The sequence below is a fragment of the Oncorhynchus keta genome, unplaced genomic scaffold (assembly GCF_023373465.1).
Source record: "Oncorhynchus keta strain PuntledgeMale-10-30-2019 unplaced genomic scaffold, Oket_V2 Un_scaffold_1526_pilon_pilon, whole genome shotgun sequence".
Classification (NCBI taxonomy): Eukaryota; Metazoa; Chordata; class Actinopteri; order Salmoniformes; family Salmonidae; genus Oncorhynchus; species Oncorhynchus keta.
This window is the reverse complement of record NW_026290798.1, coordinates 507,732-621,963: the sequence shown is the minus strand read 5'-3', so window position 1 is coordinate 621,963 and position 114,232 is coordinate 507,732. Positions and strand designations below refer to the sequence as shown.

At 42.6% G+C, this 114,232-nt stretch overlaps 2 protein-coding genes, 1 long non-coding RNA gene and 3 pseudogenes across 4 annotated transcripts; 4 read left to right on the top strand and 2 right to left on the bottom strand.

The window, feature by feature from the left end:
• Nucleotides 1-1,513: 1,513 nt before the first annotated feature.
• LOC127927560 (basic helix-loop-helix transcription factor scleraxis-like) lies at nt 1,514-19,457 on the top strand (annotated as a pseudogene).
• A 24,585-nt stretch (nt 19,458-44,042) lies between these two features.
• Nucleotides 44,043-48,483, bottom strand: LOC127927553 (uncharacterized). Of its 2 annotated transcripts, none has more exons than XR_008127999.1 (5): nt 48,341-48,483; nt 44,820-44,982; nt 44,504-44,565; nt 44,253-44,285; nt 44,043-44,081 (listed from the first exon to the last, which is right to left on the bottom strand). It is a non-coding gene; the product is annotated as an uncharacterized LOC127927553 (long non-coding RNA). The 2 variants fall into 2 exon arrangements; XR_008128000.1 differs by having other exon boundaries at nt 44,820-44,913; nt 48,341-48,480.
• An 807-nt stretch (nt 48,484-49,290) lies between these two features.
• LOC118375239 (casein kinase II subunit alpha-like) lies at nt 49,291-64,567 on the top strand. The gene is made up of 15 exons (XM_052514098.1): nt 49,291-49,411; nt 50,176-50,272; nt 50,504-50,578; nt 52,880-53,008; nt 53,150-53,261; nt 53,388-53,489; nt 55,451-55,501; nt 55,614-55,673; nt 56,570-56,653; nt 57,109-57,219; nt 57,404-57,505; nt 57,911-58,011; nt 58,410-58,558; nt 63,319-63,408; nt 64,392-64,567. The coding sequence occupies exons 4-15, from the start codon at nt 52,908-52,910 to the stop codon at nt 64,493-64,495; spliced, it is 1,167 nt and encodes a 388-aa protein (XP_052370058.1). The 5' UTR covers nt 49,291-49,411; nt 50,176-50,272; nt 50,504-50,578; nt 52,880-52,907; the 3' UTR covers nt 64,496-64,567.
• Nucleotides 64,568-67,141: 2,574 nt separating this feature from the next.
• On the top strand, nt 67,142-73,638 carry LOC118375240 (serum paraoxonase/arylesterase 2-like). Its single transcript, XM_052514099.1, has 9 exons — nt 67,142-67,351; nt 67,778-67,848; nt 68,031-68,086; nt 68,193-68,361; nt 68,584-68,710; nt 69,020-69,220; nt 69,639-69,720; nt 70,565-70,693; nt 71,663-73,638. Exons 1-9 carry the CDS (start codon nt 67,275-67,277, stop codon nt 71,834-71,836), a joined length of 1,086 nt encoding a protein of 361 aa, XP_052370059.1. The 5' UTR covers nt 67,142-67,274; the 3' UTR covers nt 71,837-73,638.
• Nucleotides 73,639-74,748: 1,110 nt separating this feature from the next.
• LOC127906140 (serum paraoxonase/arylesterase 2-like) lies at nt 74,749-80,050 on the top strand (annotated as a pseudogene).
• Nucleotides 80,051-80,672: 622 nt separating this feature from the next.
• Nucleotides 80,673-87,303, bottom strand: LOC127927554 (potassium channel subfamily K member 5-like; annotated as a pseudogene).
• Between the last annotated feature and the right edge of the window lie 26,929 nt (nt 87,304-114,232).

Genomic DNA, 114,232 nt, shown 5'->3' with positions numbered 1-114,232 from the left:
CAGTGACACTAGATATTAAGTAATGAATTCATGTTGAGATGTTATACCAATGGACAGAACACATAGAAGGACATGTCAGCTGATGATGTAGCAAGAAAAGGAAGCCGTGTCTTTTGTACAATTGTTTTTAGCTATTTTCACTTACTCAATTAATTGATCAAATGTAATTTTGCAATTGAAATGTGGCCATATTTTGCAATGTGGAAATGTTGCCATGGAAAGCAGTATATTATTTCCTATGTTGATGACATTTTCTTGGCATCTAGGACCATTTTGCAGTATATCTGATTATTGTTCAGGAAGAAAATGTTTTCTCCCCTGAAGCAGTTGATTAGGATGGTGAAAGTAATACTGTGTTGAGCTGCCTGCATGGTCCTGTGAGATATGTCAAGTGGAGGGAAAATCCTGCTACTGCATGTCTATGTAATAGTAGCATAGGCATTCTGTCAGGTCCACCTGGCTGCAGTATTCTCCCGTCCGTCCACTTCCTCCTCCCAACTTTATTGCCTCTAGCACTTCCTGTTAATCAACCATGGCGCTGACTGTTGGCTACTTTTCCGCTGTCAATTTCACAGAATAAATATTATGAATAAATAAGAAAGATGAAGGTTGACTGAAACATTGTGTAATTATACATTTGTGATATTACCTTTCAACAGCCGTCTCGTGTTGCCCTAACCTCACGTTAGTGCCACGCTAGTCAAATCAGTCAAGGCAGTGCTTTCTCATATCGTAGAACACTGAGATGAAGACAATAGTCCAGAACTGTGCTGTTGTGCTAGTTGAGAACGAGAGGTGTGAAACAGTTGACATGAAATCAATAGGCTTCTGTGTAGATGGTGAAGTGGAGAGGAGAGGAGAGGAGAGGAGAGAGAGAGAGAGAGAGAGAGAGAGAGAGAGAGAGAGAGAGAGAGAGAGAGAGAGAGCATAAAGTAGTGGACCTTACCATCCAGCGTTCAGTGACTGTCTATCACATGTATTTGTTTTCATCATCATACAGACCACCTTTCTTTTCACCTTCCCAGTCTAGTCCAACCCCAGCCCCAGTCTAGTCCAACCCCAGCCCCAGTCCAACCCCAGCCCCAGTCATACCCCAGCCCCAGTCCAACCCTAGTCCAGCCCAGACACTCAGAGAGTCTAACACGATCTCTGAGATTTCTATAGAGCAGAGGGGGGAGTAGAGCAGAGCAGCAGGCCCTCCCACCGCCTACATAGAGCAGAGGGGGGAGTAGAGTAGAGCGGAGCAGCAGGCCCTCCCACCGCCTATAAAGGACAGCCATACGGAGACACTCAGACAGAAATCACACGTGTATCTGTGTAGAGGCAGAGGGAGGCTAACAGCACGCTGAGGGGAACTCAGAGGAAACAGACGCTCACAATATAGCCAGCCAGGAGTGAAGGAGGGGTCCACCTTGAGAGAGAGAGACAGACAGACAGAGAAAGAGAGATAGGTGAGAGAGTGAGACAGAGAAAGAGAGAGGAGAGAGAGAGAGAGAAGCAGAGAAGAGAGAGAGATAGGTGAGAGAGTGAGACAGAGAAAGAGAGAGGAAGAGAGAGAGAGGTGAGAGAAGCAGAGAAAGAGCGAGAGATAGCAAATAGTGATTTAATCTGAGTGTCTTGATCTCTTTTGTCCTCATGTCCAAGGATTAAGTAGAGGATCTACAGTACTGGGGGATCTGGTCTTTCTACAGGTCTCTATATGAGAGAGGAGTCTCCCACCTGTCTTGTAGATCTGGACTGATGTCTTTTACGATGGTGCATACGGCTCCCCAAGCCGCTTCCTCTTCTCCGACATCAGCATGATGTCAGAGGACGAGGAGGAGAACGGCGGCAGCGAGAGCTCGGGCTCCGACTCCCAGAAGTCCTCCTTCCGTCTCAACGGCGGCTCCAACGGGTTTCAGATCAAGGTGGGAAGCAGGAAGAGGAAGTTCTGCGGAGTTGCCGGGAGGCTGGCGGGGCCCCGATGGTGGCAGGGGCCCCGGTGGTGATGTGCGGCAGCGGAACGTGGCAAACGCCGAGAGAGGGACCGCACCAACAGCGTGAACACGGCCTTCACTGCCCTGAGGACCCTCATCCCCACCGAGCCAGCCGACAGGAAGCTGTCCAAGATCGGGACTCTGCGGCTGGCGTCCAGCTACATCTCCCACCTGGGTAATGTACTGCTGGTGGGCGGAGGCGTGTGGGGATGGGCAGCCGTGCCACACCTCCACCCCCATTCCACCACCACACCCTCCAGTCCCAGCCCCTCGCGCCCGACCGGGCTCAGAGAACCAGCCCAAACACATCTGTACTTTCTGCCTCAGCAAGCAGAGGAAAATGGTGAGTGCCACTGGAGGAGGCAGAGCTACTGTATGACTGACAGTAGAGTGGTATGGTGTGGATGTCAAGGGTCTTATTGGTTGAAATCCTCCCAGAGAAAAAATAACTAAACTAGGCCGTTCATAGAGTCCCTTTAAGTGGCATTTCAACTTCCAAACAAACTATTTTAGAGCTAATTCTGGGTTCTTATTGTAGGTAAATCTGTCATTGAGAAAATGATAATTTCACTGTGGGCTGCGTCTTGTGGCCGAACTCCTCATGGCTAAAGGCTGGGTTTTAGCCCCACGTTATTTGGATAGTCCCCTATAGATAGTCTATATTAGTTAAAACTGTCACCAAACTATCATTAGTTTGATCATAAGAATATGTTGAATTAATTAGGTAGGTTATGGAAAAAAGTTAGGGAAACACTTGGATATATTCACCCTCTTCAATGCTGCCTTCTCGTTCAAATCAGTGTAATACTATAATACTGTAGTTATTAATAAGGAGCCAATTTCATCCTAACCTGACCGTTGCACATCTAAGCTCATTTATGTGGGAATGGTTGACATGTGGCAGCCTCCCCGCAGTGTGAAATCTACACCTCTGTTCCCTACCACTGGTGGAGTCGATGGGACCAGTCAGAGCAGAAACACTGAAGTACAACCTCAACTCTCATTACATTAGACCTGCATAATATATTCCATTGAGCAGGCGCTTTGTCCCCCAAAGTGACTTACAGTAGTGCGTACATACATGTTGTTATGGGTGGTCAGCAGGACTCAAACCCACAGTCCTGACATTACAAGCACCATGCTCTACCAACTGAGCCACGCAGGACCTGCATCAGCCCCAGGATGAGTGGCCTAGATGAGGACTGATTGTTGACGTCAGAGAAAACAGTGAGGACTAAGCCGTTGGATTTAGAACCTTGTGAACTGGACAAGATCATCACTCCAGGTGGAAAGTGAACGGTAGAGAATCGTGTATCATCAAAGTATAAATGAACCCGTAAAAAAGAGAATTCATCCATGCAGTACTCACAAGTTTGCCTGACTGACTCATCCTGAATTTAGTTACGCTGCTCTGTCGATCACTGCATACGTTCATCTTGGAGAAGAAATGATAGTGAGCCTGGTGTTTGGCCGGGCAATGTGAATGAGTTGTCAGGCAAGTCACAAATACCCTGGACAAAATAACTACTACAAGCATACAGTCAGCCAAAATAACTACTACAAGCATACAGTCAGCCAAAATAACTACTACAAGCATACAGTCAGCAAAATAACTACTACAAGCATACAGTCAGCAAAATAACTACTACAAGCATACAGTCAGCCAAAATAACTACTACAAGCATACAGTCAGTCAAAATAACTACTACAAGCATACAGTCAGCCAAAATAACTACTACAAGCATACAGTCAGCCAAAATAACTACTACAAGCATACAGTCAGCCAAAATAACTACTACAAGCATACAGTCAGCCAAAATAACTACTACAAGCATACAGTCAGCCAAAATAACTACTACAAGCATACAGTCAGCAAATAACTACTACAAGCATACAGTCAGCCAAAATAACTACTACAAGCATACAGTCAGCCAAAATAACTACTACAAGCATACAGTCAGCCAAAATAACTACTACAAGCATACAGTCAGCCAAAATAACTACTACAAGCATACAGTCAGCCAAAATAACTACTACAAGCATACAGTCAGCCAAAATAACTACTACAAGCATACAGTCAGCCAAAATAACTACTACAAGCATACAGTCAGCCAAAATAACTACTACAAGCATACAGTCAGCCAAAATAACTACTACAAGCATACAGTCAGCCAAAATAACTACTACAAGCATACAGTCAGCCAAAATAACTACTACAAGCATACAGTCAGCCAAAATAACTACTACAAGCATACAGTCAGCCAAAATAACTACTACAAGCATACAGTCAGCCAAAATAACTACTACAAGCATACAGTCAGCCAAAATAACTACTACAAGCATACAGTCAGCCAAAATAACTACTACAAGCATACAGTCAGCCAAAATAACTACTACAAGCATACAGTCAGCCAAAATAACTACTACAAGCATACAGTCAGCAAAATAACTACTACAAGCATACAGTCAGCCAAAATAACTACTACAAGCATACAGTCAGCCAAAATAACTACTACAAGCATACAGTCAGCCAAAATAACTACTACAAGCATACAGTCAGCCAAAATAACTACTACAAGCATACAGTCAGCCAAAATAACTACTACAAGCATACAGTCAGCCAAAATAACTACTACAAGCATAACAGTCAGCATACAAAATAGTCACATCTGGAGATGTGTTGTTCTCCTCCTCATTCATTCTGCTGTTAACCACCTTGCCGTTACAACTCTGAGTCCCTGTCTCAAGTGGAACCCTATTCCCAGTGGTGAAAAACATACCCAATTGTGATACTTGAGTAATGGTATAGATACCTTAATAGAAAGTCACCCAGTAAAATACCACCTGAGTAAAAGTCTAAAAGTATTTGGTTCTAAATATACTTAAGTATCAGAAGTAAATGTAGAAGTAAAAATTATTTCAAATGTCTTCTTTTAAGCACAACAGATGGCACCATTTTCTTGCTTTTAAAATGTATGGATAGCCAGGGGCACACTCCAACACTCACACATCATTTACCTATAGCCAAGGGCACACTCCAACACTCAGACATCATTTACCTATAGCCAGGGGCACCACTCCAACACTCAGACATCATTTACCTACAGCCAGGGGCACCACTCCAACACTCAGACATCATTTACCTATAGCCAGGGGCACCACTCCAACACTCAGACATCATTTACCTATAGCCAGGGGCACCACTCCAACACTCAGACATCATTTACCTATAGCCAGAGGCACACTCCAACACTCAGACATCATTTACCTATAGCCAGGGGCACCACTCCAACACTCAGACATCATTTACCTATAGCCAGGGGCACATTCCAACACTCACACATCATTTACCTATAGCCAGGGGCACCACTCCAACACTCAGACATCATTTACCTATAGCCAGGGGCACCACTCCAACACTCAGACATCATTTACCTATAGCCAGGGGCACGCTCCAACACTCAGACATCATTTACCTATAGCCAGGGGCACGCTCCAACATCATTTACCTATAGCCAGGGGCACACTCCAACACTCAGACATCATTTACCTATAGCCAGGGGCACGCTCCAACATCATTTACCTATAGCCAGGGCACACTCCAACACTCAGACATCATTTACCTATAGCCAGGGCACCACTCCAACACTCACACATCATTTACCTATAGCCAGGGCACACTCCAACATCATTTACCTATAGCCAGGGGCACGCTCCAACACTCAGACATCATTTACCTATAGCCAGGGCACCACTCCAACACTCAGACATCATTTACCTATAGCAAGGGGCACGCTCCAACACTCAGACATCATTTACCTATAGCCAGGGCACGCTCCAACACTCAGACATCATTTACCTATAGCCAGGGGCACGCTCCAACATCATTTACCTATAGCCAGGGGCACACTCCAACACTCAGACATCATTTACCTATAGCCAGGGGCACCACTCCAACACTCAGACATCATTTACCTATAGCCAGGGGCACGCTCCAACATCATTTACCTATAGCCAGGGGCACACTCCAACACTCAGACATCATTTACCTATAGCCAGGGGCACCACTCCAACACTCACACATCATTTACCTATAGCCAGGGGCACGCTCCAACACTCAGACATCATTTACCTATAGCCAGGGGCACCACTCCAACACTCAGACATCATTTACCTATAGCCAGGGGCACCCTCCAACACTCAGACATCATTTACCTATAGCCAGGGGCACGCATCAGGGGCACACTCCAACACTCAGACATCATTTACCTATAGCCAGGGGCACACTCCAACACTCAGACATCATTTACCTATAGCCAGGGGCACACTCCAACACTCAGACATCATTTACCTATAGCCAGGGGCACCACTCCAACACTCAGACATCATTTACCTATAGCCAGGGGCACCACTCCAACACTCACACATCATTTACCTATAGCCAGGGGCACGCTCCAACACTCAGACATCATTTACCTATAGCCAGGGGCACCACTCCAACACTCAGACATCATTTACCTATAGCCAGGGGCACCACTCCAACACTCAGACATCATTTACCTATAGCCAGGGGCACCACTCCAACACTCAGACATCATTTACCTATAGCCAGGGGCACACTCCAACACTCAGACATCATTTACCTATAGCCAGGGGCACACTCCAACACTCAGACATCATTTACCTATAGCCAGGGGCACACTCCAACACTCAGACATCATTTACCTATAGCCAGGGCACCACTCCAACACTCAGACATCATTTACCTATAGCCAGGGGCACCACTCCAACACTCAGACATCATTTACCTATAGCCAGGGGCACCACTCCAACACTCAGACATCATTTACCTATAGCCAGGGCACACTCCAACACTCAGACATCATTTACCTATAGCCAGGGGCACCACTCCAACACTCAGACATCATTTACCTATAGCCAGGGGCACCACTCCAACACTCAGACATCATTTACCTATAGCCAGGGGCACCACTCCAACACTCAGACATCATTTACCTATAGCCAGGGGCACCACTCCAACACTCAGACATCATTTACCTATAGCCAGGGGCACCACTCCAACACTCACACATCATTTACCTATAGCCAGGGGCACCACTCCAACACTCAGACATCATTTACCTATAGCCAGGGGCACCACTCCAACACTCAGACATCATTTACCTATAGCCAGGGGCACCACTCCAACACTCAGACATCATTTACCTATAGCCAGGGGCACCACTCCAACACTCAGACATCATTTACCTATAGCCAGGGGCACACTCCAACACTCACACATCATTTACAAAAGATGCATTTGTGAGTCTGCCAGATCAGAGGTCATTTAGAGGATGACCATGGATGTTATCTTTATAAGTGTGGAATTAGACCATGTTCCTGTCCTGCTAAGCATTCAAAATGTAAGGCCAGGGGCACCACTCCAACACTACTTCTGGGTGTAAGGTAAAATTTACCTATAGCCAGTAAAAACTACATTATTTTCTTTAGGAATGTAGTGGAGTAAACACTAAAAGTACAGATACTCCAAAAACTACTTAATGTAGCACTTTAAAGTATTTGTACATAAGTACTTTACATGACAGCCTATTGTCAAAAGTAGTGAGTCTGCCATATAGAGGTACAGGGTGCCAGGAGTCCATAGTTCTCTGGTCAAAAGTAATGCATTATATAGGGAAAATGGGTGCCAGAAAAAGTCCATAGTTCTCTGGTCAAAAGTAATGTATTATATAAAAACAGGGTGCCAGATTTGTCCATAGTTCTCTGGTCAGCAGTAATGTATTATATAGGGAACAGGGTGCCAGAGTCCATAGTTCTCTGGTCAACAGTAATGCATTATATAGGGAACAGGATGCCAGAGTCCATAGTGCTCTGGTCAACAGTAGTACATTATATAGGGAACAGGGTGCCAGAGTCCATAGTGCTCTGGTCAACAGTAATGTATTATATAGGGAACAGGGTGCCAGAGTCCATAGTGCTCTGGTCAACAGAAGTGCATTATATAGGGAACAGGATGCCAGAGTCCATAGTGCTCTGGTCAACAGTAGTACATTATATAGGGAACAGGATGCCAGAGTCCATAGTGTTCTGGTCAACAGTAGTGCATTATATAGGGAACAGGGTGCCAGAGTCCATAGTGCTCTGGTCAACAGTAATGCATTATATAGGGAACAGGGTGCCAGAGTCCATAGTGTTCTGGTCAACAGTAATGTATTATATAGGGAACAGGGTGCCAGAGTCCATAGTGCTCTGGTCAACAGTAATGCATTATAGGGAACAGGGTGCCAGAGTCCATAGTGCTCTGGTCAACAGTAATGTATTATATAGGGAACAGGGTGCCAGAGTCCATAGTGCTCTGGTCAACAGTAATGTATTATATAGGAACAGGGTGCCAGAGTCCATAGTGCTCTGGTCAACAGAAGTGCATTATATAGGGAACAGGGTGCCAGAGTCCATAGTGCTCTGGTCAACAGAAGTGCATTATATAGGGAACAGGGTGCCAGAGTCCATAGTGCTCTGGTCAACAGTAATGTATTATATAGGGAACAGGGTGCCAGAGTCCATAGTGCTCTGGTCAACAGTAGTGCATTATATAGGGAACAGGGTGCAAGAGTCCATAGTGCTCTGGTCAACAGTAATGCATTATATAGGGAACAGGGTGCCAGAGTCCATAGTGCTCTGGTCAACAATAATGCATTATATAGGGAACAGGGTGCAAGAGTCCATAGTGCTCTGGTCAACAATAATGTATTATATAGGGAACAGGGTGCCAGAGTCCATAGTGCTCTGGTCAACAGTAATGCATTGTATAGGGAACAGGGTGCCAGAGTCCATAGTGCTCTGGTCAACAGTAATGCATTGTATAGGGAACAGGGTGCCAGAGTCCATATTCTCTGGTCAACAGTAATGCATTATATAGGGAACAGGGTGCCAGAGTCCATAGTCCATAGTGCTCTGGTCAACAGTAATGCATTATATAGGGAACAGGGTGCCATAGTCCATAGTGCTCTGGTCAACAGTAATGCATTATATAGGGAACAGGGTGCCAGAGTCCATAGTGCTCTGGTCAACAGTAATGCATTATATAGGGAACAGGGTGCCAGAGTCCATAATTCTCTGGTCAACAGTAGTGCATTATATAGGGAACAGGGTGCCAGAGTCCATAGTGCTCTGGTCAACAGTAGTGCATTATATAGGGAACAGGGTGCCAGAGTCCATAGTGCTCTGGTCAACAGTAGTGCATTATATAGGGAACAGGGTGCCAGAGTCCATAGTGCTCTGGTCAACAGTAATGCATTATATAGGGAACAGGGTGCCAGAGTCCATAGTGCTCTGGTCAACAGTAATGCATTATATAGGGAACAGGGTGCCAGAGTCCAGAGTCCATAGTGCTCTGGTCAACAGTAGTGCATTATATAGGGAACAGGGTGCCAGAGTCCATAGTGCTCTGGTCAACAGTAGTGCATTATAGGGAACAGGGTGCCAGAGTCCATAGTGCTCTGGTCAACAGTAATGTATTATATAGGGAACAGGGTGCCAGAGTCCATAGTGCTCTGGTCAACAGTAGTGCATTATATAGGGAACAGGGTGCCAGAGTCCATAGTTCTCTGGTCAACAGTAATGTATTATATAGGGAACAGGGTGCCAGAGTCCATAGTGCTCTGGTCAACAGTAATGTATTATATAGGGAACAGGGTGCCAGAGTCCATAGTGCTCTGGTCAACAGTAGTGCATTATATAGGGAACAGGGTGCCAGAGTCCATAGTGCTCTGGTCAACAGTAGTGCATTATATAGGGAACAGGGTGCCAGAGTCCATATTCTCTGGTCAACAGTAGTGCATTATATAGGGAACAGGGTGCCAGAGTCCATAGTGCTCTGGTCAACAGTAGTGCATTATATAGGGAACAGGGTGCCAGAGTCCATAGTGCTCTGGTCAACAGTAATGTATTATATAGGAACAGGGTGCCAGAGTCCATAGTGCTCTGGTCAACAGTAATGCATTATATAGGGAACAGGGTGCCAGAGTCCATAGTTCTCTGGTCAACAGTAGTGCATTATATAGTGAACAGGGTGCCAGAGTCCATAGTGCTCTGGTCAACAGTAGTGCATTATATAGGGAACAGGATGCCAGAGTCCATAGTGCTCTGGTCAACAGTAATGCATTATATAGGGGAACAGGGTGCCAGAGTCCATATTCTCTGGTCAACAGTAGTGCATTATATAGGGAACAGGGTGCCAGAGTCCATATTCTCTGGTCAACAGTAGTGCATTATATAGGGAACAGGATGCCAGAGTCCATAGTGCTCTGGTCAACAGTAATGCATTATATAGGGAACAGGGTGCCAGAGTCCATAGTTCTCTGGTCAACAGTAGTGCATTATATAGGGAACAGGGTGCCAGAGTCCATAGTTCTCTGTTCAACAGTAGTGCATTATATAGGGAACAGGGTGCCAGAGTCCATAGTGCTCTGGTCAACAGTAGTGCATTATATAGGGAACAGGATGCCAGAGTCCATAGTGCTCTGGTCAACAGTAGTGCATTATATAGGGAACAGGATGCCAGAGTCCATAGTGCTCTGGTCAACAGTAGTGCATTATATAGAGAACAGGATGCCAGAGTCCATAGTGCTCTGGTCAACAGTAATGCATTATATAGGGAACAAGGTGCCATTTGACAGAAACTGTAGACATTATGTTTTTTTGTCCCATGCACAGCATAAAGATATTCATTCATCGTTGAACCCAATGGTGGGGATTGTGATAGTATCATTCAACAATAACTAGAATGTATAGAATGTATGCCTGTATAGAATGTATGAATGTATAGAATGTATGCCTGTATAGAATGTATGCATGTATAGAATGTATGCATGTATAGAATGTATGCATGTATAGAATGTATGCCTGTATAGAATGTATGCCTGTATAGAATGTATGAATGTATAGAATGTATGCCTGTATAGAATGTATGCCTGTATAGAATGTATGCATGTATAGAATGTATAGAATGTATGCATGTATAGAATGTATGCATGTATAGAATGTATAGAATGTATGCCTGTATAGAATGTATGAATGTATAGAATGTATGCATGTATAGAATGTATGCATGTATAGAATGTATAGAATGTATGCATATATAGAATGTATAGAATGTATGCATGTATAGAATGTATAGAATGTATGCATGTATAGAATGTATGCATGTATAGAATATATGAATGTATGCATGTATAGAATGTATGCATATATAGAATATATGAATGTATAGAATGTATGCATGTATAGAATGTATAGAATGTATGCATGTATAGAATGTATGCATGTATAGAATATATGAATGTATAGAATGTATGCATGTATAGAATGTATGCATGTATAGAATGTATAGAATGTATGCATATATAGAATGTATAGAATGTATGCATGTATAGAATGTATAGAATGTATGCATGTATAGAATGTATGCATGTATAGAATATATGAATGTATAGAATGTATGCATGTATAGAATGTATGCATATATAGAATGTATAGAATGTATGCATGTATAGAATGTATAGAATGTATGCATGTATAGAATGTATGCATGTATAGAATGTATGCCTTAGATTTGCAACATAGAATGAATATACAATGTTTGACTAAGGCAGCTAAACATCAGAAAGAGGATGACAATGTGAAAATACTCTTCACTATCAGGAAGGAGTCATATTTATACAATGCATGAAGAAATATTTCAGATTTATAATGCTGTGAATGGTTTTAATTCAAAGTTCAGCGACTATAACATTTTACAACAGTATAATTGGTCATTGGATTTGGACTTTTGGAAACAGACATATGACTCCAGAATGTATAGAATGTATGCATATATAGAATGTATAGAATGTATGCTTGTATAGAATGTATGAATGTATAGAATGTATGCCTGTATAGAATGTATGCATGTATAGAATGTATAGAATGTATGCATATATAGAATGTATAGAATGTATGCATGTATAGAATGTATAGAATGTATGCTTGTATAGAATGTATGAATGTATCGAATGTATGCATGTATAGAATGTATGCATGTATAGAATGTATGCATATATAGAATGTATAGAATGTATGCATGTATAGAATGTATAGAATGTATGCATGTATAGAATGTATGCATGTATAGAATATATGAATGTATAGAATGTATGCATGTATAGAATGTATGCATATATAGAATGTATAGAATGTATGCATGTATAGAATGTATAGAATGCATGCATGTATAGAATGTATGCATGTATAGAATGTATGAATGTATAGAATGTATGCATGTATAGAATGTATGCCTTAGATTTGCAACATAGAATGAATATACAATGTTTGACTAAGGCAGCTAAACATCAGAAAGAGGATGACAATGTGAAAATACTCTTCACTATCAGGAAGGAGTCATATTTATACAATGCATGAAGAAATATTTCAGATTTATAATGCTGTGAATGGTTTTAATTCAAAGTTCAGCGACTATAAAATTTTACAACAGTATAATTGGTCATTGGATTTGGACTTTTGGAAACAGACAAATGAAAACAGATTCTGACCATATATCCCAATAATGAATCCAGAATAAATGTATCCTGGAAGTAATTGGACATTGTTAGAATCCTACAGAATAAACCAGCTAATGAGATAATTGCCCTTTAAATGATTGATCCAGTGCTGAACCCTGTATTCATTCTGCTGCTGGTATTTGAAACAGATTGAGCTCGCTCTTTTAGCTCTTTGATGTGATGCTTAAAGTAAAACTGGTCTCCATAACAGCTCTCACTCATTTCTCCCATTTAGGCAGTCCCAAATGGCACCCCATTTCCTTTAAAGTGCTTTACTTTGTACCAGGACTCATAGGGCTCTGGTCAAAAGTAGTGCACTATGTAGGAATAGGGTGCCATTTGGGACACAACCCCAGTGCTCATTACTCCCAGAAAAACACCCTTCAGCAGCCACTCGTTTCTTTGTTTCTAAAGAAGAAGAATATAATTAAATGAAGCATATGTGAACTATTCAGTATATAATACGAGTGCAGTTTTGTCTTTTCAACACATTTCAAGACCTGCAGAGTGGGCTAATGAGCTATTGTAGACTGTAGAGAGAGAACACTGTATAAAGTAAAACATCATTGTCTCTTCAAGGTTTTCACAAGTGTTGTTACCCTCAACTGAGGCATAAAATGTATGAAAATAAAGTCATACATGCTTAAGCTATAGCTATGACTTACTGTGTAGGAGACTACATGCCTCAACCATATCATGCCTATTGAGTGTACTTTATCAAACTTCATACTATACTCTCTATTCCATTTAGACAGAGCATGGCCAGCATTTATGAATACTGTATATTCTAGCTGTAGATTTATAGAATTATAAAGTGGATAAACCCAGTAAATCTATAGTCTCCATATCAAGGTTAGAATGCCAGGGATCTTGGCTTCATGGGATCTAGTGATGATGCTTGGCAGTGAACACTCCCATTACAAACCAGGCTTCCCCTTAGGGTCCAAACATTACAGCAACATTGGTCCAGCCCAGTACCTTTAGTTAAATGGATACTGGATATTGAGTATTAAACCAAATGCAAAGTCAGAAGCGCTGGTGACACTTCATAAAAACGTTTATGAGTAAAGCCATTATAAATACTTGTACATTTTTACCAATATTGAAATACTTATTTATAAATCGTTGATTAAATTGTTTAATAATCATGCTTATTCATGAAAGTTATGATAAAGTGTTACCAATCGGAAAAAATTGAAGTGAATGTTTTGTGTTCAGAGGAAGCTTGTTGTTGACTGTTGCGTTCCCTCTCTGCTGTGAGCAGTACTAATAGTATGTACTCTAAATGGCACCGTTTTCCCATAGTGCACTACTTCTGACCAGAGCCCTATGAGTCCGCGCACTATAAAGTGAATAGGGTTCCATTTGTGACGCAGCATAGAGTTGAGTGCTGTGCAGTGCTGCTGCTCCTGCGACTGTATTCCACCTCATGCCTTGTATTGTATTCAAATGATCTTCACTGGGTGTTTTATCATGGACAGACATATGGAAGTAGTTAAAGACGAATCCAACACGAAACAGGAGTCAGTCCTAAAGTGCACATTAAATAAATGAGCGCATTTAAATTAATTGTCATGTTAATGTAATTAGATTATCAGCAACAGGATCGTTATAAAGACAAGTTATAAATTAGATTGAATAGAGATAAAACATGTAGATGTATTTATTTAACTAGGCAAGTCAGTTAAGAACAAATTCTTATTTTCAATGACAGCCTAGGAACAGTGGGTTAACTGCCTGTTCTGGGGTAGAACAACAGATTTGTACCTTTTCAGCTCGGGGATTCAAACTTGCAACCTTTCGGTTACTAGTCCAACACACTAACCACTAGGCTACCCTGCCGCCTCAGTGTCAATATATGACACTGAGCATGATGAATTTGTTTGAATGTATTTTTCCAACTAGTTAGTCATGTTGGAGTAGTGCCGCCCTATTCAGGACAATGTAATCATTTTAACTTATTATTTACTCCACAGAATAGCCAGGACAAAACTATTTCATTAAGTGAAAAAGAAAGCTTGGAAAATCCATGCTTAGTAAATCAATATTTTAGATACGCTACTGTTTCAATACAAAAAGGGGAAATGTATATCATTGATAAGCCTCCTTGAAGGGCGTATTTAACTCATGCAGATGAAACCTCCTTAACCTTTAATATAACAATAATATTTATTCAACAAATGATGTCCACATCTAAAGAAAACAGAAATAGATTCCAGCAGACTCTCTTATCCAGAGACTTACAGTAGTGAGTCATTTAGCAGACTCTCTTATCCAGAGAGACTTACAGTAGTGAGTCATTTAGCAGACGCTCTTATCCAGAGAGACTTACAGTAGTGAGTCATTTAGCAGACTCTCTTATCCAGAGAGACTTACAGTAGTGAGTCATTTAGCAGACTCTCTTATCCAGAGAGACTTACAGTAGTGAGTCATTTAGCAGACTCTCTTATCCAGAGAGACTTACAGTAGTGAGTCATTTAGCAGACTCTCTTATCCAGAGAGACTTACAGTAGTGAGTCATTTAGCAGACTCTCTTATCCAGAGAGACTTACAGTAGTGAGTAATTTAGCAGACGCTCTTATCCAGAGAGACTTACAGTAGTGAGTCATTTAGCAGACGCTCTTATCCAGAGAGACTTACAGTAGTGAGTCATTTAGCAGACGCTCTTATCCAGAGAGACTTACAGTAGTGAGTAATTTAGCAGACGCTCTTATCCAGAGAGACTTACAGTAGTGAGTCATTTAGCAGACGCTCTTATCCAGAGAGACTTACAGTAGTGAGTCATTTAGCAGACACTCTTATCCAGAGAGACTTACAGTAGTGAGTAATTTAGCAGACGCTCTTATCCAGAGAGACTTACAGTAGTGAGTCATTTAGCAGACGCTCTTATCCAGAGAGACTTACAGTAGTGAGTCATTTAGCAGACACTCTTATCCAGAGAGACTTACAGTAGTGAGTCATTTAGCAGACATTCTTATCCAGAGAGACTTACAGTAGTGAGTCATTTAGCAGACTCTCTTATCCAGAGAGACGTACAGTAGTGAGTCATTTAGCAGACGCTCTTATCCAGAGAGACGTACAGTAGTGAGTCATTTAGCAGACTCTCTTATCCAGAGAGACTTACAGTAGTGAGTCATTTAGCAGACTCTCTTATCCAGAGAGACTTACAGTAGTGAGTCATTTAGCAGACTCTCTTATCCAGAGAGACTTACAGTAGTGAGTCATTTAGCAGACACTCTTATCCAGAGAGACTTACAGTAGTGAGTCATTTAGCAGACTCTTATCCAGAGACTTACAGTAGTGAGTCATTTAGCAGACTCTTATCCAGAGAGACTTACAGTAGTGAGTCATTTAGCAGACACTCTTATCCAGAGAGACTTACAGTAGTGAGTCATTTAGCAGACTCTCTTATCCAGAGAGACTTACAGTAGTGAGTCATTTAGCAGACACTCTTATCCAGAGAGACTTACAGTAGTGAGTGAGTCATTTAGCAGACTCTCTTATCCAGAGAGACTTACAGACTTATCCAGAGACTTACAGTAGTGAGTCATTTAGCAGACTCTCTTATCCAGAGAGACTTACAGTAGTGAGTCATTTAGCAGACACTCTTATCCAGAGAGACTTACAGTAGTGAGTCATTTAGCAGACTCTCTTATCCAGAGAGACTTACAGTAGTGAGTCATTTAGCAGACACTCTTATCCAGAGAGACTTACAGTAGTGAGTCATTTAGCAGACTCTCTTATCCAGAGAGACTTACAGTAGTGAGTCATTTAGCAGACACTCTTATCCAGAGAGACTTACAGTAGTGAGTCATTTAGCAGACTCTCTTATCCAGAGAGACTTACAGTAGTGAGTCATTTAGCAGACTCTCTTATCCAGAGAGACTTACAGTAGTGAGTCATTTAGCAGACTCTCTTATCCAGAGAGACTTACAGTAGTGAGTCATTTAGCAGACTCTCTTATCCAGAGAGACTTACAGTAGTGAGTCATTTAGCAGACTCTCTTATCCAGAGAGACTTACAGTAGTGAGTCATTTAGCAGACTCTCTTATCCAGAGAGACGTACAGTAGTGAGTCATTTAGCAGACTCTGTCCAGGTAGACTTACAGTAGTGAGTGCTTACATTTTCATTCTGGTCCCCCATGGGATTTGAACCCACAATCCTGGTGTTGCAAGCACTATGCTCTACCAACTGAGTTACACAGGACCAACCCGGCCTCACAACCGCAGACCACGTGTAACAATGCCAACCCAGGACCTCAACATCCAGCTTCTTCACATGCAGGATCCTCTGAGACCAGCCCCCCGCACAGCTGATGAAACTGGATTTGCACAATCTAAGAATTTCTGCACAAACTGTCAGAAACCCTCTCAGGGAAGCTCATCTGCGTGCTCGTTGTTCTCACCAGGGTCTTGACCTGACTGCAGTTTGGCGTCACAACCGACTTCAGTGGGCAAATACTCACTTTTGATGGCCACTGGAATGCTGGAGAAGTGTGCTCTTCATGGACGAATCCCGGTTTCAACTGTACCGGGCAGATGGCAGACAGCCATCATCTCATGTTTCAGCATGATAATGCATGGCCCCATGTCGCAAGGATCTGTACACTATTCCTGGAAGCTGAACATGTCCTAGTTCTTCTATGGCTTGCATACTCACCAGACATGTGAGTTTGAGCATGTTTGGGATACTCTGGATCAATGTGTATTGCAGCATGTTCCAGTTCCCACCAATATCCAGCAACTTCACACAGCCATTGAAGAGGAGTGGGACAACATTCCACACTCAACAGCTTGATTAACTCTATGCAAAGGAGTTGTGTCACGCTGCATGAGGCAAATGGTGGTCACACCAGATACTGACTGGTTTTCTGATCCACACCCCTACCTTTTTTTAAGGTATCTGTGATCAACAGATGCATATCTGTATTCCCAGCCATGTGAAATCCCTAGATTATCTCTTAATTAATTTATTTCAATTGACAAATTTCCTTATTTGAACTGTATTCTTTGAAATTGTTGCATGTTGCGTTTATATTTTTGTTCAGTGTATTAATATTCTGTCAGTAGCCATAAGATTTCCCCAAAAGCTTCAGTAAGAAAACTGACCAGAGCTTCTTATTCTGATTAGAATCCATTTGACTCCAGGAGCATTGATTAGGAGCTCCAGCTCCCGCTCCCGCTTAGCTCACATACGGTACAGCCTAGCTCTGACTCAAGAAACAATGCCATTCCTATAACTTACAACCTCCTCACCAAAGCGAATAGACGTAATGCAAGCCAGGTGTGTCACAAAACACAGAGAGGTGAGAAGGGAAAATATGAGGCTCTGCTTGCTGTTCCCTGGGCTGGCTTCCTGTCCAGACAACCTGGACCCCAAGGAAATAACCACAGGAGAAAATCAAGGGTGCTCTGTTTTGATGGAACAGACAAATGCTAAACATCCCATTCTGATTCAAACCCTTTATTTTTCACTCTGTTGGCCTAGATTACAATGATGTCATTGTGACTGCAGACTGAAAAATAAGGTGAAATGGAGAGCTGGGCTACATCAGTTCATGCATCTAATCTAAGTGTGCGTCCCAAATGGCACTCTATTCCCTATATAGTGCACTACTTTTGACCAAAAGTAAACGTGAGTCATTTACATTACATTTACATTTAAGTCATTTAGCAGACGCTCTTATCCAGAGCGACTTAGTCCTATGGGACATAGTCAAAAATAGTGCACTATTAAGGGGATAGGGAGTCATCTTCAGTGGGTGAAAACCAGGAGGTCTGATGATGTTTTCTCTCTTTCAGAACAGAGACAGAGACAGAAAACAACTGTAAGAAGATAACGCCTGAAGGACAGAAACATCCAGAGGATAAATATCCAACGCTATTGTGAAGGATCAGTTCAATTAGCCTATTCTTCAAATGAAAGTTGGAATTACAGTTGCGTACTTAATAAGAATACAATATTTGTATCATGTGTATATATATATAATATATATATATATATATATATATATATATATATATATATATATATATATATACTATATATATATTGAAAGCACAATGGTGTATTTAAGACCATGGAGGATTTGATAGGTGTGTTAAGGGAGGATGTGGCAGCAAAAAGTCCATGAAACATGGGATGATATATAGACTCATGACCGGTTACTATCTATCCTTAAACTACTGGGCATTATAATGAACAGGCAGAGGAGGACAGCTATGTCAACGGCTGCAGCCCAAATGGCACTATATTCCCTATATAGTGCACTACTTGGGCTCTGGACACACAAATGACTCGTTACTGAACCTTCCACGGACTTCAGAGCACCCAAATATGACATAACACCAGTCTAGAACCCTCCCTGGACTGTATGCCCTTCACTCTCATCAATACGTGCTGGATGTTCATGTTATTGATGTGAAACATATTGCTATTACACTGATGGATCTGAAGTGTACTGGCTGAATCATGGGAGAAAGGCAACCCTTTAGGAAGAATCAGCAGTAGTTCAGTACCATGCAGACCCTGACATCCCCCATCCTTTCATCAATTACCAATCAGATGGATTTATAAAGCTCTTCTCTTTTACATCAACAGTTGTTACAGAGTGCTTTTCAGAAGCACAAGCAGAAGCACAGCCCTCAGCCTCAGACAGTGGTGATGGTGACTGGCAGAGCAGAGGAACAGATCCTAGATTACATCTGCAGGTAGAGCTCTGGAAGTCTGCCTGTCCCTTCCCCTGACTGTCCTCTCGTTTACCTTTGGAATTCCATGTGCTCCCTCCGTCTCTCCTCCTCTTCTCCTGCGTTCTTCCTTCTTTTTCCCAGGAGCGCTACTGACTCACAGGCTCTGTTCTGATGGCTTTACAATGTGTGCAGGGTTCACTCAGATTGTCCTCTGTCCTGCATCTTTGCTGCTTCCTTTTCTATCCGCCATCCGTGACCCCTGTTTGAAGAAGAAGAAGAGGTCCACTTCATTGTGCTATATCCATGGATGTCCAACTGCTCCTTGTCTTGTCCTTTTGTCCGACCCTCCAAAGACTTACACACACATACAATGTTTTGAGCGCTCTGACAGATTTCGGTCCACCTCCTGAAAAATCATCAAGATCTTTTCATAAATAGTTGAACATTTGGAAATCTGGGCCAATGTTGTGTATTGTTTATGTGTTTTTGTATTGTTTATGTATTGTTCGATAAAAATATGTTTTATGCTAATGCTCCTTTTCGTGTTATATCATGTGGTCTTCGGATCACAGTTAGTGCAAATCTTTGAAGTCAAATATCTATTATGTTGCCATAGTAGCTAGGTGGCTAGATTGTCTGAACTGCTTGTGTGGAGCAGCTTCATAGAACACTCCCACCATTCCCAGACCCCAGACCAAACCTCTCAGATCATCACCAGTGACATCAGCTAAGAAAACACAGTCCATAAGGACATCTGGTTTGGGTTGATGATACTCTCTCTGCCCAATGGAAACCCAGTGACCTGTGGACAGTTTAATCAGACCATATAACCCACATCTTTCCCTTCTCTTTACTTAATCTATCATCCAAAAACAACAAACGGTCATCATCTGTCTGCCCCTGGACTAGTGGAAAGAACCTAACTAGACTAGACCACCGGTGACAGACAGTGTTAATGGGTTATTAGGACCACCGGTGATGCTGCTGGAGTGACAGACAGTGTTAATAGGTTATTAGGACCACCGGTGATGCTGCTTGAGTGACAGACAGTGTTAATAGGTTATTAGGACCACCGGTGATGCTGCTTGAGTGACAGACAGTGTTAATAGGTTATTTGGACCAGTGGTGATGCTGCTGGAGTGACAGACAGTGTTAATAGGTTATTAGGACCAGTGGTGATGCTGCTGGAGTGACAGACAGTGTTAATGGGTTATTAGGACCACTGGTGATGCTGCTGGAGTGACAGACAGTGTTGATGGGTTATTAGGACCACTGGTGATGCTGCTGGAGTGACAGACAGTGTTAATGGGTTATTTGGACCAGTGGTGATGCTGCTGGAGTGACAGACAGTGTTAATAGGTTATTAGGACCAGTGGTGATGCTGCTGGAGTGACAGACAGTGTTAATGGGTTATTAGGACCAGCAGTGATGCTGCTTGAGTGACAGACAGTGTTAATGGGTTATTAGGACCAGCAGTGATGCTGCTGGAGTGACAGACAGTGTTAATGGGTTATTAGGACCACCGGTGATGCTGCTGGAGTGACAGACAGTGTTAATAGGTTATTAGGACCAGCAGTGATGCTGCTGGAGTGACAGACAGTGTTAATGGGTTATTAGGACCACCGGTGATGCTGCTGGAGTGACAGACAGTGTTAATGGGTTATTAGGACCAGCAGTGATGCTGCTGGAGTGACAGACAGTGTTAATGGGTTATTAGGACCAGCAGTGATGCTTCTGGAGTGACAGACAGTGTTAATGGGTTATTGGACCACCGGTGATGCTGCTGGAGTGACAGACAGTGATAATAGTTGATCAGGACTACCAGCTGCTAGCTCAGATCAATAATCACTCCGGGACACAGATGTACAATTCCTACACCAAATAAGTATTATTGGTAACACTTTACTGTAGGTGTCCTTATTCATGCATTCATAAAGCCTTTTATAACAGCCATATAACACATTATAACATTTGTCATGAGCTGTCAAAAGTAGTTTTAAATAGCATGAGATGTTATAACACCGGTTATAATGGGTGTTAAAAATGACTGAACATACTGTTGACGTACACTCTAATGTCAACTATTAATTACAACTGCTACTATACAGTCTGCCTGACAACTTATGTCATATATTATTACATACTACATAAGAGTCTACATACCAGATGTTATAGCAGAGTGTTATCTCATTTACAACCTCTCTATCACAGTGAATGGAAAGATGGGCATCCTAACCATGTCATATGCCCTTATAGAGGGTGCATAGACACCTTAAGTAAAGTGACATTAGGTGTTATAGAACTATGAATGTGCTTATACCACAGAATGAGTTGATAGTATCACAAAACATTACCATTCAAAGGATCTCCAAGAAACATGGACAAATGGGAGCATTGATGTACTTACTCATAATAATACAAACCAGGGCCACACAGAGTGATTCTTGGTTGTCTTGAGAAATTCTACTTTGCAACAAAGTTTACACCTCACACACATGGTTATGGGCTTAAAACAATAATACACCTGTACCATGTCAGATACACAATTATAATGTCTTACATTTTGAGTTTGCATCCCAATATTACACTTTATATACAGTACCAGTCATAAGTTTGGACACACCTACTCATTCAAGTTTTCCCCCCTATTTTCTACATTGTAGAATAAAGGTGAAGACATCAAAACAACACATATAGAATAATGTAGTAACCAAAAATTGTTTCAACAAATCAATATATATTTATACTGTATTTGAGATCCTTCAAAGTAGCCTCCCTTTGCCTTGACAGCTTTTTACACTCTTAGCATTCTCTCAACCAGCTTCACCTTGAAGGCTTTCCCAACAGTCTAAACATGTTAATATTATCTTCAGCTATAGATTTCATTTTTTGATAGTATTTCAACTTAATGGCGGCCAATGAAAACTATACTGTGACTAGTACATCCTGAATAATTTCGCTAGTTAAATTTACTCAGTATGGCTAGCTTATTAATGATGTGCGATTTGCAAACAATTAGTACATTTTTGTAGTGACAAAGAGTAAAGAATAGTCATTAGGAGAGTTATTTTAGGTCTAAAACATGCCGTGTTCACATGATGTTGGGACCTCGTGAATAAGTCCATCCTACTGGGAAAAATGCACACGTACTGAGTTCGATATCATCTTAGGGCGCCACTTTTGCCCAAATATCTGAACTTAAGCTAACCTTTACCTAACCTTAACCCTTACCTTAACCCAGGGTTTCCCAAACTCAGTCGGAGGGCCGAGTGTCTGTGGGTTTTCGCTCCTCCCTGTTACTTGATTGATGAATTACGGTCACTAACGGGTAAATAACTCCCCTCACCTGGTTGTCTAGGTCTTAATTGAAAGGAAAAACCAAAAACCCGCAGACACTAGGCCTTCCATGGAATGAGTTTGACACCCCTGCCCTAAGTAGTCGTTTTACATGCCTAAACTTAAGCTAACCAACTAATGTTAGCACTTCCTGTTAACGTCACTCTCTTTTTGAGGTGGTGTGTTTACATCTCAAGCACATTCTTTGCCGTTCTGAACCCAGAGAACGGGAGAGTTTTATCTCTCCAATTGAGCAATACTTGAGGCCAGCGTACACTCAGTTATGCTTGAAATTGGACACTGAGTCCCTTTACAATGAACAAGAATCTTGTAAAACCAGCCACTCTTGAATGTCATTCTTTGGTCACCAGGGAAATCTGCCCTGCCATGCCCGCACATCAGACAATTCAGTGAAATTAAGGAGATCAGTCAAAGGATTTGTCAAAAAAAATCTTTACAAATAAGTTTCAAATAGTATTTCAAATACTGTTAAAACCGGGTTGTTTTGGAGCTGAGTATTTATTTAAAAAATATTAAAATCAGAGAAAATAAAATGTTTAAATAGAAACACCTATGTTTTATTTGACCCAGGTCTGCATAACGTAACAATAATGTGACGTTACAGGTTGACTTTACAGCTCATCATGGCTATCTATCCCTGCAGTGGCTACGTTGATTTCTTTCATGATTCCGACCAACTGAAACTGCACCGTGGAGCCTACCAATGATTGTAGTTCCCAAAGTAACACATTTTTCAACAACAAAAAAATTCAGAGACTACACCGAGGGAACAGGGGCGCAACTTTCACTGGGGATGTGGGGGGGCATATAAGTTTTATCATTGGGATGTGATACAAAACTAGGCAACGGTGTGCTTTAGGACCATGCGGACACCTCCGAGTGGTCAGGTAGGCTGTATGGAGTGTATCAGACTGGATAAAAATATTTTTTTTTTTTAAAGTTACGTTCCCCCTCTTCTAAAACCAAAGTTGCGCCCCTGCTGGGGACGTCCCGGCTCTGTTTGGGATGGATCTACCTGCTTGCTGCTGCTAGTGTAGACTGGGAGTCAAATCCATAATACTTAAAGGGTTAGTTCATGATTTTAATTATCATATCTGATTTACAACTGGACGAGACTCCTTTCAGTCCATCCAATCAGTTTTTAGGACAGTGTTTTGGTTATTGAGAAACTGGCAGTATTCTCTTGGTTGCCCCTTAATCGTTTATCATTATCTTTGGACTTGGCTGAGAATATGGAGTTTCTGCCCCGGCCCTCTGAAACCTCTTTCTCAAAGCTACAGAACCGGATCACGTTCTACATGTGTTATTTTAAGTAGCTGCCTTCCACACTCCACCTCCCTTCATGTTTCTGTCTTTCCTCAGCCTCTTCTGAACCACGGTGATGTAGCCTGTGTCTCTGCCTCTTATTTCTGAACAGCTGAAATAAAAAGATATCAGAAACGAACATTATGAAGGCTACAACCTTCTCTGTCTGTTTTAATGGATTTGACAATTGCACAAGCAGGATGCAGTCCTTACACATTGCATTGGAGCATAAACCATTAGCGTTTTGTGTGATGATGTAGGCTAATCTTTTAGTTGCTGCCTTGTCGTAGCAACTAGCCAGAGTTGCTGCAAAAGAACACTACTATTTTACCTGTCTTCCTCCTGCTTCGCCAATATTTGCAATGATGATGAAAAAATAACAGTAAACCGCTAACTAGACTGTGTCTCTGTCTTCCTTCTGTATCATATGCTGCCTGGATAGCTGCTTCAGGAACATGTTGAGCATGTATTTTGTGTACAACATGTAAATAATTACATGTAGCCTTACTCCCCTTCTAAAAAAACAACAACATCAAATCCTGCTTAATGCTTAATAGTCTACTGAGACGTGGAATGCAGTAGCTGGAACATGTCTTATGTGTTCAGCATGACGTTTGAAGGCTACACCAGACAAAGGCCTTCATCACTGATTAGAAAACAAAACACAAGCAAGACACAGACATGCAGTCTAATTAGCGGTTTAATGTTATTTTTTCATCATCAAATCTTTCACATGTGCAGAAATCCAGAAAATCCGGAAACACAAACACTTTGATTATTTTTCTCAGCTATTCAGGTGGGGGAAGTCCGAGGTTTTGAGAAGGAGGTGAGGAGAGAGGACACGAGGAGTATGCAATTGAGATTCTCCCAGGGTTTGGCAACGCTTCAAACGCAGACCCGATCAGGTCAATCAGAATCCTTTTAGAAACCAATGGGATGGCCTAACTGTCACGCCCTGAACTTAGTTATCTTTGTTTTCTTTATTATTTTGGTTAGGTCAGGGTGTGACAAGGGTGGTTGGTTTAGTTTTTGTATTGTTTAGGAGTTTTTATCCTGTCTAGGGTTTTTGTATATCTATGGGGTTTTAGTATGTCTAGGTATATGTAGGTCTATGGTGGCCTGAATTGGTTCCCAATCAGAGACAGCTGTTTATCGTTGTCTCTGATTGGGGTTACTAGGAATGTATTCATATCACGCTGCGCCTTGGTCTCATCGTTACGATGAACGTGACACTAACCTATGTGGGTTAAATGGTTGGGAGGTTCAGCGTCATGAAACATTCTCATGCGTCATTTGTTTCATTTTCAGCCAAAATATAACACACGCCCCTCTGCCTTCAAGACCTCAAATTCTTTTGTAGTAACCTTGTGATGTTTATTTTATCATTAGGGTCTACATGAACATAAGACCCTTGAAGCCTACTGTAGGATCCTCAAACAGAGACATCAGCACGTTCACAAGACCTCTGACACAGTAAAGGGAGCCGTTGGTGTTTTCACCTATGAGATGTTCAGTCACTCCAAGAAGAAGCACACTGAGATAATAGCTGTCGTGTTCTCTGCGCCCTATGACTATAACTGGTACTCAAACTGGTTTGCAGTGGGAGTCTTCAACAGGGACAAAGGCTGTGATGACCCTCTTTATGATGAGATGTATAACAGTGGGCAGAGGAAATGTCAGGCAAGGTCAAGCAAATGGCTCCAGTATTGCTTATAAAAGCCATCATGTGACCATCAAGGCCTCAACGTCAAACAGTGGCTGTGCAGTCGTGAAGGTGGAGGTGTGTGACAATTGACAGCGTAGACATTACTAAAGTTAAATCACTGATGGTGTCCAAGTGTTTATATGCAATTTCAATGTGATTTTTCCAGAATAACTTCAACTCTAGTCAATAAATGGCAAACTAAACAGATTGTGTTTGGTTATGAGTTTCCAAAAACAAAGCAAACATTGTATTGAACATTTGAAATGTATTAATTTGTAGAGTTTGTTGTTTTTATTGCCACTCAATAGCTGACATGACTCCAATGTTAAAATGAATACAGTTATCCAGTTCCGATGTACAATTCTGCATTTTGGTGCTTCAAGCCGGGTCTCTCAGTGCATAATGCTCCACAGGCAAGCTGGGTCTCTCAGTGCATAATGCTCCACAGGCAAGCTGGGTCTCTCAGTGCATAATGCTCCACAGGCAAGCCGGGTCTCTCAGTGCATAATGCTCCACAGGCAAGCCGGGTCTCTCAGTGCATAATGCTCCACAGGCAAGCCGGGTCTCTCAGTGCATAATTCTCCACAGGCAAGCCGGGTCTCTCAGTGCATAATGCTCCACAGGCAAGCCGGGTCTCTCAGTGCATAATGCTCCACAGGCAAGCCGGGTCTCTCAGTGCATAATGCTCCACAGGCAAGCCGGGTCTCTCAGTGCATAATGCTCCACAGGCAAGCCGGGTCTCTCAGTGCATAATGCTCCACAGGCAAGCCGGGTCTCTCAGTGCATAATGCTCCACAGGCAAGCCGGGTCTCTCAGTGCATAATGCTCCACAGGCAAGCCGGGTCTCTCAGTGCATAATGCTCCACAGGCAAGCCGGGTCTCTCAGTGCATAATGCTCCACAGGCAAGCCAGGTCTCTCAGTGCATAATGCTCCACAGGCAAGCTGGGTCTCTCAGTGCATAATGCTCCACAGGCAAGCCGGGTCTCTCAGTGCATAATGCTCCACAGGCAAGCCGGGTCTCTCAGTGCATAATGCTCCACAGGCAAGCAGGGTCTCTCAGTGCATAATGCTCCACAGGCAAGCAGGGTCTCTCAGTGCATAATGCTCCACAGGCAAGCCGGGTCTCTCAGTGCATAATGCTCCACAGGCAAGCCGGGTCTCTCAGTGCATAATGCTCCACAGGCAAGCCGGGTCTCTCAGTGCATAATGCTCCACAGGCAAGCAGGGTCTCTCAGTGCATAATGCTCCACAGGCAAGCCGGGTCTCTCAGTGCATAATGCTCCACAGGCAAGCCGGGTCTCTCAGTGCATAATGCTCCACAGGCAAGCAGGGTCTCTCAGTGCATAATGCTCCACAGGCAAGCAGGGTCTCTCAGTGCATAATGCTCCACAGGCAAGCCGGGTCTCTCAGTGCATAATGCTCCACAGGCAAGCCGGGTCTCTCAGTGCATAATGCTCCACAGGCAAGCCGGGTCTCTCAGTGCATAATGCTCCACAGGCAAGCTGGGTCTCTCAGTGCATAATGCTCCACAGGCAAGCCGGGTCTCTCAGTGCATAATGCTCCACAGGCAAGCTGGGTCTCTCAGTGCATAATGCTCCACAGGCAAGCCGGGTCTCTCAGTGCATAATGCTCCACAGGCAAGCCGGGTCTCTCAGTGCATAATGCTCCACAGGCAAGCAGGGTCTCTCAGTGCATAATGCTCCACAGGCAAGCAGGGTCTCTCAGTGCATAATGCTCCACAGGCAAGCCGGGTCTCTCAGTGCATAATGCTCCACAGGCAAGCCGGGTCTCTCAGTGCATAATGCTCCACAGGCAGGGGACGGCATGCACCCCAAAATCTGAGGGGCGCAAAGTAAGTGGCGATGGTTGGGGGGGTGGTTGGAAAATTTAGCATTTTCTGAAACAGCTTTTTCTTGCAATCTAGAGCCATAATCATTATGCTTAATTCTATGTAAACAATATATGTTTCTTTTTCAGCATTTCTAAGCAGACCTCTTGAGCTGCCTCCTGAACGGTGGTTCTTCTTTAAAGATGCTTCTCTGCATGTTTAGTTATTGCTTGCTTTTCTAAAGTCTACCCACCTTACCAGCAGTCATGCCAGCTAAGATACTGTAGTTAGACAAGCCATTTACTCTAGCGTACTTCATTGATAGCCGGAAAATGAAAAAGTAGCTGGAAGAACACATTTGCTTGGGGTTTTATTGCTTACTCGTGCAGGGGCACCCGATCTCGTGCACAGTGTTTGAAGTAGATCCATTTCTGGTTGTACAATTGTTAAGGAAGTCACCACAGATGGGAAGCTTAAGGCACAAACACATTATGACTGTGCTAACTGATCCAACAAAGCATTCCAACTAACTTCCTGTAAACACCGACTTTGAATGGATAAGTGATACATAGTGAAAGTTGAGTTTTCATACATCACTACTGGATAAAGACTTTGATCCTCTCAGATGGTTTGTGTTATTTATTTCTCCTGCCCGACTATCTAATTCACAGCCACTTCATTTTAGATTCCTCTTTTGTCAAATAAGTACATTGTAGTGTCCAGCGCGGGTTTAGTTAACGGTTGTGATCTGGGATGTGATCTAGGATTTGCTCGTGAGCAGGATTGGACTGACAGGATTGGACTGACGTTGCCAACCCGCTGTGGCTACTAAAACTCCTCTTATGGAAGCCATTGCAGCTGACGGGAGTGTAAAGTAGGAAGTAGACTTTCTCTTGGTCCCCTTCCACAAGCCACTATACCCTCCTCCTTTAATATCTGCTTCTGATTTATTTAAGTTCACGTCACCCACATTCTTCTCATCCAGAATACTGGCTCGATTCCTCTTTATGAGAGGCGGAGGTCTGCATCACTTTGACTATATTTCCCTTTTCATTAGACTGGAACAATTAAAAGGAGGGTGATTCATAGTGTATCATTTGACTGGAACAATTAAAAGGAGGATGATTCATAGTGTATCATTAGACTGGAACAATTAAAAGGAGGATGATTCATAGTGTATCATTAGACTGGAACAATTAAAAGGAGGATGATTCATAGTGTGTCATTAGACTGGAACAATTAAAAGGAGGATGATTCATAGTGTATCATTAGACTGGAACAATTAAAAGGAGGATGATTCATAGTGTGTCATTAGACTGGAACAATTAAAAGGAGGATGATTCATAGTGTAACATTAGACTGGAACAATTAAAAGGAGGATGATTCATAGTGTATCATTAGACTGGAACAATTAAAAGGAGGATGATTCATAGTGTGTCATTAGACTGGAACAATTAAAAGGAGTATGATTCATAGTGTATCATTAGACTGGAACAATTAAAAGGAGGATGATTCATAGTGTGTCATTAGACTGGAACAATTAAAAGGAGGATGATTCATAGTGTAACATTAGACTGGAACAATTAAAAGGAGGATGATTCATAGTGTGTCATTAGACTGGAACAATTAAAAGGAGGATGATTCATAGTGTAACATTAGACTGGAACAATTAAAAGGAGGATGATTCATAGTGTATCATTAGACTGGAACAATTAAAAGGAGGATGATTCATAGTGTATCATTAGACTGGAACAATTAAAAGGAGGATGATTCATAGTGTGTCATTAGACTGGAACAATTAAAAGGAGGATGATTCATAGTGTGTCATTAGACTGGAGCAATTAAAAGGAGGATGATTCATAGTGTATCATTTGAGTCTCAACAAGCCAGTTTTATGAAATATTCATGCTATTAAAACCACTGCTTTTGTTCCACTGTGCAGAATGTGATCCTGGATTCATCAAATGAAACCACAGATGATACCACTACTATAGACTACTATAGAGGCCCTGGAGTTTTCTTCAATGACCAGACGCATTGTAAAACCCCTTAAACCGTCCCTCTAAAGAGAAGGCAAGGCATTCCACCTCACATTATTGGGCTCTCTCCCCATTGACCATAGTCATATCATGTTTATTTTCATCAGAGGTTCTTGACGACGACCATATCTTTTAGAGAGAGCTGAAGCACTAGTGGTTATAAACTACACACTGACCTCTGTTAAATATGAGCTGTTTGAATGCGTTTCAACATCTGTCCTGGAGGCAAAATTATACTAATGATCCAGGGTTGTGGTGACGTCCCAAATGGCACCCTACTCCTTTACAGTGCACTACGTCTGAACAGGGCCGATACGGCCCTGGTCAAAAGTAGTGCATTATATAGGGAATAGGATGCCATTTGGGACAGACACTCTGTGCATGCCTTGTGCTGAGAGGGAAGTGGAGCCTGCCAACTCCTGCAGTTGCCTATCACTGAGAGCACTGGGCCGGAGCCGCCCCCCCAACACGTTTCCCCCCAACACGTTTCCTCTCCTCCTCTCTTCTCTCCTCTCCTCTCCTCTCCTCTCCTCTTCATCTCCTCTCCTTTCCTTTCCTCTCCTCTTTTCCTCTTCTCCTCCACTACTCTTATTTCCTCTCTCCTTTCCTCTCCTCTCCTCTTTCCTGCTCTCCTCTTCTCCTCATCTCCTCCTCTCTTCTCCTCTCCTCTCCTCTTCTCCTCTTCTCCTCTCTTCTCCTCTCCTCTCCTCTCCTCCTTTTCTTCTCTCCTCTCACACTACAGCTCTTCCAGATGTCCAGAGCTTGTGGGCTTGACTGTGTCTAGCTAAATCAAACAACTACTGCATGGGAGTTCAGTCCAGCTCTCCAGTTCACTACATATCCAAATCCAATTGATTTTTTTGAGTATTTCTGTCAGTTGTGTGAATATAATGTAATCTACAGGTATATCAATTTGCTGATATTCTGTTTGAATTACGTTTTTGTCTCTTTTTGTGAATACCTGGTCACTTCTCACGTAACCAAGCCAACATGATGTCCTTCATGTGTCTGTTTCCCCCTGACGTAACCATAACATATGATCGTCAACGTCACAAAACCTAAAGTTCTGGGAGGATAAAAACAGAGTTTTCTCTTCACTAAGAATTAAAACAGTGATGAGCATAGACAGACAAGTGAGACATTCTCGCATGTTACTGGGCCTCCACGGCGGCATCAGCAGGAAATCTCTTTAAATCACCAATTGAAGCACATCACATTTGTTTTCTAAGTGGAGAAATGTTGACACAAAGGACCATCAAAGGAGATGCTGGCCAGCCCTCGTAGACAGGAGAGAGAGGGAGGCTGGGAGGCTGGGAGGCTGGGAGGCTGGGATGTAGCTGATAGGGGTCAAGTCGGTACTGTGGTGGCCGTGCGCACACGAGACGCTCACAGGTGTGCACACCACGGAGGTTAGGACGGAGACAAAGGATTAGGGGGGAGAAGAGGAGAGGGAGAGCGGGGTGCTGTTGCCAAGGTAGCCACCTGTCGCTCGGTTGTTGGGAATTTGTAAGGACTTCCTTTCATCCGGCTGTAGCATGGCTCCCCGTAACCTCAATTTCTTAACATTCGAATTGCTAGCTTTTCTAATCCCTGGTGTGACTTGGAGCCCTGTAAGGGGCAGGATGGAAGCCATACTGCTAAGGAAGCACAATGACTCCTGTTACAGCTGCAGTAGCAGGAGTTTTTGGAGGAAGGCTCACACAGTACTCCCATCCTCAGGATACAGAGATCCAGGTCAGGATCCAACCGAGTGGGTAGTGCAGGAGCAGATGCCTGCCTGGGGTTCTCCAGAGAACAGACGTCTAGACCGGGGTCTGGTTTCAAGCGAGAGCAATTTGTTACCTAAATCTGTTGCAAACTGCTATATCTCTTGAATACTTTGGGATCATGAAGAATGATGTGAGATCGATCATGAAGACTGAAATACAGAGAAATAATAATACGTTCACCAGTGTTCACCAAATCAACGTTCTGATTTAATCAACGTTTAATCACGCAGCTGATTTAATCAATGTCACTATGCTGATTTAATCAATGTCACTATGCTGATTTAATCAACGCTGATTTAATCACAAAGCTGATTTAATCAACGTCACTAAGCTTTAATCAACGTCACTAAGCTGATTTAATCAACGTCACTATGCTGATTTAATCAACGTCACTAAGCTGATTTAATCAACGCCACTAAGCTGATTTAATCAATGTCATTTAAATCAACGTCACAAAGCTGATTTAATCAACTCACAAGCTGATTTAATCAACGCTGATTTAATCAATGTCTATGCTGATTTAATCAACGTCACTAAGCTGATTTAATCAACGTCACTAATCTGATTTAATCAACGTCACTATGCTGATTTAATCAACGTCACTATGCTGATTTAATCAACGTCACTAATCTGATTTAATCAACGTCACTAATCTGATTTAATCAATGTCACTATGCTGATTTAATCAACGTCACTAAGCTGATTTGATCAACGTCACTAAGCTGATTTAATCAACTTCACTAAGCTGATTTGATCAACGTCACTAAGCTGATTTGATCAACGTCACTAAGCTGATTTAATCAACTTCACTTAGCTGATTTAGTCAACGTCACACATGGAAGTTTGGAGTGAGAATTGTTTCTGTATCAGCTTCATGTCTGTGCGTTTTTCGTGTTTCTTGTTTTGTGTTATGTTTTGTTCATTTATTAAATGATTCACTCTCTGAACTTCCTTCCTGACTACCAGCGCACACGTTACATGTATGAATCATCTATTGATGAATTGTCTAACTGTAGTCAGTTCGATAGACACATTGAACCCTTCCAATACTCCACAGCCAATCAGCAGTGGCCTACTGTAGTCAGTTAGATAGACAATTGACCCCTTCCGGGAGTGGTCAATACTCACAGCCAATCAGCAGTGGCCTACTGTAGTCAGTTAGATAGACACATTGACCCTGGTCAATACTCACAGCCAATCAGCAGTGGCCTACTGTAGTCAGTTAGATAGACACATTGACCCCTCCGGGAGTGGTCAATACTCCACAGCCAATCAGCAGTGGCCTACTGTAGTCAGTTAGATAGACACATTGACCCCTTCCGGGAGTGGTCAATACTCCACAGCCAATCAGCAGTGGCCTACTGTAGTCAGTTAGATAGACACATTGACCCCTTCCGGGAGTGGTCAATACTGGCCAGTCAGTTGAATAGACCAATCTGCAGTGGCCTACTGTAGTCAGTTAGAATAGACACATTGACCCCTTCCGGGAGTGGTCAATACTCCACAGCCAATCTGCAGTGGCCTACTGTAGTCAGTTAGATAGACACATTGACCCCTTCCGGGAGTGGTCAATACTCCACAGCCAATCTGCAGTGGCCTACTGTAGTCAGTTAGATAGATCCCCTTCCGGAGACTGTTTGTACAGTTAGATAGATCGGAGACTGTACTAACACTTGTAAACAGCTGTGAGCGTTTTATCCTTTACAAGTCCAATGAAACAGGAGGCCCTTTCCATTTACAAGGCTCCAATCTAATATACACGTTTAACATATTCCGACATATGTGCACAAGACTTCCAATCCACCGCACCTTTGGGCCCACGGCCACTTGGCCCTGTAACCAGCTCTGCCTTGCACGTACAATTTTGGAACTGAAAAAAACTGAGCTGATATGTTTTGATTCTAAGGAAGCATAATGCTCCTCCGGGCTAACCTGTCAGCTCCCAGTGGTTTACCACAAAGCATGGGAGGAGGGAGAGGAGAGGAGAGGAGAGGAGGGAGGGGAGGGGAGGGGAGGGGAGGGAGGGGAGGAGAGGAGAGGAGAGGGAGAGGAGAGGAGAGGAGAGGAGGGAGGGGAGGGGAAGAGAAGAGAAGAGAAGAGAAGAGAAGAGAAGAGGAAGAGGAGAGGGAGAGGAGGGAGGGGGGAGGGGAGGGGAGGGAGGAGGGGAGGGGAGGGGAGGGGAGGGGAGAGGAGAGGGAGGAGAGGAGAGGAGAGGAGAGGAGAGGAGAGGAGGAGAGGAGAGGAGACACCACATCCCTAAAGCCTGTGTACTACAGCCAGTAGCATAATGCCAGGGCCCAGTGCTCTCTGTCCTCTTCAATTGGGCCTGGATTTACAGACTGGAAAAATCTCTCTGTGCTGTCAATCACTGGATTTAATAAAAACAAAGTATAATATTGCGGTCTCGCTTGCTTTCCGTCCCCTCTGAGAGTTTGAACACGAGGGAGGGTGTTTGCATGCCGAACTGTGGCTATGGCTTTTATTACCCCTCCTCCACTAACGCTTAGGAAAATTGGGATCGTTGCAACAAACCCCCATCTGGTCCACATTAGCTAAACCACCTTGAGTTTTTCTAATCATCAAATGAAACGTTGGTATATTAGAATTAGAAGAAAAAAACTCAATAGCTCAAAGCTCCTTCTTCAATCCAGACATGGTGCCACTACTTTTTCAATGGTGTTTAAACAGATTTCCTAAAGAAAAATAGCCTTAACCCCCCACATGATACCACTTCCACTTCACTGAGCCTACAGACTGTGTTTGCTTGGCTTTGTGATGGAAAGTCAAACATGAGGTGGGTCAGTTGTATATTTAGCCAGCGTCTTCCTGAGCCAGCCAGGGATATTGTCTACATCCCAAATAGCACCCTATTCCCCATGTAGTGCACTATTTTTTGCCAGGGTCCCATCCTATTCCCTGTGTAGTGCAGTACCTATAGTGCTCTGGTCAAAAGGAGTGCAGGGGAATAGTGTGCCATTTTGGACACAAACATTGAGAGGTGTGAGGAGGAAGGGAACATTATAGACAGAGTGGTCTGCTTATATTGTCCCCTACGTCTAATGGAGGTTTGAGCTTGGCATATTTCTTCATGATCCTTTGAATGAGGCTCTATTTGTAATGTTTCTGAATGAATAGGTGAAGGGAAGACAGAATGTAAATGAGTTGTGATATGGGACCAATAGGGCCATGATAACTGTAATTATAAACTGGGTGGTTCGAGCCCTGAATGCTGATTGGCTGACAGCCGTGGTATATCAGACCAAATATCACACCCCTTCTGGCCTTATTGCTTAAGTATAGTGTAAACGGTTTGTTAAACTTATTTGTAGGTATGCCTACTATCCACCAAATGACTATTTATTGATATCAGGGTCAGTATGATCATTTCAAAAGCTCATATTCCTAACCCCAGGGTTCATAACACTGATATTTGACATTTTTCAATGACATGTCAAAGAAAAATAGTATTTCTGAAATTCATTTATTTTTTATTTTACCTTTATTTAACTAGGCAAGTCAGTTAAGAACAAATTCTTATTTTCAATGACAGCCTAGGAACAGTGGGTTAACTGCCTGTTCAGGGGCAGAACGACAGATTTGTACCTTGTCAGCTCGGCAGTTACTAGTCCAACACTCTAACCACTAGGCTACCCTACCGCTAGGCTACACTGTGTACTAGGTTTAAATCAATGAAAATATATTCTAAACTCATTCTTGGTATTTGGCATTCCCACAAAACCCAGGTATGCACCACAACAGACCAAAATGTCATAGCAAACATTGGCATTAGTATAAGACAAATGCCACACATTCAGAGAACAGGAATGATCCCAATATCGCCGGAGGTGCCTATTACCCAAAACCCAGGTCCAGGTTTCACGTCTCTCTCTACCCAGACATATTAGGCCTGTCTGAACTGTCAAACACAGGGGCCAATGACTAATCTAAGAGCACTGCCGTCCTGTGCCTGGTTTCAAGCCAAAGTGCCTTTGAAAAGCAGAGAGACCATTTCTGCTCTGACAAATCTACTCAGGACTTGGCCAGCTGGGGTGTACTCTTGTGATTTCCCCTTGAACCCCCACCTTCCCGTTTTCTCTCCTACAGCTACTGAATAAAACTCTAAGACTAAGAGGTCTGAGGAGAAGGTGAGGATGAGGAGGGAGAGGAGGGATGGGATGAAGAGGAGGAGGAGGGTGAGGAGGAGAGGGATAAGTAGGAGGAGGGGTGAGGAAGAGGGAGATGAGGAAGATGGGTGAGGAAGCAGGCTTCTACAGAAGCCCAGGCAGCCTTTTCATATCCCTCAATGTGTCTTCATTAATTTAACCTTCACCTGGAAAAGTCATTGGAGAGAGAAACGTCTTCCTCCCCAAGAGACCTGACTACAGACATGTTCTCTTTCAGTCTACAGTAGAGGAAACGTCTGTTTATTCCAGACACACAGGCTGATTCCATGCTTGGTGCTGTAGTTGTAGACAGGTTGTGTTAAGAACCAGAAGAGGTTCAGATGTAACTCTATCCAGTGCCCACAGGTAGGAGGGAAAGTGGGGGGGACCAAAGCACTAGACACCAGCCCCCATACTCACGACATTACAGTGACCACAGACAGCTATGAGCTGAAACCTAACCACACACAGTTTAAGAATAGGGATTGGATAGGATAAATCTTCATCAGGTTCAGAATGAGATTTATAAATACATGAAATTAACACATTAAGATCAGCTGACAAATCACCACAATTGACTGCAAGATAAAACACGATTTTTCTTGTCATTCTGTATTTGTAACTGCCTACATGGATTGCTACACAGCACACACTACACACACATACAGTCCAATAGGTGACGAGATCTACACAACATTAGACATTAGACTCACTCAGGAGCCCACATCAGTCAAGTCAGCTTCATAATATGTTCCCTTCAATATATTCAAAATTATTTCAACATGTTTCAAGCCAAAGAAAACAGCCTGAAACCAATTAGGATGGCTGCCATTCAAGGTGGCATGGCCTGGCAAATGATCCCAACCACAGTTAAGCATGGTTCAAGGGTTTTTGATAAACTCATTCCCTCTCGTCTGGTTTAATTTAAAAGGTTTAACATTCAACAACGCAAAATGTGATTTGGCAACTGCATTTTGATTAGCTGTTACTTAGTTCTACACCAGAACTGTCCAGTTGTTCACTAAATCAACTAACTCTTTATTATGGTCATTACAGCAGAGACTGAAAGACTCAATCTGTCACCTCTCAGGAATAGGATTGCAACATTTCCCAAAATTCCTTGGTTTTCAAGAAATCCCGGTTGGAAGATTCCCGGAATCAATAGAGGGAATAAGCAGGAAGTCTAATATTTTGGGGAAAGTTACTGTAATTTTGGAACCCTACAGCAGAGGCCGAAAGACAAAATCAGTAACATCTCAGGAAAGTCACCTCTTATCCAGGAAGGAGGACCATTTTGTCCTCCTACAAAGGGGTAATTGGTACATTCATTTTGGGACATTTAATGAATGATATCTACCCATTATATTTTTGTATAAACTGCAGATTTCCCCTTTAAGGAGTGACTTTGAAATTGATTTTAAACTGCTGCCACAAATGGCTTCAAAGGAATTATAGTACATTAATAGCTCAAATCCTAATGTAATCTTAATCCAGACAGTGCGTAATAATGGTAGAAACAGATGGATTGACCAGATTGTGTGAGAACAGCCAAAGCCTGATCTTGCATAGTTCCACTGGACATTGAGAACAAGAGTGCTACCCATTACCTGACCACAACCACCAGGAAAATGAAGTGTGACCGTACGTGGTCAGAGTAGGAGGAGCTTTTCCCTGTGGCAAAACCTTACCCCTGTTCAATAAAATCAGTCCATTGATGTTTCCTCGTCTTCTTGGGTCTATTGAATACTAAGACCGTGAGGTCTGGATAAATCAGACACACAAATGTGTGTGTGTGTTACAAACGAAGCCTGGAGGGCAGACATGGTGCAGTCCTGTCTTCCACCCAGCAGAGCAGTCGGCCCAGGGACACCAGTTCCCCTGTCTGTTAACCCTCCTCTGACCACAACACTACCGACAGAATCTACGGTCCAAGTCCACCCATTTAGTGTTAAAGCCATATTTTGTAATAACCAATGGCAATAACCCATAAACCAAATATCTATGTTAACCTCTGTTTAACTTGTTAAGAGAAGGAGCATGACATGATAGTATGACATGATGCATGGAGGAGAGCCTCCTGTCTGGCCCCACTAATGACTGCTCAGCAGAGGAGAAATCAGACCCGACAGCGGCTCACAGAGGAACTCAACTGTCAGACACCATCACTTCTCCCATTTAGCACTGGGTTGTAATTCATCCTTCCCAACAACCCGACGACTCAGTTTGGATTTGTTTAGTCTGCCTGTTCAGGTCCTGTCTGAACAATACAAGTGGGATATGTTAATTTAGTTAAGTTTGTGTTTGTTGAGGGCTTTCTCTCTCTCTCTCTCTCTACTGTGTGTGTGTGTGTGTGTGTGTGTGTGTGTGTGTGTGTGTGTGTGTGTGTGTGTGTGTGTGTGTGTGTGTGTGTGTGTGTGTGTGTGTGTGTGTGTGTGTGTGTGTGTGTGTGTGTGTGTGTGTGTGTGTGTTATTTTCCAGTGATTGTCATGTAAAATCAGTTTCATAAGAGAGATAAAGAGATGTCGTACTGTTTCGGACTTAGGAGAAATCCATTCCGCTCACTCATTCCCCAAGATGCTGTCCTCTAGATGAGGGGATGGGATATTTCTGTCTAAACATTTGTCTAAGGATTCTTCTTCATCTCCATAAACCCCAGAGCAGCTGACAATTTGGGATTTCTCTGTCCAGGCACCACACTGTTCCTGGCAGGTTCCAGGTTCTAAGACAGCACAGATAGAAGAGCTAGCTTCCTGTGCAGACTGCTTTTTACAGAAAGTTTTATAAGCATCAGAGCCAGTACACGGAGGTCTGGAAAGGAACACTGAGAATGTAATAGTGGAGGATCTCCGTGGTTGGTATCCACCACAAAATGAAGCCATATTGGAGTGACACTTCAGATTCCAACTTGTGGTGTGTTTACTATATAAGTAAACAGTGACTACTCTTACAGCTGGAATCCTTAGTGGTGAAACAACCAGGTCCGTTTGGGATATTACAACAACATAGAAGTTTCTGGAAACAACCAGTTCCGTTTGGGATATTACAACAACATAGAAGTTACTGGAAACAACCAGGTTCGTTTGGGATATTACAACAACATAGAAGTTACTGGAAACAACCAGGTCCGTTTGGGATATTACAACAACATAGAAGTTACTGGAAACAACCAGGTCCGTTTGGGATATTACAACAACATAGAAGTTACTGGAAACAACCAGGTCCGTTTGGGATATTACAACAACATAGAAGTTACTGGAAACAACCAGGTCCGTTTGGGATATTACAACAACATAGAAGTTACTGGAAACAACCAGGTCCGTTTGGGATATTACAACAACATAGAAGTTACTGGAAACAACCAGGTCCGTTTGGGATATTACAACATAGAAGTTACTGGAAACAACCAGGTCCGTTTGGGATATTACAACAACATAGAAGTTACTGGAAACAACCAGGTCCGTTTGGGATATTACAACATAGAAGTTACTGGAAACAACCAGGTCCGTTTGGGATATTACAACAACATAGAAGTTACTGGAAACAACCAGGTCCGTTTGGGATATTACAACAACATAGAGGTTACTGGAAACAACCAGGTCCGTTTGGGATATTACAACAACATAGAAGTTACTGGAAACAACCAGGTCCGTTTGGGATATTACAACAACATACTGGAAACAACCAGGTCCGTTTGGGATATTACAACAACATAGAAGTTACTGGAAACAACCAGGTCCGTTTGGGATTTACAACAACATAGAGGATATTACAACAACATAGAAGTTACTGGAAACAACCAGGTCCGTTTGGGATATTACAACAACATAGAGGTTACTGGAAACAACCAGGTCCGTTTGGGATATTACAACATAGAAGTTACTGAAACAACCAGGTCCGTTTGGGATATTACAACAACATAGAAGTTACTGGAAACAACCAGGTCCGTTTGGGATATTACAACATAGATTACTGGAAACAACCAGGTCCGTTTGGGATATTACAACAACATAGACTGGTTACTGAAGTTAAACAACCAGGTCCGTTTGGGATATTACAACAACATAGAAGTTACTGGAAACAACCAGGTCCGTTTGGGATATTACAACAACATAGAAGTTACTGGAAACAACCAGGTCCGTTTTACAACAACATAGGGATATTACAACAACATAGAGGTTACTGGAAACAACCAGGTCCGTTTGGGATATTACAACAACATAGAAGTTACTGGAAACAACCAGGTCCGTTTGGGATATTACAACAACATAGAAGTTACTGGAAACAACCAGGTCCGTTTGGGATATTACAACAACATAGAAGTTACTGGAAACAACCAGGTCCGTTTGGGATATTACAACAACATAGAAGTTACTGGAAACAACCAGGTCCATTTGGGATATTACAACATAGAAGTGACTGGAAACAACCAGGTCCGTTTGGGATATTACAACAACATAGAAGTTACTGGAAACAACCAGGTCCATTTGGGATATTACAACAACTGGAAACAACCAGGTAGATATTACAACAACATAGAAGTTACTGGAAACAACCAGGTCCGTTTGGGATATTACAACAACATAGAAGTTACTGGAAACAACCAACACAGTTCCCCCCCAGACTTTGCAGGTGCGATAGAAAAGCACAATATGTACTGCAGTTGTTTTTATCATGATGATCCTCAGCTGGGAAACTAAAACAATAACAACGGTATTGGGGCGGCCAGTGGCGTTGTTTCCACCTACTGGGGATTCCAGCTTTAAGGTCCAGTGAATTTACTTTCTACCAATCGTGACACAAGACTATGGTAGCCTGCTAAGCTAAAGCCTAGACATCAGCTCAGGGAGCTACCACAAGTCCTCAGGTCTCAGACAAGTTAACTCATCACGCGAGGGTCACAAGCTCATCATGTATGTATATTTTGTAATCAGCTGCTCCTCATTCTGTGTCACTGGTTTTGCTCAGCACAGCAGTTGATGTTGAAGCTGTGCCTCAGGCCACAGTACATGTGTTCCTGCCTGTGTGCAAACAGCAAGGCTGATGTGTCAGGGCAGTCACCCCATGTCAACTCCAACACATGGGAGAGATCACTATAAAACACTGTTGGATGAGAGAAGCGTTCATGTCTGGAGAATTGCTGCCGCAGCAAGAAGGTAACAGTGACATGTTCTGTCAACACATTTTTCTCCCGTTGTTGAATCACTGACATATTATATTTTATACAAAGTTACCAAATGTTGTTTGTATGGGCCAAGTTGACAGTTGAATGATTGGGTGAAGTTGAAATGTAGAAAATGTTCTGTGTAGAATGGTCATGTAGTCCAAGCAGTTGTGTAACGCTGTAAGACATTCTGCCTTCAAACAATGTCTTGTCTTTCCTTACAATTGTGAATTTGCATGTATACACCGCCTTTTATTGAATTACCTCGAATTAGTACAACAAACAATTCTTTTTGAGAAACCTTTATTTCATCAGATTGATCAGATCAATTTGGAGCCAAACATCTTATTTCCATTCACCTACAATTCAAATTGACTACCGGCAGTAAGACCAGGGGGCACAGCTGCTGTCAGAATACCATTTATACCATTTCAAGATCAAGTGAAAAATTGGTGGTAAATATCCAGATTTACTGACGTCTCTGTCATGAATATAAGTGTGAGAGGGACTCTGCGGTCTGGTAGAGTCGGTGGAGCTTGAGGGAGACGACACACGAGTGAGAGGCAGGGAGATTTACAGGCCCTGCAGGGTAGAGCTGAGCCAACTCTACCTGGAGGAAGCCTCTGGCACTGACAGGCTCCTGGCTGGAGCTCCTGGCTGGGGCTCCTGGCTGGGGCTCCTGGCTGGGGCTCCTGGAGGCTAACCAATCACTAGAACACAGAGCAGCCAACATGGAGAACACTCAGTATGATTTAAACATTTTGCCTGTGAGTGGTAAGATAAGTCTGAAAACAGTGGTGTGCTGTTGAATGTGTAATATGGATGTAGGTTGACCTACTTAGGTCTTAGAAACAGTGGTCTTATTTGAAACAGAAATGGTTCTACAAAGTATTCACTGGGGTAATGTTTCGAATTCACCACATCAATTTAAATATTTTTGCAAAACAGGAAATATTTTCAGACCTGCTAGAGAACATTTGTGGGTTTCGCAATACGAGAAAGTGATATTTTCCTCACCAAAGTGTTTCCAGCACATATTTAAGTGTATGTAAATAATCTGCTGTTTCTCTGTATCTTCCCTTACCAGAACACATAACCCTACTTACCATCTGAACAGAAGTGCTCAGGGACCTCAGGGTTTTTACTGGGATTGTTTTATTGTTCATGTGTGTTTCCTCTAAACCTACCGACTGGGTTCGTCTCAGTGCTGATGTCATCTCTGGTTTCTGTTAGGATAGAAAGCAATCATTCAGATATTTTTCAATAATATAGGTTCAGTAGTTAAAGAAATCTTCCGTGGATCTTAATTTTTGTAAAGCCGTAGTTTGGAATCATGGTAGAATAGAAGCCAGATGAACCTCTACTCTTGGCTTCATCAGTACCATTGGGTCTACCATTGACATGCTCCATACTGTCCAAGTCCTGCTGTTCTCTGGCTGTGTCCAACACTCCATTCACTACACCCCTACAACTATCCCTACGTAGGCTGTGGCTGTGCCTGTGACCTCTTGGCTTTGGATATCTCTATCTCTACTGTTTAGACTTGTATTCTCATCATTTTCACCTCCATTGACTGTAGTCCACTGCTCTCCGGGCACACAGACAGTACCCTGACAGCCCATCATCACATCCTCTTCACTGTTGAGATCAATGAGCACTCTGCTGGTTCTCTCTCTCCCCACTGTGGGGTCCCTCTGAGTCTCTCTATCCAGCTCCTCGCTCCCATTGGTTGGATCCTGCCTGGTGGTTGTCTGCATGCTGTCGACATGGTCTGGGTTTATGGTTCTCCTTCCTGGAGGTTGTTTGTATTTTCTCACATCACTTGGAAGAGAACTGTCAGTCTCGTCGCTGCTACTGTCGTCTGTCACTGTATTGGGGATGAAGAGTCAGAACTGTCAACTGATTCCATTTTGAATTTACTCTTTGTACAAAAATCTATGGATATGAATAAGTGCTATTGGTTTAATATGTTTTTATTTAAGTATGTTAATTCTATGTTTGTTTAAATACACTGTTCATCGAGTAGATTATGACATATCTTGAATCTCAGTAGAGGGTTTGGCGGCTGCTACAACCACGACCACATTATTTTTTCCGTCTCTGTTGCTGTCCTACAACAAGACAAGCCCTGTTGATGTCATGTTCAGTCTCTTACATAGTGTTAGTTACATGTCTATGGGATGTAATTATAAGAGGCTGGAATTCTGACCAGCAGAATTAGAATCCTGTGGTACCTTCTGCATTTCTGTTTGAGGTGAAAAACAGTCACGCCATCAATTATCTAGCTACCATTTCTTTAAATTGATGTAAAACATGACATACCAGTTTGTGTCATCTTTGTATTAGATCCCAGAGAGTCATCATAATCCTCTGAAGAAAAAAAAGAGAGAGAAAGAGATAAAGAGAGAAAAGAGACAAGAGAGAGAAAGCGATAGAGAGAGAAAGCGAGAGAGAGAGAGAGAGAGAGAGAGAGAGAGAGAGAGAGAGAGAGAGAGAGAGAGAGAGAGAGAGAGAGAGAGAGAGAGAGAGAGAGAGAGAGAGAGAGAGAGAGAGAGAGAGAGAGAGAGAGAGAGAGAGAATCAGAATTGGTGTGGCCATAACAGTCTATGAAATCAATATTACCAGATTCATTTTCCCCTACGGATATTTCAGTGACAGATTATTTTGATATTTAATATACCTCTGCTTTCTGCGGAGTTACTTTCAGACCGTTCTGCATCTGTGGGACATTGAATAAAACTCTGAAAATGATATTGATATTGAAATGATATTGAAACTTCCTATATAGCATTATTTTCAAACCATATTCCACACACCTGTAAGATCATCGGAGTTGCATTTCTCTTTGGATCTGGCATCTGAGTCTACAACATCTGATACATGATCAGATAATGATTAATAACACAAAAACACATGATCAACCACATATCAATAACACTAACTACTGACTATTGATAACTTCCCAGCTCAACCTTCCCCACACTAACCTGTTAAACAAGCAGAGTTTGCAGTCTGCGTAACATTTGAGATTTCTGGAAGACAAATGATTGGTGAGTAATGATACACGTAATGTAACATTGATTTCATTATATTTCACAACAAAGTTTGACCGTTTGATTACAAACTAAACGTAATAAAAAAACAACCTGCAGAGTTCTCTGTTGGTCTTAAAGGACTTGGGCTTCCTGTTGAACACGGTAATAAATTAGGTCAACATGGTAATAACAGATGCTAGTTAGAAACATTTCCCTCAAACATCAAAATCTACTTTCACTAACCTGGGGTTGGAGCTGGTTTACCAAAGGTGTTCTTGGGACCTGGGGAAAGTAGAAAAGAAAGACGGCAGATCGAGTTAGTGATTTTAAAAGTAACAAAATGAGGATAGATAAATAAATATATAAGTGTGAAGAACAGACCTTTGATTTTTTCCTGAGGTGCTTTGAGTAGCGGGAGCAACATCAAGGGCACCTGTAACAACATCTGAGAATGAGCTACCTAACCAACAGCTTATTAGAATCTCACCACCACCTCTGATCATCGTCTGAAAATGTGATGTTCTCCATCAAGACTGACAACTGTTTGGGTCTCATCAACACAAGACAATAAACAGGTGCATTAGCATGTAGCCAACCATCTCACCATTCAAAAAGCTTAACACATCATCACTTCTGTCTGAAAAGGAAACAGGACTATTATTAACTGATTGAATCTCCATAACCTCAGTAATATCATGTCATATTACTGTATCATATTACTGTTTTCACTACAGCAATAAAAGCAAGTTGTTTTTGGCCAGTGTATGACACGCTGAACAATTCACTGGAAAAGCTTACTGGAGCAAATCGATATAGGCTGATATATGATCCTTGTTTAGGGTAAATGAGACTTACCTTTCATTGGTACCATGAACACAACAGCCACTAGCGTCAGAACTGACAGAGAACACAGGGAGCTACGAGAAAAATAAAGAGCATTGGCCTTTTCAGTTGACTAGGTATCCCCCCATTCCCTTCCCTTTTATAAAGAAGATAGTTGTACAGTGTTTAATCTAATGCTTTGTAAAACTAAGTCAAGACAACGCACAACATTTCAATTAAATGTTACATGACTAGGTATCTAAATAGTTGTACAGTTGACCCCCCATTACATTGTTATAAAGAATATAGTCAGTCAAAGAGGCCATGATGCAATAAAAAAGTGACTTACAGCTCCATGGTGGGTGGAAGTCATCACACGAGTCCTCTATCTCTTTGTTAAAAGACCCAACAGAGGTTTTATACCTGTCCTTATAGCTGATTGGCTGGAACCACAGAGACAATAGACACAGACCCACTTCTATGAGATAGAATGGGGGCTGTGTCAGGTGTCTCTGCAGGAAACAGTGGATGACCGTGGGAATGTTTTAAGATTGAGGAATCAGATGAGCATTTAAACAAAAAGGTTTACAGTTTACAAAGGACTAATTATAATATCAGTCGACAAACAACCCATCGACTTAGAAGACAAATACTCCCAAGATGTGACTGTTCATTCAAGCGGTGTACAAAACAAAGACCTTCTCTTTCTAGACTATGTTGATTATAGGTGACTGGTTCCTGTGGTCAGTGATGCAAACAAAACATGCCTCTGGCATTTCCTTCTCATTGTTACAGCAATTTAGAAGAGGGTAGGCCTACACAATGAGTGGATTAATTGATACCGCACTCTGAAAGTGTAGCATAAGCATATGCAGTGAGTGTATGTAACATTAGAAACACCTGGTCTTTCTATGACATAGACTGAGCAGGGGAATCAAGGTGAATCTCTTATCGATGTCACCTGTTAAATCCACATCAATCAATTTAGATGAAGGGGAGGAGACAGGTTAAATAATCATTTTTAAGCCTTGAGACAGTTGAGACATGGATTGTGTATGTGTGCCATTCAGAGGGTGGATTGTCAACACAAAATATTTAAGTGCCTTTGAACGGGGTATGCTGGGTTTTTCAGTTTCCCTTGTGTATCAAGAATGGTCCACCACCCAAAGGACATCCAGCCAACTAGACACAACTGTGGGAAGCATTGAAGTCAACATGGGCCAGCATCCCTGTGGAACGCTTTTGACACCTTGTAGAGTCCATGCCCCGACAAATTGAGGGCTGTTCAGAGGGCAAGATGGGGTGCAACTCAATATTAGGAAGGTGTTCCTAATGTTTTGTCCATTCAGTGTATGTTGTCCATTAGTCATAACGACCAAAGAGAAAGTATTTTCATTCTGTATTCAATATTTCTCTTATCAAAGGCATTCTTCTTTGGTCGTTCAATATTTCTCTGTTTTCAAATTCTTCTTTGGTCGTTCAGAACAGCACTGATTAATTGAACGTTGCAAAACCCTCTGATATTGCTGACTACTTTAATGACTTTTTCCCTGGCAAAATTAGCAAACATAGGCATGACATGCCAATAACAAACTCTAAACCTTCATTTTCAGGCATAACTGAATCTGAATTCTGTAAAGTGAGTGTGGAAGAGGTGAAAATAGTATTGCTGTCTATCAGTAATGACAAACCGTCTGGTACTGACAACTTGTATGGTAGCGGACTATTGCCACTCCCATCTATCTAAGCCTACAGGACAAACAGCCGACCAATCAGCCTGCTTACTAACCCTTAGTCAACTTTTGGAAAAAAATGTGTTTGACCAGGTACAATACTATTTCACAGTAAACAAATGAACAACAGACTTTCAACTCACTTATAGGGAAGGGCCCTCAACATGTACGGCCTTGACACAAATGACTGATGATTGGCTGAAAGAAACTGATAATAAGAAGAGCTATTTTGCTAGACTTCAGTGCAGCTTTTGACATTATTGATATGCTGCTGCTGAAAAAACAGCCTACCATTCAAAAGTTTGGGGTCACTTAGAAATGTCCTTGTTTTTTAAAGAAAAGCACATTTTTGTCCATTAAAATAACATACAATTTATCAGAAATACAGTGTCGACATTGTTAATGTTGTAAATGACTATTATAGCTGGAAACGGCAGGTTTCTTATGGAATATCTACATAGGTGTACAGAGGCCCATTATCAGCAACCATCACTCCTGTGTTCCAATGGCACGCTGTGTTAGCTAATCCAAGTTTATAATTTTAAAAGGCTAATTTATCATTAGAAAACCCTTTCGCAATTATGTTAGAACTACTGAAAACTTTTGCGCTGATTAAAGAAGCAATAAAACTGGCCTTCTTTAGACCAGTTGAGTATCTGGAGCATCAGCATTTGTGGGTTCGATTACAGGCTCAAAATGGCCAGACACAAAGAACTTTCTTCTGAAACTCGTCAGTATATTCTTGTTCTCAGAAATGAAGGCTATTCCATGCAAGAAATTGCCAAGAAACTGAAGATCTCGTACAACGCTGTGTACTACTTCCTTCACAGAACAGTGGTCTCTTCACAGTCCCTAAGTCCAGAACAGAGGCTGGGAAACACACAGTACTACATAGAGTGGTCTCTTCACAGTCCCTAAGTCCAGAACAGAGGCTGGGAAACACAGTACTACATAGTGGTCTCTTCACAGTCCCTAAGTCCAGAACAGAGGCTGGGAAACACACAGTACTACATAGTGGTCTCTTCACAGTCCCTAAGTCCAGAACAGAGGCTGGGAAACACACAGTACTACATAGTGGTCTCTTCACAGTCCCTAAGTCCAGAACAGAGGCTGGGAAACACACAGTACTACATAGTGGTCTCTTCACAGTCCCTAAGTCCAGAACAGAGGCTGGGAAACACACAGTACTACATAGTGGTCTCTTCACAGTCCCTAAGTCCAGAACAGAGGCTGGGAAACACACAGTACTACATAGAGTGGTCTCTTCACAGTCCCTAAGTCCAGAACAGAGGCTGGGAAACACACAGTACTACATAGTGGTCTCTTCACAGTCCCTAAGTCCAGAACAGAGGCTGGGAAACACACAGTACTACATAGAGTGGTCTCTTCACAGTCCCTAAGTCCAGAACAGAGGCTGGGAAACACACAGTACTACATAGTGGTCTCTTCACAGTCCCTAAGTCCAGAACAGAGGCTGGGAAACACACAGTACTACATAGAGTGGTCTCTTCACAGTCCCTAAGTCCAGAACAGAGGCTGGGAAACACACAGTACTACATAGTGGTCTCTTCACCGTCCCTAAGTCCAGAACAGAGGCTGGGAAACACACAGTACTACATAGAGTGGTCTCTTCACAGTCCCTAAGTCCAGCACAGAGGCTGGGAAACACAGTACTACATAGAGTGGTCTCTTCACCGTCCCTATGTCCAGAACAGAGGCTGGGAAACACACAGTACTACATAGAGCCATGACTACATGGAACTTTATTCCACATCAGGTAATTCAAGCTAGCAGTAAAATCAGATTTAAAACCCCCAGATAAAACAAAACCTCAAGGCACAACGCGAACTGTGGAGACACACACCCACACATTGTAATATTGTACATTTTGTACTGTACATTTGTAAAGGTGGAGCAGATATGCAAATGTGTAATAGTGCACAATGTATTGTGTGATGTGTTGTTTTATTTATGATGTAGACTATTGTTTTGTTGTGATGTATTGTTTTGTTCATGTTTGGACCCCAGGAAGAGTAATGGCTGCCTTGGCAGAAGCTTATGGGGATTCTAATAAAATACTAATGTTTTGGAGTTATGCATTAGTTAGATGTCCATGGGTCCGGAACGTCATACATACCTGGGGTGCATTCAGTTTGATTAAACAGTAGCTAGGTAGTGTGACGGTTTGTACTGAACAACACGTTTCTTCAAAACATTCAACATTTCAACATTCTTGGACAGACGTTGGGATACCTTTTCTCCGCTTAGTGGGTGTAGTAGGGTGTGGCTTAAAACAATGAGTGACGAAAGGTCAGTGGAGCGTTCCCCAACCCACAACCCAATCCCGCCCCGTTTTTCAATTGGTCAATCAGAACAGCATCGTTTCCGTTGTGCGTTGTCCCTGTCTGGAACATCATTGGTCTTGTCCCAGTGAGAACATAGATTTATATTGTGGAAAATAACTAAGGAGGAAGTACGACCATAGTCAATCAACAATATAATAATAACTTTAGTAAGAATATTTATCTTTAACTTACAATCTATGCGATTAGATAGGTTCAGAATGTATGTGAAACAGCACAAATATATGGCACATGGAAATCACAAGAGGGAGGTTAAGGGAGTGGTGGGATGGACTGAAAGTAGCTGAGTGCTGGGGTTATGTTCTATAATAGTTATGACTATAATTTTTTTAAATGAATAAGTACTATCTATCTAGATGTAATGTATATCAAAATATCGAATTACTTTATGTTTGCTGTGTAACTACTGTACAAAATGTGTGTGTGTGATTTACATGTAACAACAAAAGAAAAAGCTGTAAAAACAAAGTTTGTTTTTGTCCTTCGAAGTGGGACAATGTATAATGTGTATGTAATGTATTTTTTGGCCCCCCCAAAAAATAAATTAAAAGTACGATGTGGATATGGACTCGAATACACCACCCATCTAATGTCGAAACTTCTGGCATGTGGCGCACTTTGAAAAATATATATATAATATGTATAACATAATTAGGATTGAATTGTGACACAGAGGTTCTCCCATTTAACCACTAGGTGTCATTAAGGGTTTTCAGAGAAGTACAGCCTCGTGTTCTCTCTCCCATTTTCCACACAAAGAAAGCACAGCGCCCCTCACAGGAATGGAGGTGCACATTGCCGCTAAACCAAGCATCGCCATATTGATGTCCCAACAACGTCGAGAGGTAATACACGTTAGCTCATTTACCTACGTGAGATGGCCATTGCTTTGAGTCAACTTAGCGTGTTATTGCATATAAGACAAATACTCTTAAAGCATACATAAGTATGTTTAGCTTTACTACCATGAGCTATCAACGTAGCCCACAGAATGTTAGCTAAGGCGTTGTCAGACAGTTGCCTCGCTAACGCACTCCGTTGTCACTTTTTTTCTTCTGAAAACAAATAATATTTTCTGGCTTGTGGTAGCTAGCAATCTTCAACGTATGTACGTCAGCTAATACTATTTACTGATTTACTAACATTTATAGATGAATACCTGCCCAGCAATTCATGTTTCGTGAATATAACTATAGATAACATTTGCTTGTTAGTTAGCTAGCTAACCTAGTATTCCCATCCGGCTTTTGGTGCGGTGCAGTTCATCATGGAAGCAGCTAGCGCGAGCTAGTTGGCTACATGTGCAGGCCATGGCTCGTGCGTGTGTGACTGTCTCGAGGGAGTTTCACCACATATTATTAAACAGTGTGGGTCCCAGCCGGACACTGGTTATCATAATGAAACTGCTTTGTGCACCATAGATGTTTCTGATCGGTTTCATCATACAGTGAATGATTTTCAGCATTGTTGACACTTGACAGACTGGTAAACAATACCATAGAAATAAAGCTCGTAAGCAGTGACGGGTTTTTGAGTTAAGTCAGAGGTTGAGTCGAGACTCTTTGGCCAAGTATTGTACTAAATCAATCACATGTATGTCTTTCAACAGGGCATATGACAGTGGGAATCCTAGTGATGACTCTACTGAGCCCGGTGCCCCCTGATTAGACTGGTTGGATGTCCTCCTTAACAACTACAACAATCAGGTTTGTTGATTTTAGCAAACTATTATCTTAGATTTTTTTGACCAGTATATCAGCGATTTCCTAAACACAGAATAAGCTTAGTCCTGTACTTAATTAATTTCCATGTAGCAGGCTTTTTAGTCTAAGACGGGTCTTAAATTGTGCCTGGGAAACCTGTCCATATCATGATGGCTACCTGACTAAAATATGTAGCTAGCCAACTAACATCTTGTTGTGTGTTTTATCCTGCAGCCTCTACCAAACCAACGTAGCATCAGCTCTGCAGCGACCCCACCTGTCACCTGCAGCTTGGAGGAAACCTCCAAGGTACCATTCACATGGTGATCAATCATTCACACAGTGATCAATCACACTGTCTTATAGGCCTACTGTGCCAAGTCAAGCGAGACAGCAGTCAAATACCTGATGCCAACAGTATGCCAAACAGAATGATTCATTAGTCTACATTACTTTCAATCAGTCACGTAATTCTCCATCTATGGTTATAGATATTTCTTATATATGGATCTTCCTTGATATCGATTAGATAGGTTCAGAATTTATTAGAAACAGCACAGTTGACAAATGGCACATGCAAATCATCAAAGGGTGGTTTACGGAGATAGGGAACCGAGAGTAGCTGTGGGGTTAGGGAGATAGTTGGGATGAACCGAGAGTAGCTGTGGAGTAAGGGAGATAGGTGGGATGAACTGAGAGTACTGGAGGGGTGGGATTAGGGAGATATAGGCGGGATGGACTGAGAGTAGCTGAGGGGTGGGGTTAGGGAGATGGGTGGGATGGACTGAGAGTAGCTGAGGGGTGGGGTTAGGGAGATAGGTGGGATGGACTGAGAGTAGCTGAGGGGTGGGGTTCGGGAGATAGTTGGGATGGACTGAAAGTAGCTGAGGGGTGGGGTTAGGGAGATAGGTGGGATGGACTGAAAGTAGCTGAGGGGTGGGGTTAGGGAGATAGGTGGGATGAACTGAGAGTAGCGGAGGGGTGGGATTAGGGAGATAGTTGGGATGGACTGAGAGTAGCTGAGGGGTGGGGTTAGGGAGATAGGTGGGATGGACTGAAAGTAGCTGAGGGGTGGGGTTAGGGAGATAGGTGGGATGGACTGAAAGTAGCTGAGGGGTGGGGTTAGGGAGATAGGTGGGATGGACTGAAAGTACCCGAGGGGTGGGGTTAGGGAGATAGGTGGGATGAACTGAGAGTAGCGGAGGGGTGGGATTAGGGAGATATAGGTGGGATGGACTGAGAGTAGCTGAGGGGTGGGGTTCGGGAGATAGTTGGGATGGACTGAGAGTAGCTGAGGGGTGGGGTTAGGGAGATATAGGTGGGATGGACTGAAAGTAGCTGAGGGGTGGGGTTAGGGAGATAGGTGGGATGAACTGAGAGTAGTGGGGGTTAGGGAGATAGGCGGGATGAACTGATAGTACTGGAGGGGTGGGATTAGGGAGATGGGTGGGATGGACTGAGAGTAGCTGAGGGGTGGGGTTCGGGAGATAGTTGGGATGGACTGAAAGTACCTGAGGGGTGGGGTTAGGGAGATAGGTGGGATGAACTGAGAGTAGCGGAGGGGTGGGATTAGGGAGATATAGGTGGGATGGACTGAGAGTAGCTGAGGGGTGGGGTTCGGGAGATAGTTGGGATGGACTGAGAGTAGCTGAGGGGTGGGGTTCGGGAGATAGTTGGGATGGACTGAGAGTAGCTGAGGGGTGGGGTTAGGGAGATAGGTGGGATGAACTGAGAGTAGTGGGGGTTAGGGAGATAGGCGGGATGAACTCATAGTACTGGAGGGGTGGGATTAGGGAGATGGGTGGGATGGACTGAGAGTAGCTGAGGGGTGGGGTTCGGGAGATAGTTGGGATGGACTGAAAGTACCTGAGGGGTGGGGTTAGGGAGATAGGTGGGATGAACTGAGAGTAGCGGAGGGGTGGGATTAGGAGATATAGGTGGGATGGACTGAGAGTAGCTGAGGGGTGGGGTTCGGGAGATAGTTGGGATGGACTGAGAGTAGCTGAGGGGTGGGGTTCGGGAGATAGTTGGGATGGACTGAGAGTAGCTGAGGGGTGGGGTTAGGGAGATAGGTGGGATGAACTGAGAGTAGTGGGGGGTTAGGGAGATAGGCGGGATGAACTCATAGTACTGGAGGGGTGGGATTAGGGAGATGGGTGGAATGGACTGAGAGTAGCTGAGGGGTGGGGTTCGGGAGATAGTTGGGATGGACTGAGAGTAGCTGAGGGGTGGGGTTAGGGAGATAGGTGGGATGAACTGAGAGTAGTGGGGTTAGGCGGGATGAACTGATAGTACCGGAGGGGTGGGATTAGGGAGATGGGTGGGATGGACTGAGAGTAGCTGAGGGGTGGGTTTAAAAGCTCATGTTATATAATAGTTATGACAAAAACACAATTTATAATGTATAAGTACTGTCTATCTAGATGTAAAGTATATCAAATTATTTTATGTTTTGCTATGTAACTACTGTAAAAAGCTGTAAAAGTTTGTTTTTGTTTGTCCTTGGGTGGGGTGCAAAAAATGACATTAAAGTGCGATGTGGACTCACATACACCACCCCTATCATGTTTGTTTTTATTATAATAGGTGTGTCTATTTTCTATGTCCCAGGTGATCCAGAGAACAACCTGTGTATAATATGTCCGGCTCTGTCCCAAGCCGCTCTCGAGTTTACCCTGATGTAAACACACAGAGGCCTCGGGAGTACTGGGACTACGAGTCCCATGTGGTGGAATGGGGGTACGTAGTGCGTGTGTGGTTCAAAGCTGAACACATTGTTTTCTGTTGCATGTTCTGATATGTGTGTTAGATTCTAGTTGGTGTTACCTAGCTGAAATTGTCACGCCATCACATTGCTTGCCAATTCTCTTGACTATGTAGGAACCAAGATGACTACCAGCTGGTGCGCAAACTAGGACGCGGCAAATACAGTGAGGTGTTTGAAGCCATAAATATCACCAACAATGAGAAGGTTGTTGTCAAAATACTCAAGGTTGGTACCATATTAATTATAATTGATTTTAGTATTGGCATTTTATCCCCTGACTCAAATTTTGCTCCTCGCCAAAGAGACGTACTGTATGAAGTCCTGATGGTATTTGGTTATGTTTGTCGATAGCCAGTCAAAAAGAAGAAAATCAAGAGAGAAATCAAGATTCTAGAAAACTTGCGAGGCGGTCCCAACATCATCTCACTTTTAGATATCGTCAAGGATCCTGTGGTGAGTGGAGCTCATGATCCTAATTTCTATACGTCTGTAAAGTGTAAATCATAACACAACCACATGCTTGTTTTTTGTGTGCCTTTTTTTACAATGGCGGTTGCTCAATCACTAAGCAGAAACAATGTGGTTCATATTCAGCTACCTCCATCCAGAGTTTCCCCTTGGATTTTTTTCAGCAGCTGTGGCAAAGTTAGCGGGGCGTGGCCAATGGCGCCTAGTTTAGAGGCCCTCTTTGCCGCAGAGACAAAATGTTGCCGTTTTAAATGGGGATGCACGAGATATCAGTGAACATATCGGAATCGGCCAATATTAGCTAAAAATGCCAACGCTGGTATCGGCCCGATGTCTAGATTAAAGCAGATGTTAAAAACCGTGTACCTACAGTCAAAGCATGATGTGCGTGCATACCTATATAATGACGTAGGTACATGACGTGCATACCTATATAACGTAGGTACATGACGTGCATACCTATATAACGTAGGTGCATGACGTAATGACGCCACGTAAAATGTAGCGCTACACGTGCAGCACAGCATTCCTAACCTAGCCCACAATGTCTGCTGTGTGGATCGAGCAGTCAACAAGTCGAGCGGTCATATGAAAGAGTAAGAACATTTCAGCGAGACAACTCAAAACGCAAAATCCATTAAAGCCAAGATAATGGAAAGAATTGCCCTTGACAATCCAACTTTTCTCTGTCGTGGGTGATATTGGCTTTCGGCGACTGGTCGAGCACCGGTACACACTACCAATTGCTCTATTTTTCAGATGTTTCCATACCGGAGCAGCCAGCTAGCTTCATCTGGCTAGTGAGGCTTGACCGGCTTATGTGTTGTGAAGCTAGCCACAATACGGATTAGGCACAATAGTGGAATTTGAGCTTTGCCTTTCAAAATAAAAGTATGTCATTGACTGTGATGCAAATGAATACAAATATAATTATACCATAAGTTTATTTTGAAGGCTAACCACAAAGTTCACTAGTGTGGCTAATCCTTATTGTGGCTAGCTTCACATAGATGGGTCTGACCACCATTAATCAAATAACCCTAATTTATCAGACAGTTCTTATTTTAGATGATGACACGTAGCTATATAGTGAAACATGATGTTGTTTTGCTATGTTTTTGGGAAAGAATTACATTGTTTGCATCCATGAGCTAGCTATCTTTTTTTTCATGACCAGCACCATAGGTGCGCGAGACAACTTTACCAGCATCATAGCATACGTATTGATGAATCCCTTGTAACAATAAATAATGAATGCGTTAAATTATTATTTGACGTGCAGTCATATTCAGGTCCTGATTGGTCAACAAGCTTATTTGACACGCAAAGACAAAAAAGGGGTTCCAAAGAAATCCTGGTTGAGAATGAAACGAATGAACAACACTGCGTCCACTGCGTCTATTTAACTGTACTAGAATGCTTAAAAGGCCGCTAAAATTTTAAATATCGGTTATCGGTATTGGGTTTTTTTTTGACGAGGAAAATATCGGATATCGGCCAAAAATGTCATATCGGTGCATCACTAGTTTTAAAGCTCATTTCCTGCAATTCAACACATTTTGGAAACGGCTGTGAGAAGATGTGCAGTTTTAAAGCTAATTTCCTGTAATTCTCCACATTTTGCCATGGCTTATGCCTTGTTCTTATGCTATCTGAGAGACTCAAACATTATAATAAAATCAATGCCATGTCATTAAAAAATATATATATATTCTCCCTGACTGTCTAGTTTTTATTTTGGTGGTTGTTAGTTGTCAAAGATGATCTTATTTTAAAATATATCACTTTTCTACTTTATACCTGGTTTGAATCATTTGAGTTTACATTGAAAATGTTTTACCATCCCGATTCTTCTTCTTTTTTTCAAATGTATTTTTTGTGTGTTCTGGTTGAGTGAATGATTGTAGTTATTGTAGTTCCTCATGCCTTTTCTTATGTCTTCTCAGTCTCGAACTCCAGCGCTGGTTTTTGAGCATGTCAACAACACTGATTTCAAGGTGAGGAGAGAGACCATGTTCATCTGTCTGTATAGAATTCTAATAAACCTTACATTCTGAACCAATGTCCAGCCATCTCATTTTGATTAAAAAAAAATTCTCTGTATTTCAGCAACTGTATCAAACTTTATCAGACTTCGACATACGGTTCTACATGTTTGAAATCTTGAAGGTAAGGGATGGTTTCAAAGAACACACAAACACCTCACTGCATAACGCCTCCCTTGTTGTGTGTATGTACCATGTGACCTACTTGTTGTGTGTATGTACTGACATGTGACCTACTTGTTGTGTGTATGTACTGACATGTGACCTACTTGTTGTGTGTATGTACTGACATGTGACCTACTTGTTGTGTGTATGTACTGACATGTGACCTACTTGTTGTGTGTTTGTACTGGCATGTGACCTACTTGTTCTGTGTATGTACTGACATGTGACCTACTTGTTGTGTGTATGTACTGACATGTGACCTACTTGTTCTGTGTATGTACTGACATGTGACCTACTTGTTGTGTGTATGTACTGACATGTGACCTACTTGTTGTGTGTATGTACTGACATGTGACCTACTTGTTGTGTGTATGTACTGACATGTGACCTACTTGTTGTGTGTATGTACTGACATGTGACCTACTTGTTGTGTGTATGTACTGACATGTGACCTACTTGTTGTGTGTTTTTACTGGCATGTGACCTACTTGTTCTGTGTATGTACTGACATGTGACCTACTTGTTGTGTGTATGTACTGACATGTGACCTACTTGTTCTGTGTATGTACTGACATGTGACCTACTTGTTGTGTGTATGTACTGACATGTGACCTACTTGTTGTGTGTATGTACTGACATGTATGTGTAACTGATAGATGCACACACACTACATGTTAATGTTTTTAAATATATGTATTTTGTCTGTTGTTATGTCGGACCCAGTAAGACTAATTGTCTCCATTGACATCGACTAATGGGGATCCTAATAAATCCAATCAAATCTCAGATCCCAATGATACATCTCGCATTTAGACTACTGTTAGCTTAAACCATGACCTAATTGTTTCTTCTCAGGCCCTTGACTACTGTCACAGTATGGGGATCATGCACAGAGATGTCAAGCCACACAATGTGATGATTGATCATGAACACAGAAAGGTATGGATTCAGGCTCCTCCTTTCATTCATTCTGTTACTATAGCTTGGATCACTACCATAATTAACCAGCCCACTTTGTTAGATGTTTTTGTTTCCTTATTGTTGCTTATTGTAAAGTGTCTTTGGGTTTTTAGAAAAGCTCTAAATAAGACCTGTGTATTAATAGTGTTATTATCATAGAACTAGAACTCAGAATTAGAATTAGAACTTATTATTAAGCAGGGTAGCCTAGTGGTTAGAGCATTGGACTAGTAACCGAAAGGTTGCAAGTTCAAATCCCCGAGCTGACAAGGTACAAAGTCTGTCGTTCTGCCCCTGAACAGGCAGTTAACCAACTGTTCCTAGGCCGTCATTGAAAATAAGAATTTTTTCTTAACTGACTTGCCTAGTAAAATAAAGGTTACATTTTTTTTTTTTTTTTTTAAACACGAGCAATAATGACTATTCTCTTGTAGCTCCGCCTGATCGACTGGGGCTTGGCAGAGTTCTACCACCCTAACCAGGAGTACAATGTGAGAGTGGCCTCGCGCTACTTCAAAGGACCTGAGTTGCTGGTAGACTACCAGGTGAGACCACTCAATACAGTCTGACAAGACTAGTTCTAAACATGAAACTGACTAGTCTAGTTGGCCACATCTATAGTAGCATGTTGTTAATGTAGTTATAATAATGTAGGTGTAAGTTGGTACAGTAATGTAGTCATTGTTGTTTTAAGCACAGCGCTCACCCCCCCCCCTCTCTTTATGTCAGATGTATGACTACAGTTTAGACATGTGGAGTTTGGGCTGTATGTTGGCCAGCATGATCTTCAGGAAGGAGCCTTTCTTCCATGGACACGACAACTACGACCAGGTAGAATTGTCTCTCATGGTGCTGATCACATTGTCTTGATATTGAATCCTGGTGCACCAGTCTCTACTACAACAGCACTGATTTGAGCTGGATGTCTTGTTGCTCTCTTAGTTGACTGCCAGTTGAATTGCAACTTTCTGTAGGATTACAAGTAAGTATTTTGGTTGAGTGTTTTGGTTTGTCTACAATCAGGTGAGAATTATTGAGTCTCTCAGTGCTGATGAACAACCCTCAAACAATGTGTTGATCATGATGAGACGACAGTCTTTACAACAAGGCTGATGGTTGATATTTAGTGCATACTTCTAGCCCTCTTACTTGACTGCCAGTTGAATTCCAGATTTAGGCCTCAGGCTTTTGTTTTAGTTTGTCTTCCCTCTAAAATGTTCTGTTTCTGTTTTACAGCTCGTACGGATTGCTAAAGTCCTCGGCACAGAGGACTTGTATGACTACATCGATAAGTACAACATTGAACTAGACCCGCGGTTTAATGACATTCTGGGCAGGTAAGAATATCCAACATTTCATCGTCAGATTACTTCAACAGAACTGGGCTTCAGAATGTATTACTAAATGATCCAAATACTCAATGTGAATGTCAATTTCTACCTGACCCCTGCCTTGAGTAATTCAGGTTAATAATGCCCAATATATTGACCCATTTAACAGAGTTGAAGAGTTGAACGGTGAAAGCCCCTCAGACATGACAGAGTACTCATGGGTACAGTCCATTTGGCCACCAGTCTCTTTCCATCTATTCATATGACTTGTTCATTTTTTGTTGTCTCCTTTTCCCCAAAAAGTCTTTGTAAAAGTGTATTGAGAGAACTTTGTGAATCTATCCTCTGAATGAATGTTGAATTGATTTTATGTATTGACCTCTCTCTCCTGGTCCATTCTCCAGACACTCCCGTAAGAGGTGGGAGAGGTTTGTGCACAGTGAGAACCAGCACCTGGTGAGCACCGAGGCTCTGGACTTCCTGGACAAGCTGCTGCGTTACGACCACAACGCTCGCCTCACGGCCCGGGAGGCCATGGAACACCCATACTTCTGTGAGTTTCCCCTCCGCCTCCACTCAGACTTCTCGATATAGGCCTGCTGCATAAGACACCTAACTGAATGTTGTAAGTGCTAGAACCCTCGCTTGATTTTAAGATTATGGTGCTAAATTATGCCTCAATACAATACACTTTTCTTTTTTAAGTACTTGGTAAAAAAAGAAGGTTCATATTCAGTGGATTCTCTTGCAGCCATTGAACACATTGAAGCAGAAGGCTTTTTAACAGATATTTACAGTTTCTTCAGAGGAGTTCATGTGACTACAGTATACATTTGACATTTTAGCCCTTTAGTCGATGCTCTTATCCACAGCGACTTACAATTAGTGCATTCATCTTAAGATGTATTGTCGTCTCACCAAGCTATCACAATCATATCAAGTACACTTTCCCTCAACGTGTGGGTGGGAGGGCCAATAGACCAGAGGTGGTGGAACGGAGGGCTCGGGTTGGGATGTAGGGTTTTCAAATAAGCCTGATGGTAGGGAAGGACAGTTCCTCTTGCTGCTGCGTAGGCAAGCATCAGGGTCTTGGAGATGATGCCAGCTTCGACTGGAAGCAAGTGGCATGTGCGGAGGAACCAGGTGACATGGGAGAACTAGGTCAGAGATGACACGCTCAAGTGTTTTGGGGGAAAAAAATAAGACATAACCAGTCTGTTCTTGACGTTTGAGTGTTGCTATCATATTTGTCGGTGGATTGTGTTAATGAGTGTTGCTATCATAGCTGTCGGTGGATTGTGTTGGTATCATAGCTGTCGGTGGATTGTGTTAATGAGTGTTGGTATCATAGCTGTCGGTGGATTGTGTTAATGAGTGTTGCTATCATAGCTGTCGGTGGATTGTGTTGGTATCATAGCTGTCGGTGGATTGTGTTGGTATCATAGCTGTCGGTGGATTGTGTTAATGAGTGTTGCTATCATAGCTGTCGGTGGATTGTGTTGGTATCATAGCTGTCGGTGGATTGTGTTAATGAGTGTTGGTATCATAGCTGTCGGTGGATTGTGTTGGTATCATAGCTGTCGGTGGATTGTGTTAATGAGTGTTGGTATCATAGCTGTCGGTGGATTGTGTTGGTATCATAGCTGTCGGTGGATTGTGTTAATGAGTGTTGCTATCATAGCTGTCGGTGGATTGTGTTAATGAGTGTTGGTATCATATTTGTCGGTGGATTGTGTTAACGAGTGTTGCTTTCATAGCTGTCGGTGGATTGTGTTAATGAGTGTTGGTATCATATTTGTCGGTGGATTGTGTTGGTATCATATTTGTCGGTGGATTGTGTTAATGAGTGTTGGTATCATATTTGTCGGTGGATTGTGTTGGTATCATATTTGTCGGTGGATTGTGTTGGTATCATATTTGTCGGTGGATTGTGTTAATGAGTGTTGGTATCATAGCTGTCGGTGGATTGTGTTAACGAGTGTTGGTATCATATTTGTCGGTGGATTGTGTTAATGCTAGCTCGGTGGATTGTGTTAATGAGTGTTGGTATCATATTTGTCGGTGGATTGTGTTGGTATCATATTTGTCGGTGGATTGTGTTAATGAGTGTTGGTATCATATTTGTCGGTGGATTGTGTTGGTATCATATTTGTCATAGGTGGGATTGTGTTGGTATCATATTTGTCGGTGGATTGTGTTAATGAGTGTTGGTATCATATTTGTCGGTGGATTGTGTTAATGAGTGTTGGTATCATAGCTGTCGGTGGATTGTGTTGGTATCATATTTGTCGGTGGATTGTGTTGGTATCATATTTGTCGGTGGATTGTGTTAATGAGTGTTGGTATCATATTTGTCGGTGGATTGTGTTAATGAGTGTTGGTATCATATTTGTCGGTGGATTGTGTTGGTATCATAGCTGTCGGTGGATTGTGTTGGTATCATATTTGTCGGTGGATTGTGTTGGTATCATATTTGTCGGTGGATTGTGTTAATGAGTGTTGGTATCATATTTGTCGGTGGATTGTGTTGGTATCATAGCTGTCGGTGGATTGTGTTAACGAGTGTTGCTTTCATAGCTGTCGGTGGATTGTGTTAATGAGTGTTGGTATCATATTTGTCGGTGGATTGTGTTGGTATCATATTTGTCGGTGGATTGTGTTAATGAGTGTTGGTATCATATTTGTCGGTGGATTGTGTTGGTATCATATTTGTCGGTGGATTGTGTTAATGAGTGTTGGTATCATAGCTGTTGGTGGATCATGTGTCGGTGGATTGTGTTAATGAGTGTTGGTATCATAGCTGTCGGTGGATTGTGTTGGTATCATATTTGTCGGTGGATTGTGTTAATGAGTGCTGGTATCATATTTGTCGGTGGATTGTGTTGGTATCATATTTGTCGGTGGATTGTGTTCATATGAGTTGTGTTAATGAGTGTATCATAGCTGTCGGTGGATTGTGTTAATGAGTGTTGGTATCATATTTGTCGGTGGATTGTGTTGGTATCATATTTGTCGGTGGATTGTGTTAATGAGTGTTGGTATCATAGCTGTCGGTGGATTGTGTTAACGAGTGTTGCTTTGTTAGCTGTCGGTGGATTGTGTTAATGAGTGTTGGTATCATATTTGTCGGTGGATTGTGTTGGTATCATATTTGTCGGTGGATTGTGTTGGTATCATATTTGTCGGTGGATTGTGTTAATGAGTGTTGCTTTCATAGCTGTCGGTGGATTGTGTTAATGAGTGTTGGTATCATATTTGTCGGTGGATTGTGTTGGTATCATATTTGTCGGTGGATTGTGTTAATGAGTGTTGGTATCATAGCTGTCGGTGGATTGTGTTGGTATCATAGCTGTCGGTGGATTGTGTTGGTATCATATTTGTCGGTGGAATGTGTTGGTATCATATTTGTCGGTGGATTGTGTTAATGAGTGTTGGTATCATATTTGTCGGTGGATTGTGTTGGTATCATATTTGTCGGTGGATTGTGTTGGTATCATATTTGTCGGTGGATTGTGTTGGTATCATATTTGTCGGTGGATTGTGTTAATGAGTGTTGCTTTCATAGCTGTCGGTGGATTGTGTTGGTATCATATTTGTCGGTGGATTGTGTTGGTATCATATTTGTCGGTGGATTGTGTTGGTATCATAGCTGTCGGTGGATTGTGTTAATGAGTGTTGGTATCATAGCTGTCGGTGGATTGTGTTAACGAGTGTTGCTTTCATAGCTGTCGGTGGATTGTGTTAATGAGTGTTGGTATCATATTTGTCGGTGGATTGTGTTGGTATCATATTTGTCGGTGGATTGTGTTGGTATCATATTTGTCGGTGGATTGTGTTAATGAGTGTTGGTATCATATTTGTCGGTGGATTGTGTTGGTATCATATTTGTCGGTGGATTGTGTTAACGAGTGTTGCTTTCATAGCTGTCGGTGGATTGTGTTAATGAGTGTTGGTATCATATTTGTCGGTGGATTGTGTTGGTATCATATTTGTCGGTGGATTGTGTTGGTATCATATTTGTCGGTGGATTGTGTTAATGAGTGTTGGTATCATATTTGTCGGTGGATTGTGTTGGTATCATATTTGTCGGTGGATTGTGTTGGTATCATATTTGTGTTGGTATCATAGCTGTCGTGGATTGTGTTAATGAGTGTTGGTATCATATTTGTCGGTGGATTGTGTTGGTATCATATTTGTCGGTGGATTGTGTTAACGAGTGTTGCTTTCATAGCTGTCGGTGGATTGTGTTAATGTGTTGGTAATGAGTGTTGGTATCATATTTGTCGGTGGATTGTGTTGGTATCATATTTGTCGGTGGATTGTGTTAATGAGTGTTGGTATCATAGCTGTCGGTGGATTGTGTTGGTATCATATTTGTCGGTGGATTGTGTTAATGAGTGTTGGTATCATATTTGTCGGTGGATTGTGTTGGTATCATATTTGTCGGTGGATTGTGTTAACGAGTGTTGCTTTCATAGCTGTCGGTGGATTGTGTTAATGAGTGTTGGTATCATATTTGTCGGTGGATTGTGTTGGTATCATATTTGTCGGTGGATTGTGTTGGTATCATATTTGTCGGTGGATTGTGTTAATGAGTGTTGGTATCATATTTGTCGGTGGATTGTGTTGGTATCATATTTGTCGGTGGATTGTGTTGGTATCATATTTGTCGGTGGATTGTGTTAATGAGTGTTGGTATCATAGCTGTCGGTGGATTGTGTTAATGAGTGTTGGTATCATAGCTGTCGGTGGATTGTGTTGGTATCATATTTGTCGGTGGATTGTGTTGGTATCATATTTGTCGGTGGATTGTGTTAACGAGTGTTGCTTTCATAGCTGTCGGTGGATTGTGTTAATGAGTGTTGGTATCATATTTGTCGGTGGATTGTGTTAACGAGTGTTGCTTTCATAGCTGTCGGTGGATTGTGTTGGTATCATAGCTGTCAGTGGATTGTGTTGGTATCATAGCTGTCAGTGGATTGTGTTGGTATCATAGCTGTCGGTGGATTGTGTTGGTATCATAGCTGTCGGTGGATTGTGTTGGTATCATAGCTGTCAGTGGATTGTGTTGGTATCATAGCTGTCGGTGGATTGTGTTGGTATCATAGCTGTCAGTGGATTGTGTTGGTATCATAGCTGTCGGTGGATTGTGTTGGTATCATAGCTGTCGGTGGATTGTGTTAATGAGTGTTGGTATCATAGCTGTCGGTGGATTGGGTTAATGAGTGTTGGTATCATAGCTGTCGGTTGATTGGGTTAAATGAGTGTTGATTTAGAAGATATCTGATTGTCTCTCTCTCTCTCTGATGCCAGACTCCGTTGTTAAAGATCAGGGAAGGGGCAGCACTCCTGGAGGAATAGTTACCAGCTCCACTCCAGTCAGCTCTTCCAGTATGATGGCAGGTAAGTCATCCAACACTGCATTTTGGTCTTTGGGCTTTGGTCAAAAGTAGTGCACTATTTAGGCTATAGGGTGCTATTGGGCCCTATCAAAAGTAGTGCACTATTTAGGGCATAGGGTGCCACTCCCTGGCAAGATGTGCTGTTATCATTACACTTTGTATATTGTTTGAATGGTTTCCCAACACCAGTGTTTTATTTGTGATCTATGGTGAGTATTCCTGACTAGGGCTGTTGCAGTGATCATATTACCGGCAGTCACGAGTCATGAAGGCAGTCAAATTCCACATGACCGTTTAGTCACAGTAATTAGACTTCTCCAAGCTCTAATGTTGCTGCTGGTCATTAGTAGCCTACCAAACTTGCTAACTGCCTGGTACTCCGCACTCTATTGTCCCTCTAATCACTCTGACATAAATGTAATCGAAAATCTAATTAAACATTTCATGGGAGCCCATGAGCTTATGGTGTTCAACATTTCTGTAGGCTATGCAATTGTGCGAGAAAACAGAGTGATGGCCTCTACTAAATAGAGGAGGATCCCGTCAGCTTTCTATAGGCTTGGCCTGCTTTATTTCTCAACTTTCCTAATATTAAGCACATTGTTTATATTTACAACATTTATTTACAACATTTTCATGCCAGCCAGCCTACCTGGCTTTAGACCTGTCTAAAATAAATCATGGATTTATTGTGATGATGTAGGCTATATTTATTAGACTTTTTACAATGTAAATGTCCCTAACATCTGCATCAGTGGCCTGAAGGCTATGTGTGGAAGCCAGAAGATGCTAAATGTGTTTGTTAATTAACGGTCAATTACCGTGAGACCAACAGTTATTTGCTTGACAATCACCGGCTGATTTAGTGACTGCCACAGCCCTACTCCTGACCATAGATCACACTGCTTTTTTCTTTCACTTCCTGTCAATAAGTGTACTGACAGTAGAAGTCATTGGTGAGAATGTGTCCACTATCTCTTGTAGGTATCACCTCCACAAAGGCACTGGCTAACAACGCTGGATCACCTGTCATTTCTGCCCCCAACACTTTGGCCCCACAAGTCCCAGCGGCCGGGGCACAGCCCTGAAACCTCCACCCCCTCCTCCCAGCGGCTGCTGGGGCACAGCCCTGAAACCTCCACCACCTCCTCCCAGCGGCTGCCGGGCACAGCCCTGAAACCTCCACCACCTCCTCCCAGCGGCTGCCGGGCACAGCCCTGAAACCTCCACCCCCTCCTCCCAGCGGCTGCTGGGGCACAGCCCTGAAACCTCCACCCCTCCTCCCAGCGGCTGCCGGGGCACAGCCCTGAAACCTCCACCCCTCCTCCCAGCGGCTGCCGGGCACAGCCCTGAAACCTCCACCCCTCCTCCCAGCGGCTGCCGGGCACAGCCCTGAAACCTCCACCACCTCCTCCCAGCGGCTGCCGGGGACAGCCCTGAAACCTCCACCTCCCATCAGCCACCGGAGCACAGCCCTGAAACCACCACCTCCTCATGGGACCTCCTCACCTATGTTTGTGTGGGCCCGTGGGTCGGTTCAGCCCACCCCACTCTCTATTATGTGTTGGCCTGGCCCGTGGGTCGGTTCAGCCCACCCCACTCTCTACTATGTGTTGGCCTGGCCAGTGGGTTTCCTTTTTATTACATTGAGAAGAATGACGGAGAAAAGATGTTGAAATTGCTTTTCCCTGTTCAGTTATATTTTGAGATCTGGACATGACATCATTTTTTATTTGTCACACCTGTCTGGATGATTTGGTCTAGGAATTCTAATACAATGTAGACCTGATGATGAAGAGAATGGATAATAACATTTATTTTGTATGTCCCAAATATACAGTCTAGCTTGAAACAGTTTGTTTGGGGATTCCTGCTGTTGCAATACACTGAACCTGTAGACAACTTCACAAAACGAGACAGGATTCTCTGATGTAGCCCCCACTTGGCAGTGCTGGATAGTTGCTCACACACTACTGTTAAGTGCAGGAGTTACCGGTGTTTTGAAGTTGTTAGAAGCTATCGTACTTGGATTGGACATCTGTAGATACTCTACAGTAACTGTTCGGTTGCATGCACCAAATGCTGACTATCACAGGGTCAATAGTTTGCCAATTTGGTGTTACTTTTACTTCTGAATACATGTTTGTTTGTTTTTTAATGTGGTCTCTTACACATGATTTTGAATACATAGGCAATTTTGTAACTTTTTGTTTTTATTTTGGGAGGAGTCTTATCACTTGCAAAAAAATCGACTTCATAAATAAACAATTTCAAACAGGCAAATATGAATAGTCCTTTATCATTGTATGTTTTCTGTTCTTTCTGTGAAATGTACAGACATTGATGCTGTAGAAACCCTGGGAAATATATGCATGGTTAGATTGGTGTAAAAGCAACACCGACAGATTAATTTATTTCAACTAGCCCAGCCTAACGTATTATGTAATGGAGTCTAAACAACAAATGTTTTCTATTTTATTTAACCTTTATTTAACTAGGCTAGGCAGTTAAGAACAATTTCTTATTTGCAATGACTGCCTACCCCAGCCAAACCCTCCCCTAACCCAGATGCCGCAGTGCCAATTGTGCGCCACCCTATGGGACTCCCGATCACGGCCGGTTGTGATACAGCCCGGGATCAAACCAGGGTCTGTAGTGACACCTTTAGCACTGAGAGGCAGTGCCTTAGACCACTGCGCCACTGAAGCTTAAATTCACTGGCACTAATGCCATGGAATTTGTAAAATATCAAATAGTTTGGAACTTGCAAACAGATTTAACTGAGAATGAGTACTTTGGTGTTCAAGTTCAAGAAAGGGTAATTAATTGGGTTACTCCGCATTTTATTTGTCTCATGGAAAAAAGCCCCAAAATGTTTCCCACACAACAGTATTATACATTGAGCATTGTTGCATGGTGACCTATCGCCTCCATCCTACTGCGTTGATACCAGGATGTATTATTATTGATTTCCACTACTGCATTGATAACAGGATATGTTGTATTCTGTTCTATGAGTGATTTCAGCTGTTCATGTGCAGATTGAGATTTTAAAATCAAATTCACTAATTGTCCTAAAATATGTTCTATTGGTTCTGGGGGGAGAGTCTGTAATTGATTGAATAGCCTATAATGTAAGGTAATATTCTGGTACCAGGGAAAAGTCTACTATATCACTGACATCAGTACAGTGTATGCACTAATAATGTATCTAAGCCCCGGATTGCTGACACTCTCCTATTGGCCATTGAGAGGCTTTGAAGCCATCATATTGGCTCTCCCCAGTGGGAGCAGTCCTCCATAGGAATGAATGGAATTCTACAGTATTTCAGTTCAATGTTTCAAGGGAAAAAAATGCATGTATTTATGTATTTTTTTTCTTTTAGTGTGGAGAGTAACTGTACTAAAAAAAAACTGGAAATGTTTTAATCTATTTTTCATTTTGCATTTGTATGTTTAGCTCACATAATATTATTTAAAAGTATGTATGAAGGTGTCTGGAATAGAATAAAAATGTCACAAACGAATGTTGACATTAATACATGCATTTCTATAGCTACCAAAATAAAAAGTACAACGGAGAAGGAATACCAAGATGGCTTCAATAAAGCGCTCCCTGTTAGGCATCCAGAGTTTATACACAACATTGGAATGAATGCACATCGCACACATTAAGTGGCAACATTTGACATCAGCCACTGCTCGTGTTAACATTTGACATCAACTACAGTTGCATTGTTGCCGCTCAGTGAGTGTCTGCGGGAGACAGGGGTCGCCTCCGGGCGGGGCGGAGACTGGCAGGTCTTCAACAGAACATGTGAAGTTATCTCGAAAGTTGCTCAATTTACTACTATCGAATTATTCAAAATGGGCAAGCTGGTTGTCATATCACTTTTTGTTGCTGCTTTATCAGCATTTCTTGGAGAGAGAATTATTAACTTAAGGTAGGCTGTGTTTATGTAGTTGTAGCTTTTTTAGCTGGAATAAAATGGAATGCTAGCTGTTATAGTAGCTAGCTAGCCAATTTAGTGTTTTTGCTAGCAACCTCAAAAAGTTGTTTTGTTGACAGCAAGCAATATAAGCCAACTAACCTGTTTTTCTATTTAGCTTTCCTTTATTAGCCGGTGCTTTATTACTGAGTAATAATGGTTTGGGTTATTTTCACTTTTCTGAATTTATAAACTGCTCAAGTTACAGTAGTCTGAGGCTATACTAAATGTGATAGCTGACTCGGCTATATTTATGATTGTTTGTACATAGACACATAAAAATGCCCTAAATCATAACTACAGTGTTAAAATTGCAGTGTTATTCTGGAGTTTGAACCATTTGAAGGGATGTAACTATGAACCTTATTTTACATGTTGCAGGAAAAGGACTCTTGCTTCCAGAAAGCTTGTCCAAACCCACCTCCCAAACTGCCATCCAATCAAAAGCCTTGGTACGTACAGTACACATGAATGTACAGGACATCGGGAACTTTAACAGTGCTGGCATGGATATAAAAGGCATGCCTTTCCATAAGCTCTATGCCACATGTTCAATGGTATTATATGAAGTAACTGTACAACGTTATTTGCCTGTAAAGCCACATCTGAACACATGTGATCTGATTTCTGACAGAGTACGGATCAGAGGACCTCACAATACTTCCCAATGGACTTGCTATTATTAGCACTGTGAGTTACAACATTGACTTGGCCCTATATGAAACACGCAACATAAAAAATGTATTAGGCTATCAACATATCCTAATATTAATCTTAATATTATTGGAATTACTAGGGCTTGAAGGATCCTGTATTGCCATCCTATTCAGATGACCCTGGAAAGATGTACACCCTTGATATGAGTGAAGATTCTAGGATGAAACCAGTGGAGCTCCGCATGGGGAGAGGCTTTGACCTGGACTCCTTCAATCCACATGGAATCAGTGTATACACAGATGAGACGGGTAAATAAAACCCATAACCTGTGTCACAAATGGCACACTATTCCCTATAGGGCTCTGGTCAAAAGTAGTGTGCTATATGGGGAGTAGGGTGCCATTTTGGGACGCAAACAGGTTTTGAAATGCATCTGCTGCTCTTCCCAATCTTCTCTTGTGTGAAAAGAGAACTGTCAAAAACACAAGACGGATCAATTGATTGAGCTGAATCTTTTCTCCACTTTCCAGATAACTCAGTATACCTGTTTGTGGTCAATCACCCTCAACAGAAAACACAAGTGGAGATCTTTCTGTTTGTTGAGGAGGACCACTCCCTTGTCTATGTGAAAACCATAAAGCATGAATTCCTTCACAGGTATGTATGCAAGAGCTGAAGTCATGTCATTGCTTCAAACCAATTTGGTTTGTTACCTAGATTGTCGGTAGAGTTTCATATTACAGCAGGGCTAAAAGTGTCAATTACATGGTAACAATATGGAAATGTAGCCTATCCTCCTAAACTTGGCTACTCTAAAGACTGAGAGTTTGGAGAAATTAGGGATATTTGAACTGAGCACAAACTAGTGCTCATTTTTGTTTTGTCATGTTGTTATGCATCCAACAGTTCTTTAATATGCCATTTAGAGTAAATAGTGATTTAAGTTGATCTGTGGTTTTCTCTTAGTGTGAATGACATTGTGGCTGTGGGAGTGGAGAGCTTCTATGCCACCAACGATCACTATTTCAGTGGAGGCACTCTGAATACTCTGGAGGTACTTCTGGCTCAGCCCTGGTCTAACGTTGTGTATTACAGCCCTGAAGAGGTCAAAGTAGTGGCTGAGGGATTCTACATGGCCAATGGCATCAACATCTCACCTGACAAAAGGTACAATAATTAGATAAATAATGTATTCAACTTCTATAGCACTATTCAAGTATTCAGTCCCGTGTAGCTCAGTTGAGCATGGCGCCAGGGTTGTGGGTTTGATTCCCATTGGTGACCAGTATGACATTTAAAAAAACATAATAAAGTACTCAAATGTATGCACTCACTACTGTAAGTCGCTCTGTATAAGGGTGTCTGAGAAAATTACAATTAAAAAAATAATGACATTACACAAAGAATTTCAAAGCGCTTTGAGTACTGTCCTGTGTACACACAGTTCAATAATCCTGTCCATATGGGCAGTCAAAACTGTTACTTGTTTGATTATAGAGTGGATATCACATGTTGACACGATAAGGTCTGTTGATGTAACTAATGTGATGTTATGTAACATATAACTATTTATGTTTTCATGTAGGCACATATATGTGGCTGACTTATTTGACCACAACATACATGTTTTGGAGCGACTGGAAAGCAATGGTTTGGCCCCAGTGAAGGTAAAATATAAGGAATGGCAGATTTGTTTTACACCTGGTAAATAGTCAAATGGACTATTGAAACATGCTGCTCTGTTGAAAGCCTAAATCTGATGTGTTTATTCTCTCCCATTGCTTGTGTATCTGAATCCAGAATAGGCTCTTTAAAACTCCTTTCATGATATTATTATTTTAAAAAGCATGATCTGGCGCACACCCAAAGAAAAGTATTTAGTGTAGAGGTGCTGACTAACGGCAAATAAACTGTCTAAAAATATAGAGAGTCGCACACCGAATATATATAAACTCCCAGTAATTTATTGGGTAAAAAAAACAACGTTCACCGTGTCCTGAAGAAAGCACCCTGAAGAAGGCACCCTCTGCTCTCAGGCACCCTGAAGAAGGCACCCTCTGCTCTCAGGCACCCACTGCTCTCAGGCACCCTCTGCTCTCAGGCACCCTCTGCTCTCAGGCACCCTGAAGAAGGCACCCTCTGCTATCAGGCACCCTGAAGAAGGCACCCTCTGCTCTCAGGCACCCTGAAGAAGGCACCCTCTGCTCTCAGGCACCCTGAAGAAGGCACCCTCTGCTCTCAGGCACCCTGAAGAAGGCACCCTCTGCTCTCAGGCACCCTGAAGAAGGCACCCTCTTCAGGCACCCTGAAGAAGGCACCCTCTGCTCTCAGGCACAAGAAGGCACCCTCTGCTCTCTGAAGAAGGCACCCTCTGCTCTCAGGCGCCCTGAAGAAGGCACAGTGATGCCGAAACGTTAGGTGTTTTACCCAATAAATTACTGGGAGTTTATATATATAGAGTGTGTGACTCTTTACTTTTATAGCTTACGTGATATTATTCTTTGTCACCAGGTCGTGGAAGTGGGCTCTCTTGTTGACAACATTTATGTTGACCCTGAGACTGGCGACTTGTGGATAGGTTGTCACCCTAATGGCTGGAAACTATTTCGAAATGATCCTGAGGATCTTCCTGGATCTGAGGTTCGTACACCTGCCGTGTGCTATTGAAACTTCCTGAGTGAACTGCTTTCTGGATCATATACCAGCAGTGTATCTCTGTACTATACACCAACATTGTTTTCACATGTTCACACCTCTACTATGCTATTGTAAAAGCTGCTGGACTACGGTACATTCCAACTACTGTACGAGAGGAAACACACAAGCGCAATGGACTTAGAGTGGATATGGACTGGACTTAAAGTGGTCTTAGAGTGGACTTGGTGTGGATATGGACTGAACTTAAAGTGGTCTTAGAGTGGACTTGGGGTGGATATGGACTGGACTTAAAGTGGTCTTAGAGTGGACTTAGAGTGGATATGGACTGGACTTAAAGTGGTCTTAGAGTGGACTTGGGGTGGATATGGACTGGACTTAAAGTGGTCTTAGAGTGGACTCAGAGTGGATATGGACTGGACTTAAAGTGGTCTTAGAGTGGACTTGGGGTGGATATGGACTGGACTTAAAGTGGTCTTAGAGTGGACTTGGGGTGGCAGAGTGGAGTTGGAGTGGTCTTGGAGTGGGCATGGACTGGGCTTAAAGTGGTCTTAGAGTGGACTTGGGGTGGATTTGCAGTGGACATTGACTGGACTTAAAATGGTCTTAGAATGTACTAAGAGTGGACTTGAGTGGACTTAGAGTGGACTTAGAGTGGACTTAGAGTGCTTTAATAATCCGGCGTGACTGTTAAGAGGGTGGTGATACTTTAAAAAATGTTTGGGCCTAAAATGACATTCCCAAATATAACTGCCTGTAGTGGACTGTGGACATTGAGTGGACTTGGAGTGGACATTGAGTGGACTTGAGTGGACTTGGAGTGGACATTGAGTGGACTTGGGGTGGACTAAAAGTGAACTTGGGGTGGACTTGGACTGGACCTGGCGTGGGTGTCTTTCTCTGTAATGCTCACTGTCTGGTATACATCTACATTTCATGATATTGTTTTCACAGGTGATTCAGATTAAAGACATCCACTCTGAGAAGCCAGTGGTGACCCAGGTGTATGCTGATGATGGCAGTGTGCTCATAGGATCCTCTGTAGCAGCTCCCTATGGAGGAAAGCTTCTCATTGGAACAATCTACCAGAAAGCCTTGGTCTGTGATCTAGCCAAGGTAGACCAGTAGCCAATGCTTTATGTAGAAAACAGGCTTCCGACGTGGGTTGTGGTTGGAAGAGTGCAAGTGTGCAACATACTGAATGTTGCAGATGGAAATGCAATGAATAGAGTTAACAAGATTCCTTACTCTATATGACATGTTCTGCATAATATATATCTAGCTGAAAGTTCCTCAGTGTTGTGCTGTACTGAATTCTGCCGTGGCCTGTGGGGTTCAACTTGCCAAGTAAAAAAAATATTTTAAAGTTAATTCATTGCACGCTCTGTCTAATCACAGGAAGTTAGATTTGCAATAAAGTTGACAAAATGATATGTCAAAGATAACGCTGGTGCACTGAACAAGACCTGTAACGATACATAGTAATGTTGCAAGTGCCACATTGTATAAAAGTTGATAAATGACAGGAGAAATGACTTGATAAGAATAATCTGACTGTTAAGGACCCTTTAAAAAAATGTTTGGGCCTAAAATGACATTCCCAAATATAACTGCCTGTCGCTCAGGACCTGAAGCAAGGATATGCATATTATTGATACCATTTGAAAGGAAACACTTTGAAGTGTTTGTGATGTGTGAAATTGATGTAGGAGAATATAACACATTAGATCTGGTAAAAGATAATGCAAAGGGGGGAGAACCCCCCCCCCCCATCTTTGAAATGCAATAGAAAGGCTAATATCTCACTTAGGAGTCTAGGTGGAATTCTGATTTTGGCCACTAGATGGCAGCCGTGTATGTACAACGTTTTAGACTGATCCAATGAACTGTATTACTGTTCAAAATGTTGTTTCAAGTCTGCCCAAATGTGCCGAATTGGTCAAATGACACAAGTACATAACTATAGAGAACATACAAAAATGATATGGTAATAAAAATGTAATTTTACACACTTCTAGGAATGTCATAAATTATGGATGATTAGCTTCCCTACAGAAAAGACACCAACCTTCACACATCGAGATGTGATGTTTTTAATATAAAAATGGATTTCATCAAACAAAACTAAGCTACATTTTATCTCTGGATGACAAATCAGAGCAAGATTCTGAATGTAAGTACATTATTTACCTTCAGAGGTGAATATATCAAACCAGTTGCTGTGATAAAAATGTTTTTGTTGTTGTGCACTCTCCTCAAACAATAGCATGGTATTTTTTCACTGTAATCGCTACTGTAAATTGGACAGTGCAGTTAGATTAACAAGAATTTAAGCTTTCAGCTTTCTGCCCATACAAGACATGTCTATGTCCTGGGAAATGTTCTTGTTACTAATGAAGAGGGTTAAACCAAGGCCTTATACCTTTTAAAGGGTTAATAAATTATGTTATGATAAACTGTAAGGTCTCCTCTTCAGGATACCTCTGTGTGTGTGTTAACCTGATTTTGAGTGATGTGACCTTCAGACATCAGAAGGCATCTACATTCAGACTCCTCCTGTCTGGATCCCACCGTGGTTATCTGGTTTTCTGAGAACACAAGGCTGTCACAGACCTGATAAAACCAGCCACCTATCAGAAGATGCTTACACTCGTTCATACTTGTGATGACAGGTCAAGTTTCGGTTAAACCCACTTCTGAGCTTTTAATTGCTGATAAGATGGTTACTGCTGTCAGAGGGAGGTTAGATTTATTAAAATGTTGTTGCCAGGGAAACTCATGCAAGGAGGACTGGGAGAGGCTCTATGAGTTGCAGGATGTCTTACACATTTTGCAGAACTTGGGGACAACTATCATGTACTGCTATACTGTACTCTGTACCAACTTCTGCCTACAATTGTATTACTAAAATGAGTATTTTAATACTTAAACTAAGAGTCTGTGTTTCCTTTCCATTACTAATGTATGTTTGATAATTATATAGACCTGATCATCTGTTGAAGAGATTGACCAACACTTACAGCGTCATGCTAATCACATTAGCGCTCTTTATTTCAACTGTCCCGTGGGGGGGACCGATCCCATAGAGGCAGTGGTGGAAAAAGTACCCAATTGTCATACTTGAGTAAAAGTATAGATACCTTAATAGAAAGTTACTCAAGTAAAAGGAAAAGTCTCCCAGTAAAATACTACTTGAGTAAAAGTATAAAAGTATTTGGTTATAAATATACTTAAGTATCCAAAGTAAATGTAATTGCAAAAATGTACTTAAGTAATCAAAAGAAAAAGTAGAAGTGTAAATCATTTCAAATTCCTTCTTTTAAGCAAAGCAGATGGCACCATTTTCTTGTTTTTAAAATGTATGGATAGCCAGGGGCACCACTCCAACACTCAGACATAATTTACGAAAGATGCATTTGTGTTTAGTGAGTCCATCGAATCAGAGGCAGAAGGGATGACCATGTGTTGTCTTGATAAGTGCGTGAATTGGTCATTTTCCTGTCTTGCTAAGCATTCAAAATGTAACTTTTGGGTGTTAGGTAAACTCTATGGAGTAAAAAGTACATTATTTTCTTTAGGAATGTAGTGTTAAAAGTTTTAAAAATCTATATAAATAGTAAAGTACAGATACCCAAAATAAACTACTTAAGTAGTACTTTAAAGTATGTTTACTTAAGTACTTTACACCCCTGCGTAGAGGTTAAAGTCATGTTTATTTCACTGATTTGACATGGAAAACAAGTATTTGATATGTTTTCTACCCTCTTTGTAAAGTTGTGAACTAGATTCAGTTGTGATGTAACTGAATATTGTTTTCTTCACAAGTGTGTTAACTTCTTTACATTAAATGTGGGCCGCTAATTTGGCGTGCAAGTCTCAACTGTTGTTTAGTTGTCAACTCATTTGTCTGAAAAGCAGCAAACAAGTGATGTGGACAATATCATCATCATGAACCCGGGGATCACAGTTTTGGGACTGCAGATTTGACCTCCCTCTAGGAATTGCTAAACTACAGCGCGCCCCATGGTTCAACTGAGCAATTACACTCTGCCTGTACACAACACACCCACCTTTTGCACACGGCTTTCATAACCTTTGACCAAGGGAAAGAGTTTGTCTGCCATGAAGTGGGTGCTTGTTACCATCTGCATTGCTGCATTGGCAGCTCTTTTGGGGCAAAGACTTCTTAAATTGAGGTAGGCTGCATGGTTGCTGAACATTTTAACATTATAGGGCATGTGTATCTTCTTTGGAATGTCTTCTTCGGAATCATGCTACATTTCCCTGATCAGAGTTTACAATATTGACCTGATTGGCATTGTCAACAGAGGCCTCAGACATTAAAAGTGATATTTGAAAAATAGTATTTTAGCAACTTTGAAGTGAACGACTTTAGGTGAATTGAGCAGTGGTGTGAGAGTGTCAAAAGCTGAATTCAGAATGGTCTGTGTTGCTCTTGCTTTCACACCAAAGTAATATTAACCGGGTTCTATTTGCAGTGAACTAGCCCTTGCCAACAGAGAAGTGCCTGTAAAACGCCTCCCCAACTGTCACCTATTGAAGAATATAGGTATGTCTGAACCAGTCCATTAAATTGTAATCATATTGACAGTATAACAGTTCATGCTTTAATTAAAACATATAGTATAGTTCTTCTATGTTTCACATCGGTGTGAGATAGATACCAATGTAATGTTGAAATAGCCTGTTCTACTTTGAGCCTGTTCCAGTTATTCCAGTAGGCTCAAAATGATGAGTCTTCTCAGTATGTGTGATGAGATCAGGCTGTATAACCGCTAGTTGGGCAAGTGTCAGGGCTGAAGTTCATTAGACTAATAGTCCAAGTATCAACGTGTCCCAGCATGCTTTGTTTGGTGTCATGATGATGATGTTATGTTTAATGAAGGCCTTTGGCCTATGGGATAAAAATAATACATTGATATAGGCTGTTGCTAATGGTTTGTGGACAATCCTATATGTACAGAATATGGAGCAGAGGACTTCACCATACTTCGAGATGGACTGGCCATCATAAGCACCGTAAGTAAAATCCATTGTCATGATGCTATCCTTCATGGCAAGCATATTCTGGTAAGGCACACTGAATAATTAAAATATTGTCCTCAATTCATAATATTGCATGTTGAACATACCTCCCTCACACTGATGATAAAATAACTATTTTTACAGAATAAAACAGCTGTTTTTAATAATACAATACATATACCGCGTTGTGTCCCAAATGACACCCTATTCCCTACATAGTGCACCAATTTGGTCAAAAGTAGTGCACTATATAGGGAATAGGGTGCCATTTAGAACCTAATCCTGTCACTCATGTCAAATCAATACCCCCACCCAGGGCTTGAAATATCCTGGAATGCCCTCCTTCTCTGATGACCCAGGGAAGATATATACCCTGGACCTGTTGGACCCCAGACTGATCCCTGTGGAGCTGACAATCAAAGGAGACCTGGACCGGGACTCCTTCAACCCCCATGGAATCAGTGTCTACATTGACGAGACAGGTAAAGGATGGGAGATTTAGCTCTCACATATGAAATGAGTTTGTTTGAAAAACATCGGACATGTGATAACTTCACAAAGTGGACCAGTGAGCTTTGTGTAATCACCCACCCAACCAATAAAATCCACAGCGTATATATAGACACACTTTGACTGTGAATTTCTCTGCTAGACACTTTCCCTCAAGACCGGCTAGACCGTAATGGACAGCTGTTTGATTCAACAACATACAAAAATGGAAATTACACAAGATATGTTTATAATATATTTTATTAATAAAATATAAGTACAATATACAGTACCAGTCAAAAGTTTGGACACACCTGCTCATTCAAGGGTTTTTCTGTTTTTAAATAACTCTTTTCTACATTGTAGAGTAATAGCGAAGACATCACAACTATGAAATAACACATATGGAGTCATGTAGTAACCAAAAAGTGTTAAACAGATCTAAATATATTTTAGATTCTTAAAATTAGCCACCCTTTTCCTTGATGACAGCTTTGCACACTTTGGCATAAAGAAAAACCCTTGAATGAGTAGGTGTGTCCAAACATTTGACTGGTACTATATAGCAAAACAGTGCACTACACAGTAAAATAATACAGTATACAGTAAAACAATACAGTATACAGTACAACAGTACACAGTAAAAGAGTACAGTATAAAACATGTGTCAGCAATTATTCTAGTTACTCAAGTCAGAAATCGCAGCAAATTCCTCCATTCCAGACCAGACCACTACTGTGTGTGTGTGTGTGTGTGTGTGTGTGTTCCCTGTCAATCAATAGAGAGCCTTAGACACCAGAGGAGACAGTAGAGATGATATTTCTCACTGCTGAACTCCCATCTCCTTCCAGATAAAACCATCCATCTGTTTGTTGTCAATCACCCTCAACATTACACAAGCCAGGTAGAGATCTTTCTATTTGTCGAAGAGGACAACACCATTGTGCACCTGAAAACTATAAAGCATGATCTCCTTCATAGGTAGGTGTGAGATGTTTACATTTACATGATGTGGATGAACCACATTGGCTATGTACTGTACAGTATGACCAGTGAGAGTTCCACAGTGGTGTGTTTCTGCTTGGCTAACTCTGTATGTTTTTGCCCTTTACTCTCTCAGTGTGAATGACATTGTGGCTGTGGGAGTGGAGAGCTTCTATGCCACCAACGATCACTCCTATCCCAGTGCAGTGCTACACATGCTGGCTGTGGTCCTGGGTCTACCCTGGGCTGACGTGGTTTACTACAGCCCTGGAGGAGTGAAGGCAGTGGGCCATGGCTTCCTATCTGCAAACGGCATCAACATGTCACCCGACAAAAGGTGCCTTCTTTGTTTCCACAATTGCAGTAAAGTCTACACAATTGAGAATCGAACAGTTTAAAATGTACAAATTGGTTGTGCTCTTTGGAAGTGTGTTATGCAGTAAAACAATAAATGTGTTTTTTTCCTCCCAGGTATCTATACGTGTCTGCTATTTTGGACCATGAGATTGCTGTTTTTGAGATAAAGAAAACAAAGACTTGGTACATGTCAAGGTAAAACTTTTCACTACATCAAATATGAATATGAACGCAAACTTCTTTATGGGCAAAATATTATATTTTGTATTGTTTCTAGAGATGGTCCAACCGCTGTAATACAATGAGCCATCACATTGCTAATGATGTCTGTCTCCAACCAGTCTGTAGCCGTTGGGTCTCTCTGTGACAACATCGAGGTGGACCATGTAACAGGTGACATTTGGCTGGGTTGTCACCCTAATGGAGCAAAGGTAGCAGTATATGACCCTGAGGATCTACCTGGATCCGAGGTTAGTACGTCATTTACTATGTCCTCTCTAGTTCTATTATATTATAGGAATAAATTCACTCTGATCTCAGTTCCAAATGGCACCCTATTCCCTATAGCAGTGGTTCCCACACGTTTTATAGTCCCCTACCCCTTCAAACATTCAACCTCCAGCTGCGTACCCCCTCTAGCACCAGGGTCAGCGCACTCTCAAATGTTGTTTTTTTGCCACCATTGTAAGCCTGCCACCCACACACTATACGATACATTTATTAAACATAAGAATGAGTGTGAGTTGTCGTCACAACACGGCTCGTGGGAAGTGACAAAGAGCTCTTATAGGACCAGGGCACAAATAATAATATAATAATAGTCAATAATTTTGCTTTTTATTTAACCATCTTAGATATAAAACCTTATTTGTTAATTGAAAATTGTGCATAACTCACCACAGGTTAATGAGAAAGGTGTGCTTGAAAGGATGCACTTAACTCTGTAATGTTGGGTTGTATTGGAGAGAGTCTCAGTCTTAAATCATTTTCCAAACACAGTCTGTGCCTGTATTTAGTTTTCATGCTAGTGAGGGCCGAGAATCCACTCTCACATACAGTGCCTTGCGAAAGTATTCGGCCCCCTTGAACTTTGCGACCTTTTGCCACATTTCAGGCTTCAAACATAAAGATATAAAACTGTATTTTTTTGTGAAAAATCAACAACAAGTGGGACACAATCATGAAGTGGAACGACATTTATTGGATATTTCAAACTTTTTTTAACAAATCAAAAACTGAAAAATTGGGCGTGCAAAATTATTCAGCCCCCTTAAGTTAATACTTTGTAGCGCCACGTTTTGCTGCGATTACAGCTGTAAGTCGCTTGGGGTATGTCTCTATCAGTTTTGCACATCGAGAGACTGAAAGTTTTTCCCATTCCTCCTTGCAAAACAGCTCGAAGGTCGCAAAGTTCAAGGGGGCTGAATACTTTCGCAAGGCACTGTAGGTACGTGGTTGCAAAGGGCATCAGTGTTTTAACAGCATGATTTGACCAAGGCAGGATATTCTGAGCCCAGCCCTATCCAGAAATCTGGCAGTGGCTTCTGATTAAATTCAATTTTCACTGAACCGCTTGTTACAATGTTTATGAGGCTCTCTTGTTCAGATATCGGCAATTGGACTGGAGGCAGGGCATGAAAGGGATAACCAATCCAGTTGTTTGTGTCATCCGTTTCGGGAAAGTAATTTCACACCCAACTCACTCCGGTGATTCGCTATATCACATCACCAGTTTGGGAATACCTGCCCTATAGAGTATATATCACCCCAGTTTGGGAATACCTCCTCTATAGAGTATACTCCCTATGGGCCTTGGCCAAAAGTAGTGAAAAGTAGTGTAGTGCACTGTATAGGGAATAGACTGCCATTTGGGACACAGCCCATGTACCAAAAGCTTTAATTGGTTTTCTTTATCATAATTTGTTTTATAGGTCATTAGGATTCAGGACATCCACTATGAGAAGCCAGTGGTGACTCAGGTCTATGCTGATGATGGCAGTGTGCTCATAGGATCCTCTGTAGCAGCTCCCTATGGAGGAAAGCTTCTCATAGGAACAGTCTACCACAAAGCCCTGGTCTGTGATCTGAAGTAGCCAATAATTCCTTCCAGACATCTGATTTCCAAAGTCTGTGTGTGTATATATAGATGCAGTAATGACATTCAAACTGTATTGTACTCAAAGTCTGTGCTGTTTCTGTATAGTACATCTTGTCTGGTGTAATATGATTGAAAAGTATAAATATTCCACATGGTTGCCACAATATAACACTGTAATTACAATTGTAATTATGTTAAATGATAAGAGGCCGTCTGGGCTCTTTTAAGTTCCTTAGTACTCAATAGTGTCTGTTCCAGGTGCGTAGGAGTCAAAATAAGAATACTGGAAAAGATGAGAGACCTGCACACTGTCAAATGGTGGACTATTTGTATTGATTAAACAGTTATATTTCATTATTTTACTTTGACATATTGTTGATCATCGATCTTTGGGGGAATATTTTTCTGGGGGGAGGAGGGGGGGGGGGTAATGACAAAGCAAAAAATACAAAATTATTCTATATCTTATATCTCCTTTATCAAGTCCACAACCACTACATCTACTCATATAAAAAACATGGAAATTGCATAGAAACTCATGTAAACTTTATTTCTGAAGGCAGTTTGTAACAATAGACAAACTACATTGCTTTCAGTTTCTCATTTTAGAGTCAGGTAAATCACACTGGCAACTCTGAGGAGTCCATCGTTTGCTATATTTTCCTTCTTTTACTTTTCCCACAGACCAAAATGTGTGTTTAACATCGAGATAAAGATAACAGAGAAGACAGGAAGTTGTCCAGACTGTGTTCATGATCTTAGGCCTTGATAATCTTGGGTCATACATTTCACTGATCACTATGTTAAGGAAAACCGTTGAAAATGTGTTTCCACTCCTCACCACAGGGGAATGTGACCAATCCTAACTCTGCCATAGTCTCTGGTTGTCCCAGGACCTTGTTATGATGCTTCTACATCATTCAGTTCAGATGGATAAAAAGGTGTGATGGGGGTGATAAATAAAAAGGTGTGATGGGTACAATAAATAAAAAAATGTTGTGATGATCCGCGGACCCATCACAGACCCATCATACCTTTTTATTTATCTGAATTCACAGGTTTTCTGCACCAACCAAACTTCTAGGAGAGCGTGATAGTCCCCTTTTGATTACATCATTCAGTTCTCCAGGAAGAGGATGGATCCAAGGCTTCAGCCTTTCTCATCATTCTCCTCTCCCGAATCCCCCTCCACTACCTTTGATACAGTAAACCTATTCTCTCCACCATCTTGATTCTGAACATTCTCCTCTTTGTTGATGTTAGGACCTAGATCGACGGGGTTTAGGTTCTCTTTTGAGTTGGACACATAAACAGCCTTCGCTCTAGTGTCCCTATCCAGACAGTTCTCCTCAAACACAGGGTCTTTCATAAAGACAGGGTCATCCTCGATAAGCCTCTGCCCCTCCTCTCCCATCCCAAAGCTGCTGACTAACATATTGTGACTGATGCTAAGATGGCGCCTCAGGCGGCGTGGGGAATGCTCCAGGGTTTGGATATTCGTCCCCAGGATGTCACTACAGCTCTTTGAACGACTCAACTCCTTGAATTCCGTCTTCGGGTGTGATGGCAGCGCCAATCTGCCTGATGGCGGTGCTGTAGTCCTCATGCTTCTCAGACAGGAAGTTGAAGATGTCGACGGCGGTGGGGAGGCGGCGAGGGCTGCGGATGTCGTCCTTCTCGAGCTGCCATCGATGGTCCAGGTGGTCCATCCTGTGTCTCTGCCTTCTCTTCTTCAGGACCTTGTGAGCCGACACAACCATGTGGACGTTCCAGCTAAAGAACAGAGACAGCCAGGCCAGACCCATGTAAATCCACACCTCTGCAAACACCCGGTACAGCCTTGGGTAGTCTATGTTTGGATTGATACCTGTGGAGTCAAAAAGAGAACATAGTTTAATTAAGTATATGTCACCCTTTCTTCAGCTTGGACAAAGCAGGATTGCACCAGGCAATGAATCCAACTCCAAATAACTATGATCCTCTAACGTGAATTAGGTGATATCATGATATCTATTAAACATAGACTAATATTTTCTGAGGAATGCCACCTACTTCATGAAAAGCCTATGTAACTACCTGCGACGTAGTCCCCGGTGATAAATGAAAAGCCGACAGTGGTGAGGGTGATGAAGGAGAAGTAGAAGCCCTCCAGGTAAATGACCATCCCTCCAGGGACATGAACACAAACGGGGGGGGTGATCACCAGGTGTACCAGCAGACCCCACAGGAGGAAGATGGCCGTGCAGATCAACTGGACCTTTTTCTGCAGACGTCACAATCAATCAAATGTATTTAAAGGACTTTGTGATAACTGCTGTGATGTAAAAAGGGTTTTGAGCCTGCCTAGTCCCCAGAAATAAAAGAGCAACCAAAGCAGCAGCTAAAGCACAGTGAGCCAGCCTAACCCCAGAGAGCAACCAAAGCAGCAGCTAAAGCACAGTGAGCCTGCCTAGTCCCCAGAGAGCAACCAAAGCAGCAGCTAAAGCACAGTGAGCCGGCCTAGACCCCAGAGAGCAACCAAAAGCAGCAGCTAAAGCACAGTGAGCCAGCCTAGACCCCAGAGAGCAAATGAAAGCAGCAGCTAAAGCACAGTGAGCCGGCCTAGAAGAGAGCAACCAAAGCAGCAGCTAAAGCACAGTGAGCCGGCCTAGACCCCAGAGAGCAACCAAAGCAGCAGCTAAAGCACAGTGAGCCCCACCTAGACCCCAGAGAGCAATAAATAAAAAGGTGTGAAAGCAGCAGCTAAAGCACAGTGAGCCGGCCTAGACCCCAGAGAGCAACAAAGCAGCAGCTAAAGCACAGTGAGCCTGCCTAGACCCCAGAGAGCACAAAGCAGCAGCTAAAGCACAGTGAGCCAGCCTAGACCCCAGAGAGCAACCAAAGCAGCAGCTAAAGCACAGTGAGCCGGCCTAGACCCCAGAGAGCAACCAAAGCAGCAGCTAAAGCACAGTGAGCCGGCCTAGACCCCAGAGAGCAACCAAAGCAGCAGCTAAAGCACAGTGAGCCGGCCTAGACCCCAGAGAGCAACCAAAGCAGCAGCTAAAGCACAGTGAGCCCCAGACCCCAGAGAGCAACCAAAGCAGCAGCTAAAGCACAGTGAGCCAGCCTAGACCCCAGAGAGCTGCCAAAGCACCCAGCCTAGACCCCAGAGAGCAACCAAAGCAGCAGCTAAAGCACAGTGAGCCAGCCTAGACCCCAGAGAGCAACCAAAGCAGCAGCTAAACACAGTGAGCCAGCCTAGACCCCAGAGAGCAACCAAAGCAGCAGCTAAAGCACAGTGAGCCAGCCTAGACCCCAGAGAGCAACCAAAGCAGCAGCTAAAGCACAGTGAGCCAGCCTAGACCCCAGAGAGCACCAAAGCAGCAGCTAAAGCACAGTGAGCCAGCCTAGACCCCAGAGAGCAACCAAAGCAGCAGCTAAAGCACAGTGAGCCAGCCTAGACCCCACAGGAGCAACTAGCACCCCAGATTTAAAGCAACCAAAGCAGCAGCTAAAGCACAGTGAGCCAGCCTAGACCCCAGAGAGCAACCAAAGCAGCAGCTAAAGCACAGTGAGCCAGCCTACCCCAGAGAGCAACCAAAGCAGCAGCTAAAGCACAGAGCCAGCCTAGACCCCAGAGCAGCAGCTAAAGCACAGTGAGCCAGCCTAGACCCCAGAGAGCAACCAAAGCAGCAGCTAAAGCACAGTGAGCCAGCCTAGACCCCAGAGAGCAACCAAAGCAGCAGCTAAAGCACAGTGAGCCTGCCTAGACCCCAGAGAGCAACCAAAGCAGCAGCTAAAGCACAGTGAGCCAGCCTAGACCCCAGAGAGCAACCAAAGCAGCAGCTAAAGCACAGTGAGCCAGCCTAGACCCCAGAGAGCAACCAAAGCAGCAGCTAAAGCACAGTGAGCCGGCCTAGACCCCAGAGAGCAACCAAAGCAGCAGCTAAAGCACAGTGAGCCTGCCTAGACCCCAGAGAGCAACCAAAGCAGCAGCTAAAGCACAGTGAGCCAGCCTAGACCCCAGAGAGCAACCAAAGCAGCAGCTAAAGCACAGTGAGCCAGCCTAGACCCCAGAGAGCAACCAAAGCAGCAGCTAAAGCACAGTGAGCCAGCCTAGACCCCAGAGAGCAACCAAAGCATTGGCATGTGACACAAGTGACAATGTTAGACCAATCCCTTTGATTTGACCATGACAATTGTCATTTTTGAGTGTTCCACCAGATCTGGTGATGAGGCTAACATGTCTTGTAGGCTAACACTTCTCCATTAGTTGGACCATACAGGATTCAGTCATTAGTACCCAGCTACAGTGGCTAAACGTGGCTTACCATTGGCGAATCGCTGTTAATAAATGATTAAGTCATGTATTGCACCTCCCCAAAAGTCATTGATAGAAATCCAAATCAGTACATTAGACGTGCTGAGAGACTCCCAGTGAGTCTTACCACACTAAGGCCTTTGAGTACCAGGACCTGTCCCAGGCGCTTGGCTCTGTCTCCGAAGAACGAGCCCAGCTCACTAATCCAGGTGAGGCAGAGAGGGATCCCACACAGGCCATACAGGATGCAGAATATACGGCCGCCAGCCGTCTTTGGGGCAACATTACCATAACCTGCAAATCACAAACGTATAGCCTTTCAGACAGGGGTGGCAGCTTCATTTCTGCAATGGTTAGACATTGGGTAACTGAGTTAGCAGCTGTTATCGGAGAGAGATGAACATGATTCAATGTTTCCAGTGTTGTATTCAAGATATTACCCACCTATGGTAGTGACAATAGTGGCAGCAAAGACAACCGAATTGGTCCAGTCCCAGTTGTTGTAGGTATTCTCTCCAGTGATGGTCACACCTTGTCCAGCAGCGTCTGACACCACCTAGGGAACAGAGTGGGTTATCACACTGTACAAACAGAGCTGATCTTAACCGGTAACGGGTTTCATTGGGATTCATTTCAGGAGTCTTCACACTCTAGGTAAACACAGAGTTACTTTGGGAATCTAAATTCACGGAGATTGAGCAAATAAAAATATAATATGTTCCCACTTTGAAGTATATTTTAGTCATTACACACAAACAATAGACCCCTGTTATATATTTCCAGAACCTTCAAATAGAAGGACACAACCGTAATGAAGGGACTGACAACGCCCCCTGTAGTCTCGTAAACACGACCCTAGACAGCAGTGGCATTGAAACATTAGAGGCAACCCGGATATCTAGAGAGACAACACCCTCTGAAAATATGCTGCCCCTTGGCTATTCCACGGTAGCAGAGTGGCACTGAGCCTCTGATTTGACACTATAAAATGGATGATTGCAAAGATTGCAAAGTTAAACAAAACTTACAACTCTGCACAAGGACTACTTTTAACAATTTCCACTGAAAACATATTGGCTTGAAGAACAGTGCAGACGCAAAGTTTGGCAACATAATGACTGCAATCTTCTGACGTCATTCTGTTACCAAGGTTGCATCTGCATTGTTATCGGAGCAAAGAAAATGGCAAACCAGTTCTTCTGAGCTGTCCTAACATGCTGACTTGGCTCCTTCGTTGAAGAGCACAGAGATGATGAAAACGTATGTAGGCTCATTATTGTTCTGTTGCTATAATTGAAACTTGAGTTATAAGCGTAGAAGTACTCCAAGCTTTTACTGCAACAGTGAAAATAATATATTCATAATAACATATAAAAATACAAATATGCACATATATTATCATTAACACAGCCATATCAGTACTGACAAGGACTGAAATGTCCCAACTTGACAAGCTTTGTTTAGATTAAATAATTTCAGATGATCTACAATGTTATTTTTTCACGTAAAATTACCCACAAAGCATTTGACATAAGGCATTGCCTTTTGGACGTCTTTTTCTGATCCTCCATATTTTGGGGGTATTTTTTTGGAGCCCTGATTTCAATGTCCACGAAGGTGGATTTTTGGCCTATATTTGGCCCAAACACAGACATGGATCTGGTCCACACAGACCAGATGTGTACTTTATCATTAGAACAATACCCAGCTAGTGTTTGTTTGTACATGTATATTTTGGACATTCAGCAGATGCTCTTATCCAGAGGGACTTACAGTCAGTGTATTCAACCAAGGTAGATAAACAACAACATATCCCAGTCATAGCAAGACAAAATATTCTGTAGACGTTACTCAGAATGTTATTGTAGTTAAAATGGTCTGTTGGTTCATTCTGTATGCTGGCCTACTTTGATCATCATTGCAGACAGTTTTAAAGCATTTGAAACAGATAACATTACTGCATGTGATAGATGGGAGCAATAATACATATTTGGTTTCTTACTTAATAGGACATGTATAGCATTTAATTTTTTGCCATAGAATCAATGTCTGAAAAATACATATTTTCAAACGTCTGGAAAATACATATTTTTTTCCATTCATTCAGCCTCTAAAATGCACCTGATTTCAACGTCCAGAAAATAAGTATTTTTGACATCCATATAACACTTATTTTCGAGGTCCCAGAGGTCTAAGCTTTCATTCAGCACCTGAAATGCCCTGGGTATGTTTATTATCCAGGGACAACGTCCATGGGCCTAAATAGTCGTCGAACAGTAGGCCTAAAACATAGTGGCAATTCTACGGTAACAGAGGGATTCTGAGACTCGGATTTTTCAACAAACCACACAACTCCATGCACTAAGGACTACTTTTAACAACTTCCACTGAAATGTTTACAATACATTTGCTTGAAGAACAAAAGTGCATAGAGTTGTACGGTTTGTTTAACTTTGCAATTATTGTTTTTTGTTTGACATACATTTGAAAGTGAAAAATCCGACTTTCAGCAATAGCTGCTACACCTTGGAATCGCCCATAGTGTAAAATACAGTTTTAGAGACGTAATAAAGTTCCAATGCTGACCAAGCTTACAACACAGTAATGATCATCATTAAAACGCCGATTGGGAAGATAATACATGTATTCTAAATTGAATCCCTACATACCCCCAAAATATAGTTCAGATCTTCTTTAGTCAAGCACGGATATGTTTTAAGAATGTTTTCCTTTTGACGGGAATATTCGGATTTGGCCAGTTTCCAATTGGGTTCTTCAAGTATTTGAAATATTGCTGCCCCGATCGATAGGTAAAAAATGATACCTGACGTTAATACAGGACCCTTATCAGACATTGCCGATCACTTAAAAATCATCCTCATTATAAACTCGCATCAGAATTGTTGCCCAAAACAAAAAATAGGACGCGTGTTGCATTCAAACTTCTCTTCCTGGTTCCTGTGCTGGGTAATTACAAACGTGGGAGACTGGGATTGTGATAATACAATGGAGGAGGACAAATTCAACCCAGTCCACATACAAGACATCGTTTCAGGTGTGCGCCATTGTTTAGCCTATAGTATCATTTTCAAAGAGAGAAAAACGTTATGTGTCTTTCTGACTTCCACAACCTAGCTATACGGGTTTAAAGCTGGAATCCGTAGCTGTGAAACTGCCACGTTCGCCTAGCTACTTCAAACAACGAACACTGTTTTTTCCCCCTCAGACATCATTGCAGTGCGATAGAACAGCAGATTATGTACTTCTCAAGCTTCATAATCAAAGAAAAATCAATAAGAAACGCGACCAGTGGCACTGTTCACTGTATGCTGATCTCAGATGTAATGCTGTGTGGATTAAAGGTCTCAAATTAAATATCTTTATTGAGTTTTGACTGATTGAAAGTCTCTGTCTGGGGATGTGTTTATGGAAAACAGCCACAAAGACGTCTACCTTTACGGAAAACGATTGCAGTATAACTGGTGTATGCTGCAAATACCGCGTCCAAAATAACACCGTTTTTTTACTGCAGTAATTTTGCAGTGTATTTGCAGTTCAACTTCAGTACACTGGTTATTCTGTAATTACTGCGTCCAAAATACCACAGTTGACTGCAGTTACTGCACCTTTACGGCTGTTTCAAAACGGACTCTTTTTTTTGTAAGGGTATAATTGGTTCATATTTGGTCTGGTCCATTTGCCCGCAAACACAGATGACTTAAATTTTGTTTGGACAGCACAGCACAGTAGAGAACTGTACAGTAACCGACTGTACATTACAGTAAAAAAGTAGAGTACAGTACAATACAGTATAGTTCAGTACAGTATAATGTACTGAATTGTATCCTACTTTACTCTAATGTACTCTGTACTCTACTGAATCAAACTCTACTGTACTGTATTATCCTGTGCTCTACTGTACTGAACTGTGTCGTACTGTGCTGTTCAAGTTTGTGAAGCATAGCCTAGACGTCTATGATTCGTCCAGATTTGGTCCGGTCCGGAGCAACCACATTTGTACTTGTTTGGGGGCCGAAACTCATTAGTATAATCTCCAGTTTGCAAGTATTTGTTTTTTACATTTCCATTTTGGTCATTCAGCAGATGCTCTTATTCAGAGCGACATACAGTCAGTGCATTCAACTAAGGTAGATAAACAACATATCACAGTCATAGCAAGACAAAAAATATGACTGAGAATATTACTGAGAATGTTTTTGTAGTTGATGTGGTCTGATGGTTTATTCTGTAGGTTGGACTACTTTGAACATCATTGCTGCCAGTTTGTAAGCTTTTGGAAAGCTAACATAAGTGCATGTTTACAGATGGGAGCAATAATATATATTCTGTTGCAATTTTCGCTCGGCTCCTCTTTCCTATATTAAATGTATTTAAAATGTATTATTGTGATATTATGTTTACTTCATTGAGAATGTATGTACAGTTTAAATTTGGTCAATGATGTCTTTTCACCTGTCATTCAGAACTGAAAATGAACCTAACTTCAACGTCAGGAAAATACGTATTTACAGCGTCATTTAGAACCTAAAATGAACCTAACTTCAACGTCAGGAAAATACGTATTTACAGCGTCATTTAGAACCTAAAATGAACCTAACTTCAACGTCAGGAAAATACGTATTTACAGCGTCATTTAGAACCTAAAAGGAACCTAACTTCAACGTCAGGAAAATACGTATTTACAGCGTCATTTTGCTTACTGGGCATGTATAATGTTATTAACCTATATGTAGGCTACATTATTGACATATAATAACATTATATGTAGGCTATAATAACATAATAGCCTACATTATTGCCTTTTATAAAATACAGATACACACACACATTTACTTGCAGGCATTGCCTACACACAAGTGCACAATAGAGGCACTAATAGAGTTGGCCAGCTTGTAGTCCCAAAAACAGAAATGAGTTACCTCTGGTTCGTTCAGCTATGAAGGGAAAGGAATCGGGAAAGAATGGGGTTTTGGGAAAAAAAAACGCCAAAAATAAGGTCTGAGGCTAACACAGACTCAGGAGATCTTATACATTTTGTTTTATGAGATATCAGTCAGTTAATGTGACTATGAATTATGAAGCCTTTATGTGCTTGTTTTGATTACATAAATGCTTCAAAATTCACAAAAGGTGATGTTAGCTGAGATTATCTCATAGAACAAAAAGTATAAGAGCTCCTAAACTTGTATTTACCACAGACATTATTTTCGGCGTTTATCCAACAATCATGAATTTCCACATAAGTTTGGGCCAATGAGACATTGTGGAGTTAGTGCCTACAAAAAGACACCATGTACTATTGCTCTCTATAGAGTACCACAGTATGAGTCATAATACCCATAACAAACAGGGAAATGGTTCCAATCGTTTTTCTATCAGTCATTTTCCCCACAAGGTATTTTAGAAACACTTCAAATAAGGCATGTGTTTTGTGTAGGCTTACCCTGGTGTGATGTTTTGATAACAGTGTAAATATCTCTATGACAAAGTTACTTTTATCAATGTACTTGCCTGTATTTACCCCCCCCCCCCCAAATGAAATGTTAATTAGCTGCTAATGTGGCTAAAGAACTCCAAATCCCATGATGATCTGGACGAGCCTGCCGAATCGAGGCAAAGGTTTAAAAAAAATCTCTGGATTAACTATCTAATGTTAGCTAAATGTAGTAATTCATAAATTGGCAAAATCTCTTTAATTTGACAACTCTGTGAACTGTCTTTTGCAAGTTTGAAATTGACACAATACCTGTTAGCAAAGATGTCAGCTACAGATGACGTGCAGGAGCTTGCAGGGATTTGTAGTCTTGCATGATGACTAATTTGATGCTAATTAGCACTTTGGAATCTGAGTGTAAATAAAGCCGAATATATTGATAAAAGTCACCTTGTCTGAAAAAGAAAGTCTGACTTGCATTAAATAACGGTTAAATAAGATGTTTAAAAGCCTACACGTAACACAGGCCTTATTTTTAGTGTTTCTAAAATCCCCTATAGTAAAAATGAATGGTTGAAAAATTATTGGAACCATTTCCTGGGCGCCCGAAACGTGGATGTCGATTATGGCAGCCCCCCGCACCTCTCTGATTCAGAGGGGTTGTGTTAAATGCAGAAGACACTTTTCAGTTGAATGCATTCAGTTGAACAACTGACTATGTATCCCCCTTTCCCTTTCCCTGTTTGACCTCTAGGTTTTTGTGGGTATTATGACACCTCCACTGTGGGGCTCAACATTCTCAACAATATTACTCACTCTGGAGTCAATGGGAGGGACCGCCCCATTCACCATTATCGTGTTGAGCAGGGGAGAATCGCCCTTGTGTTGGGTAGATTAGCTTCTAAACTGACCAGCCCTTTAGGAGCTCACACACACACAAACACACACACAATCACACACACAAACAGAGATAAGAGCAACCGTCATGACACACACACATTTTCTCACTGTACTGAAAAACAAGTGAGAGCGGTGTATCTTCTCTAATGAGGGCTTTTGAAAAGGTCACTCACTGTATGACATCTTTCCTGTTAGTCTCAGAAAAAAATAACTAATGTAGCCTATACCGGAAACCTCTGAAAACTCAGATTAGAAAATGTATTTCTTATTTTATGAAACTATAACAGTTATCAACAGTTGATAATATATGCGCATATATATTTATGCATATTACTAGTAGTATATTTCTAAACGATAGCATTCTCAAAGAGTTGTGGAAAATAAGAATGAGGCCTTAATCTTACTCAGATAATTCATAGAGAAAACAAGAAGGTTTAGGCCAAAAGCAGATGAGGGGGAAAGAATGCATTAATATGGTCAGTTGGGGAAAAGAAAGCATTAATGTGGTCAGGTGGGGAAAAGAGAGCATTTCTGTGGTCAGGTGGGGAAAAGAGTGCATTTCTGTGGTCAGGTGGGGAAAAGAGAGCATTTCTGTGGTCAGGTGGGGAAAAGAGAGCATTAATATGGTCAGGTGGGGAAAAGAGAGCATTAATGTGGTCAGGTGGGGAAAAGAGAGCATTAATATGGTCAGGTGGGGAAAAGAGAGCATTAATATGGTCAGGTGGGGAAAAGAGAGCATTTCTGTGGTCAGGTGGGGAAAAGAGAGCATTTCTGTGGTCAGGTGGGGAAAAGAGAGCATTAATGTGGTCAGGTGGGGAAAAGAGAGCATTAATGTTGTCACTCAGGTCAGATTAAATACCATATACCATGGTGCTGAACCTTTCTGGCAGAAAAGAACATTATGTCATTGCATTTATGGTCAGGTGGGGAAAAGAGAGCATTAATGTGGGCAGTGGGGAAAAGGCATTCTGTTCAGGTGGGGAAAAGTAGTAATGTGGTCAGGTGGGGAAAAGATGCCTTTCTGTGGTCAGGTGGGGAAAGAGAGCTGTTTAAATGAAATTAATGTGGTCAGGTGGGGAAAGCTTAATGTGGTCAGGTGAAAAGTGCATTAATGTTGCTCACTCAGGTCAGATTAAATACCATATACCATGGTGCTGACCAGGCAGATAGGTTATGTCATTGTGTTATTTTTGTACCAAGAGAATGTGCCAGGAATGGCCATGGGACTTTGTAATATTGGGACAGATGCTCAGACAGCACAGCTGTTTAAATGAAATGTCCCTAAAGCTGCTTGAACTGTGCTTAGTGCTCACTGCTTTACCCAGAGACAGGGCTTTCAAATGCATTCATCTTTGAGGGCTTTCAAATGCATACCTCTTTGAGGGCTTTCAAATGCATACCTCTTTGAGGGCTTTCAAATGCATACATCTTTGAGGGCTTTCAAATGCATACATCTTTGAGGGCTTTCAAATGCATACATCTTTGAGGGCTTTCAAATGCATACCTCTTTGAGGGCTTTCAAATGCATACATCTTTGAGGGCTTTCAAATGCATACATCTTTGAGGGCTTTCAAATGCATACATCTTTGAGGGCTTTCAAATGCATACCTCTTTGAGGAGGAGTGCATCTGACTGTCATACATTTTTCATCATATTAATTGTGAATGAAAAAAGTTTAACATTTTATTTTAGATGAATACACTAGCCTTATTACGAAGGTTATTAAAATATACGAGGGTAGCGGAATCCAGGATAGTTTGAAGTCAAAAAGTATTGTCTCCTTGACATGTAGATTCGTGCAAGTGTGTTATACCCCGTATACACCGCGGGATTAAAACGGAAGATCCCACAACAGAGAGCGAGAGAAATCACGCTGGCACAAGGCCCAGTTGAACAAAGCGTTCTTTGACCACACATTCCAAACCTGTTATGCACTCCACTGCATAAACCTGATGGCACCGTGGTCAGGTAAATAATATCCCAGCATTGACAAGAAAAGCTACCTGCTCCAATGCTCCCATCCAGCAACATTAGGTTACCATCTATTTGATTTATCCCGCAAGTAGAGCGCATATCATCTGGTATCGCTTAAGGTTTGGTTTCTATTGGAGTGAGCACCTGACCTAGTCCACAGGGGTATCCCCACCCACCCTCAGCTGCCTGCGACCAGCAGAGACGTGCTTCGTCATTGCAAGACGCGTTACTGGAATACTCGGATCAATATGCTGTAACTTCTGAAGGCGTCGGGAAACACTTGAATTATGATGGCGGAATAATACCAGGAAGAAAACAGGAAGAAACGTCTCACCTCTCAGGTAAATAAAAACGAGAGTGCCGTGTTAGGGAAACATAGGAAGTCTAATATAATCTAATATGGAAGGCAAAAATCTGTTTCTTTTTTTTGCGCAGCGGTCAATTCAGTTCGCTTGAAGTTCAAATTGCGCCGTGTTTGTGGGAGGGGAGGGGGGGGGGGACAACAACAAGAGACAAGAATGTTAACAATTGATGTAATTATCGGTGTCCAAACGTGTCATTCATTGGTGGACTACAATTGGGATGGTGTCTGACTACTCAGCCGTTTAGTCAAAATATTTCGCTTTTCTTCACAAACAGCGTTGCAATTGATCCAAATATAGCCCTAGACGTTGTGCTATTTCAATAATAACTATTACATTTGTCAGACTTGCCTCCCTTTGAGATCCGAATTTAGCTTTACTAGCCTATTTCTACATTGATGTTGAACAGGTGTTTCTGAGCCTACCACAGAAAGCCTTTGCGCTTGGCCTTGTCAAGACAGTCCACTTGCTTATATTTGGAATACCTCCGTTTAATACAATACTACCTGTTATTATTGTTATTTCATATTTTGCTGATTTGTATTAGGCTATTTGATTTTTAAAAAATATATACATAATATAAGCCTCTTTGGTGTGTGTTTTTTTTACCCTACCCAGAGTCCAGTACCCACCGAGCAGAGGAGCCATAGACGTTATTTCTTGACAGTTTTACAATTTAATTAAACATTTAAAGCTGAAATGTCTTGAGTCAATAACTATTCAACTCATTTGTTACGGTATTTAAATGTCTTGAGTCAATAACTATTCAACTCATTTGTTACGGTAAGCCTAAATGTCTTGAGTTCATATCTATTCAACTCCTTTGTTACGGTAGGCCTAAATGTCTTGAGTCAATAACTATTCAACTCCTTTGTTACGGTAGGCCTAAATGTCTTGAGTCAATAACTATTCAACCCCTTTGTTATGGTAAGCCTAAATGTGTTCAGGAGTAAAAATTTGCTTAGCGTGGATTTTAGCTTACACTAATAGTGTTTAACATGATTTCGAATGACTCATCTCTGTACCCCACACATACAATAATCTGTAAGGTCACTCAGTCGAGTAGTGAATTTCAAACACAAATTCAACCACAAAGACCCGGGAGGTTTTCCAATGCTTTGCAAAGAAGGGCACCTATTGGTGGATGGGTAAAAAATTAAACTGACATGAATGTCTGAACATGGTCAATTTATTAATTTCACTTTGGATGTTGTATCAAAACACAGAGTCACTACAAAGATACAGGCATCCTTCCTAACTCAGTTGCCAGAGAGGAAGGAAACCGCTCAGGGATTTCACCATGAGGCCAATGGTGACGTTAAAACAGTTTAATGGCTATGATAGGAGGAAACAGGATGGATCTACAACATTGTAGTTACTCCACCATTCTAACCTAATTGACAGAGTGTAAAGAAAGAAGCATGTACAGAATAAGAATATTCCAAAACATGCATCCTGTTTGCAACAAGGCACTAAAGTAGTACTGCAAAAATATGTGGCAAAGCAATTCACTTTTCTCTCCTGAATACAAAGTGTTATATTTGGGGCAAATCCAATACAACACATAACTAAGTGTCACTCCATATTTTCAAGCATAGTGGTGGCTTCATCATGTTATGGGTATGCTTGTAATCGTGAAAGATCGTATAGTTTTTCAGGATAGAAAAAATGAACTAAATGGAGGAAATTCCTAGAGGAGAGATTAATACACCTTTCAGCAGGACAATAACCTAAAACACAAGGCCAAATTTACACTGAAGTGGCTTAAGAAGACAGTGAATGTTCCTGAGTGGCTGAGTTACAGTTTTGACTTAAATCTGCTGGCAAGATTTAAGTCAATCTATGGCAAGACCTGGAAAAGGTTGTCTAGCAATGATCAACATCCAATTTGACAGAGCTTGAAGAATTTTGAAAAGAATAATGGGCAAATGTTGCACAATCCAGGTGTGGAAAGCTCTTAGAGACTTATCCAGAAAGACTAATCGTTTGTTGTAATGATTGTTGTAATCATTACCAAAGGTGATTCGAACATATATTGACTCAGGGGGCGAATACTTATCAAATCAAGATATATTAGTGTTTTATTTTTCATTAATTTGTTACAAATGTCAGAATTTGTCTTCCACTTTGACATTACAGAGTATTTTGTTTAGATCGTCGACAAAAGAAATGACAATTAAATACATTTTAAGGTCGTCATTGTAAAATAAGATTTTGTTCTTAACTGACTTGCCTAGTCAAATAGAGGTTAAAAAGAAGAATCCCACTTTGTAACACAACAAAATGTGAAAGTCCAGGGGTGTGAATACATTCTAAAGGCACTGACGTTTCACAGAGAAAAGCTGACCAATACAACTATGCAATGCAAGATGGCCAGTTTTGTAATATTATATGTATTTCATACATAAAATTGTGAACATTTGTGAAATATAATTAATTAGGAAGGAATATGCCGAATATTTCACTAATTGCACCTTATTACCTATATAGTTACTACTTTTGACCAGGGCCCATAGCTCTGGTAGTGCACAGGGGATAGGGAGCTGATCCTGATCTATTTTACTGATGCTATTCCTTTCTCTCACTCGTCTGGACTGGATCCCTGTACCTCGTCCTGTCTGGGATGTCTCCTGTGTTTCCATGCTGATGTTTGGTGAGTATCCAATTCTATTTTCAGTCCTGCTAAAAGCTGCTCTTTAGAGTCATTGGAGTAGGCTGTTTCATGTGTTTATTTTACATCATGTGCTAAATGTTTTACTTGTAGGCAGACAGGAACATGACTGAAGGGCCTGTATTTTGGTCTATGGGAGTCCGAAATACAATATCCCCTTGTTTGAATATTTGAGCTCTAATCCCACCAAGCATAGAGCTACATATGTAGGATCTTAATTTGAGCCAGTTCGCTACAACTGATCTGATGTGTGAGTATTTCTTCTGGCATGCCTGTGCTTTTGTGCTGCTCAACCAGGCTGAAGTAGGGAGTGGTGGCATCACATCTGGCTGAGACCTTCTGGCGTCTTTATCTCTCCCAAACACTTGCCGTCCCAACATGCATTGCGGCATCGTGGCGTAATGGAAAAAGTGTTCCCTTCTATGGGTTTCCCCTATGACTCTCAACTGGTGCTGTTAGCAAACAACGTGCCAGAATTTTGGTCTTTATCTAATGTGGATTTGATCTAAATAACTGTGTGTTCTAGAGTAGTAATAACTATCACATATAACTGACCAGAACATAACCTGCAATGGAGCATTTCTGCTGAAGAAGGCCAACACCACTTTCAAAGACAACCCTGTCAGGAATACTCTTGGGGGAAGCTTTCTGTATGTGGTTGAGCCAAGAACTGTCGTTGTCTCTTTAGCCACCAGGTGGAAGCACAAACTCAGGGATGATTCTACTGGCACAGATACAGGAGGATGAACACTGAATACAGCAAGAACATGAATAGATATAAACACAAAGGCTGTGGTGGACATAGCTTCATAATGCCTATAAAGTGGATTAAGCTGTTTCATAATAGATGGAGCAATGCCTTGACACAGGCCCGTGTCTTTGACTGTTGTTGAATCTGAGAGCGTGCATCATCACCAAGGTTTTAGAAACCCTCTGATCTCAGTGATGCAGACGTTCTCATTGGCGTGGCTATTTTCAGTCATCTCACTTGTCTGTATTAAATGTTTAGCTCTGTAAGAAAACCTCGGGTGCGTTCAGTGGGTGTGAACTGGGAGAAAACTTACTGAAACAGAGCAGATACTACCTGAGCTTGTTCAATAACCATTTATTTTATTTTTCCCCCGTTCAAATGTTTTTCTCTCATTGGTTCCTACTGAACATGATGACCCTAATGTTGTGCAACTAGACTAGCACGTCTCCCTGAAGCATCCAAACTGGGCATGAGCGAGGAGGGGCAACACAGCTACTGCTCCTATAGTATGCTATCTACTGGGAGAATACTGCAGAAACATGGAACATTCCTGCATCATAAATACTTGATACCATAATGGTGCACTATGAATATTAATGTGCGGTTAGCCTACCATCCATCCATCCATCCATCCATGCCCTTAGTGCTTTCTAGAGCTTAGATCTCCAACCACAAACGAAGTCTCCTAAAGCATGCTACAGACAGTACTATATGTGCCGACTGGCATTATTTTATGAATACCAGATGTTCACAGCCGCAAATATTGTTTTACGTATTATAGATATATTGTGTGATGCAAAACAAGATGTTAGATGTCTCTAACCATGATGCAGTAGCTAACAGGACAGAGGAAGGAAGGCAACGGGAGAGGAGTCGGGAGGGGAGAGGGAGGGGTATAGGGGCCGTTATGTAATCCGTGATGGAGCCAAAGAGAGGGATGAAGACGAGAGATATAAACACACTCCATGTGCCCAACTAAAGGTGTGTGTGTGTGTGTGTGTGTGTGTGTGTGTGTGTGTGTGTGTGTGTGTGTGTGTGTGTGTGTGTGTGTGTGTGTGTGTGTGTGTGTGTGTGTGTGTGTGTGTGTGTGTGTGTGGTGATGACTTTCTTAGAGTGAGAGGTTTCGTGTCTTGGCTGTCTGTGTCTGTCAGTCTCTGGGGAGGGTGCGTCTGTGAGTGGTGCCCTCCCCTCTCCTCATCTCTCTGGGGTCCAGCCCAGCACCTGCTCCCTGCATTAGGGAGAGGGGAAGGGAGGGGTTTCTAGGCAACTGGAGGGTGGAGGGAGGGGTGTGTGTAGTAAAACACACCTATCTGTCTGTCTACATTCCTTCTGCCCTTGTCATGTTGTGACCATGTCCAGTAATTATTTTGGATAATGTTACAGTATGACATCAGAGTCAAAAATAACAATATTCTTGTATACTGTATCCGTATATACACCAGAGGCTTGTTAATGCCATTTCAACATTCCCCCTTGTTTCCTGCTCTGCACTTGAGGTCAGTAACAACGTTATAATGATAGATACAGAAACTGATTTGCCCCATATTTGGTCAATCTCAATACTGTAAAAACAGGAACAGACCTGTAGTATTTCCAGATGCCATGGCCCAGTCTGACAGTCGTCTGTGATCTCATGCCACATGAAGTTGGTCTGGAGAGACAAAGGTGACAGTGCCTAACCCTGTACCCTAACCCTGTACCCTAACCCTGTACCCTAACCATGTACCCGGTACCCTAACCATGTACCCTAACCATGTACCCGGTACCCTAACCCTGTACCCTAACCATGTACCCTAACCCTGTACCCTAACCATGTACCCGGTACCCTAACCATGTACCATGTACCCTAACCATGTACCATAACCATGTACCCTGTACCCTAACCCTGTACCCTGAACATGTACCCTAACCATGTACCATGTACCCTGTACCCTAACCCTGTACCCTAACCATGTACCATGTACCCTAACCATGTACCCTGTACCCTAATCCTGTACCCTAACCATGTACTCTGTACCCTAACCCTGTGTCCTAACCATGTACCCTTTACCCTAGCCCTGTACACTAATCCTGTACACTAATCCTGTACCCTAACCATGTACCCTAACCTTGTACCCTAACCATGTACTCTGTATCCTGTACCCTAACTCGCTGCATCACATCTGGCCGTGATTGGGAGTCCCATAGGGCGGCGCACAGCGTCGTCCGGGTTTGGTCGGGGTAGGCCGTCATTGTAAATAATAATTTGTTCTTAACTGACTTGCCTAGTTAAATAAAGGTTAAATAATATATATATATATATATATAAAACAAAAACCTGTACCCTGTACTCTTTCCCTCTATGGGTTGTTTAGAGAATATTGAACCCTCCCACTCCCCCTGCCTCCCCAACCCCAGCCTCTCCATGAGCCGTATGGCACTAATGGGGTCAGACAGATGGGTGGGGACCATGTCATTCCCAATAAAGAGAGTCTGTGTGTGTGTGTGTGTGTGTGTGTAGCAGGGGGGCACTACATAAAATGAGCAGTGCTGGCCCATTACACTTGAAAATGGGGAGACACTTCTGAGGATTGGTTAGAGGCAGATCCTATGTGTCTCTGTCTCACACAGCATGGTAGCCAATAGCACAGGGAGTTCTAGGGGGTGACTCCCTTACACAGCATGGTAGCCAATAGCACAGGGAGTTCTAGGGGGTGACTCCCTTACACAGCATGGTAGCCAATAGCACAGGGAGTTCTAGGGGGCGACTGCCTCACACAGCATGGTAGCCAATAGCAGTGGGAGTTCTAGGGGGTGACTCCGTCACACAGCATGGTTGCCTACAGCAGAGGGAGTTCTAGGGGGCGACTCCCTCACTCAGCATGGTAGCCAATAGCAGAGGGAGTTCTAGGTGGTGACTCTCACACAGCATGGAAGCCTACAGCATAAAGAAAAGTGCTGGGGCGCTGCCTGAAAAGGGCTTGGATGGAGGGTTGTGTGTGTAGACCAGTTCTCCCGATGCATCTCTATCTGCCTCCCTCCTGTTCTTGGGCTGTGTGCTGTGCCTAATGACACGGCACTAACCTAGGCCGGCTCATTCATTGGCCAGCCCTGCCTAGTGGGAGGATGGTGGATACATGTGCTGCTGTGGATTCATTTGATAGTGTAATTGATTTACTGCATATTCAAATTAGGTGATTCATTGAGAAGTGAGAGGCTGGGAGGATAATGCTGATGAATTATCGCTATAGGCCTTTTATTTATTTAACTAGGCAAGTCAGTTAAGAACAAATTCTTATTTACAATGAAACCCTCCCTTCACCCGGACGACGTTGGGCCAATTGTGCACCGCCCTATGGGACTCCCGATTACGGCCGGTTGTAATTCAGCCTGGGAAAGAACCAGGGTCTGTAGTGACGCCTCAGACCGCTGCGCCACTCTGGAGCACTATAGGCTATTCATTATATGGTGTTACAATGAATTGTTGTTCATCAATGGGAAATAATTGAGTGAGTGATGGAGACTAGCTCTCGAATTAGCATGACTTTGGATTCATATTTTTTGTAGGACCATGATAAATAATGTATTTATGCTTAGGCTCTAAGTCTATTTCAATCGTCTGTAGTTTCACGTTTCAAAGTGTATTTGTCACGTGCACAGGATACAGCAGGTGTAAAACAGTAAACGCTACTTTACGAGCTCTTTCCCAACAATGCAGTAATAAAATAATATAGATAAGAAAAACCCGAGAAATAGAATAGGTTATTGTTTCGGCGTTTCATCCTGTCATAGGTGTTGGACCAAACTCTCAGGATCATTTCTGAGAATTTGGTGATTAATTATGAAGCACTCAATTCAAACATCGTTATCGAAATGGACCATATGATTCAACATCTCCCCCACTTCTCATAGGTTAATCTATAATTTAGCTGTGTTCAATTGGTGCATACGGTTAACAAAGTCCGATACTTCAGTATGGTGACTCCTCCCCTTTACTAGCGCGGATAAGCATCTTCAACACAACAAAGCATGCGTCCGATTTCTGCAACGTTGTAACTTCATTAATGTAACTTCACTGGATGAACGGAATATTCGGGTGCGTTGGATTTAACTAATTATAGTTCTTCATTGATGGTATTTCTATTTTAGGTAAGCGCACTTTTGAATGTATTTCTGGCGGCTGATAGGATTTAGAGTTGGTGTTTATTTGTTTTCTACATTCGGCGCCATTTTCATACTAAGATGATTTAAATGCCTGCGCTATAAGCATCGCGGTGTAGCTGACGCGCACACGGGAGATAGTGTTTTTAAAAAAAAATCACACCTTAGATAAATCAATGTTTTGTAAAAGTTGAAAGAGATCTGCGTTTGGACTACCTCCAAATTCCAATATATTCAGTTAAAAACAAGTGAATGAACGGTCATGATGATTAGAATGGGCACGCCAGGGTATTTCATTTGCCTGGCCGCTCACTGCTCCAGGGTCTTTTATCCATATCGTGCGGCATTTTTTTGTGGCCCAATGAATGTGAAATAAATAACTCGACCTAATTCAACATTTTTCTTACAATAATTGAATACAATTTCCCAACATTTTAAGATGGCTATTTGTACTGCAGTGTTTTTGGATTAAAATCAGGACAATGAGGACATGCATTTATTCAAATATTACAATGTTACAAACACTTCTGGTTCCTTTTCTTCTTTTGACTTTTCTTTAGCAAGATGGAGTGATCTACTACTGTATGTTAACTGTGCTCAATACTCATTCATCCCATTGGCCATCACTAGCCTACTATCACTCTCTTGATGAGAAGTTAAAAGGCTTTTGTGTGTGCAGATTTTCAACACAAAAACATGGGCAGGAAAAGGTCAATCATCACACCTTACCATTGCACTTGACATAACTTTGTGGGGAGAAAAATCAGACTAAAGACTTTGAAACTTTACTCCATTTTCCCTGTGGTTGTAAACTATTGAGCCTGGCCTTGTTGCTAAAATGACAAGAACAGACTAATTGGTTTATTCTGTGTCTAGGAAAGTGTCCCACAACCTTAGTGTCTTTTGTTTTAACACCGTAGCCAATACACCACCATTCACCATGTTGTTCTCTGTGTGCTCTGCCTGCAATCGTCTTTCAGAACACAACTATGTCTGAGAAGACCTCTGCTCTGTTATCGTTCATGCTGTCAGTTATTTGAGCTGCTTTTGGTTTAAATGTGATTGACATGATTCATCCTTTGGCGTGTTAAGTATAAATCCAACTCTGCAGTAGCCAGGAGGCTATCCTGAGTACAGTAATGTGTATCTGCTGCTGCTGCCTGTAACACACTGAATGAAGGGCAACTCATCCAGTAAGCCCATCCTCCATTGATACTGCTGGGATATATATATATATATATATATATATATATAGCAAGATAATCTGTTATGAAGGGATGAAAACATGATGTGGGAGGGGCAAGAGAACACTGAGAGAGACACCTGAACGAGAGGGAGATCTGAGAGAGAGCAAGTGTGTGTGTGTGTGTGAGAGAGACAATGTTTTAGTGTATTAGTGAGAGTGGACTGGTGAAGAAGAGTTAGGAAGGAGAAAGAGTGACGTTGCATTAGTTTAGTAAATTACTACTGTGTGGTTTGTTTGTGCCAAGTAGGGTAGGGAACTAACTAATAATGTGAATGTCTCAGCTGTTCTGGGGAACTACGATGAGCTTCATAATGTACAATAATGTGACTGTCTCAACTGTTCTGGGGAACTACAGTGAGCTTCATAATGTACAATAATGTGACTGTCTCAACTGTTCTGGGGAACTACAGTGAGCTTCATAATGTACAATAATGTGACTGTCTCAACTGTTCTGGGGAACTACAGTGAGCTTCATAATGTACAATAATGTGACTGTCTCAACTGTTCTGGGAACTACAGTGAGCTTCATAATGTACAATAATGTGACTGTCTCAACTGTTCTGGGGAACTACAGTGAGCTTCATAATGTACAATAATGTGACTGTCTCAACTGTTCTGGGGGACTACAGTGAGCTTCATAATGTACAATAATGTGACTGGATCAACTGTTCTGGGGGAACTACAGTGAGCTTCATAATGTACAATAATGTGACTGTCTCAACTGTTCTGGGGAACTACAGTGAGCTTCATAATGTACAATAATGTGACTGGATCAACTGTTCTGGGGAACTACAGTGAGCTTCATAATGTACAATAATGTAACTGTCTCAACTGTTCTGGGGAACTACAGTGAGCTTCATAATGTACAATAATGTGACTGGATCAACTGTTCTGGGGAACTACAGTGAGCTTCATAATGTACAATAATGTGACTGGTTCAACTGTTCTGGGAACTACAGTGAGCTTCATAATGTACAATAATGTGACTGTCTCAACTGTTCTGGGGAACTACAGTGAGCTTCATAATGTACAATAATGTGACTGTCTCAACTGTTCTGGGAACTACAGTGAGCTTCATAATGTACAATAATGTGACTGTCTCAACTGTTCTGGGGAACTACAGTGAGCTTCATAATGTACAATAACTGTCTCAGTTCTGGGGAACTACAGTGAGCTTCATAATGTACAATAATGTGACTGGATCTCAACTGTTCTGGGGAACTACAGTGAGCTTCATAATGTACAATAATGTGACTGTCTCAGCTGTTCTGGGGAACTACAGTGAGCTTCATAATGTACAATAATGTGACTGTCTCAACTGTTCTGGGGAACTACAGTGAGCTTCATAATGTACAATAATGTGACTGTCTCAACTGTTCTGGGGAACTAGCAGTACAATAACTGAACTACAGCTTCTCAACTGTTCTGGGGAACTAAGCTTCATAATGTACAATAATGTGACTGTCTCAACTGTTCTGGGGAACTACAGTGAGCTTCATAATGTACAATAATGTGACTGGATCAGCTGTTCTGGGGAACTACAGTGAGCTTCATAATGTACAATAATGTGACTGGATCAACTGTTCTGGGGAACTACAGTGAGCTTCATAATGTACAATAATGTTACTGTCTCAACTGTTCTGGGGGACTACGGTGAGCTTCATAATGTGAAAGGTGACATGAAGAACGTGAGCTGCTTTATCTCCTAACACATTGCACGAGTTGACTGCAGGTATCTACTTAAAGTAGCCACCAATATTAAAACTTCAAAGAGGTATTGAAAAACCATCCCATGGCTATTTCCAAATACCCTGGTATACGGTGTATACAGTCTAACGCCCCAACCTAGTGCCAAGGGCCAACACTCTGCACACAGTACAAGATACCAAGTCAATTGCTCTGTTTTTTAAGAGTGGTGTTTTTTTCTCTGATAAGATCTAGAGTTTCCAATTGTACAGTGTTAAGAAAAAAGTATGTGAATTCCTTTGGAATTACCTGGATTTCTGTGTAAATTGGTAATTTAAATTTGATCTGATCTTCATCTAAGTCACAACAATAGACAAACACAGTGTGCTTAAATTAATAACACACAAATTATTGTATTTTTCTTGTATATATTGAATATATAATTTAAACATTCAGTGTAGGCTGGGAAAAGTATGTGAACCCCCAAGGCTAATGACTTCTCCAAAATATAATTGGAGTCAGGAGTCCGTTAACCTGGAGTCTGATCAATGAGACAAGATTGAGATGTTGGTTAGAGCTGCCTTCTATAAAAACACTCACAAAATGTGAGTTTGCTATTCACAAGAAGCATTGCCTGATGTGAACCAGGCCTCGTACAAAAAGAGATCTCAGAAGACCTAAGATTAAGAATTGTTGACTTGCATAAAGCTGGAATGGGTTACAAAAATATCTCTAAAAGCCTTGCTGCTCATGAGTCCACGGTAAGAAAAATGGTCTATAAATGGAGAAAGTTCAGCACTGTTGCTACTCCCCTAGGAGGGCCGTCCTGCAAAGATGACTACAAGAGCACAGTGCAGAATGATCAATGATGTTAAGAAGAATCCTAGAATCCTTAGCTAAAGACTTAGAGAAATCTCTGGAACATGCTAACATCTCTGTTGACGAGTCTACGATATGTAGGACACTGAACAAGAATGGTGTTCATGGGAGGATACCACAGAAGAAGCCACTGCTGTCCAAAAAACAGGTTTGGGGCTGCTTTCCTGGGGCTGCTTTGCTGCCTCAGGGCCTGGACAGCTTGCTACCACCGACAGAAAAATGAATTCCCAAGTTTATCAAGACACTTTGCAGGAGAATGTTAGGCTATCTGTCGGCCAATTGAATCAGAAGTTGGCTGATGCAACAGGACAGTGACCCAAAACACAGAAGTAAATCAACAACAGAATGGCTTCAACAGAAGAAAATACGCCTTTTGGAGTGGCCCAGTCAGAGTCCTGACCTCAACCCGATTTCGAGATGCTGTGGCATGACCTTGGGAGCAGTTCACACCAGACATCCCAAGAATATTGCTGAACTGAAACCGTTTTATAAAGACGAATGGTCCAACATTCCTCCTCAACGTTGTGCAGTTCTGATCCGCAACTACAGAAAAGGTTTGGTTGAGGGTTCACATACTTTTCCCACCCTGCACTGTGAATGTGTGTTCAATAAAGACATGACAACGTGTAATTCGTTGTGTTTTATTAGTTTAAGCAGACTGTGTTTGTCTATTGTTGTGACGTAGATGATCAGATCACATTTTATAACCAATCTATGCAGAAATCTGTCTGTCTTTATTCCACATGTGACTGGAGTGGACTGTGAACGTGTTGTATATCCACAGCATGTCTAGATACTGTTATAGGCACAATCATTGACAGACATGTCATCGATACTTTACATTTACTATGATGTATTATTGACAAACACATGGATATTATCCATTGACAATTACAGCATATAAAAAAATAAAATGTTGTATTGTCTCACAAATCTGGAAAGGTGCAGTGAAATGTGTGTTGTCTAACCCTAGAGCTAATTAGGGTTAAGTGCCTTGCTCAAGGACACATCGACAGATTTTTCACCTTGTCCGCTCGGGTATTCAAACCAGCAACCTTTTGCTTACTACCCAACACTTTAACCGCCTGCTACCTGTCGCCCTATTGACAGACATGTCATGGAAACTGTTCATTTACAAATATGAATTCTCTCTGGTACCATAAGACACACAGACATGAACACTTCTGAAATAATGTTCCACTAATATACAGATTTTGGCTGAAGTCCGGTTTAAACTGGATTGAATTTAAGTGTAGACTTGGTCTGCTCCTTCAGCCCAACCACAGTCGATCAATGGGATGACTCCATTCAGCCTGGTCCCCAAGCGGTTCACGTTACAACATCAGAACCATCTGTGGGGGTATTGATTTGGTTGAGACAGAGAGCTGGAGATAAAGATACACACTAGAAGACCAACAGACCTACATGGGACAGAACTAACCAGTGTAAAGCCCTTTGCACTGCTTTTCTGTTTTAAATCAATGGGTTAGTGTTAGAGGTTTCTATATCAACGTTGCTGAGAGAATTGGGAATGTTCTTTTGAAGCCATTTCCATTTTCCATTTTGTGTGTGTGTGTGTGTGTGTGTCTATGTGAATGACTGCAGCCGTGAATCGGTGAGTATCTGTGTGGGCATGTGATAGGATGCATGTTTGTTTGTAAATGTGTTTGTGCGTGGGCATGGGAGAGCCTGCCTCTATACCGCTGTGCAAGCGCATGTGTTTACAGATATCTTTGGCATTTATTTCCTTTAATTTGGACTTTTGGCCAGGTGGGAGGGGCTAATAGGTGGGTGGGACCTAGCATAAACCATGAATCGGCACAGCTGATCACAACCTGCCAGATCTTCTCTGAGAGAGAGAGGGGAGTGAGATAAGGAGAGAAGGGAGAGAGCGAAGAGGGGGGAGAGAATAGAAAGAGGAGAGGGAGGGAGGGGAGGAGGAGAGATAATCTCACTTGGAGCCTGATTAACACTAAACTCCAGGCTAAATCCCACTCACTAAATTCACTCTCAGCACCTACCAGGCATGTTTCTGTTTCTCAGTTCCCTGTAGGGCAAATCTGATCCAATGTGCTTAAGGGCCAGTGATATTAGTGTTGGTGCTGGGGGATGTGGTTGAGATGGCTGCTATTCACACCAACTATGAATGAATGAATGAATGAATGAAGAAATGAAGAAATGTCCTCGGCCTGATACCACCGATTTACTGCTTAGTGTTGTGTGTGTGTCTACGTCTGAGTGAGAGCGAAATTGTGAGGGAATGCGTGTGTGCACTGCAGTCAGTGACATGAGATATCCTAATGAGTCGACAACATCCTGAGAACTATACCCGTTCTCCACAAGCTCTGCTCAACACACAATTGCACACACCCATGTTGACTCCAATGCTTCCCACAGTTGTCAAGTAGGCTGGATGTCCTTTGGGTGGTGGACTATTCTTGATACACACGGGAAACTGTTGAGTGTAAAATAATATAAAAACAGCAGCGTTGCAGTTCTTGACTCAAACCGGAGTGCCTGGCACCTACTACCCATACCCTGTTCAAAGGCACTTACATTTTTTGTCTTGCCATTTCATCCTCTGCATAGCACACATACACAAGTCTCACTGATTTTGAAGTGGATTTAACAAGTGACATCAATAAGGGATCATAGCTTCCCTGTCCTATAGTATCTTATCCAACCCCTCTTCCCTTTCCTGTCCTACAGCATCTTATCCATCCCCCTTCCCTTCCCTGTCCTACAGTATCTTATCCAACCCCTCTTCCCTTTCCTGTCCTACAGCATCTTATTCAACCCCCTTTCCTGCATCAGCATCTTATCCAACCCCTTCCCTTTCCTGTTCTACAGTATCTTATCCAACCCCTCTTCCCTTTCCTGTCCTACAGCATCTTATCCATCCCCCTTCCCTTCCCTGTCCTACAGTATCTTATCCAACCCCTCTTCCCTTTCCTATCCTACAGTATCTTATCCATCCCCTTTCCTGTCCTACAGCATCTTATCCAACCCCACTTCCCTTCCCTGTTCTACAGTATCTTATCCATCCCCCTTCCCTTCCCTGTTCTACAGTATCTTATCCATCCCCCTTCCCTTCCCTGTTCTACAGCATCTTATCCATCCCCCTTCCCTTTCCTGTCCTACAGCATCTTATCCATCCCCCTTCCCTTCCCTGTTCTACAGTATCTTATCCATCCCCCTTCCCTTTCCTGCATCTTATCCATCCCCCTTCCCTTTCCTGTCCTATCATCTTATCCATCCCCCTTCCCTTCCCTGTCCTACAGTATCTTATCCAACCCCTCTTCCCTTTCCTGTCCTACAGCATCTTATCCATCCCCCTTCCCTTCCCTGTCCTACAGTATCTTATCCAACCCCTCTTCCCTTTCCTGTCCTACAGCATCTTATCCATCCCCCTTCCCTTCCCTGTCCTACAGTATCTTATCCAACCCCTCTTCCCTTTCCTGTCCTACAGCATCTTATCCATCCCCCTTCCCTTCCCTGTCCTACAGTATCTTATCCAACCCCTCTTCCCTTTCCTGTCCTACAGCATCTTATCCATCCCCCTTCCCTTTCCTGTTCTGCATCTTATCCAACCCCCTTCCCTGTTCTATAGTATCTTATCCAATCCCCCTTCCCTTTCCTGTTCTACAGCATCTTATTCAACCCCTTTCCTGTTCATACAGCATCTTATCCAACCCCCTTCCCTTCCCTGTTCTATAGTATCTTATCCAATCCCCCTTCCCTTTCCTGTTCTACAGCATCTTATTCAACCCCCTTTCCTGTCATACAGCATCTTATCCAACCCCCTTCCCTTTCCTGTTCTACAGCATCTTATCCAACCCCCTTATACAGCATCTTATCCAACCCCCTTCCCTTTCCTGTTCTACAGCATCTTATCCAACCCCTCCCCTTTCCTGTCATACAGCATCTTATCCAACCCCCTTCCCTTTCCTGTTCTACAGCATCTTATCCAACCCCCTTCCCTTTCCTGTCATACAGCATCTTATCCAACCCCCTTCCCTTTCCTGTCATACAGCATCTTATCCAACCCCCCCTTCCCTTTCCTGTCATACAGCATCTTATCCAACCCCTTCCCTTTCCTGTCATACAGCATCTTATCCAACCCCTTCCCTTCCTGTTCTACAGCATCTTATCCAACCCCCTTCCCTTTCCTGTCATACAGCATCTTATCCAACCCCCTTCCCTTTCCTGTTCTACAGCATCTTATCCAACCCCCCTTCCCTTTCCTGTCATACAGCATCTTATCCAACCCCCTTCCCTTTCCTGTTCTACAGCATCTTATCCAACCCCCCTTCCCTTTCCTGTCATACAGCATCTTATCCAACCCCCCTTCCCTTTCATTTACATTTACATTTAAGTCATTTAGCAGACGCTCTTATCCAGAGCGACTTACAAATTGGTGCATTCACCTTATGACATCCAGTGGAACAGCCACTTTACAATAGTGCATCTACATCTTTTAAGGGGGGTGAGAAGGATTACTTTATCCTATCCTAGGTATTCCTTAAAGAGGTGGGGTTTCAGGTGTCTCATGAAGGTGGTGATTGACTCCGCTGTCCTGGCGTCGTGAGGGAGTTTGTTCCACCATTGGGGGCCAGAGCAGCGAACAGTTTTGACTGGGCTGAGCGGGAACTGTACTTCCTCAGTGGTAGGGACGAGCAGGCCAGAGGTGGATGAACGCAGTGCCCTTGTTTGGGTGTAGGGCCTGATCAGAGCCTGGAGGTACTGAGGTGCCGTTCCCCTCACAGCTCCGTAGGCAAGCACCATGGTCTTGTAGCGGATGCGAGCTTCAACTGGAAGCCAGTGGAGAGCGGAGGAGCGGGGTGACGTGAGAGAACTTGGAAAGGTTGAACACCAGACGGGCTGCGGCGTTCTGGATGAGTTGTAGGGGTTTAATGGCACAGGCAGGGAGCCCAGCCAACAGCGAGTTGCAGTAATCCAGACGGGAGATGACAAGTGCCTGGATTAGGACCTGCGCCGCTTCCTGTGTGAGGCAGGGTCGTACTCTGCGGATGTTGTAGAGCATGAACCTACAGGAACGGGCCACCGCCTTGATGTTAGTTGAGAACGACAGGGTGTTGTCCAGGATCACGCCAAGGTTCTTAGCGCTCTGGGAGGAGGACACAATGGAGTTGTCAACCGTGATGGCGAGATCATGGAACGGGCAGTCCTTCCCCGGGAGGAAGAGCATCTCCGTCTTGCCGAGGTTCAGCTTGAGGTGGTGATCCGTCATCCACACTGATATGTCTGCCAGACATGCAGAGATGCGATTCGCCACCTGGTCATCAGAAGGGGGAAAGGAGAAGATTAATTGTGTGTCGTCTGCATAGAAATGATAGGAGAGACCATGTGAGGTTATGACAGAGCCAAGTGACTTGGTGTATAGCGAGAATAGGAGAGGCCTAGAACAGAGCCCTGGGGGACACCAGTGGTGAGAGCGCGTGGTGAGGAGACAGATTCTCGCCACGCCACCTGGTAGGAGCGACCTGTCAGGTAGGACGCAATCCAAGAGTGGGCCGCGCCGGAGATGCCCAACTCGGAGAGGGTGGAGAGGAGGATCTGATGGTTCACAGTATCGAAGGCAGCCGATAGGTCTAGAAGGATGAGAGCAGAGGAGAGAGAGTTAGCTTTAGCAGTGCGGAGCGCCTCCGTGATACAGAGAAGAGCAGTCTCAGTTGAATGACTAGTCTTGAAACCTGACTGATTTGGATCAAGAAGGTCATTCTGGGAGAGATAGCGGGAGAGCTGGCCAAGGACGGCACGTTCAAGAGTTTTGGAGAGAAAGAAAGAAGGATACTGGTCTGTAGTTGTTGACATCGGAGGGATCGAGTGTAGGTTTTTTCAGAAGGGTGCAACTCTCGCTCTCTTGAAGACGGAAGGGACGTAGCCAGCGGTCAGGGATGAGTTGATGAGCGAGGTGAGGTAAGGAGAAGGTCTCCGGAAATGGTCTGGAGAAGAGAGGAGGGGATAGGGTCAAGCGGGCAGGTTGTTGGGCGGCCGGCCGTCACAAGACGCAAGATTTCATCTGGAGAGAGAGGGGAGAAAAAGGTCAGAGCACAGTGTAGGGCAGTGTGAGCAGAACCAGCGGTGTCGTTTGACTTAGCAAACGAGGATCGGATGTCGTCGACCTTCTTTTCAAAATGGTTGACGAAGTCATCTGCAGAGAGGGAGGGGGATTCAGGAGGGAGGAGAAGGTGGCAAAGAGCTTCCTAGGGTTAGAGGCAGATGCTTGGAATTTAGAGTGGTAGAAAGTGGCTTTAGCAGCAGAGACAGAGGAGGAAAATGTAGAGAGGAGGGAGTGAAAGGATGCCAGGTCCGCAGGGAGGCGAGTTTTCCTCCATTTCCGCTCGGCTGCCCGGAGCCCTGTTCTGTGAGCTCGCAATGAGTCGTCGAGCCACGGAGCGGGAGGGGAGGACCGAGCCGGCCTGGAGGATAGGGGACATAGAGAGTCAAAGGATGCAGAAAGGGAGGAGAGGAGGGTTGAGGAGGCAGAATCAGGAGATAGGTTGGAGAAGGTTTGAGCAGAGGGAAGAGATGATAGGATGGAAGAGGAGAGAGTAGCGGGGGAGAGAGAGCGAAGGTTGGGACGGGGCGATACCATCCGAGTAGGGGCAGTGTGGGAAGTGTTGGATGAGAGCGAGAGGGAAAAAGATACAAGGTAGTGGTCGGAGACTTGGAGGGGAGTTGCAATGAGGTTAGTGGAAGAACAGCATCTAGTAAAGATGATGTCGAGCGTATTGCCTGCCTTGTGAGTAGGGGGAAGGTGAGAGGGTGAGGTCAAGAGAGGAGAGGAGTGGAAAGAAGGAGGCAGAGAGGAATGAGTCAAAGGTAGACGTGGGGAGGTTAAAGTCGCCCAGAACTGTGAGAGGTGAGCCGTCCTCAGGAAAGGAGCTTATCAAGGCATCGAGCTCATTGATGAACTCTCCGAGGAACCTGGAGGGCGATAAATGATAAGGATGTTAAGCTTGAAAGGGCTGGTAACTGTGACAGCATGGAATTCAAAGGAGGCGATAGACAGATGGGTAAGGGGAGAAAGAGAGAATGACCACTTGGGAGAGATGAGGATCCCGGTGCCACCACCCCGCTGACCAGAAGCTCTCGGGGTGTGCGAGAACACGTGGGCGGACGAAGAGAGAGCAGTAGGAGTGGCAGTGTTATCTGTGGTGATCCATGTTTCCGTCAGTGCCAAGAAGTCGAGGGACTGGAGGGAGGCATAGGCTGAGATGAACTCTGCCTTGTTGGCCGCAGATCGGCAGTTCCAGAGGCTACCGGAGACCTGGAACCCACGTGGGTCGTGCGCTGGGACCACCAGATTAGGGTGGCCGCGCCACGCGGTGTGGAGCGTTGTATGGTCTGTGCAGAGAGGAGAGAACAGGGATAGACAGACACATAGTTAACAGGCTACAGAAGAGGCTACGCTAATGCTGTTCTACAGCATCTTATCCAACCCCCTTCTTTCCTTCATACAGCATCTTATCCAACCCCCTTCCCTTTCCTGTCCTACAGCATCTTATCCAACCCCCCTTCCCTTTCTTCCCTTCCCTGTTCTACAGTCATACAGCATCTTATCCAACCCCCTTCCCTTCCCTGTTCTACAGCATCTTATCCAACACCACTTCCCATTCCTTTCCTATAGCGTCTTATTCAAACCCCCCTTCTCATTCAAATCAAGTTTTATTAGTCAAATGCCCCGAATACAACAGGTATTTAGACCTTACAGTGAAATGCTTACATACCAGCCCCTACAAGTAATTAAAGAGCAGCAGTAAAATAGCAATAGCGAGACTGTACCAGTACCCCCCTGTATATAGAGCCAATGTGCGGGGGCACCGGTTAGTCGAGGTAATTGAGGTAATATGTAGGTAGAGTTATTAAAGTGACTATGCATAAATGATAACAACTGAGAGTAGCAGCAGTGTAACATAGGGGGGGGGCAATGAAAATAGTCTAGTTAGCCATTTGATTAGATGTTCAGGTGTCTTATGGCTTAGGGGTAGAAGCTGTTTAGAAGCCTATTGGACCTAGACTTGGCGCTCCGGTCCCGCTTGCCGTTTGGTAGCAGGGAGAACAGTCTATGACCATGGGTGACTGGAGTCTTTGACCATTTTTAGGGCCTTCCTCTGACACCTCCTGGCATAGAGGTCCTGGATGGCAGGAAGCTTGGCCCCAGTGATGTACTGGGCTGTACACTACCCTCTGTAGTGCCTTGCCGGTCGGAGGCTGAGCAGTTGCCGTACCAGGCAGTGATGCAACAAGTCAGGATGCTCTCGATTGTGCAGCTGTAGAACCTTTGTGATCTGAGGACCCATGCCAAATCTTTTCAGTCTCCTGAGCGGGAATAGGCTTTGTCATGCCCTCTTCATGACTTTCTTGGTGTACTTGGACCATGTTAGTTTGTTGGTGATGTGGACACCAAGGAACTTGAAGCTCTCAACCTGCTCCGCTACAGCCCCGCCGATGAGAATGGGGGCGTGCTCGGTCCTCTTTTTCCTGTAGTCACAATCATCTCCTTTGTCTTGATCACGTTGAGGGAGAGAGGTTGTTGTCCTGGCACCACACGGCCAGGTCTCTGACCTCTTCCCTATAGGCTGTCTCGTCGTTGTCAGTGATCAGGCCTACCTACTACTGTTGTCATCAGCAAATTTAATGATGGTGTTGGAGTCGTGCCTGGCCATGCAGTCATGAGTGAACAGGTAGTACAGGAGGGGACTGAGCACGGGCCCCTGTGTTGAGGATCAGCATGGCGGATGTGTTGTTACCTACCCTTACCACCTGGGGGTGGCCCGTCAGGAAGTCCAGGATCCAGTTGCAGAGTGAGGTGTTTAGTTCCAGGGTCCTTAGCTTAGTGATGAGCTTTGAGGGCACTATGGTGTTGAACGCTGAGCTGTAGTCAATGAATAGCATTCTCACATAGGTGTTCCTTTTGTCCAGGTGGGAAAGTGCAGTGTGGAGTGCAAAAGAGATTGCATCCTCTGTGGATCTGTTGGGGCGGTATGCAAATTGGAGTGGGTCTAGGGTTTCTGGGATAATGGTGTTGATGTGAGGCATGACCAGCCTTTCAAAGGCTACAGACTTGAGTGCTACGGGTCGGTAGTCATTTAGGCAGGTTACCTTAGTGTTCTTGGGCACAGGCACTATGGTTTTCTGCTTAAAACATGTTGGGATTACAGACTCGGGACAGGGAGAGGTTGAAAATGTCAGTGAAGACATTTGCTAGTTGGTCAGCGCATGCTCGCAGTACATGTCCTGGTAATCCATCTGGCCCTGTGGCCTTGTGTATGTTGACCTGTTTTAAATGGCTTTTCTCACATCATGAGCGTGATTACACAGTCTTCCGGAACAGCTGGTGCTCTCATGCATGTTTGAGGGTTATTTGCCGCATGGCGAGCATAGAAGTAGTTTAGCTCATCTGGTAGGCTCGTGTCACTGGGTAGCCCCAGCTGTGCTTCCCTTTGTAGTCTGTAATGGTTTGCAAGCCCTGCCCATCCGACAAAGCGTCAGAGCCGGTGTAGTACGATCCGATGTTAGTCCTGTATTGACGCTTTGCCTGTTTGATGGTTCGTCGGAGGGCATAGCGGGATTTCTTAAAAGCTTCCGGGTTATACAGTCCCGTTCCTCTAGCCTTTAGCTCAGTGCGCATGTTGCCTGTAATCCATGGCTTCTGGTTGGGGTATCTACGTACGGTCACTGTGGGGGTGACATCATCGTTGCACTTATTGATGAAACCAATGACTGATGTGGTGTACACCTCAATGCCATCGGAGGAATCCTGGAACATATTCCAGTCTGTGCTAGCAGAACACTCATGTAGCTTAGCATCTGCTTGTAAGCAGGAATCAGGAGGATAGAATTATGGTCAGATTTGCCAAATGGAGGGTGAGCTTTGTATGCATCTCTGTGTGTGTAGTAAAGGTGGTCCAGAGTTTTTTCCCCCCTCTGGTTGCACATTTAACATGCTGATAGAAACATGCTGATAAAAAAAGACAGATTTAAGTTTCCCCGCATTAAAGTCCCCGGCCACTAGGAGCGACGCCTCTGGGTGAGCGTTTTCTTGTTTGCTTATGGCGAATACAGCTAATTTATTGCGGTCTTAGTGCCAGCATCAGTCTGTGGTGTTATGTAGACAGCTACGAAAAATACAGATGAAAACTCTACAGGTAGTTGGTGT

What these genes read in the sequence shown, in the direction of transcription:
- LOC118375239 (XM_052514098.1), top strand. Translation starts at nt 52,908, where the DNA reads ATGTCCGGCTCTGTCCCAAGCCGCTCTCGAGTTTACCCTGATGTAAAC. An exon ending in TTGTTGTCAAAATACTCAAG is followed by an intron (nt 53,262 to 53,387) that starts GTTGGTACCATA and finishes GTTTGTCGATAG; the next exon opens with CCAGTCAAAAAGAAGAAAAT. An exon ending in TTGATCATGAACACAGAAAG is followed by an intron (nt 56,654 to 57,108) that starts GTATGGATTCAG and finishes ATTCTCTTGTAG; the next exon opens with CTCCGCCTGATCGACTGGGG.
- LOC118375240 (XM_052514099.1), top strand. Translation starts at nt 67,275, where the DNA reads ATGGGCAAGCTGGTTGTCATATCACTTTTTGTTGCTGCTTTATCAGCA. An exon ending in CCATCCAATCAAAAGCCTTG is followed by an intron (nt 67,849 to 68,030) that starts GTACGTACAGTA and finishes GATTTCTGACAG; the next exon opens with AGTACGGATCAGAGGACCTC. An exon ending in AGGATCTTCCTGGATCTGAG is followed by an intron (nt 70,694 to 71,662) that starts GTTCGTACACCT and finishes TTGTTTTCACAG; the next exon opens with GTGATTCAGATTAAAGACAT.